The following is a 142,793-nucleotide window of genomic DNA, read 5'->3' on the forward strand; positions in this document are numbered from 1 at the left end:
GTAAAGCCATCTTCCAAATCCCTGCCTGCCCTGGCCTCAGACTCTGAGAAGATGAGCTGCCGGTTCTCAGTTCTCATCTGAAGTCCCGTCTTTGGCTCTTGTGCTGCGCGGAATGCCCGTCTCCGGCCCTTCCTTCTCACTCCTCCAGCTTCTTTCTCCCCTGCCTGCAAGGCCTCTCATTAGTCCAATTAATACACTGTTACTGTCACATCAGTTTAGTCTCGGGAGCAGCGTCCTTTGGGGATGAGCATTTTGCTGGGAAAGGAATGTGGGGAGTGGAACAGGGAAGCAGCAGCATTGGCAGCAGATGGGCCTCCTTAGGCCTGGTGTCCTGGGACGTCATCAGGATAATCGGTGAGAACTTCATTATACACAGTAAGAGTCCGGCTGTTGGGCAGAGCACCCGAGTCCCATTCCAAGCTGGAAGGATCTTCCCTGGAGATAATGACCACCTGGAGGCCTCTGGCCTTCTGTGCACTGGACTTTGGCTCTCTCATGGGCATGCAGGCAGGCACGCACACAAGTTCCCTGGGCTTCCACTCAGCTGAAGAGTTTGTGGGCACGTTCCAGGCCTGGAAGGCTGGTAAACAGGGCGAGGCTGGAGGGCCCGGAAACGCATGACTGCTCCTGCTGATTGCTGAGAATAACCAAAGCCTGAGCTTCCCAAGGGCCTATTAAACCATCACAATGCCTGATCCACATTGCACGTTCCCTCCCAGCCTCAGAAGGATAAAAGATAATGGGCCTAACCAGTTAGCTCAGAAGCTCAAGCGGCCCGGGGACAGGTTGTTTGGTGGGTGCACAATGGAGTCAGCATTTTCAATCCCCCCCCCAACTGGGCTGTGAACCTGAAGTTTATGCTGAGGCTGGGGAGGATCTGGATATCCGTGTGTGTTTTTGTTAGAGAGAGAGGGATCATGAGGTCATGGTTTGATGGGAAGTCAGCCCTTACTCCCTCAAGGAGTTACATTATACATACCTGTTCAGGCTTCTGTTGAGGCGAACACTCAGTCTGCTGTCACCTGGCTCCTCCCCCTGCACCGTCAGCACCCCAGCTCTCCGCCTGGAGCCAGGAGCTTCTGAGCACTGGCTTCAGTCCCAGGTGACTGTGAAGAACGATACATCTCCTTTCACTGCTGGGTCTCTAACCCCTACAACCGCAGAAACGTGCGTGCTGTGTGTACCAGACCTAATGGTCGTCCTCAGAGTGCGGTCCGTGGATCTGCTGTTTCAGCGTCACCCAGAAACTTGTCAGAAATGTGAATTCTCAAGTGTACACCCCTACATACACTGGATCAGAAATTCTGGGGGTGCAGCTCAATGATTTGTGTATTAACAAGCCCTTCAAGTGATATATGCTGCAATTTAAGCGCCAAAGATGTATGTTTGAGGATAACTTGAAAAAAAATTACAATGGAGGGAAGGACATTAAAACAGAATTGTAAATAGGCGCACAGGCAGAGACTGATTTCTCCCAAATCAGAACAAGCCAAAGTGCGCGCGCGCGCGCTTGCACGCACGCGCACATGCACGCACGCACGCACGCACGCACCTGTTCCCCACCTCTCCAGAGGCCACAGCATTCTTGAATTTGCTGTCATCCACATGCATGGTTTTACGACCTACTCGTACATAGTACTTTTTGCATATTTTTAACTTTGTGTGTTTTTGACATACTGTGTTTAACCGTTGGTGATTTGCTTTTTTCCATTTGCGGATAAGTTTTGAGACAGATCTTTGGTGCTGCGAAATCTGTTTGTTTTCTTGTTGATGGACATGTAGGTTGCTTCCAATTTTTAGTTGTTGCAAGTAATGCTGCACTTAACACTGATGTGGATGTCTCTTGGCACCAATGAGCAAGATTCTTCTAGGCTCTCTACCTAGACGTGCAGTCACTGGATCGTACTAATGTGCCTCTTCATCTTTACTAGGTCTTTCCAAAGTGGTTCTGTTGACTTAAGCTGCCTCAAAAATTGGGTCCAAGAGTTCCTATTGCTCATTGCCACCACATTGCAAGACTTTAATATTTTGTTAACTTTTCTGATTTTTGGATGTGGATAGTATTTTTTTTTGTAGTTTTTGTTTTGTATTTATCTCATTTTTTATGTTTATTTGGCCATTTGGTTTCTTTTGTGATTTCATGTTCTTTTTCTTTGTTTCTTTTTTAAAGATTTTATTTATTTACTTTTAGAGAGAGGGGAAGGGAGGGAAGAAGAGAGGGAAAGAAACATCAACGTTCCTCTCGTGTGCCCCCAACTGGGGACCGGGCCTACAAACCAGGCATGTGCCCTGACTGGGAATCAAACCGGTGACCCTTTGGTCCACAGGCTGGCACTCAGTCCACTGAGCCACACCAGCCAGGGCTCTTTTTCTTTCTTTTCTAAAAAATATTTTATTTTTTTTATTTTTTAGAGGAGAAAGGAGGGGAAAAAAGAGAGAAACATTGAAGTATGAGAGAAATATCAATCAGTTGTATCTCACATGCCCTCAACTTAGGGCATGGCCTGCAACCCAGGCATATGCCATGACCAGGAAGCGAACTGATGACCTTTCAGTATGTGGGGCAATAACAACCCACTGAGCCACACCAGTCAGGGCAATTTCCTTTATTTATTTTTCTTTTGGGTTATCTTTTCTCTACTGTTCGAGGAATTTTTATATATATTCAGAATATCCATTATAAATGTTTTCTTTCAATTATGGCTTGTATTTTCACATTAATTATGGCATTTTATGGTTAGATCTTTTCCATTTTAATGCATGCAAATTTTCAAATTAACATTTTCCTATCTCATTGGTTCCCTTTGAGTCATGGTTACAAAATATTTCTGTGCCAGTGAAGACGGAGATGCTGTAACAGAGATACCCCAAAACATAGTTGTTTACGGAACAGGCACATTTATTTCTCTCTCCCCAAAGAATCCCGAGATGAGTATTCTGATTGCTAAGGTGGCTTTGCTGTACTCAGGTACTCAGGGACCCAGTTTCATCCCAGCTGGTGGCTCTGCCATCCTGTTGGTGTATCACCGTCTTGTACGGTCAAAGCCAGGTCATGTCCATGTTCAGACTCCAGCCAGCAGGAAAGAGAAGGGGAGTGTGGGGGAGGCATAGCTGATGTCAAAGCCCAGTGCTGCAAGGGGCACCCATCGTTTCTGCTCACATCCCACTGTGAGACTTTCGTTATCGGGCCCATCTGCAGGGGGTGGGGGTTGGAAGGGGGCCTGGCTACACGCTGGTTGTCGTGGAAGACTGGGTTCGTCAGCAAGGAGTAGCTGCTGTCACACCTCCCTACCCCAAGGTCTTTATTCGGTTAGGGTTTTCTTTTCTTTAAAGATTTTATTTATTTTTAGAGAGAGGGGACGGGAAGGAGAAAGATAGGGAGAGGAACATCAGTGTGTGGTTGCCTCTCGCATGCCCCCACTGGGGACCTGGCCTGCAACCCAGGCCTGTGCCCTGACTGGGAATCAAACCCGTGACCCTTTGGTTCACAGCCTGCGCTCAATCCACTGAGCTACATCACCAGGGCTGTTAGAGTTTTATTTTCAGTATTGTGTGAGTTAGGTGTCTAATTTTATTGTTTCCTTTTATCCAGTATATTTGTTAATTAATCCATCATTTTTATTGCTTTCTAATTTGATCCTGTCTTTTTTTGAAGAAATATTTTATTTATTTATTTTTAGAGAGAGGTAGAGAGAGGGAGGGAAACATCAATCAGTTGCCTCTCCTACTGGGGACCAAACGCACAACCCAGGCATGTGCCCTGACTAGGAAATGAACAGGTGACCTTTCGATTTGTGGGGTAACATCTAACCAACTGAGCCACACTGGTCAGGGCTGACCTGTGTCTTGTATCAACTTTCCTTGCGTACATGACTTGATTCTGTGGACTCTCCATTTTGTTCTCTCCTGTTTGACCATTTATCTTTATATCTTTTCCCCAGTTTCTTAAAAGCTAGAGTGTTATAGAGTGTTATTGCTTTGTGGAAGTGATCACTATTTGGAAGGGTAGGCCTTAACTTTTTCTTATAAAAATAGACTTGGTTCTTCTTGGCCGTTTGCTCTTATTTATGAAACTTGTCAGGTTTCATAAAACACTTTATTAGAATTGCATTGCCTTTATGATTCATTTTGGTAGTATTGTCACTTCTAACCTTTTTAAAAAAGATTTATTTATTTACTTTAGACAGAGGCGAAGGGAAGGAGAAAGAAAAGAAGAGAAACATCAGTGTGGGGTTGCCCCTCGCACATCCCCAATTGGGGAACTGGCCTGAAACCCAGGCATGTGCCCTGACTGGGAATCGAACCAGTGACCCTTTGGTTCTCAGGCCTCTGCTCAATCCACTGAGCTACAATAGCCAGGGTTCTAACCTTTCCATTATAAAATTTAAGACATAGGCATCTACATTGAGATTGTAAAACGAAATCCATGTAACCACTACCCAGGTCAAGAAAACACAATGCTACTGGAATGCCAGAAGTCCCCTATAATACTGCTTGTTGTAGACCGCTCGGCCTGGTTCTAGGAACTGTATCTAGACCCCTTGTGGCTAAGGGTGAGGGACAACCTCTGGAGTGCCAGCCGCAGGAGACAAAGCTTGTCTCCGGTAGCAAACGCTGCCTCAGTTTCCTCTCCCTGCCCCCAAAGCTTGGTCAGAAGTCAATGACAGGTAAGACCCCTTACGGCGGGGGGCAACCTAAGCCAGACTCGATCACTTGGGAGGCCTTCATGGAAGGACTCGGGGTGGGGGCTGCAACAAAGAGCAATGTACTCTTTTTCCCTGGCTTTGACATAGCCCGAGTCCCCTGTTCTCTGAGAGAAGCGCTTCCTGGCTCTAATACCCTTAAGCCTGAATACCTGATGGGGAAGGGTGCAGCTCCTTGCCTTGCTAGAGCATGTCCTGGGGAAAAATCTGGCATCACAAAGACTTCCTGATAAACCTGTGAAATCTGCTCTGCTAAGAGTGCTTTCATTCATATGTAAAGGGTTTGAGCAGGAAACCCTAAAACTCTTCCTGACAGACTCTGACTCATACTAAGCCCTCATATTTCTTTGAAATGTTATCTACTGTTTGATCTTTGCCACCCGGTATTCCTGTGTATTACAACTCAATAAAAGCCCCTAGAGGAGGGGGCTCAATGCATTTTTCCCCTGAGAAACTGGCCACTGCTCATGGCCTTTTTCCTCTGGGAAATTGTCCACCTCTCCTCCCTAAGCAGATCACATCATGTCTCAGTCATGATTACTCTCATCTGTGGTGGCTGGGGAGACTTGTGAGGAAAGTCGCCCCCACAATTGCTTACCAGTCACAACGGACTTTTGTCGGTTTTTTTGCTTTTCTTTACAGTTTCACTGCCTGTGTATGCATCTCTAAATGAAATAGCCTTTCTTGTATGTAAGCTTTATATGAAAAGAATAATGCAGTATGCACTCTTTTGCAATTTGGATTTTTGGCTCAACATTATATTTGGCTTGTTTCCAGTCTCTGGCAACTATTATCATGTGGCTCTCACATGTTGGCACCTGTAACCAGGTGTGTGCGCATGCCTGTCTCTGCGGTGTATACCAAGATGTGGAGTTGTGGGATCATGATGTGTGGGTGTTTCCTTTTATGCTGTTTCCAGAGTGGTTATGCTGATTCCTGCCCCCACTGGCCTTCGATGAGACACCTCACTGCTCCACTGTCTTAGTGACACTCTGCATTGCCAGGCTTTGTAGTTTTTTTCCCCCCAAAGTAATTGCTTTATTAGAAAATGTGCATTTTGCCTTGTTTTCTCTAGTAAAAAGCTTTGCATTTTGGTAAGGTAAGGGGAAAGGGGAATGTTAAAAAGATGCAGAGGGTATTTGGGACTGATTAGTCCTTCATGTTTGGGAAGTGGGTTCCCCCCACCCCCACAGACACACACACAAAAACCTCCCAAAAGCCCCTGCTCTTATGGGAAACCACTCAAACTCATTCACACCATAGTGTAAATGACTAATAAGACTTGTTGGCAGCAAAACAGCACCAGGGGTGAGACCTCAGTTCAGCCAACTGGGTACTTGAGTTCTGGCTAAGGAAGAATTGGGAGCCAAGACTCGAACAATAAGAAAATGTTTATTTAAGTCACAGAAGTAGAAGTGTGCTGGAGAAGAAATGGGCTCAGGAAACAAGTTCCAGAGGCACAAGGAGTGTCCTTGGCACTTGGGAGAAAGAGAGAGGCAGGGAAAAGGGAGCCTGGGGGGACCGGGTGTGGAAAGGTGTGGGCGTGGCCCGTACAGAGAGTCACTCGGGGTTCTCTGTCCTGAGGGCTTTTATCTTTATTCTTTTTGTCAATCTGATGCATATGGTAGTATTTCATTGTGGTTTTAATATTCAGTTTCCCTGGCAAATAGTTAGATTGAGCAACATTTCATGTGCTTGTTAGCTATTTTTTTTCTCTTTTGAANCAAACAATAAGAAAACGTTTATTTAAGTCACAGAAGTAGAAGTGTGCTGGAGAAGAAATGGGCTCAGGAAACAAGTTCCAGAGGCACAGGAGTGTCCTTGGCACTTGGGAGAAAGAGAGAGGCAGGGAAAAGGGAGCCTGGGGGGACCGGGTGTGGAAAGGTGTGGGCGTGGCCCGTACAGAGAGTCACGAGGGGTTCTCCGTCCTGAGGGCTTTTATCTTTATTCTTTTTGTCAATCTGATGCATATGGTAGTATTTCATTGTGGTTTTAATATTCAGTTTCCCTGGCAAATAGTTAGATTGAGCAACATTTCATGTGCTTGTTAGCTATTTTTTTTCTCTTTTGAAGTGCACGTTAAAATTCTAGGCCTATTTTCTTTTGCATTTCAATGATTTGTAGGAATTTATTTGCAAATCCTGGATACTGTGTTGATTATATAGGTTGCAGTTTTTTTATGGTGTTGTTTGTGAATGAAAATTTCTTTTAATGTATTCAAATTTATCGTTCTTTTATTTTACAGTTCATGACTTAACAATTTCTTCCATTTTCATACATCCTTTGCTACTCCAAAGTGAAAAAGACAGCCCTGAATTGGCTTTTGAATGTGGTGTGAGAAAGGATCCAGTCTCATTTTTTCCCATATGACTATCGAGTGATCTCAGCCCCAGTTGTTGCAAAGCCTGTCCTTTCCATCTGAACTTCTACCTGTGTCATAAATCAAATGTCTCAGGAAGGCTCTGTCAGGCACCAAAAAACAGTCTACTTAATTTTCCCTGCGGCGATACTACACTGTCTAATTACTATAGCTTTAAAAACCCATCTTGGTATCTGGTGAAGCAAGTTCTTCTCCATCTTTTCCCGCCAAGTGTCTTCGCTATTACTCTGTCCTTGAACTGCCACCTCCATTTGGATTTTTTGCTGGGATTGTATCAAATCTACAAATCAACCTGGGAGAATTGACACCTTTATAATAATGATCTTTTCAGCCTAAAAGCATGGAAGCTCTTTAAAAAAACCTTTTAAATAATGTTTTAAAGTGTTCTCCATATACTTTTTCTTTTCTATGTCTTTGTTTGATCTAGATATCCTTTATTTTATTTTTTAAAAGATTTTATTTATTTATCTTTAGAGGGGAAGGGAAGGAGAGAGGGAGAAAAATATCAATGTATGGTTGCCTCTTGTGGGTCCCCTGCTGGGAACTGGCCTGCAACCCAGGCATGTGCCCTGACTGGGAATTGAACAGTGATCCTCTGGTTAGAAGGCCTGTGCTCAGTCCACTGAGCTACACCAGCCAGGGCATAGATATCCTTTAGATATTACTGCTTTGCAAGTGCTAACTTTAAAAAATTATATTTTAGAATTGCCGATTTATTGGAATAATATTGATTTTAGTCATTGATCTTGTAGTCGCAACCTTGTTGAAACTTTTGACTACTTCTAATCATTTCCCTAAAGATTCTCTTGCAATTTTTTCTTTAGATAATCATACCCCACATGAATAAGGGTAGTTTTAGTTCCTCCTTTAAGACCCTTATGCCTTTAATGTTCTTGCTTGCACTGCAAAGGACCCTTTGCAGCCTGGGTGGGCCCTCTATCACTGTGTTGGGCAGAAGCAGTGCTAGGCCTNGGCCTGTGCTCAATCCACTGAGCTACACCAGCCAGGGCATAGATATCCTTTAGATATTACTGCTTTGCAAGTCCTAACTTTAAAAAATTATATTTTAGAATTGCTGATTTATTGGAATAATATTGATTTTAGTAATTGATCTTGTAGTCGCAACCTTGTTGAAACTTTTGACTACTTCTAATCATTTCCCTAAAGATTCTCTTGCAATTTTTTCTTTAGATAATCATACCCCACATGAATAAGGGTAGTTTTAGTTCCTCCTTTAAGACCCTTATGCCTTTAATGTTCTTGCTTGCACTGCAAAGGACCCTTTGCAGCCTGGGTGGGCCCTCTATCACTGTGTTGGGCAGAAGCAGTGCTAGGCCTCATTTTCTTGATCCTAATGTAAAGTATTTCTAAAAAAGATTTTATTTATTGATTTTTAGACAAAGGGAGGGAGGGGGCAAGAGAGGGAGGGAAACATCAAGGTGCAAGATATACTTTGATTACTTGCCTCTCGTGCACCCCCAACTGGGGACCAGGTCTGCAACCCAGGCATGTACCCTGAACCAGACATCAAACCAGTGACTTTTTGGCTCACAGGCTGGTGCTCAATCCACTGAACCACACCAGTCAGGACTTCAACACTCTCCTTTTCTACGTGTTTTGTTTGCTTTGCTGTGTGTATATAGGGCAGCATTCTCCAAAACAGAGGAAAGAAGAGTATTTTCCTTAGAGATGTGCCTTGCAGGTGCTGTCCCATCATTTACTGAACTCTGAGCCAGAGTAGAAAATAGAGGTAGAAAGATGAATAACCATGAGTAAAGATGAATAAACTCTGCCTTCAGGAGTTTACAGGTCCGTCCATCCACAGCGCTGTTAGGAGACTGGAAGTTGCCGCCCACTGGCAGGACTGCACCAACTGCAGACAAGCAGAAGTGGGCGGAGGAAGCCCCAAATGGGCTCTGGAGGTGGTGGGCCAGATGAAGGATCCCAGGCCACTTTCATGTCTTCGACATGGAAGGCAGCTCCCTTGCCATTCCACTTTCTCTAAGCCCGGAGAGAATAAAAGATCCTTTCTATTACTATAGCACAGTGATTCTCAACTTTTTGTCATCTCATGGCATACATAAACTGCAGTAAAATTCTGCAGCAGACCAAAAAAATACCTATAGTTTTGTCAGTCTGATCAAAAATAGGCATAAGTTTGATTTACCGCCCCCCCAATAATTACCTACCTTGTTTCCAACAAAGTGACTTTTTAAAATATCAGGTGCCTATACTTGTATATAAGGATTTCTGATACCAAGGGTTAATCAATCAGATGCAGCTTTATTATACAGCATGACCAGTAAAATGCATGACCATTATAACCTATACATTTATTTATTTATTTTATTTAAATATATTTTATTGATTATACCATTACAGTTGTTCTATTCCCCACCGTCATTCTCCTCCAACCTATATATTTATGGTTGAAGACGAGACAGTCACACCAGAGGACTATTGTGTTGGCTACCCTCATTTTTTTATTTGACAATCTAAGGGAAAAATAGGCCAGTGCCCCTGACTAAACAGTCAGGTACTGCATGTTTTAAAAATTCTTGCAGTACCCAGGTTGAAAACTGCGGCTTCAGCAGATACAGTCCAAGGTGGGTCTTCACACTCCCAGCACCTCACGCCCCTCTTAAGGAGCTACTGCGCCATCCAGCGGAGCAAGGGCCACCACACCCCAAAGAATCGCCTCGAAGTGCCCAACACCAGCAGTCATCCTTAGGAACCCGTGGGCTCCGGCCCCGCCCCCTAGACGGAGTCCCGCCTTCCACGCAATCTCGTCCTGAAGCAGGATTGGTTGGCTCCTGTGCGTGAGCCGATGCGCTGTGGGGCGGGGCGGAGGAGCTTCGTCGTGTAGGCCTCAGCTGTGTGTCTTGGGTCGCCGCCCCCACTGCTTTGCTGTGTCCGCCCCTCGCCTGTCTTCAGAGGATACGGGCGACAGCCGGGGCTTCGGGTGGCCTTGCAGCCGCCAAACGTCTCCGCGGAGCTGCCCCTTCCAGCTGGCTGCTCTCGTCGGCGGGGTCCAGGTCGGGGAGGAAAATGGCGCCGGCGCCCCGAGGCGTCCGGGAGGAGCCGCTGCTGCAGTGTGGGTCCCGACCTCTTTCCCGGCTCCTTTTCGTTGCCCAGGCCTTCGTCCTCCTGCTGCCGGCCCCCCGGGCGGGCGGCTGCCCCGCGCCCTGCACCTGCCGCCCCTCTTTGCTGGACTGCAGTCGCAGGAAACTGCCAGCGCCGAGCTGGAGGGTACTGTCGAGCCCACTGCCCCCCAACGCTGCCAGCCTGTGAGTGGGGCTGCGGGGCGGGGTTGGGGTTCTGAGGAAAGGGCAGCTCCCTTCCCAAGGGGACCGGAGGGGGAGAGGCCTGGTCGGAGGGCGCGGTCGGGAGCCTAAGGTGTGAAGAGAGAGGCCATTACAGTGTGGTGAACTTGGCGGGCGATTGTTGAGGTTCTGGAGTTAAAATTTGGGGGCCGCGGAGGCTATGAGCCCTGGGCTGGGGAGGAGCGTGGGTGGGGATGTTGTTAAGGCGTCACTTGTCCTGGCGACCGGCACTGGCTCCAGATGGTTGGGGCTCCTCGCCCACTTGGGGCTGCATCATCCAGTCCAGGGTGTACGTCGGCCTGAATGGGTCCCCAGGCACGTGATTTTACAACCACGACCGCCGAAGACACACGGACTGTCTTTCGCATTTTGGCTCGATTTGTGCTGTAACAAGGTTCAAACTAAAATGTGCGAGGAGAGCCAGTACTGCCCGGAACACGTTATCTTTTATAAGTAGCATCCTTGGTCTAATTTAGGGAAGGAGCATTCTTTCCCAAATCATGTCATGCTCTAACTGTTTTCAGTGCATTTGTTGTAGCAAAGAACCTAAAAAATCAGCCCTCTCTGTTTATGTATGACGAGCAAGTGCAGTGATTGGTTGAATTCTTCTGGAGACTCCACTGCCCAGTGCTCTTTCTGACGGGCCTGTGCTAGTGGCCCCTGGAGAGCTCACTGGTCTGAGTCAGCCTGGTGGCATTGGGAGCAACAGTAGGTAATAAATGCTGCAATTACGGGGCTTCTTAACCACTAACACAGTTGTTTCTCTGCCGCTAACTGAGCAATTCCTTTATTAATTGACTGCCTTCTAGTACAGTCGGATCCAAAAGAGAGTTGTCACAGAAAAGACTAGCTTTAGGTGCAATTAAAATATGAGGGTCTCTTTGGATTTGTAGTGGGAAATAGTATACAAATGCAAGGTTCCTTTCCGCTGCAGAGGTCATTTCATGCATTTGCAAATAGATTAGGATAGATAGGAAAGAAAGCTACCTCAAATTCCTTAAGAAAATTAAGGTAACTTAAACAGCAAAATGCTGTGGTAGATAGACATGTAATATAATGTTTTCTGTTTTGAGCTGTGACACCCTTCTGGTTCTGTTGATGCAAATAAAATTTAGAAATTCATATCAGTATGTAACATAGTCTGAATTAAACCTAGCACAGCATCTTTGTAATGCAGCACATGCCTTTTTTCTAAGAAATTCTTGGAACAGCTACCTGATTATGACAGAATAAATCTGGTGCAGGTTTAAAAACAACACAGCTTCATTTAGTTGTCACTGAGATAAATTAAGATCCTCCAATGGTATGTAAACAGTAATTAGAAATACTTTTATGTAAGATATATGTGTTCTATGACTAGGTTTGATTTTTGTTTAATCAAGATAAATTTCTTGAAGCCAAATGATGTTCAAAATTTTGTAATGTTCTAGAATGAAATCGACATTTTCAGTTTAAGTGAAATGCCTTGGAGAGCAGTTCTGTTCTAGAAATGTAATTGGGTGGAAAGTTTTACATTAGCAGAAGAACTGCTAGAATATTGAAAGATGGGATTGTGCAGTTTTAAACTGAGAAATGTAACAGTCTTCAGCAATTAAACCACCTGGTGCACATGGGTTTCTTTATGTAATTTTGAATTTTTAAAGCACATGTAATGCTTAAATGTAATAGTGATTCAAACTCCAATGCTCAGACTTGTGGCCATCATCAAAAAGATCGTAGAAGAAGTTCATTAATCCTGGTTTTTGAAATATATCTGCCCCCCGATCCTGGCACAGAGCTCCTGAAGCTCTTACAATTTCCCAAGTGATAAGAGTACTAGAAGGAGCCTTCTTTCTAATATTTGGTCTTTGACCTTGTTTCTTGACATAGGGCTCTTAAGACCCTTGTCATTTTGGGTGATAGAAGTGTCTTTTGATCGAATGAGGCAATTCTTGGTGGGTTCCTGGATGGCTTCAGGATGGGGTCTGGTCACTAGAAAGACCAGTCTGTCGCTAGAAGTTTCGGACTTTCAGCCCCACTCCTTTTCATCCTGGAAGGGGAGAGGGGCTGCAGATTGAGCTAATAGTTAATTATGTCTCTGTGAGGAAGTCAAAATAAAAAATCCCCAAATCTCAGGTTCAGACAGTTTCTGGGTTGGTGAGCACATTTATGTGCCATGAAGGTGGTGCACCCCGACTCCACAGGGACAGAAGCTCCTTTGCTGGACCCTTTTGGACCTCTCCCTATGTATTTCTTCATTTAACTGTTAGTGCCCTTTATAGTGGCTTTTACTGTGTAATAAACCAATAAATGTAGTGAGTATTTCTCTGAGTTCCGTGAGCTGTTCTATCAGGTGATTGAATCTAATGACGGGGTATGGGAACCTCCAATTTGTAGCCAAGTGGGACAGAAGTTGTGGGTACTGTGGGGTCCTACTGATTGTGGTTGGTGGCTGAAGTGGGGTGCAGTGTTGTGGAACTGAGAGCCCTTACCCTGTGAGGTAGGTCTGCACTAACTCCAGTTAGTGTCTGAATTGAATTGCAAGACACCTGGCCGGTGTCGGAGAAGTGGTTGGCATGGGGAAGAAAAAAGCCCATCGGTGTCAGAAGTATTCTGTGTGTGAGTAAAGGAAGAAATGTGACAATTCTTTGCTTCATCAAAGTTTAGTCAGGCTCCTGAACTTTCTCCTAGGCCATCTGTGCACATCCTTGTAAAATGCAATTTCAGCAGGAACCCTGCTGTATCAGTTTAGCAAGAAGGCACTACCCTCCATAATTTGATTGGATTCTTCTCCTATACCAGGGGTGTCAGACTCATTCTCACTGGGGGCCACATCGGCCTCATGGCTGCTTTCAAAGGGCCGAATGTAACTTTAGGACTGTATAAACGGAACTGCTCCTTAACTAAGGGCAAGGAGCTGGACACTGCCGCTGGGTAGAAACAAGGTGCCAGGCCGCACAAAACAACAAGATGGAGGCCGGATTCGGCCCGCAGGCCTTGTGTTTGCCACTTGTGCCCTATACCATGTCCCAGGTGGGGTCTGATCACCCTGACCTGCTCCCAGCCAGAGTCCTGTTTGGTCTGGTTAGTCAGAACCCTCTTATGTCTGTTGTTTTCTCTTAGTTTTTCATCCACTTGACCCCACGCTGCTCCTGAGCTTTAAATTGCCATATACACAGGCAGTAGGTATTTGGAGTTGAGCCCACTGTCTTACTTACATTAAAAAATTTCATTGCAGTGGTCCCTGTGCCTAGCTCTCCATTCCCCAAAGTCTTCCTTACCATGCTTTAACAAGTATCATTGAATCTTTTTTTCCTTTTAACAGTTATGGTGCCACAACTCCGATAGGATCAGATTCATCATTGGACCCCCGGACCTCTCACCCAGGACCCTAAGTGCATACCTTTGAAGCCCTTATCTTCCTCCTGACTGATGGATCGGGGATCCATTGGTGAGTCCGACTCCTGAGCCATTGCTCCGGACAAATGTCCGTGTAAGCTGGTAAGGACAGACTTTTGACTCTTAAGAGTCAGAGTGTAGACTGGAGGAGAGGATAGAGCCCCAGATAAACCCAGACTGGGTTAGGGCCCCAGGTATTCCTGTTGGTGAGAAGGTCCTTTAGAGTCCCAGGCAAGCAGCTGTTTGCAAGAAGTTGGGTTAGAGCCCTAGGCTTCTTTGTTTGAAAGATACCCACTGGGCTGGAAGTCACTTCTGGCTTTCTTTTTGATTATTTCCTGACTTCTCGCACTGGCAGTCTTTCTCTCTGTGACACCTCTCTGTTTTCTCTACTGGATCCTGAAACTTCTCCGTAGAAAAGGACTCCCTTGTCGAACCCCTGCTGGCTGTCCTCTCCACCAGTTCTGTGAACTTCCATTTGTGTTGGCGTGCTTTTGCTGAGAATAGTGTGGAACTTCATTGGCCTCTTTGGGAAACTTGACATCTCCTCCCACTGGCTCCCCTAAGATGTCTCCTTTTCCATTCCTTCTGCTGCTAATTTCTCCTCTGAGCACCTTCAGTCTTCCCTCCAGTTCCCTTGAATCCGTTGGTATGTCTCCCTCCAAACCCCTCTGACCCTTTTCCCTGCCTGTAGTCACTTGAACTCTGGGCTCCCTGCTCTCCCCTGGGGGCTGTGAAGGGACTTAGGAACCCACAAAAGCAGCTACTTGAGGCCAAAAAGGAAAAGGCTGTTCGGAAGTAGGCAGGGTGTTTGGTTAGTTGAATGAGCTTTGGAAACATCCAGAAAGTTGTTAGATGTCTCCTTGATCACCTGCAGTTTGGTCCACAGCCTCCAGAAGATTACGTATCAGGGCAAGGGAGGGTCTGGAAGGCAGACTCTACAAAACTGGTAACAGATAACCTAACTTGTCCCTTTTGCCAGAAACACAGTTTGCATAAAAATACAAAGTTGAGGAAAGACAAGAGTTAATGATTTATGAATCAGTGAGTTTGTACTGATGGCTGAAATATTAGAATGTAAGCCATAAGATTTCTATTTGTGTACTTACATTATAGGTGTATGATATTTTTCTATCTCTAAATGGTATTACCCACTTAATTTAAAAAGTGTCTTGAAGGGGTTCTGTGCAAATTGGCTTAGAGATAAATGAGTACTCAATGTAAATCGAATGTTCTAGAAGGTCTCAGAAATAGAGAAACTAAGCCAATGTTTTAACTTTACATGATCCAGGAGAATTTTTCATGAATAAAGCTAATGTGAAAGTTGTTGGTAACATAAGGACAGGCATGTCTTTAGACTTGTCAGCATGAAGTATAACGCAGGCATGCAACGGTTTTTCTGCCTAGGTTTGCTAGTCAAACAAGCTTGTTACCTGTGCCCAATACAGATAGGTATTTAAGGTAGCTTGTTAGGATTATAAAACTATAAATCCAAACTAAGAATAAAGTATACAATAAAAATAAATTGCTTGATGTATTTTAAGCACATCAGTACAAAAAGAAATAGGGAGAAAGACCATGCATATTTAACCTTTTAGGTATTTGCCTTTTTGACTGCTTAACATGCATTATGTTGTAAAAATAGGTAATAGAAGCCCTGGCGGGTGTAGCTCAGTGGATTGAGCACAGGCTTGTGAAGCAAATGGTCACCAGTTCAATTCCCAGTCAGGACACATGCTTGGGTTGCAGGCCACGTCCCCAGTAGGGGACACATGAGAGGCAACCACACATTGATGTTTCTCTCCCTCTCTTTCTCCTTCCTGCCCCCTCTCTCTAAAAATAAGTAAATAAAATATTTTTAAAAATAGGTAATAGGTAAATAATGTAAGATGATAGCTAGCTTTGTTTAGTGTTACGTCTGCCTAAAATAAAAATTTTGGTCTTCTTTAAGTAAGATAAACTACTGAAATATTCATTACTGAACCTAAGTATAAGTTTATATATTTTTGGCATTTTGTTTTTATCTAGTAGAAGCTAAAGATATTTGGGTCTATTAGTACAGGGGCCCTTTGCCACATTGCAGAATTGTACTGTGAGGAATCGAATGCCTCTAGAAATTGTGAAATTGAGTATTCATAAATTGGTCTGTAGAATATGAATATATGACAGACCACAGTCATCTACTTTCTAGTTTTTCCCTGTAAAGGAAAGGCTACGAATAGTTAAAAATTGTAATTATTAGATGTGAATGAAATTACTAGAAATCATAGGAACGAAGAGAAGCAACTTTGTTTAAAAAAAAGCAGTTTAAATACATACACTTTGCATACATTAAAGTATGCAAAGTGTATGTATTTTGTTCAGGGGGAAAAAGTAATTTTTAAAAATATATATTTATTTATTTTTAAGAGGGGAAGGGAAGGAGAGAGGAAGAAAAACACGAATGTATGGTTGCTTCTCGTGCATCGCCTGCTGGGAACTGGCCCCCACTGGGAATTGGCCTGGAACCTAGGCATGTGCCCTGACTGGGAATCGAACTGCGAAAAGTAATTTTATTTTAAGATAGACTGACTGCTAGTTGCGGAATGAGAAAGAGAGATACAGGACAAAAACTGAATGGATATTAGAAAAATAGTTGTAGAAGATTTGTAGAAAAGGAGTTTGATGAGTGGTCAAGTTGCTAAGATTGAATGGAATTATTTATAAGTTGAAAAATTGAACTTAATTATTGTAAGTGTATTGATATAAAACTAGAATGCTGACGTTTTCTTGGAATATTGGTCTGCTCTCATTAGGAAGTTGTAGCCCTGACTGGTGTAGCTCAGTGGATTGAGCGCTGGTCTGCAAACCAAAGGTCACTGCTTTGATTTCCAGTCAGGGCACATGCCTGGGTTGAGGACTGGTCCCCAGTTGTGGGCGTGCGAGAGGCAACCAAACATTGATGTTTCTCTACCTCTCTTTCTCCCTCTCTTTTTTTTCTCTCTAGAAGTAAATAATAAAATCTTAAAAGAATTGTAAAAAGCTTAATTTCTTGTGCTTTGTGTTGTCTTTATCAGATGGTATTTTTTAAAAAAGAAAAGAAAGAAAACATGAGTCTTCTCGATATTCAAAGAGCTTTTTTTTTTTAAACAACTGTATTTTCTGGTTTTGCCTTTGAAGTAGTTTGTCACTTTGTTTAAATGAATCACTAAGTATTGTTTCATAGTGACCTGTGATCTTATTTAGTCAGGTGTTTATAACCTTTTGACATTTTTGACCATTTTCCAAAATCAAATTCCAAATGGAGTTTTTTTGACCTCAAACTAATAACCCAGAGATTTTCTAGAGAGCCCCTAGCAAAATCTCAAAGAATCTGTCTCTTGTGTTGTGAGAGGAGATGTGTTACACTGACCAGGTTTATTTGGTGTGTTAAATTCCCTGGGAAGCATTGACATATAAGAAATGATGACGGCCCTTCTTAGGTTATGTATGTATGGGTATGTGTTACTGATGTATTTCAGAAATACGTGGAGTTCATAGACAACAACCATATTGACAGATTTCTGTTCATCAGGTCAAAGTGTCGTATGCTGCAGGAAGAGCCCAATTCCCTTATCAAATGAACTCTGACTAGAACGTCAGCCACAGCCATTTAAAAATCTTTTTCATTCACAGACAAGTTGTTTTACTCTCATTCTTCTCTGAAAACACTTACAGTCAGCTGTAGGCCAGGATGTCCCATGACGGCATCAGTTGAGTGACTTTTCGCTGTGCCACTGGACTGAGCGTTTCCAGAACTGATGCGGAAGTCAATGAGTTCATAAAACAGTTCTGCCCAAGAACAGGCAGAACAAGAGTTAACTGCATGGAACTGAGCCAGTGCTCTTGGAAAAACTGCTCTGGTGTCTGGCTTAGAGGGTTCCCAGCCTTACACGTGAGGAAGGAAGGTCACTTTAAAAAAAAGACTTAATTTACTTATTTTTAGAGAGAGGGAAAGGATGGGGAGAAAGAAAGAGAGAGAAACATTGATGTGGGAGAGATACATGGATCGGTTGCCTCTCACACCCCGCCCAAATGGGGACCTGGCCCGCAACCCAGGCATGTGCCCTGACTGGGAATGGAACTGGTGACCTTTCGGTTTGCAGGCCGGCATTCAGTCCACTGAGCCACGCCAGCCAGGGTGGAAGGTCACTTTCTCATAGGCCTGGGAACCTCAGGATTTGTTAGGAGGGATTTACCCAAATCTCTAGGTATGGGAGGCAGAGTCTGGTGGCTAATTTCTGGATTGACCTCCTAGCCTTGAGAGGCTTTTAAAAGTCTAATCTGAGATTTCTTATGAAGAGTTCCAGCAAAAGTAAACTAACAAAGAGCCTATATGGTCAGTCGGTACCCTTGCTGCACTTATGTAAAAAATTGGGACAAATCTAATGAGAGCACAATTATTTTGTGCACAAGAATTAAAAGTATGACTGTAGAGGAAAAAAAATTTTTTGTTTCAATACAGAACTATAGTGTACTATGGTGGAGTCCATCTTGCACATTTTGCCAGTGTTTACCAAATTCCCAATTCTCTGTGTCCTCTAATACCTGCTATAACTCACCAAACTAATCTTTCCAACTTTTCTCCTGCCCTCCTATCTTGGCATCACTGAAAACTAAAACTGCCCCTTTCCGGAAACCCTACAAGCTGAAGCTGAACGACTTGATACAAACTTAAAAAATAATGACCACAGCAGATTGTGTGTGGGCAACCTTTGTGCCTGCCGCTGAATGGGCCACTCAGAGTCCAGCAGAACACCCGACGGTGTCACCGGAGACATTCAGACTGCAAGCCGGGAAATTCTTCAGATAGCTGCATCATTCTCACTTTGTCGTTCAGAGATGCTTCAAATTCAGATCTGAAAAATCTCAGCTTGCTGCCCTCTGGACTCAGGAGCTGAGTTTCTGACTATTAATTTTTCATTTTCTTTTACTCCCATAGAAACGCTCCCCATTAAATGCCTCACTGCTGGCACCGCCGTGCACACGTCCTCCAGCACCAAGTCCCAGCAGAAACCCACCTGGTCCTTGGTGAACAAAGGCTGCTGAGCGAGAAAATAGACCGATACTATTCAGAGGAAAGAAAAATGCTCTTTCCTCGAACAAGAGAGAGTACTGACAAAGATTCTTTGCTTGACCAAATTTTAGACTCCTGAAAGTGGTCCTCCTAGGCCCATCTGTGTACTTCCTTGTAAAGCGCAGTTTGAGCAAGCACTCCACTAAGTTATTTTAGCAGGAAGCCCCCACCCTTGATATCTGATTAAAGTTCTCATCTTCCACTGTCCCCCAGGTGATGGTTGATCACCCCGGCCTTTCTTTGGGAAGAATTCTGTTAGGTCTGTTAGCCAGAACCCTCCCTCCTCCCGGGTGTTGCCTCTTAGTAATTTTCCATCACTGGCCTTGGCCGACCACCTGCTCCTCGAATATAAGTTCCCGCTTGACCATGCAGTATTCTGAGTTGAGCCCTATCTCTCCCTCCATAGACAAATTTCATCACATTGGTCCCTGTACCAACAGAGATAACCTGTACCACCTTGAATAAGGTCTTACTGGGTTTTAGCAAATGCCATAGAATATTTTCTCCTTTTGACACAGTTTTTTTCCTCGACATTTGGTGTCACAGAAATGAGATTTGCTAGAATGGCTCTGGCTCACGGAAATGCGGTTGGGGAAAAGAAAGGATAAAGGAGTAGGGGGGTGTGGAACCTTCGATTCCTCAGGTCATGTGGTCGTCCATGGCGTGGAGCAGTAGGCTGTGCGGCTCTCGGTTACTAAAGGTAGACGTTATCGGGGAATTTAGAGATGGATCCAATAACCAGAGCATTGGTTCAGTCCTTTGGTTATTACCTCTAATAGCGAACATGGAATTAAAAGAGAGTGCTGGGTCAGACCTTGATGCTAGAACAAGCTCAGATTTCAGAGGGTCTGAGCTTTGGCCACTATCCTCAAAGCTGACCTCCAAGGGAGAGGTTAGGCAAGGACAGCGGGAAGGACCTCTAGACCTCTGGTCACCAAGAAAGGTGGTATGTGGGAAGGGCAAAACCAAGAAACTGGATGAAACCAGGGAGTATGGTGTGAAGGAGTGGTTTCATTTTTTGGATGACTAGCAGCTTCCAGAAGAACCTTTACTAAAATCTACCGCAAGAGTAATTAATTTAGGAGCAGTATCTGGTTTTAAATACTGCAGTAGAGGAAGAGCATGCTTGGTTGATGGAGCATTTATAGCTCATCCTGGAGCACTCACAGGTGGCTGTATGTGACCCAGGCACAAAGGTTATTTCCGAGGGAACAGCCAGGCTGGTGGGCTGCCTCAGCGCCCCTGCAAGTTCTTTCTACCCTGAGAAAGGGACTGCCTGCCCATTTGCCCCATAAATGCCAAGTGGAACACACCTCTCGATAAAGTAAATGGTCAGTTTTCTATATTAGCCTTGTGGTATTATCTTTATGATAACAATATTTACCTGCTGAATATACCTGTTACTGAGTTCATGGTAAATACTGCAGGTGAGGGGGACTCTTTTTCACAGACACCCCGTATAACCTGACTGCTGCAGAACCAGGGGGTAGTCAGGGAAGCTGCTGTCTCAGCTTTGCGACTGGGTCTCAGATGCTAATAGAAACATTAGGTTAACTGAACAGGTGGATGAGTAAAAGCAGAAGAGAGAGTCAGTGCACTGGTCTTAAAAAAGTGAATAAAGCAAATATGTTAGGGACAAAATGAAGGAAAAAGAAAAGGAAGAATCACTGGATTTCCCCCCAGCAGAATAGAAAGCTTTAGAGGGTTATTAAGAAGTGGGGTGAATCAAACAGACATTGATGGGCTAAAAACAAAAGTTTTAATGTAGGACTACCTAGGTTTGGGCGTGCCAGAAGGCTCTCCTGGTCTTCAACTTCAGAGAGCCCCAAACAAGTCTGCTCTATTTACTTCAGTTTGGTGGGATTAAAGGTCCAAAAGCAGAGGTTACAGTGAGAAACCTGACCAGCAATTGCTTGAGATACTGGTCAGGCAGATTAAATTAGATAAAAATTGACATAAGGGCCAGAGTAGCTTGGCTGAACTGATGGGGGCGGGGGCGGGGGAGGGTTAGTCCAAAGCTTCTTGTGTAAGAGTGGGTAAAATGGTCAGGAGTTGGAGAAGTCTTCAGGATTCCTTGATATGGGAACCTCTTACATACATGGTGGTACCAAACCCATTGGTGAAGCCATGGTGTAGTTGAGAGATACAAAAGTTGCAATGTTAAATAGGCTTTATGTAAAGAAATTGTGTCTCCTTTATGTGAATTTATTATGGAAATTATGTTATATCTGACTGGGGAACACTTATCCCTATGTGGTATTGTAAAACCAAAACCTATTAATAAGTCCTAATGGGGCTTACAGCAAGGACTGTGAGGTCAAAGTTTGTAGCATGCATGTTTGAAGAGGCTTATACTTGATTGTATCATGGAGGCGAACAATGTATCTGACTGGGGAGTGTTTCCTCTACCTGATATTGTAAAACCGAAGGCATATAAACCCACCCTTCAGACAACATTAGTCGGACATTCTAAATGGGAACCAGTAAGATTGCCCGCACCACGCAATGTCCAGTGGAAGGTGTAGTGCTGGTACAGACACATTCTCCTTGTGGTGGCCCTGCGTGCACGCAGCAGATGGGGCTTAGGGCACAAGCCTCTGAGTGTCTCTGGAGCGACTGTGATCTGGAGACTTTGGACTGGAGCATTCCATTTGAAGGGCAATTATTTGCTTGTTCTTGGACATTAATTGAAACCACCATGATGACTAAAAGTCATAAAATAATTGTGAAACCTGAAATACCATGATGTCTTGCATAATGTCAGATATACACTCCAGTGGTGCTCAGAAGAGTCCGTAGAAAATGGAAATGGTTTAGGCATGGTCACTGTGCCACCTGGGGAATGCACGGAGAGACTGAAGGACAGAGAGTCCTTCCCTGACTGACTTTGGAGCTGTACTAGCTTCTGTGGTCCCGTGGGCACTGCCCCCACGGACAGTGTGTAACCGACCAACAGGAGCTGCTTGGTCTGTGGGTGGCGGCTCCAAGATGAGTGGCTAATGCCCTGTTTGGAAGGCTGCCCCTCCAAGGGGGGTAAGGACAGGTTGGCCCGGTGGGCTGAGTTCCCATGCTGCTCTCCTAGCAGTGATGGAAGAACAACAGGGTCAACAGCCAGTGTGTGTTGGGGTTTTTACAGTGGTACTAACTCGTGGGCAGTGGCTGGGGTCTGGCTGCAGGTCAGGCAGAAGAGCAGTGGAAACCTGGTCTAGAAAGGGATGTCCACGTGGGGTGTAGACAGTCCTGTGGAAATCACGCTGAGACTCTGCGGGGTGCGTTAAAACAGGACATGTTGATTACCATCAGAAGGACCCCTTCCAGGCTTAGCAGGTGATTGGAATCAACAAGCAGATATCCCTGTGACTCCATGAAGTGGGTAGATAGGGGGGCACTGCAGCAGTGCAGAGATCGGCAGAATTTACATGGGCTCCTCTTGCACCTTCTGAGGCTCAGAATGCTGGTGAGCTCTGTTCTGGCTGCCAGGAAAAGAGACAGACTGCAGATGGCTATGTGGCAGATTATCTGGTGGGAAGGCCCTGAGCGGAGCTGGCAATTGAAACCGATGCCGATACAGCCCTTGGGGACTACAAATGGGGCGTGACTGGAATGTGCCCACGGTGCTTTATCTGATGGCACTTGCAAATGCTCAGGGTGCTATAAATGAACCAGATGGCAGCTAATTGTACAAGTTTGGCTGGCTGGCCATGATTTCTGGAGACCAGGGGATACGCTTTACAACCCATAATGCCCAACAGTAAGCAGGGAGATGTCCTCAGAGTACAGTAAGTCTTCACTTCACGTCACCGACGGGTTCCCGGAACTGTGGCGAGGTGATGTATGATGAAACTGGTTTTACTGTAGGCTCATTGTTGATACAAACAGATTTCTGCAGCATCTCATCACTGTTACAGGGGCATGATGGTTTTGAGGACGTGCCGTAGCAGTGGGATAGAGAATTAGGATGGGCACTGAAAGCACTGGTTGTCTACCAAGGGGGGAGGTAAAGATGGGAAGGAGTGGCTTACACACTGTCCTGAGAGTGTGCTCACACCCAGCGTCTGGTGGCCCCAGGGGTGGAGTTAGAGTCCTCTATTTCTGTGGATGCAAAGAAGCGGGGGTGGGGCAGGTTGCTGGAAGGATGATGCAGTTCTCTCTAATGGGGGAGTATGTTGGCATAACGACTGTACTATTTTCTTCTCCATGCACCTCAGCATTTTTTTCCTGCTTGATGAAGTGGCCATAGGACCAGGGCTGCAAAATGCAGGTGCTGGGAACAGGGATGATGCCTAACGAGAAATTATGTTTTTAAGTTTTGGGTCAGAATTCCTGAGGGCCTAATGGGGTAGATTATGCCTTCACCCCCATCTAGCAAAATTGAGGCTAACAGTGAATGCCAGTATATTGACTGCTGGTAAAAAAAAATAGCTCAGTAGTTCTTGCACCTGTGTGACTTTACCCTAACTGAGTGGGGGGACTGAGGAGAGGCAGTTGCTAGACTAGTATTGCTGTTTGCAGTCTGGACCAGCTCAGTGGCTGAACCTGATGTCCCTTCCAAGGATGGGAGGGTTTGGGTGTAAATGTCGAGAAGGAGCAATAGTAGCTGAGGGTTAAGGAACAAGTAAGTGGTTGTGGAGTTGGGCGAATCCAATTTAATACCTCGGGAGGGGCTCACGTAGGAGACAGTGTTGCCCGTTAGCTCAGGTATACCAGTCAACTGAAAGGGTGGAACCCTGTGTTTGCCCAGACCCCTCCCACCTGGGAAGCTTACAGCACTGAGTGGAAGCCTGCGAACTCAAGTGGCCTTACCTGGAAGACATTTTTCACTTCCAGTGTTTTGCTGTTAGGGGTTCTGTGGCCAGACACTAAGAGGGTGGGCTGTGGAATACTAGAAAATACATTCTGGCCTCTGCCCCTGGTTCCTGGCTCAGAGCTCCTGAAGTCCTTGTAATTTCCTAAGTGAGAAGCTCACTTACAGGAGCTTCTTTTGTTCTAATATGTAGTCTTTGGAATTCTTCCTTAATTGCTTCAAACCACAAAGTGGTAAACTAAAAATGAATCCTTTTTAAAAAGGTACAGATTAGAATTTCTTTCCATTTAAGGGCCCTCATGTTTTCCTTGGTTGTTACTGTCTACCTTTATTTTCCATTTCCTCCTTCCATTTGTGTCCATGTTTTCACCACACTTCTTAGAAGTGAGACTAGCTGTGGGGATGAGTGTGCAGTGCGCTGGAAACCCGTTTGATTCCGATCAGTGCAGGTGGTTCTCCATCGGCCTCTAGGCCTCCATAGGCGGGAATAAGGAGGACACTCTTCCTGCTCTGGAGTGGAGGCTTGCTGTTCCAAGTCTGCACTCCAGAGTGATAACTGTGCTTGTTCTTGGAGAGATTCCGTGCCCTTCTTCCCCCTTAGCCCTCAGATCCTCAGCACCAAGCAGTATCTGCCGTGAGACCATCAGCACTGGTCTTGCTACGCCTGCTACTCTTCCTTACCAGTCTCCATGAGAATCTCAGGGCTTGCAGGTTCTCCCTCCTCTCCCAGAGACACGCCAGCTCAATTCTTGGCTTTGTTTTTATCTTTGTCAGCCATCGTCTTCTGATATGCTGCATGTTTTACTTTGTCTTCTTTTCAGTAGAATTATAAATATCTTCAAGGCATGGATTTTTGTCTGTTCATTCATTGTTGTAATCAGCAATTTTTCAACCAGTGTGCTACAAGAATTTTTAAAACATGCAATACATGACTGTTTAGTCGGGGGCACTGACCTCTTTTCCTTTAGATTGCCAAATTAAAAAAAAATAAAACAAAACAACAGCCAACATAACAATAAGTATCCAGTGTGAATGGCAAAAATATGTATTTTTTCATGTGCCACAGAATTTTACTAATTTATGTGTGCTGTGGGATGAAGAAGGCTGAAGATCTCTGCTGTAGATGAACAGTGACCTGCTGTAGATACTCAGAAATACTTGTTGAGTGAATGCGGTAAATGAGCCTTTTGTGGGAGATAAGGAGAAACTCTCAAAGAAATTAAACAGTTGTCTCTCCTTTGCTTCTCTAATATCTTAAGTTATTTATTTTAAGGTACTTCATTCTCCATAGTAAACATTGTGAATGAATTAGAGTTTTACCTAATCATTTGTATTTTAAGATCATCTTTTTAAAAAGGAAAAATTTGAAATATAAGTACATTATATTACTAATTCTAATTCCCATCTCATACTGTCTGGGATGTTTTGTCTAATCGCACCAAAATCCACAAAAATTTTTGTGTGCACAAATAATCTTTCATTTATTCTAATAATCTCTTTCTTTTTTACTTTTTAGAGATTTTATTTATTTATCTTTAGAGGGGAAGGGAAGGACAGAGGGAGAGAAACATCAATGTATGGTTGCCTCTTGTGCGTCCCTTGCTGAGAACTGGCCTGCAACCCAGGCATGTGCCCTGACTGGGAATCGAATTGCGATCCTTTGGTTCGCAGGTCCACACTCAATCCACTGAGCTATACCAGCCAGGGCTATTTTTTATTTATTTATTTTTAAAATATTTTATTTATTTATTTATTTATTTATTTATATATTTATTTATTTATTTATTTATTTATAGAGAGAGGGGAAGGGAAGGAGAAAGAGAGGGAGAGAAACATCAATGTGTGGTTGCCTCTCACATGGCCCCCACTGGGGACCTGGCCCGCAATCCAGGCATGTGCCCTGACTGGGAATCAAACCACAACGCTTTGGTTCATAGTCCACGCTGAGCTACACCAGCCAGGGCTGAGGAGTTTTTAGTAAATCTACAACTTCACTGGGTCCTGTGAATTTAGAAATACCAGCCACGCATTTCTAAAGTTGGGATCCTTCAAAGGCGTTGTGGATGGCTTTCACAGACCCTGCCTTTTTAGGTGCTGGCAGAAACACCAGTTTTATTCTTTAAAATATGCGGAATGACTGGCAAATCCCTAAGGCGCATTTGGGGGGAGGAGAGTGCACTGCCGTCATGTGTTCAGAGTCTGATGTCTGTTCTTGGCTTGCACACTGTTCTGATGAACTGTTCACTTCCAACAATCATGTCAAAGTACAATGTGCTTTTCTTTCATTGCATTAAAGATTTCAACATATTTCTTCTGTACCCTGGTCTGTTTGGGGATGTGGTAAACAGAAAATGTGAGCCCATGAAATTGAAATCCAGAGGCAATATTTAGTTTACTACTTCACTTCATTGTAGAGGAGCAGTTCCAGGCAGGCAAGGTTTTACCTTTGGAAGTGGATTAGAGCTGCATGTAAATAGGTAAACACTCCGAAAAGTTGACCGTCCTGGACCATCATCCTATTCCGGGTCCAGTATTAGATAATAAACTACTGTTTACACACTGACCTGTGTGCGCTAAGCATTTTATTTATAGCCTTTTAATTTTCTGAGCAATCTAGTGAGGTTGGTACTGCTGTGCTCATTTAACAGTAGAGGAGACCGAAGTTTGGAGCGGTCAAGTAACTGGCCCAAGGTCCCAGAACTGGGCATGCAGAAACTCTGTTCTAAACTTAACTGTAGAATTTATATCCCCTTCGTGGTTGTTGTATTCCCCTTATGGAGCAGTGTTTTCATTCATTAAGAACCCAGGGGAAGGTGATGGAAGAAAATAAAACATGCCTCTCATTCTTCAAGTGAATACTCTCGTCTTCCCACTATCTTCAACTTTTTGGATTCACAGAAGTGTTGTACAGTGTGTTACAAATAAGTAACACAGATGAGGAATAGAAAGTTTAATCTGGAGTAGCATTATGTTTCATGATATAAAAGTTTCCAGGAAGCATTCACTCCCAAAGAAGCCTGTCAGATTCCCCAGAGCTCATTTGCTCCTGTCTTACGCAGTTCTAACAGGCACTAGGGTTCCTGGCCTGTGACAGGAATGAGCAGGAATAAATCTAGAGACATTTCCAAGGCTGACTTTTGGTGTAAAGCTCTTAGTGGTGAAGAAGAAGCAAACTTAAAAGCAGACAATTTTAAGAGTTGTTTTTGCAGTCCTTGTCTTTTAAAAGTAAATTAGGCTAGCCCTGGCTGGTGTAGCTCAGTGGATTGAGCTCGGGCCTGTGAACCACACGATCGCGGTTCGATTCCCAGTCAGGGCACATGCCTGGGTTGCAGGCCAGTTCCCGGCCGGGGATGCATGAAAGGCAACCATACATTGATGTTTCTCTCCCCCTCTCCTTCCCTTCCCCTCTAAAGATAAGTAAATAAAATCTTAAAAAATAATAATAAATAAATAAAAGTGAATTGGGCTAGATGTACTCCAACAACATGAATTTCCCTTTCAAAAGGAAGGGAAAATTATTCTGGATAAATATGTGAAGCATTGTCATACCCAAACTATTGGATATAATGTGTTCTTTTAGCTTTTGCAAAGGACTCCTTTAAAAAAGTTGAGTTATTGTTGAAGCTCACAGTTTTGCCTGTCAGCGCTGCAGATGACTCAAAAACATGCCGTGTGACTGGAGAAGAAAACCCCGGTGTCTGTTGCCTGGGACTTCGCAGTTAGCTTGCAGAACTGATTCTCCTCCTCGGCCTGTGGAGATTGCTCTGTGCATCCTATAAATTATTTACACCCTGATGGTACTAAACGACTACGTTAATGGCACCTCTGGCTCCATGTGATCCCAAGAATGTTAATAATTCATCCTTTATTACAGCTACATCCCTGTAGATTAGTATGAGTGGGAGCTGAGTTTATAATTGAGATAAGGCCTTCTTTGAGACCTTTACTCTTGAAACATTGTATCCATAAATAGATGTTAGTGGTGTGAAAAATAGAGGCAAGATTACTGACTGTTACAAAGCGTTAGACTCTTCAGGTGATGTTGATCAAGCATTAGTTTGCTTAAGTTTTTAACTGCATTTTAGGGTTATGTCAAGGGGAGAATCTTTGAAAGACAGTTCTCTGGTTTGGGACTCTGGCTTAAAAAAAACAGGCAAACTAGCATTACCTTATGCAAAGTAAATGAAATTAATGATTGGCCACTGGGAAAAATAGTGAGAAACTTTAATTTTTAAGATTACCCAAATTCTTAATCTAAGAGTTTTACACCTGATATTTGAAGTCTTCAAATCAGTCTTCTTCAGCCTTTTGGAATTATGTTTATTTTGAGAGAGATGAGGAGGGAAGGAGAAAGAAAGGGAGATAAATTGGACGTGTGAGAGGAACATCGGTCAGTTGCCTCTTGCATGAACCCTGACCAGGGCAGGAACCTGCAACCCACGCAGGTGCCCTGACCGTGAATCTAACTGGGACATTTTGTTTTGCCCGATGACTCCCAACCAATTGAGTCACACCCATCAGGACTTGAGAGTACTAAAAGAAAGTTAATTTATGCATTTCCAATGAGGGCACATATAGTGAAGTTGATGTTGAATTTATGTTTACAGATTTGGAGTGATTCCACTTCCCTGTACTATGAATGTATCTTTTGAAAAAGTCATAAAGGGCCCTGGCTGGTGTGGGTCAGTGGGCTGAATGCCAGCCTGAGAACCAAAAGGTTGTCAGTTCAATTCCCAGTTCAGGGCACATGCCTGGGTTGCAGGCCAGGTCCCTAGTTAAGGGGGCATGTGAGAGGCAACCACACACTGATGCTTCTCTCTACCTCTTTCCCCCTCCTTTCCCCTCGCTCTAAAACTAAATAAATAAAATCTGTAAAAAAAGTCATAAAGAGTACTACTGTTGACAGTGTTTGTGGTCGTAGTATTAGCACAGTGCCTGGTCTGTGGTTCAGTAAATGTTTGCATGAGTAGCTGAGGTTCAAATCAGTCCATATAATTCTAGTTAGATACTTCGTGTTTTGGTAATTTAAACAACTATACCAACTTTTACTGGCTGCTTTCTGTGATAGTACTACTTTGGGAGTGTATTCCAGTTCACTGTTAGTGTTTTTTAATTCATTCAGCGTGGATTTGTTGCAGAAGAGTCCAGAGAGCCTCATTATATGGGATTCTGGCCTATGAGGCCTATATTCTTAAGACAGCATTGCTTTGTACAGAGGCCCCAAAGCATTTCAGGTATCCTTTGGGTGCTATTAAAACACCTTAGAGGTTCTTTAAAGATACTGCAAACGTTCCTCCTTCCTCCGATAGAGACACTGAACCATTTTTTTACTGATACTAAATTCAGTGGTTTATACCACATTGAGTTTGATTTGTTACTTTCTGTTTCTGTAATAATGGTTTTCTTTAAAAGTGATTTATTTGATCATCACTGACGTTCATGAGAGAACTGTAAGGGATGGGTATGGTCAAGAGTTACCGGCCGGGGAGGTTAGGGTAGGGTTTGGAAAGGTGTTAGAAGACTGTTACTACAATGAAAGCCCTCAATCTGTAAAAGAAGAAAATTAAATTTCAGCAAGCATGAGATGTGGAATTAAGTCATTGTATGCTAGTCTGGCATAGAAATGATATTAGTTGTCTACTTGCCAGACAAGCCACTTTGGAGCAGAATATGCAGTATCTAACTTAGAACAGCTGCATTTCTCCTTCAGCTGAAACACCACAGTAAGTACCGTATTTTCCCGTGTATGATGCACATCCATGGTTTGCACACATTTTACATGGGATTATTATGCCTGTTATTATACCCATGGTATGCAGTCATTATACCCCTGTATAATGCGCATCCTTAGTTTTCTCTTAAAAATGTGTGCAAAATACAGTAAACACCTTATCAGTTGTATGGAGTTCTGGGTTTGTTGTTTAGTAGCAAGTGTGAATTGGTATAAAGTTTCTGAATATAAGATTTTATGTGGAGCAAATTCGTGTATTTTATATTTCCCATCACCTCTCCATTAATGAGTGTCCTTGAGCTGATACCTGATGCCATATATCTTGGAATAAAGGTTTTAGAACTTGTGAAAAAGTAATGACTTGATCCAGTCGTAGTTTTGTTATAGTTTAAGTTAAGCTCTTAAATGAAAGTGGCTAGGTTTTACAGATAGACATGGATCTAGCTGAGAACAAATGGTTCTGTGATAGAGACATCGTTCAAACCTGCATGCATCTGTCAGCTGCCTGCTGTGGCACCGCGAGATAAAGTGATCTGTAATGTTTCTCTAGTGTGTCCCGATTACTAGCCATATTGTAATGTATAATACATCTCTTGGGCTGACAGCTTGTGTGGCTCAGTTCCACCTCAGGCTTGTAAAGGTGCCCAGAAGCATCAAGGTGAACTTTTTTTAAGCCTATTTAAATATTTAGGCTAAAGGCTAATTTTAGAGAAATCTCTGCTATATTTAATAAACTTTTAAATAGAAGTGAGATGGAATTTCAAGTTTATGGCTTCCTCACTTATTAGCTGTGTGACCTTGGGTTGACAGATTATTACTCTCTGGAAAGTAGGATTGTAAGGGTATTTGTGTCATAAGGTGGTTGTGTGGAATTAGGCAGTTCCTGTGTTTAAAATGTATGGGAAAGTGTTTGGCATTGAAACTTCAGCTGCCACCACCACTACCACCACCATCATCATCGTTTGGAGTAAGAAGATTTTCCTTTTCCTGAAGCTAGATTGCTTTTATTTTTTATTTATGTATTTTAAAGGTTTTATTTATTCATTTTTAGAGAGAGGAAGGGAGGGAGAGAGGGAAACATCAATGTGTGGTTGCCCCTCATGCGCCCCCTGCTGGGGACCTGGCCTGCAGCCCATGCGTGTGCCCTGACTGGGAATTGAACTGCCCACCCTTTGGTTCTGCAGGCTAGCACTCAGTCTACTAGGCTTCAAAAAAGGCTGCTTTTTTTCTGTTTTGAAGGAAGACTATGTCCCTATCAAGCATATAGTCAACCCCAATTCTAATATAGAAGCTCATGGTCTTGTGAAATCTCCCAACTTTGTCTTCAGCTAAAGTGTAATTTAACATTATTATATATCATACTGTATATTCTGTAAAGTATATGTTTCTTTAAAAAGGACATATTTAGCCCTGATTTGTGTGGCTCAAGTTGGTTAGAGTGTGATTCCACAAAGCTAAAGGTCACGGGTTCGATTCGTGGTCAGGGCATGTGCCTGGGTTGCAGGTTTGGTCCCCAGTCAGAACCCATATGAGAGGCAACCAATCAATGTTTCTCTCTCACATCAGTGTTTCTCACCCTCTCTTTTCACTCCCTTCCCCTTTCTCTAAAAATAAATAAAATATAAAAAATACATATTTACATTTCTAAAGTATATATTTCAAAAGTATATAAAGTATAGTCCATTATAATAGAGCATAATATCACTGAAATGGGTGAAGATGCTGTGAAATGATCTGCAAGATCCATTGGTGAGTGAAGGAAGCAAGGGCGAAGTAAGGTGTGGCCAAGGTAGAAATTGGCTGCTGCACGCACCCTGGCAGTCTACACAGGAGGTGGGGTGTTTTCATTTGTTGCTGTGGGGAAGGGGAACTGGATGGCTGGAGTCAAGGGTGGGAGACTTTTTACTGTATGTTCTTTCATTAACTACTGAGTCTTGTGAATGTATTTTTTAGTTATTAAAAATCTATAAAAATGAAAAAGTAAGATAGCTATTTTGGAATCCAGATAAATTTTTGTTCATGCTGTATAAACATTCTTTTTGTCTGTTCTACTCCAATTCGTATTTGATAGGGCTTTTAGATTCCTGTTTTAGTTTACTTTAAAAAATTTTTTTTAAGATTCCTATTTTAATTTATTTTTTTAAGACACTAAACTTTCCAACACTAAAACTAAAAATGCTAATTTGTCTTCCATTTAGGGATTTGAGTCATAATCGGTTGTCTAACTGGAACATCAGCTTGGAATCTCAGACATTACAAGAAGTGTAAGTTCTTTTACTTAAGTGTGCATTAAATTCAAGGTGATCTAATGACGTATGAATTTGAGGATGTTTAATTTAAATTCAAAGACATTGTTTAAAACCTTAAACTGTCATCTTTGGCTATATTGTCACAAATTCTGGGCATTGTGGTTTGGGTTGGTGATTATAAGTTGCAAACCGTAGAAATATCCTTTTGGGAGGGCCAGAAGTAAGACTTTTTTCTCTCAAGAGTAAATATGTTTTGTTTGGTTTTTGCCAAAGTTTAAGCCAGTGAAACTCTGTTGTGTAATCTTCTTTAAAGTCTTAACTCATCTAAAATGGAAGCATCATGCCCTGGCTGGTGTAGCTCAGTGGATTGAGTGCGGGCCTGCGAACCAAACGATCTCGGTTCGATTCCCAGTCAGGGCACATGCCTAGGTTGCAGGCCAGTTCCTGGCAGAGGACACGCCAGACGCGACTATACATTGATATTTCTCTCTCTCTCTCTCCTTCCCTTCCCCTCTAAAAATAAATAAATACAAATCTTAAATAAAAATAAAATGGAAGCATCATTGTCTATAGTAGATTTATATGAAATACAGTACTTTTGGTATCATTTTGAATATAGTGGTTAATAATATTCAGTTTTCCACTTGACTGAAGTTTTTCCTTTAATACTGAGATGTAGTATTATGTATTCTTTGGAGGAAATTTTCTCGAATACAGGGTGGGGCAAAAGTAGGTTTACAGTTGTGAGGATGTGAAACATGGACTTTATTCTTACACTATTATTTATAGGTACTGTATTGTTTTCTATAAAACAACAGTACATCTACTGTTGCCCCACCCTGTGTCAACACTGTCAGTTACTGCACTGGGACACTCCCAGAGGGACAGCTGCTGAGCCTCTTGTGCCTTTACCCTAAACACCGCAGCACCCTCAGAGTTGTTTTTCTTCTTCGATTCTTGCTGACGAGGTAGTTCGTGCTCTCACTGTTTCGGCTCCCTGTTCCTGCCTGCCCCGGACTGACTGCTCTGCTCTGCTGTGGAGTGGGCGGGCAGGTGACAGGCGTGTCAGCTGAAAGAGTAGGCACTGCGGAGAGGTGTGAAGACACTTCCGTGGGACGTGTACGGGCTGCTTGTTACATGGACTTTGTAACTTTGGTTCCTTGGAGGCCTTTTACTTAGGTTTTTTCCTGTATTTTAAATTGCTGAGGTTCACTGATTGAAAACCAGGTTAATGAAATGTGATTATGTTAGATTTCCTGCTAAAGCATTTGAGACAATCTGTTTTAAAGAGCTGCTGGGATCAGATGGTGCCATGTCACGTCATCTGTGCAGTTTAATCATAGTTTCCCTCTCTGGCTTGGTAAATTTCGTCTGTGCTCTCAAGCAGTCCTCCCTCACTTTGAATAACTTTTAAACATTTATGTATTTTTTCATATTTGTGTGTATATTTTAAAAATTATGTAATTTACAATTTCATTATAAATATATAGAAGAGGTATGGATGTATTAATTATTCTTTCTTTGTTTAAGAAGGATGCGAAGTAGCTGTCTTAAAGTAACTATTCAAAGACCCGTAGTGGCATTAAAAGTATTAAATGTGCGCAGTGTTTCCTAACCTTTTAAATACTGAGATCCGTCATAGACCTGTACCATGAAAAAGCATTTCTTAGTAAAACTTCTAATTTCTCATTATGGTACATTTAGTCTAACTCATTCCGAGTCATAGACTTTTTTTTCAAATGTGGTCCCTGTCTTAAAGAATATGTATTAGCTAGTAAACCAGAACTCAAGAAGTAACATTTCTCTCACTAAACTTTGAAATCTTATTTTCCTTCTGTGCCTAGGAAAATGAATTATAATGAGCTAACGGAAATCCCGTATTTTGGAGAACCAACCTCTAACATTACTGTACTGTCATTGTAAGTAAATAAGATTTCAGATCTTTCACTTAAATTATAAAGAGTACGTAATTTTTTTGTTTGTTGTTTTAGGTACCCTTATTGTTAATCCCTATTATTTAACATTTTTAAAAATATATTTTAAAAACAATTTTGTTTGTTTATTTTTAGAGGGGAAGGCCCCCTGCTGGGGACCTGGCCTGCAACCCATGCATGTGCCCCTTTGGTTCTCAGGCCAGTGCTCAGCCTGCTGAGCCACACCAGCCAGGGCTAATTACTTAATGTTTTTGTGGCCTGGGGTGGATCACTGGTAGTAGCCTCAATATAATCTTTGTTTTGTAGAGTCCATAATACAATCGCAGAAATAAATGCAGAGGTGTTCCAGTTTTACCCTGTTCTTGAGAGTTTAGATCTCAGCTCAAATATAATATCGGAAATCAAGACATCTTCATTTCCACGAATGCAGCTTAAATACCTGTAAGTTAAATAGTTTAAACTAGATTTACTTTAAAGTGCATGTTTATTGTTTACTGACACTTGTCTTTCCAGAAATATCTGTTGTTGTAATTTTGATATGCTTATGTGAAACAAACCTATGGTCAGTTTTTTGGGGGCTCGGGGATTGTTCCCCCCCTTAAAGAAGGAGGGCTTTAGTATCAGAAAATATTGTTACATATCCAGGGTAGTTTTTGAGATTTAATTCTGGATTGTGTTTTACTGACAGTTTTGTGAAAAGTCGGTGGAGTGGTTTGTTAAATAGCGGTTTAGTCTTTGATGATAATTAACATGTGTTTAGTGTTTTACAGTTTACAAGTATATTCACATGTACTGTTTCAACCCAGTTGATGTAGGTTTCGTCCATATTTGCAGTTGAGGAAACAGAGCAGTTAAATGATTTGTAAAGTTGTGCACAGTTGCTAGTGGTAGAGCTGGGCTCAGTCGTGGCCTTGGGGCCGCTTTCCTGTAGTGGAGTTTTTGTTCCACTAATTTTTTGTTGTTATCTTGTTCTTTGTAGGAATTTGAGTAATAATAGGATAACCATTTTGGAGGCCGGTTGCTTTGATAATTTATCAAGTTCCTTATTAGTGGTCAAGTTAAACCGTAATAGAATTAGCATGATTCCACCCAAGATCTTTAAGCTACCTCACCTCCAATTCTTGTGAGTAACTCAATAGATGGGTTTTTTTTACAGCATTTTTTTCTTTTTAATTATTATTAGAGCAAATTAGAAAACTAGTTTTTCTGACTATAAAACTACTTGTGTTAAAGGGAACTTAAAAGAAACAGGATTAAAGTTGTGGAAGGTCTAACGTTTCAAGGGCTGGACTCCTTAAAATCTTTGAAAATGCAACGGAATGGAATTAGCAAACTGAAAGATGGAGCTTTCTTTGGCTTGGATAACATGGAAGAATTGTAAGTACTATGGACTGGAATAGGAGCTTGTTAGGAGAGGGGGAATGACTGGGACTTTTTAGTACCAGACAGCTAAAATGGTTGTAAATTACAAATATACCAAAGTACATTAGTTCTTTTTCTTTTCTCTGACATGGGATAAGTGCACACAAAGCTCTTTAAGTGTTGTTATCTCATTGGCATTTTTGTCATCATTCTTTGTTCTCTTAATGTTTTGTTGATGAAAATTATCAGACTTTATCCAGAACAAGTAAGTCTTCGTGTCTTGACTTTATACCTGATTTTTTTATTTTATTTTTTATTGTTGTTCAATTACAGCTGTCCCCATCTCCCCCCATTACTCGCCACTGCCTTACCCAACCCCCACCTCTCACATTCAACCCTCCCCACTGTTGTCTTTGTCCATGGGTCTTTTGTAGATGTTCCCCAACTTGACCCTTCCCCTTCTTTCTCCTGTTATCCCCCTCCCCAGACCCCTTAGATCTGTTTTAGACAGCCTTACTACTAACACTAAACCTTAGGTAAGATATGAATATTTATCGAATATTTATTCATTGGCTCACTTGGATTAAACAAACCTATATGTTTCTCTGAGTCAGACTTAATGGGGATTTTTGGAATCTTCTCATTGTACTGCTGCTTTTTTAAAAGATTTTGTGTATGTATGTATTTATTTAATTTTCAAGAAAGGGGAAGGGAGGGAGAAAAAGGGAGAGAAGCATCAATGTGTGAGAGAGACATTGGTCGGCTGCCTCTTGCACGCCCCCCGCTGGGGACCCACAACCCAGGCGTGTGTCCTGACCAGGAACAGAGCCGGGGACCTTTCAGGTTTGCCCGATCCACTGGGCCACACCAGTCAGGGCTAATGGCACTGCTACTTGTGGAACATATTTTCTTCTCTCTAATTCTGCAGAGAACTGGAGCATAATAACCTCACAGAGGTGAACAAGGGGTGGTTGTATGGCTTGCGAATGTTGCAGCAGCTCTATGTGAGTCAGAACGCCGTGGAAAGGATCAGCCCTGACGCGTGGGAGTTCTGCCAAAGGCTGTCTGAACTGTGAGTGTCGGAGGGCAGCTCAGTGGAGGTTCCGAGACGGGAGCAGGTCGGGGTGAATCATCCCGTGGCCAGTAACAGAATCTAACTTCCCTCTCTATTAGAAACTTGTTGAAAGCTCCAAATTTATTCCGTAAATAGAATAAGGATATGAAAGTTGGATTCTTTACCTTTCATGTTTCCTATCTTCAGTGATTTGTCCTATAACCAGTTGACTCGCCTGGATGAATCCGCCTTCGTGGGTCTGAGCTTACTGGAGAGACTGAATTTGGGGGACAACAGAGTCACTCACATTGCCGATGGTGTGTTTCGGTTTCTTTCCAATCTTCAGATACTGTAAGTACACCTGTCTTTTTTTTCTTTTGCTATTTTTAAAAACAGTAAAGCAAATAAAACACTAAATAATTTGCACACTTTTACATGTTAATATTTTGTGGTTCTTTTTGTCCTGTGCCTTGTGCAAGACAATCTTACTTGTCTCTGTCCCCACATCTAAATCTTATTTATCTCTAGCCAGTTCGGTTTGTACTTTAATTCTGAATTAGTCAACTAAATAACAGAGCATCTTGTGTGCCAGTTACTGTGGAATAAAATGCAGTTGCTAGTGTCAAGAACGCACGTTTTCTCGTTCCTCTAACCTCAAGCCACCAGCAGTATGCCAGAACCACCATTTCTCATTTGAAAAAGGGCGTGGAACGTGTAGCTGTGTCAGGAGAGCTGCTCACTGTTACCGATTTGCGGCATGACTTTGGACAGAAAACATTAACATTTAATAATGATCTGGGGTGTGCCAGGTGCTTTTAGAATACTAGGATATTATTGCTCTTTTCCATATCAGGAGGCTGAGGTTCAGAGAGATTAAAACGATTTATTTAAAATCACATAGCTTATAAAAGTTTGGAGCAGGATTATAACCAGGTCTCTGATATTAAAGCTCATCTGCTTTTGCCGTGCTGCCAGATGAATAAAATCGCTTAACCTTTCCTAGGTGTCCTTTTATTTGTCTCTCCACCCAGAGATGATAGACACAGGATGACATGGTGGCTGAGGCAGTTTCAGCTCTAAGATTTGGTGGTTCTGTAAATTGAATATTACCATGATCATGGTATAATTGAATGAAGAGGTAGTTTAAAGAAATACAGAAATCTCAAACATAGAGCACAGCAAGAGAAAATGGTAATTAGTAGAATTTGTAGAGTCAAGATTCCTGAATTAGCAGACTTTCTGCTCATCAGGTTCAGAGTTGATAGATAAATGGTCTCAGAAAAGGGCAGGTTCCCAGACTTCGGGTCCTGACCAACAACGAGAGAAAAAGCACGATCATTTTCTAAAGGTGGTGTGTGTGTGTGCGTGAGTGTGTATTTGATTTTTTTTACTAGTGAGGTAGTCTTCCTTCAGATTTGACCTTGAAAAATTAAAAGTGATCACCCTCCATTCTCCCCCTTTTTAACATTATCAGAGGTGAACCTAGATTTGTTACCAGATTTGGGTTGCCTTTTGGCCGTCGGGATGGCAAACAGGTTCTTTCAGTATACCACTGATTATTACTTGTAATATTAAAGTTCAGTAAAGTACCTGCAGAAATAAAGGATTGTCTAATGCCACAGAGATAGGTTGTGAAGGTAGCATTAAGATCAGATCTGAAAAATGCTGGGTTGCCAGAGAAGATACACTTCTACCATTTCAGTGAGAGAAGTTGGTCTGTGCTATGCTGTGCTGGGAGGAAGGGGAGAGTCCTGAAGAGCTGAGCCGTGTTACTCCTTAGCAAAGTAAAGCGAGCCTTGTTAACTTGCACCACAAGAAACCGTGAGTGAGAAGAGTGATCTCCTGCCTCCTTAGTGTTACTCGAACAAGTGTGCCTATGTGTCTTACAGAGCAGAAAGCATTGTGTTTTATTATAAGACGACTTAAGGAGGCAAAAGTGATTATCTTTAACTGGTATTTCTTCCATCAGGATGTGGCATGGTACAATTGCATTTCCTCTGAGAACTGAGCAGTGGATTTTAACAGATCCCTACTTCTCCTTTCAAAGAAAGCAGTGGTCCCTCCGGCACAGGGGCATGTCATTCTCGTTTCCCAGGGGCCATGTTTAGTTGCTGTGGAGCTGCGAGACTGTGTTGACCTTGCTTCTTGTCAGCCTTTTTAGGTTAAGGGCCCAGGGGAAGGCTCCGCTTGCCCAGAAATCCCATTAGTCTGAATCAGATTTGTAAGCTGTATCTTCTGTATCTTGAAGTCCTCCTGCTTTTTGCAGGATCCTAACTATTAAGTGTTAATATGCTAACACATTAGCTAGGGCGATTGCTAGCTACTCTTAGGAGATTGCTTAATTTATTTATCAAGGCCAGTTTAAAATTCAGCTTATGAGGATCAGTTTTTACATGCTTATTGCAGGTACTCTTTTTTTTAACCATCGGGTTGTCTTTATTATAACTTAGCTCATAAAATAAGGATCACAATTAGCATGGCCATGCCAGAATGGTGCTTGATGGCGTAATTCATACTGACTAACATAACCTTTCTTTCCCTGACATTTTTGTAGCAACTTAAGAAACAATGAAATTTCATGGGCTGTAGAAGATGCTAGTGAAGCCTTTGCTGGACTCACAAGTCTCACTAAATTGTATGTATTTAAAATATTTTCAAGAATCACTTGTAAATGTGATTGGATTATGTCTATTTGCTATGGCTTGGAAAGTCTAAGCCTTTTGACTCATTCACTAAAAGCAACTCTGTTGATTAAGTTTTTTGTTTTTTGCATTTTTTTCAATTTTGTTTTTTGTGGTGGGACACTTTCTATTGAGAGAGCATTCCCATGGGCATGTAAAAGGGAGTCGTTTATGGGACTTGAGTTTCTGTTTAAGTAAAATAAGAAACGCACTGAGAAAGCAGAGTTGAACGAGCGCTCATGTGAGGTGTGGGAAGCGTGGGGACGTCTCAAGTTAGGGTTCGGAGAGTCTTGCATGAGGGTTTCTTTAAGCCTTCACACTCGTCTGAATTTCTTTGCCAATAGTTTTTGCTAAAAGGGGAGAAACTGGGAATATAATCCAATTTCTTCTGTGAAAACTGCCAATGTGTTGGCGGTCAGGTGGTTACTCACAGGTACCTCGTTGAGCTCTAACATCTTAGTACAAGCTTTCATTCTATGGTTTGCATTGGTTAATCACAAATGTTTGCAACACACAGTAAGCTTATTTTCACCTTTCTAGGTAAATGTTTGACTTAGTGAATTTGATTTTGTTTAGTGGACAGCTTTATTGGTCTGTTTGTATTTCAGAATCTTACAAGGAAATCAGATTAAATCAATTACAAAGAAAGCATTCATTGGTCTTGAATCCCTCGAGCATCTGTAAGTATTTTGCATATATTTTTCTCAGTATATACATAATCTTTCCTATTAGCAGAACTTTTCATGACCTTTTAAAGTGTTTATAGAATTTAATTGTAGAAATGGTGACTGGTAACATTTGATTTCTCTTCATTGCAGAGATTTGAATAACAATGCTATAATATCTATCCAGGAAAATGCTTTTTCTCAGACTCACCTGAAAGAACTGTACGTAACAACTATTTTTGTCATCAATTAGATCATTATCATGCTTGTGCTTAATGTGTGATGAATGTGACCTGGATGTTTTTAAAAGCACACAATTCAGGCAGGAAAGAAAGTGTTAATATGCACTTATTTTAGTGGCTGGGTATAATTTAAAAAGTAACCTAACATTGAAAAGCACAGTGTGACACCACAGCCTCCTGTTTGCCTGTGATTACAGTTAGCACCGCCCCCTGTGTTTTATGTCACCCTACCGTTGTGGTCCCCCCCCCCCCCGCGAACTGCTTCCTTTTTGGACTATTGGAATCATGTGTTTCCAGTCCTTGCCTCTTGGGGCGTGTTACGATTAGGCACTGTGTAATTCTTTTGGGGATGATTTAGCATTTTTGTTACAGTGCTCAGAAAGGCTGTCACTAATCTGTTTAAGCCAGCCAGGGACAATAACAATTCATCTTGCCTTACCTGAAAGCTACTTAAAGGAAGGTCTGTGAACCAGAACTGGTTTGTGATAAGGTAGGGATGGAAATTCAGAGTGAGTGTGTGAAACTTTAAGAAGAGTTTGACATTACCGTGACACTTTTGTTGAATTTGAGAAAAGTACTGATCCACAGCAGATGGGAAACTTTAGGAATTGGTTCTTTACCACATAGTTTGAGATGTGCAAGTGTGCAAGTTCAGTATTCCTGATTCGAATTCTTGCTCCATTGTCTACAGCTCTGTCGCATTGGGCAGATTGATTAAAATGATACTAGCATCTTCCTTGGGGCTTGTGAGGATAAAATGAGATGAATTTGTTTATTCAAGATATCTACTGTCATCTTTCATGTAAGGTATTGTTCGCAGCAGTGAACAAGACCGTCTCTGTCTCATAGCTTGTCCAAACGGATTCTAGTGAGGCGGACAGGTGATGTAGACACATAACATCTCATTGGGCAGTAAATGTTGCGATGAAAAACAAAGCTGGGGCAAAGGTGTGGAGAGTGACCAGGATTGCAGTTTTAGATGAAATAGCGAGGAAGAGCTTGCTGAAGATAACAGCATTTGAACCAGGACCTCAATGAATGAGAGGGCAAACCATTGGATTCTTGATGAAGGGCATTCCAGGCGCAGGAAAGAGCAAGGGAAAAGGCCCTAAGATAGGGGCTGGCTTCGCGTGCTTGAACTGCGTTGGCTGGAAGACAAGAGCAGAGGAGCAGTGGGCGCAGTGAGGTGAGGGCGTTAGCAAGAGCCAGGTCACAGAGGGCCTTACAGGTTGTAAGGAGTTAGCTCCCCAACCTTGTACATTAGGAAACCTAGGAGAGTTTTGAGATGTTCAACACAGAGCCTGGCACATAGCAAAAGTCGAATGAATAATATTAGTAACAAAAGTAAAATGTCTGATAATTATCATGTTATTATTTCCACAGATTTTTAAAGTGTTTTTTTGGATATATTTAGAATTTTCTCCTAGGCTTAGGTTAACTTACAAGGGTCCAAATTATTGTACGTCAATATAACCTTTTTGTTTTGCCTGTGATAACATGGGGGCCAGCAAGGAAGTCTAACTCTTGTTGTGGGCTCAGTTCAAAATGTAATTTAGATAGTAGGTGAAAGCACATATTACAGTTTCATTTTTCAGAGTCATTTAGTAATTTGGGAGTTGGTTTGAGCAGACTGCTAATGCAGGGACGCTAATGCAGCTTTTTTTACTGGGAAGTTCGGTTGCTTTTAGTTACTTTTCTTTTTAAAATATTTATTTACAGAGAGAGGGGAAAGGAAGGAGAAAGAGAGGGAGAGAAACATCAATGTGTGGATGCCTCTCACACCCCACCCCACCCCCCTGCCCCCACTGGGGGCCTGACCTGCCCTGCAGCCCAGGCATGTGCCCTGACAGGGAATTGAACCAGCAGCCCTTGGTTCACAGACCAGCATTCAGTTCACTGAGCCACACCAGCAAGGGCTGCTTTTAGTTACTTTAAATCTTAAGTCATATTTATAATACTTTTTACATCAACACTTATTAAAATCTCTATACTTTTTGGTATTGTTCACAATGCTTTGTGTAAATATTGAGGGAGGTTGGAGAGTTGCGTATAAAGTAAAAGATGTTTTGCATTACAATTATATGATCATGGTGGAAAAATTAGAAAGTGTAGGTGAACCAGGAGGGAGAGAAAGATCCCAAACCCCTACTACTCAGAGACAGTAAGTGTCGATGTTTTGGCACCTGTCCTCCCACGTGAGAGACTGCAGGGTGCTCAGTCAGGCACGTGTGGGCGGAGCTGCAGGGCCTGCGATGGGCAGAGAGATGCGGGGAGATAGAGGTCAAGGGTGAATCCAGTGTATCTGGGGCCAGGCACTGTGCTAAATACTTTCCTTGGAATTTTTTTGAGGTAGGCATTTTCAGTCCCATTTTCCAGAAGTAGAAGCAGATTTTGGAGACATCACACAAAAGAAAAAAACTCAAGCTCTTAGTTTATAAAGCGCCTGCACGGCCTCGTCCTCCCTGCTCAGCCCTCTGACCTCGTTCCTGTCACTGTCCCTCAGGTTCCTCAGTCTGATACTCTTAACCGCAGGTCTTCCCGGGATTCGCTGTCAGGTCTTTGTCCCAATGTGTCTTCAAAGGCTCTTTCCCTGAACGTCTGACCTAAACTGGTAGCTGCTTGCTCAGTGCCATTGTCCCACTGTTTGTACATGTGGGTTTGATGGCACTTACTTTCTGACACACTTGCATGTTTTTGTTTATTGCTCGGTTCTAAATACATAAGCTGCATGAAGGCTGTATTCCCACAGTCTGCAACACTTTCTGGCACATAGTAGACACAAATATTTCTCTATAAATGAAGGAATGAATATAACATAAGAACTCTTCCATGCATAAGGTAACTTTTGGCCTCCTTAATGAAAATTACCCTTGATAAACATGGCTTTTGATACACCCTTAAAGATTGTTTGAAGTCAGTGTTTAGAATCATATCTTGGGTACTTTGTTCCAGACTTGAAAACTAGATAAGGGGCTATTGAAAGAAAACATTGATATTTTAAATATACAGGGTGGGGCAAAAGTAGGTTTATAGTTGTAAATAGATAAATAATACCTAATTAAGAAATAAATTTACAAATAAACTTACAAATAAATAATACATAATTAAGAAATAGCAATACACAAATAAACTGTTTTACATACAACTGTAAACCTTTTACCCCACCCTGTGTTTTATAGGCCTATTATAGACCACAAATAATTTTTCAGTGGTTCTTTGTTTAAGTTTGTGGTACATATTGCCAAGGGCTGAAGTGTTTTCCATCTTGATGAAGCAGTTTAAGAAATTATGCTCTCGTGTGTGTGTGTGTGTGTATGTGTGTGTGCGCACACACACACACACACACACACACAACTTTTTCCTGAACTTTCCTGGGAAAAATTTTAAACCTCAACGATTTAAAAGAAGGTATAAAGAACACCCATATACCCTTTACTTAGATTCACCAATTGTTAACATTTTGTTAAATTTGTTATCTATTTCTCTCACTCTTTCCCTCCCTTTCTCTCTCTCTCTCCATCTCTGTCCCTGACACCTCACACATACACATACACACACACACACACACACACACACACACTATTGTTTTGCTTAACCATTTGAAAGTAAATTGGAAACGTCATGACAGTTTACTTTGAAATATCTCAGCCTATATTTCCTAAGAATGAGGCTATTTTCCTACATAACCACGGCATTGTTGTCACACCAGTGAGATTAAATTAACATCAGATAAAATACTACCCAATGTGCAGTTCATAATTCATTTCCCCGTTGTCAAAAAGTGTTCTTTGTAGCTTTCTTTCTCCAGTCAAGGATCATGCATTTCATTTAGTTTTAACTGTTCTTTAGCCTCCTTTACTCTAAAATGGGTCCCTTGCCTTGTTCCTCCCTCTCTTCCCCGTTAGTGTCTTTCATGACACTAACGATATTTGAGGAGTTCAAGCTCACGGGTTGAATTTGTTTTCTCATGTTCGATTCAGGTTAAACATCATTTTGGCAAGAAAAATGCATACATGTGTAGTGGCCTTTTAATGCTTGAAGGAACTTGGAATATAAAATACAAAGTACTTCTTGTCCTTTTTTAATCTGCAGGATTCTGAACACGAACAGCTTGCTCTGTGACTGCCATCTGAAGTGGCTGCTGCAGTGGCTGGTCGCTAACGGCTTTCAGCGTTCCGTGAATGCAAGTTGTGCGCACCCCGAGTGGCTGGCGGGGCAGAGCCTCCTGAGTGTGGATCTGAAAGATTTTGTCTGTGGTTTGTGTTAGTGTTTTAAATTTTCTATGTGACACACTTCTGTCTTAATAACAGAGTTTTTTTAAAAGGAGGTAATAGGATTAGAACTTGTCTCGAAATTTTAATGAAGGTTTTCTTTCTGACCCAGTAACTGCTAATGTTTAAGAAGTACATTCTAAGCATAAGTGAAAGTAAGGGATAGTGGGGAAAGTGCTGACCCTGAAGTCTGGAAACCTGAGTTCCAGGGCGGGCTCTGCTGCTGACTTAGAGGTCTGAGCAAGCCATGTGACCCTTGTGGGCCTAGTTTTCCCATCTTTGAATGAGGGAATTGGAGTCGAGCTCTCTTGTCTCTTTCAGTCTTCACATGCCATTTATAAACAGAACACACAATTTTACATTATTTGTTTTAAAGTTGAACTTGTAGAAGCAAAAGCAAACAACTGACTTTGCCCCGTCCTGTTATTTTTTCCTCTAGATGATTTTCTCAAACCGCAGATAAGAACACACCCTGAAAACACAGTTGCTCTCCGAGGCGTGAATGTGACCCTGACATGCACTGCAGTGAGCAGCAGCGATTCACCCATGTCTGCCGTGTGGCGCAAAGACAGTGAAATCCTGTGTGATCCTGATGTTGAGAATTTTGTTCGTTACCAGCAGCAAGCTGGAGAAGCTCTGGAATATACCAGTGTCTTACATCTTTCCAATGTGAATTTCACCGATGAGGGGAAATATCAGTGCATTGTTACTAATCATTTTGGTTCTAATTATTCTCAAAAAGCCAGACTGACTGTGAATGGTAAGGAATTGTGCTCCCTAATTAGTTTTCGTAGTTAGAAAGCTTTTTCACATTCAACTTTGAATGTGAAAGAAAATTAGGTTAAACCTGACATTTGAGGGGCAGATCTCACTATTTTTGTCTTTGAGGCTGTGATTATGTGTAGACCACACTGTCAGTTTGTCCACTCACTGTCCCTAACTGGTCTCCGGTTGAGGGGTAAATATGAATTCTGTGGCCCTAGGAGACAGGTTCTCACTGTTATGTATGCTTTTGGAAAAATTCTTTTGAAACTGCATTTTCTCCCCAGAACCATAATTCTGTTCCGAAAACTGTGAAATGCACTCCTCACTGCTCACAAGGCCTTCCAGCAACCGGGAGTGTCTAGGACATGTCTGGGTCCATGGTCATCATTGTTGTCTGAATGTAGTCACACCAAACTATTTTTGAAATTAATGCTCTTCTTTGCTGTGGCTATAAAAAAAATCTCCAACCTATTATATTGAATAACTACAACATTTTAGGCTTTGGGCACCCAAAAGATGTACTCGTGTCTTGCTTCTGTGTTGATTTATGAGATTTTTGAAGGCACACTTTTTGGTGCCATGCAGTTGCCGTGGCAGCTTTGTGTACATGTTAGTTTGAGAAGCACTGCTCAGTCTCTCAGGTAATGGAGTCTCAGTAAATGCCAGGTTCAAAAAACGGACGTTTGTGGCCGTCTGTGGCTGTCAGAAAGGTTTGTGGCCGTCTGTGTCCCCTGTGCCATGGGGGGGTCGGGAAGGTGTGTCATGGGATCCAGAAGAGCTCGTCATCACTGTGCCCCCACACTCTGAGAGGGAAAGGGCCTCTGAAGTTGTACTGCACGGTCCGTGCAGCAGTGCAGCGTTGCAGCAGCTGCCATTTGGCCTCTGTGTTTTGTGTGTGTTTCCCCCACCCATTTTCTCCGTGATCTTTCTTGGAACAGAGATGCCATCTTTTCTGAAAACTCCAATGGATCTAACTATTCGCACCGGTGCCATGGCCAGATTAGAATGTGCTGCAGAGGGGCACCCCGCGCCTCAGATTTCCTGGCAGAAGGATGGGGGTACTGACTTTCCTGCGGCCCGAGAAAGACGAATGCATGTCATGCCCGAGGACGATGTCTTCTTCATTGCCAACGTGAAAATAGAAGACATGGGGATCTACAGCTGCATGGCCCAGAACATAGCCGGAGGCCTCTCAGCAAATGCCTCCCTCACGGTGTTAGGTGTGTATCCTGCTCCACGGGTCCCTGCTTTTGTAGGAGCCTGTTTTTTAGGGACCTGCTCTTCGCCTCAGTGACAAGAAAAGGCTAAGTCCAAGATTTCCACTGTGATCCTTACATCTTCATCACCTTGTTTGCGGTTTATGTAGGGTTATGTCAGCCTAAGCTGAGACCTGGGGACTGCCAAGGGCGAATTTAGAGGTCTTGATCCCCTGAATAGAATATTCGGGTCCCTTGATGTGTTGCGTCTCCCTCTGTGAGGTAGTGAGCATCAGTTGTTTTATACTGTTGCGTCGTACAGAGCTTGAAACAATTTGTTTTCCCCCCAATCCATTAAAAATTTTTTTAAAAATATTTATTTATTTATCTTTAGAGGGGAAGGGAAGGAGAGAGGGAAAGAACTGTCAATGTATGGTTGCTTCTCGTGTGTCCCCTGCTGGGAACTGGCCCCTGCCGGGAACTGGCCTGCAACCCAGGCATGTGCCCTGACTGGGAATTGAACTGCGATCGTGTGGTTCGCAGGCCTGTGCTCAATCCACTGAGTTACACCAGCCAGAGCTAAAAAATTTTTTTTTAAATATTTTATTTATTTATTTTAGAGAGAAGGGAAGGGAAGGAGAAAGTGGGAGAGAAACATCAATGTGTGGTTGCCTCTCATGTATCCCCTACTGGGGACCTGGCCTACAACCCATGCATGTGCCCTAACTGGGAATCGAACTGGTGACCCTTTGCTTCACAGGCCCGTGCTCAATCCACTGAGCTACACCAGCCAGGGCTAAAAATTTTTTTTAATACAGACAAAATAACCTAGTTAGATTTCTTCTTCGAATAGTCTTCTATTTCTTCGAATAGTCTTCTAGTTAGATTTTCTGTTTTCCTTCCAGTATACTCCTCTTAATTTTGTGCTCTGGTAAAATGTCTTTTCCCTACAAATTTCTTCTGACAAGCCTGTTTTTTTAAAAGGAGAATGTTTTTCTTCATGGAACTTAAATCTGCTTTTAGTTCTTTGTTTCCTTACATGTTAAGGTTTTTAAACATTTGCTGGTTTGTGTTATTTACATGTATCAAAAGACAAGTGTATTGTATTTAAAAACTTTACACACAAAATTAGAATAAAGGAGGGAAAGTCACTCAGACACTTGTTAAAGATCTTGTCATTTTGGACTTCTTTTTTACACTCATTGTTACGGAGTTTTATCTATTTTTTCCACTTAGTGTTATCACAGGGTTACCCTGTCATCCATCTTCATAAAATGTCACGTGGTTGTGTACTGTGATTTACTTAATCAGTTTCCTGCTAGATTTTTTCCTTTATTTTTAAAAATTATAACTAATTTTATAGTAAACATTTCTGTGTAGAGAATTTTGAGTTTTCTAGCTTAGGATAGCTTGCCCCATTGGAATTACTGAGATAAAATTTAGGTTTTATAAAATTTAGATAAAATCCCTTTGGAATTACTGAGATAAAATTTAGGGGTTTTTTTGAGGCTTTTGCTTTCTTGAAATAGTAACTTCTATCCCTCCCACGACTATATGAAAGTACCTACTTCATTTTCACCTCATTAGTCTAATTCAGTCGGACTTAAGAAATACAGTTGCTGAACAGGATTTTGATACATCTTTCTGTTAGAGACGCCCTCTTTCGTCCGGCCCCTGGAGGACAAGACGGTGACCCGCGGCGGAACCGCGGTGTTGCAGTGCATAGCTGGAGGGAGCCCCACCCCTCGCCTCAACTGGACCAAAGACGACGGGCCGCTGCTGGTGACGGAGCGGCACTTCTTTGCCGCGGCCAACCAGCTCCTCATCATCGTAGACGCGGGGCTGGAAGATGCTGGGAAGTACACCTGCATTATGTCTAACACTCTTGGGACAGAACGTGGTCACATTTACCTACATGTCATGTCATCCCCTAACTGTGACTCCTCCCAGAGTGGCATTGGGCATGACGATGATGGCTGGACCACAGTCGGCATTGTCATCATTGTGGTGGTCTGCTGTGTGGTGGGCACCTCTTTGATCTGGGTCATTGTGATTTACCACATGAGAAGGAGAAATGAAGACTACAGTATCACAAACACGGGTGAGTGGGCCCCGTTGACACCTATGGCTTGTACTTGAGCCAGAAATGTAGTGTAGGATTTACTGTAAAATATGAAAACTGAAATATAAGGAGCTTTGATAACTTTGTGTGGTAGAAGGAAGAGTTGTTCTGTTAAAATGTCCTATTTCCTTGATGTGATAGAACCTCTGATGAGTAATTTTAAGAATTTGTGGACACGCCCTCAAAACTTGGCTCTTCTTTTCTTAATACCTGTGCTCATTTCCATCATAGTTTCCCTATGGGAAGAGTGGGGCCCTCGTGCCTGGCATGAGTCTTCACACCCCTGCCCTGAAGTCCCGAGAGAGGAGGGTCAGCCACAGACTGTGCAGGTGTGCCTGCAGATGGGATTTCAGACTTTAGGGTTTTGTTTCTTCTGGTAATACTTTCACAGCAAAGCTTTGAGAAGCATTCTAGTGAGGAGTAGTTTTAGGGGAAAATCCTATGAGCTGTTAAGTTCCAAGGAATACGTAACATTCCCTGGCAATAGTGTCACAGTGCAACCCATTTGCAAGGTGGGCTTCTGAGTGTTGGCTTAAATTGCCTCACTTTATTTGAGAGTTCTCAAACAAACCGATTTCTCTTTTACAGAGGAGCTTAATCTGCCTGCAGACATTCCCAGCTACTTGTCTTCCCAAGGAACTCTGTCGGAGCCACAGGAAGGCTACAGCAACTCGGAGGCAGGCAGTCACCAGCAGCTGATGCCTCCGGCCAATGGGTACTTGCACAAAGGCCCTGAAGGTAATGACTCTTCGTTGCTTCTGCTTACAATTTTAGTCCTCCCCTGTTGAGTTTATTTTTTAGTGATCGTTTCCTCCTTCAACCTGAAGCAGTGTTTTAAAGGGATACTCAAATCATTGGGGCCATGCAAAGTAGAAGGAAAATTAGCAGAGAAGTCGTCACCAGAAATGTATGCTATAGGGCTTGGGAGGAGACAGTGCAGCCTCCCTAACTAGTGTTGTTGTGGGAAGGAGAAGCACCAGGAGCTGTTTTCAGGTGTCTCTGCTCTGATTCAGATGGGAGCATCCTTCAGACATGCCTGGGGGAGGTTCACTTCTGCTGCTGACAGGTGTGTAGTCACCAAAATACAAAGGGGGAGGGTGTTTCTCAGCCCGTATCAGAGAGAGAGAGGGGTGGGGGAGAGAAAATGTGCCCTAATTAAAAGAGCCTGGCTTCTCAACACAGCTTTTCTTCCCACTCCCGCTTCCCACAGGGAGCGCCAGAACACAGGGAGGGGAATGGGAGCCGAGGCATTGACCTGGGTGTGAGTCCCAGTTCCTCCTCCTGCTCTGTGGCCATGAACAAGCTAAGATCAGAGCTCTAATTTCCTAATTTTTAAAGTAAAGAAACAATATTTATAAAGCACTTTTCCCCAAAGATTCTAGCAGATTCTTTCAACAAGTCTGTGTAGTACTTCAAGTACTAGACAAAGTTAAGGTCTATTCTGTTTCTAGGGGTTTTTTTTGCTGGGTTTTGACAGAACTTTACATAATTGATAAGTTGAATTTTATTTTGGCTTTCCATGGAAAAGGGAGCATTTCTAGCTTCTAAAGAATACTTAAAGCCACGCCCTGGCTGGTGTAGCTCAGTGGATTGAGTGCGGGCCTGAGAACCACGTGATCATGGTTCATTTCCCAGTCAGGGCACATGCCTGAGTTGCAGGCCAGTTCCCAGCAGGGGACCCACGAGAGGCAACCATACATTGATATTTCTCTCCCTCTCTCCTTCCCTTCCCCTCTAAAGATAAATAAATAAATTTTAAAAAAGTGAGAAGTTGTTCTTAAAAAAAAAGAATACTTAAAGCCTTTACTCTTTGAAATTTGTAGGAAATAACCACCTTCTGGGTTAAACTAAATGACATTTGAATCTCATCTAGTTCTAACATTTTGTTGCTTGATCGTGAATTATTAACTCACTCTTTATTTCTTACTCTCTTTCCTCTCTTTCATCACTCAGTTTTCAGAAGCACAGAACAGTCCAGGGAGCTCACTATAAACTTCTGGTTCTGCCAAACACGTATTTGTGAGGCAGGATTCTTGGCTTTTTGGGGGCTACTTTCTGTAACTACTGTTGCTTAACCTCTTGACTCCTGAAAGTAATACGGGCTTTTGTGAAGTGAAGTCATCGTAACTCCCTGTTCTTTGCTTAGTTTGCTTAAGCCAAACGTGTCTTGTAGCTCAGTGCCAGCCTTATTTTGGCTCCCTTGATCTGAGCATGCTCTCTTCCAGGCTGGACAAAGATGGTTCTGTCAAGAGCCTGAACCCTGGAGCCAGAGCGCCTGAGTTCAGACTTCAGCTCCTCACTCTGGCAGTGTGTTTGGGCAAGCGACTTAACTTCTTTGTGTTGTAGTTGCCCCATCTGGGAGACAGGGGAAATAACAGCCCCTTCCTTACAGAGATCTTGTGAGAACTAGTTAATTCACAGAAGGACCTCGACCTTCATCTGGCTTATACAGTAAGTGTGGAGTAAATGCCAGCTCTGATGGTGAGGATAACAGGTGTTGAAGGAAACTGAGGACGGGTGACGCTGCTCCCTTAACTGAAGGGCGTTGGGATTGCTTTCCATGCTGTCCTCAGGTGGCGCCAGTACGCGGGTCATCTGCTCCGATTGTTACGACAATGCCAACATCTACTCCAGGACGCGAGAACACTGTCCGTACACCTACGTTGCCGAGGAAGACGTTCTAGATCAGACACTGTCCAGCCTCATGGTCCAGATGCCCAAAGAGACGTATCTGGCACATCCTTCTCAAGATGCCACTGCCCTGGAGAGCCTGGCGTTACCAGCAGATGGGGAGCTGCCTGCCTTTCGCCCCAGTCGGGAGAAGATTGGTGAGGGGAAACCGTCCTCCACACAGAGGGGCGGTGGTAAAGGGCACAGCGGGTTTTGCTTATTTTGGTTTCGCTTTCACCCACTTGATTTTTTTTCTATCACATAGGTAGCACTGTTATTTGACAGGAAACCATCAAATCAGTATAATGGAATGATTAGCTATTGTTAACTGGTATTAACTAGAGCAAGAGATTTTGTGAGCTTAGAGTCACAAAGAAGTGTGCATCTATAGGATGAAAACAGCTTTTGTGTGAGTAACAAGATCACAACTCTAAAAATTCAGAAGCCACATAGAAAAAGCTTTTTAAAAGTTTCATATATGTGTTACTATTACTTTCATCTTTGTTTACATGAAGGAGATTTGAAATGCTAAGGATGTAATTTGGTGAAGGTTTTTACTAAATATTTTAAAGTGTTTTATTTGGTTGCTGTGCTATCAGGGAAGCATTGTGTCAGTATCACTTGACAGGTGTTTGCTTTTGTCTGTGAGGTATGATCAGGGTACATGTGGGAAAGCAGTTTTGGCTGGTGACCTTGGTCCCACATGGCCCAGGAGAAGGAATACATGTTAAATGGGACAGATGAAGCATTTGCTAACAACTTGGTCAGTAAAACAAAGCAAAACAAAACAGAACTCTTTCAAGACTGTGAAGGGCACTACTGTACACGTCTCCTTGTCCATCTCAGCTTTTCACCAGCTGTCGGTCACCCTTGTGTGGGTCTGAGGTCCAGGAGCACTGGAAGCAGGGCGGGCTGAGATGTGCTTCCAGGAGGGAGGGTCTGACGTGGGCCCTTCGAGGTGTGCTCTGTTGTTCTTAGTCAGGAGACCAACTCTCGGAAGGTTTTAAAGAGGGTTCAGGTCAGAGGAGAGTATAGTGTTACTAAAATTAGTCTCTTGTCTTTAAAATTAGTCTCAGTGTCCAGGAAAGACATGCACCAACACCGAGTCTGTTTTCCCATGTCCCAGAAAAGTCACACACAAGAGTCTTTCAGATAGACCCTTAAATGCAGTGCCTCTTTTCCCTAACTTGGGGCATATCTTAGTTAATCTCTCTGGTCTTTAAGTGAGGCAACTGGCAAAGGGAGTAGTGTGTTGGTGCTCATTTCCTGTCCAGGGCGCTCTATCTCCTGGCTACTCACAGGGTGGGCTGTCGGCAAGAGCTTGTAGAAAGGCAGACCCTGAGCCCCCCACCCCAGACCTGGTAAACCAGAGTCTCTATTTGAACAAAATCCCCAGGTTATTTGTACGTATATTAAAGCTTGAGGAACCCTGCTGTCTGCTATTCACATGGGGTTTTTAAACATTTGTTTTGACTCTGCTTTTTCTACGATGCATCCCCATGAAGTTAATATAACTTTCAGTAAATGATCTTTAGGGAGAGAGTTCACCCCTGCAGTAAATAAAGAGAATGAGAAGTGGACTCTTTTGAACCCAAAGTACAGATAATTCGATTCACTACTTTTGGCTGGTTTTACTGTTAGAGTTATTGGCATACTAGAAGCTGGGGAGTAAAGGTTTATTTTTAAGGTAGTTTTTTTTAAACATAGACATTTAATTGTTATTTAAAAATGGCTGCTTTGAATCAGTTTCTATGTATCATGTAACTTTCATTACAGTGTGGGTACTGTTAGTCTCTTAGTCTGTTTCTGTGTGTCTAAAGAGTTTTATTTTCAAATTTTGTAGCAGCAGAACCATTAACAATAGGCAAAAGTAAAAGATATATAGCATGGATTCAGTACATAATTGGTTCAGTTTGTTGAGTAGAAACATTTGCAAGACCATAGTTCCAGATTTTTCTTTTTTAAATTATTGCCCTGGCTGGTGAGGCTCAGTGGATTGAGCATGGACCTGTAGAGCAAAGGGTCGCCGGTTCGAACCCAGTTAGGGCACATGCCTAGGTTGCAGGCCAGGTCCCCAGTGGGGGACACATGAGAAGCAACCACACATTGATGTTTCTCTCCCACTCTTTCTTCTTCCCTTCCCCCTCTCTAAAAATGAATACATAAAAATATTTTTAAAATTATAGCTAAGAAGGCGGCAAATATATATTGGACCTCAGCACCCTTATTCAGGAATATTGGGTATCTTTATTTTTTTTGGAGATTTGGGTAAAAGGAAATCAAGCTTTAGAAAATTAATTTTGAACCTATACTCACCACCGATACTTCCTGTCTTTGTCAGAGACGCCACAGCGGCCGCCGTGGAGTGCGGGTGATGGACTCGGCCTGCCTCGGCCTCCCTTCCCCCAGCAGCCGGTGCTGGAGTCACCACAGCTTTGTCACAACGAGGGCCCGGCAGAGCGTGACACGGGCTGTTCCGCTTCCCCCGTGCCCCGTCACAGGTCACACGACCACGCTTTTGATTTCACTAGGACTCGGAACGTTCAAGATGGTAGTGAGGGCACATGAAACACTCGAGACGAAATCCGGGCAAAGGCCCGAGTTAGTTAATTTTGTATTTGCTACCTCAGAGTTGAGACGAAACTCCAAGTCAGCACTTGCTTTACTCTTTGTCTACAGCTACATCTGACCACACCAGGTGGGCCAGGCACTTGTTGGGGCTTACACCTGACCAGAAAGGCAATGGCTGGCGGAAGTGGTACATGTAATAAAACGTGTGCGAGGGCAGAGGAGGACAGAGGACGGACGTGCTGCCCGGTGGGGCCGTGGCTGAGCCGGCTGTGCACTGTGCATCAGGAAGCGTCTCGTTGCTGCTCGATGTCCAGTTGTCTCAGCCCACAGGGGGCTCCCTGTCCTGTGTGGGCTCCTAAAGACCAGGAGGGACTTTGGAGCCCGCGGAGTGTTCTAGGGCTGGTCGGTGGCTTTCAGCATGTGGTGGAGCATGGGGCTTTGATATTCAAGGTCTTCCACCAGACTCCCGGGCTTGGCCAGCTGTTCCCAGGTCAAGGAGTTTTATATTCTGGTGAATTGTTTTTGGTGGGGGCCGTTCCCTATCACCCGGGGATCTCATTGTAAATATATGTGCATTTATAAATAATTTTTGTATTCATTGTGTTGGCTGCAGTGTAAATATTTTTGATATGCCAAAATTATATGTAATACCCAGTTCTAGTGTTGACAGCAGCTTCTCAGACCACAGACAGATTTTGTGTATGTCAGTTTAGTGAATCTAAAGACTGTTTGAAGTTTTTGAAATGTCATTCGTCAAGAGGTATATGTATAGAGGCAAGGTACCCAGCGATTGGGTACACACAAACACAGTCCTGGTGGAGTTAACCGCTTCATACCTAGAGGTTCACACATCTCATTGGACACTTGTTGACGAGTGCCAGGTAATAGTATCTTTCCAGCCCAAAAAGGCTCTTCCAAAGCACCAGCAGTCTTGGCGCTGCCACGTGCGCATGGATAGAGGAGAACTCGTTTGGGGAGTGCCTGCTTTCAACAGAGTACTCAGTTAATGAGGAAACCAAAGATTGCTTCTTTTCTGTTTGTTTTTTAATAATGTCTCTTCTACCAATGCACAGTGTCTCTTAAGGGAAGAGGGCTTTTGGAAGTAGAAGAATGTGCAGAAATGTTTACACTGAAAAGCTTTGGAGTGGTCCCTGGGATTATTTAAGCCAAAAAAGTTTCCAAATTTCTTATAGCAAAAAGCTTTATGTGAACAAAGGACTTGCCACTCTAATGGAGTGCAGTGGACTGAAGTCAGGGTGCTTGCAGGCTCCTTGTGTAGGTGGTCTGAATCTGTCCTCTAGATCTAGTAAGTGCTAGCTGCCTACAAGCTGACGTCAGTCACTTAAGCAAAGATATGTAAGTCAGTGTGCATTTCAAGGGTTCTAAACTCACATAATTTCTGGGTTTTTTTTGCTAGAATTTCATACTTGTTTTCAATCCTAAATTTTTCTCCCATAGGCAGCAGCGCCTCTTGTTTCATTCTACCATACTTCTCTCTTTTTCCTTTTCAAACTGTCAGCCTCTGTTTATTTTTACTTTGAACTTCTTAAATACCTTTTTTCCCTACCCTTCAATTTGTGATCCTTCTTACATACTAGGGTTGTAGTATAATTTGTGCTAATTTAGAGTCAAGAGAGCTGACTTCATTCCTACCTCTGCTACTTACCAGTTATACAATCAGGGGCCAGTCCCTTGACATCTCAGCCCAGTTTTCTCATTTGTGAAGTGAGTGCGTTGGACCAGATGCTCTAAAGCCCTTTCCAGCTGTAATGCTCCACGAATCTGTGATCCCTGCAGGAGCCGAGGAGGATTCTGCTACTCTGACAAAAAGCTGCTTTCATGAAATGTTTGTTGGGGTAGAGCAGGAGTGATGCTGCTTTCCTTGACTTGAGCCGGATTTATTTCCTCTGCAGCGGGAGGTACAATAATCATGAGAAGAAATACTCTGTTTCAGAACACTCAGTTAACAAGGACTCTTGGCTCAATGACCAGTGCCTGTCGCCCTCCAGAGCATCAGAATCCACTGGAGGCTGGTGGCCGCAGCTAACCTTCCTCATGTGTTCAAGGTTGTCCCAGTAACGATAGTGCTCCCACTCACATTGGGATAGACTTCCTTGAGAAGGAAGGTGGAGTTAGAGCTAGGCTGCAGGTGAACATCACCTCTTAGGCACAAGGGGATGAGAACAGGCTGGACCGGTGCCGCCTCACTGCTGCAGCGGCGGCCACTCTCTGCCTCCGTGTCGAGGTCTGGGCTCCGGTGGCCCGGGTCTCCATTAGGGTGGATCTGGAAATCCCAGGTGTTTCCAGCCTGTCTACATAACTGGAAAACTGGTCCAAAAAACTAGTCAGGAATTCGTTTAAATGTGCAGAGCCTACCCCTGGTCTTAAAAAGTAATGATAAATTTAATAAATTCTAATCTTAGGAGGAATTCCTGAAACTTCTCATTATTGCCTATGTTTCTGACCAGGCAGTGATTTAACCCATCCCCATCATCAGGACTAGTCACTCCTCGGTGTTTCTTTCCAGGGTGTTGTGTCTGCCTGTTGCCAGTTTGACCAGGGGTGTTGCAGGGCAAGGCAGACGAAAATGCGGTGGGGGGCTGCTCTCTGCCCCCAGGTCTGTTACCACCGAGGTCTGCTCCCCTCAGATGGTTCTTCGAGTCTGCCTGGAAGAACTACAGCATCCTCCTTGACCTCCAGGCCTTACTGGCACAGGGGCTACCCAGAGCCATTGGCTCTCTGTCACTCAGCAGCTTCTAAAATGCTGTCCCTAGCATGCACGTTACTTTGCAGAACCGAGGATAGCAGAGACTCCCCCCAGGTGTGCTTCCCTCCCTGTGCCAGCCCAGAAGGCTTCAGATGTGTGTTTTCCTGTAAGGTAACTTCCATGTTGAAAACCAGTGCCTTCACATTGCCCATTGGGGGGGTTGTAAAAGAAACACCAAGATGTTAAGCTACTTAGACTCTTAGCCCTTTTTCTAAGAAAAGGGAGAGATGATGAGTCTTGAATTACTTAAAGCATTATCATATGAAATGAGGGTGAGATTCTCTCATTTTATTCCAAGGGGCATGGGTCAGATCAGTGGGGGAGGAGTTACAGGCAGGTGCAGAATACACTTGCCAATCATTTTGTATAAGCTCGCCCTCTAACAGTTAGATTTGCCTGGCAGTCGGAATAATCAGCCTTTTGTGGGGAAAGTACAGATGGAAGCTAAGGAATCGTCTGTTACAGCATTGAAGGCATGTTTGCATTGATACGGAATATGGCCAAGATGACTGAGGTCTCTCTCATTCTTCTCTTGTCAGAAATCTCCAGAAACACTTTCTCCTTCAGATTCCTTTATGTAAAGTAAGTGTAGAGCACTTAAACATTTTTTTAAAGAATTTTGAGGCTTGGCCTATTCTGTGTTAATGGTGGAAAACATGAAAGTCTGAGTTTATTTTTCTGAGGAAATCTATAACTACTAGTTAATAATACAAATGGCACTACCATAATAGAAAGTTTGAAAACCTATAATGTATTATAACCCTCCCTTTTACTCTACTTTTCATTCCTGTTTCTTCTTATCAGTGGGCTTCATTTTGAATGGGGTTGGAAGTGTTCAGGTTTATACCCAGTATTTTAGCCAAGTGTGTTGTGGCCTTCTCCAGTTATTCAAATAGCCCCAGAAATGCTAAGAGGGTAGTGGAGCAACAGAGGTAAATTTGCTCTCATTTTATGCCATGCCCTCCATTGCTTATCTTGCTTCTTAATTGTGATAACAGGGGTAATTGTGAATAGTTGAGCTTAAATTTATTTTGGCAATCTGCAAGTAATGTTTTATTTTTCTATTATAAGCTTCTTTTTCCAGTTCAGTTTGGCAAATGTTTTCCCCTCTTGCTCCTTCTAACTTTCCTGTTTGGAGTACAATCTAAACCAACATCAGTTAGCCTTAATTTTCTTTCTTTTTTGGCACTGCCTGGTTTGTTGCAAAAATAACAAGTTCTGAATCGAGAGGTATATTACAAGCTACTTTTAACTAAACACCTGAAAGCTCATAAATCATCTGAAGGCTCTGTGGGTACGAAGGGGTGTGTGTGTGTGTGTGTGTGTTAAGAGTAGTATTTGGACCTATTCCCTCAAGGTTGTGTGTTGTTTTTTATCAGTCCAATAGTCTTCCCCGGTGGGTGGGGTGAAGGTGAGATACAGTTTGAGTCCAGCCTGTCTGCAAATGTAAGTATAGTTATCAGCTGTAACTGTCTTGAAAGAAATTGATCATCAACTGGTCAGCTGCTCTTAGTAAATTTCCTGGCTACTTAAAGTGGCCTCTTGACCCATAGACTGTTCTGCCCGCTGCGCCCCTCTACTCTCCCCACCCCACCGTCAGAGGGTGTCAGTCTGAGCAGTCCTGGCACTAGCTGTCCCAAGGAGCATTATAATCCAAGTTGTTCAGTGTGGTCCTTTCCTTATATCTATTTATATTTTCTCACACAGGAGAATGTATATTTTATAAAGCATGCGTTTGTCTACTTGTTTGTCTACTGTAATATGTGTTCAATAAAGCTAAAATACATTATGATTTTTCTGGTCTTTTGTAAAGTACAGGAGCGAAATGGTGTGTTTTTAAATTTGTGGAGTTTTTTCCCAGAGGGTCTCCAAATAACTGTACTAGTTCAAATGGGGAACAGTTCATACCGTTCTGTAGTTCCTGCTTGGGTAAGAGTCCCGTGCTGCCTGGAGTGTGGCACGGGTGAGCCACAGCTGCGGGCTGCCCGAGGGCTGCCGGTCCTCTTCCGGTGTCCACCCTGGTGCTAGATGCTGCCGTGGGGAGGTGGGGGTGGGGAGGACAAACAAACTTAACAGTTCTTCAGGAAAAAGTGCGCGCTCTGCAGAAAAGCATTTGAAGACAGCGTTTTCTAATTTGATAAATCTTTAACAAAGTATTTGAAGTCAGTGTTCTGGTCAGCTTTCTCGCTGGGCCATGTTGGGGGCTGTTTCCTTTGAGACCCGACTCTGCAGGCTGGGCTCGCAGCACTGACCCTGCCCCTGGACATCCGCTGCGTTCTAGGAGAATGTCCCACAGAGAGTTATCTCATCAAATCTCAGAATGCTCTTACCATGTACAGATTGGGCAGATTGTTGAAGTCACTGTGGTTGGAAACTGGCTCCGTGATGCTATCACTTACACCGTGTTCAAAAGCTTTTAGGCAGTGAAGCCAGGGTTGGAAGCCAGGTTTTCTGACTCATACGCAGGACTTTTGGCCCTGGGATGCCTTCCAGTCCTGAACAGTCTTGCAGTGTTGTGTCTGTGTGTGCACACCCATCTGAGTCCGGGGCACTCCGGGCATTGGCTACTCCCAGTGTGGTGAAAGGTTGGGCTGGGATGCACCCTAGAAGCTGGTTTTTACTATATTCCTGATAGGAAAACAAACTACCATTTTCTTTTGAGGGTGAAATGAAGAAGAATGCCATGATTTTGCTTTGCTTTTGTTTTGGAGTGTCATGTATTAGGACCCAAGTGGTGGACCGGCAGAAGAGTGCCACTCTGCTGAGCTATGAAAGGTTTTTCCACGCTCCTGAGTGACGCGGTGCCGAACCGCTGCCGCAGGACGCGTTGCTGTGGACCAGTGCTTTGTAAAGTGCAATGAGTATCTAGAAACATGGAATAAAAACAGTATAGGAAAACTTTTATAACAGATTTAACATGTAAACTTGCTCCGTCAAACAAATTACTCCGTCTAACTGCTGTTTCTAAACGCTTGCTCTTGATTTCTGTGCTTTGTCACGCACTAGTAGCTCATGGTTTGTGGGTGGGCACAGATCTGCAGGCCACTTCTGGAGCGGTGCCGCTGTGACCATGTGCACAGCTCTGTCGGGACAGGAGTTGGCTCTACTCCTTTCTGGAGGTGGTGGTTCTTGCTTGTTCAGACAGGTTGAAACAGAGAGCAGGGTTTCTGCCTGGAGAAACTGTTTCCCTGATTGGAAGCACCAGTGAAAACCCCACCTTTTCATTAGCTCTCACTGGCCTAGTGGAGTCCTTCGTAGCAGGCTGCCCATTTTCCATTGCCACTGTCTTTCTGGCCAGTGCACTCGGGATGGGCTGCCTGTGGCTTCTGCTGTAAGGGAAATGCTGTCATGGGGTACGTGGAGGGACACAGGCCGTCACCCTGGGAGGGAGCTGCCTGGAGCCCTGTGGCCAGATATTGTGGTCAGTGCCTTATTACCAGAGTAAGGCTTCGCTGGGTGCCCTTCATCCACCACATCAGTTGCTGTCTTCGTTTAGCCAATCAGAAAATGGTTCTCAGTCTCTAGAACAGAGATTGGTCACTTTATGTAGTCCTCAGACCAGCGGTAAGGCTAGTTGCAAAGCACCTTGATAAAAAGAGGCTAATAGGAAGTACTGATTATTACTAGGAAAATACAGTGCAACGATAGCAGATACACTGGCCCAGATACTGGTGAGCACTACGCATACTTAACACTTGATCTTCACAACAGTGCCTTTTAGGGAGGTATTCTTACTCTCATTTTACAGAAGAAACAGCTTAATCAACTTGCCCAAATTGTCATAGTTAGCCAGCAGTAGAATCCAACTCCTGAGTTGGAATTATGCTTTGTGATTCCAAAGCACACATTTCCCCTCTACTTCGTCTTTTAGTCTTTGTTACAGCCTGAATTGTGTGCCCCCAAATGAGAAGAGGAAATCTGGACCCCAGACATACATTTGTACCGAGGAAAGACCATGTGAGGGCAGTGAGAAGGCAGCCATATGTAGGCCAGCAAGAGAGGCCTCAGAAAAATACCTGCCAGCATTGGCCTTGGACTTCTGGCACCCAGAAATGTGAAAAAGTAAGTTTGTTGCAGCTACCCAGCCTGTGGTGCTGGTTGTGGCAGTCTGACCAGACGAATCCAGTCTTCCAATAACCCTGCCAGGTCGGCATGACAGAATTTTCTTACAGGTCACCTTGCACTTTGCCTAAGGTCATAAGCTCCAAAGCCTGTGCTCTTTGTACTGTGCTGTTCTGTCCTCTGGCCCCAGTCAGTGCCATGGATACAGAAACGCACCGTAGAGAAACTGGCAACGAAACCGACCGGCACCGTGGCTGGTGGGCTGGCAGTTCTGGCACGAGGCGCATCCCCGGCCTCACAGAAGGGTGCTGCCAGAAAGCAGGGAGCGACCTAAGCGAGTTCGCAGCATAAGCGAGTGTTAACTAGTTGAGTGCATCTGGGAACACAGAAGCGAGAGATTTGGAGCACTCAAGAGTAAGTGCTTTTAAGCTCCCATTTTTTTCTTTCCCAAGGAGAAGCCAGTTTTGAAGTCAATAAGTAGAATCCCATATATGGAATAACTGGCTGTTCTCCAGTTCTTTGGATCAAGCAGTTAATTTTGTGCCCTTTTAAAATCCTCCATGAAGGCCAGTGTGAATTCCTCTGTCTCAAAAACAATAGGCATGTGAGTAAGGTCAGCCGCGATGGGAGTCTAGCTTGAATTATTTATTGTTCCGGGCAAGCTCCAGAGACAAGCGTGTGGGTGTCCATTGCATCCCAGGGACAGCTGGACAGAGGACTAGAATCGACGTCAAACTCGGTCTGTGCTGCTTCCAGGCCCTGTCCTCTGTGCAGGGACCCGGGTACTCTTCAGGGACTGCAGCAGATCTGCTCTTGCCAAAAGGGACCTTACAGCCCAGTGTGCAATGTTGGGAACCTCTGATCTGCAGAGAAGTACAAAATCACAATAAATGACACTCTTGGGGAAAAGGTGATGTGTCATGTTGTCAGGAGTTTTGCCTCCAGGACCCTAGTCCTCAAAAGCAAGCTTTCTCACCTTTTCTGGTCGCCTGTCTCACCTGCCAGGTGTGTGTCAGCTCCCGAAGGTCCCTTGAGAGCAAAAGACTTTTCAAACTTCTTGCCTAGGAAGGTAATAAGTTTGGAAACTGTCCCGTCTACCCCTGTTGAAAGTCTCTTGTTTCTCTGGGCAACCTAAATTTTAAGAGGGCCATCAGAGCTGGTGGGGTATATTACTTTCCTCACTTTAGGAAAAGGGATTTTGGAAAGAGAAATAACAGTTTACAGGGATGAGTGGTTCATTTTGCCCAAAAGTCTTGCATCTAATTTAAGTTCTGGCAGGTGCAAGACTTGTTAGTAAAATGGTTACTGAGGGTGGTGGAAGAATTAAGAATGCATAGAATCTTCTGCAGCTCTAGAAGGCCAGAGTGTGACTTCTACAATACCTTTGTTGTAGAAGACAAAGCTATTTCCTTTCTGTCCCACTCAACTTGCAGCCCTAAATGTTGCCTTATCACTGTACTACTCAAACCCCAGTGAAAGAGTTTGGGCAGGAGAAGCAAGAAACTGAGTTCTCAGGCCCCCAATCCACCATCCGTGGTGGAACTCCCCTCTTCCAGCTAGCTGGGGCTGCCGGATCAGCTGCTGGTGTGTGAGGGTTCCCTGCGATCAGCTAAAACTTACTTTTGAGTTTCCCTGGGCCCTGCATGTGCCACGTGGCTGGTTGTTAAAGGTCAATGGGTCAGAGCGCTGCCTTTGAAACAGCTGGGCTCCTCTCCTAACTCCATCTTTTAAAAAAAGATATTCGTTATTTTTAGAGGGGAAGGGAGGGAGGGGGAGAGGGAGGGAGAGAGAAACATGGAGACAGAAACATAGATTGGTTGCCTCTTGCTGAGGCACCAACCGGGACCCAACGAAAAACCCAGGCGTGTGTGCTGACAGGGAATTGAACCAGGGACCTTCTGCTTTGCAGGACGATGCCCAAACCACTGAGCCACGCCAGCCAGGGCCTACCTGCACCTTTTCCGGTTGTGGGAACGTAAGCCAGTTCCATAGGTGCTTTGTGTCTCACTCTCCTCATCTGTAAAGTTGTTGGCAGGGTTGGACGAGCTAAATGCCCAGAAGCACTAAGCACAGTTCCCAGCACAGGGCTGGTTGTTTGGGCTGGTGTTGGTCATTGTTACGGGCATTCAGAATGGGGCATTCAGAATGGAGCGTTGCCGTTGCCCTTGCCCTTGCCCTTGCCCTTGCCCTTGCCCTTGCCCTTGCCCTTCCCCTCCCCTCCCCTCCCCTCCCCTCCCCCATGCAGAACAGCTCAAGAAGGGGAATGTCAGCAGCTTCCCCCAAATCATTTTAGGAGTAGTCCTGGACACTTTTGTTCCTAGCTGGGTTTTATTTAGAATCAAGATAAAATCTCCAGAAACTATGATTAAAGAAAAGCACCTTTAAACTTGGAGTTAGTTGGACCTGGATTCTGACCAGCTCTGCAGCTCACTGACTCTGTGACCTTGGGAAGCTGCTTGACCACTGGGTCTTGGAGCATTTAGACTGTCATTGGGTGCTCTCACAGGCCCTCTCGGCTCTAAAGCGCCATGGTGGCTGCGGGCACAGAGACCGTCCTCACAGCTGTCCCCACTGGGTCTGTCTCTTCCTGTTGTTTAGTGGTGCTGCTTAACTCTCCCAGGACGGAGTTCCCTGTCAGCGGAAGGATTCCCAACACTTGCATGGGATTTTATAGGGAACAGGGCCTGCCTGGCTCAAATGAAAGGAATGAAGAGACCAAATCGAGAGAAATGTTTCCCTTTCATTGGAAGCCTTGAGCGTCCTAGAAAGGGTGTTGCGTGAACTGACTTCCAGTGAGCATCTTTCCTGAATGACAGTCCTTCGTGGTCCGCCTCCTCCACCTGCAGTGCAGTGCTAGTGATTGTGCGAGAACTCGCAAAAATCGACAGCAAGCTGAATTGCTTTTTAGAACATTCCTTCAGCACTTACTTAATAGGTTGGCTGCTTGTGCAGAGGTGGCGGCATTGGATAAAGTGGGACCGGAACCCTTGAGCTTTGCGTACAGAGGAAGCACTCAGTTTCTTTAGACTCTGTTTTCTTCTCTGCGGGACAGCAACGATGGTAACACACATCTCAGAGTCTCACGTCAAGATTGCGCTGAGCACTGAGTGGCATTGTTTCTGCCGGGGAGAGCACGTCCGTTTCAGTCAGTCTAACTCACATGGAAGTGCGGGTCAAAGTGGCGGCTTCACTTCCTCTGGGCCCTTGGGCCATCGGCAGATGCACTTTATGCATAAGGAACCGCTGTAGCTTTTTAATAAATTCAGAGAGCCTTTTCGTTTTTCAGGGCTCCTCGGGCCGACTCTAAAGGGAGCCCCTTGTCCGGCTGTTCTGAAGAGGGACCAGAGGCTGCTTCAGGCCAAGACCTGCCGCTGCTGCCTCTGTGCCCCCTGGACCTGCCTGCAGCTGTCCCCCCCCCCCGCCCCCGCTCCCGCCCCCAGTGAGCAGGGAGAGCTTGAATATTTGATGTCTTGTTCTCCAGGTGTCCATAAGGATTCAGTCAGCCTAGTAGTAGGAAGCTAAACTGCTGGTCTGGCAACAGATTGAGCAGAGAAAACCTAACGTAGGAGGGTTTAGACAAAACTTGCTCAGCTGGGAGCTTGGCTTATTTTTTTGATACTCTGCTACCATCTGGCTTGGAGTTTCTTCAGGCAAAAACAACTCCATGCTGATTTTGAACTATTGGCGTATCTTTGCAGACTCACCCAGCTACTTCGAAACAAGTGGCCCGTGAAACACGTGTGTTCGTGTTTGGGGTAGGGCAGCCAGTTCCAGAAATGGGAGCAGAGTCAGCACTCTCTCCCCCAGGAGGTCGTGCCCACTGGAAACCAGCTTTCCCAGCCAGCCCCGGAGTCTGCCTTTGGGGCAGGAGGAGAGCTGCAGGGGGCCGGGGGCTGGGCCTCACAGCAAACCGGAGGGTTTTCTCGGCAAGTTTGCTCGTGGAATCTAGATTTCCATTATGTGAGACAGTGACATTCACACACTGGTCCCTGGACATGAAGGAGTACTGTCCCCCTGGGAAGCGGCGACACTTCGCCTCTAGACAACAGAAGGGTTGGCGAAGGGATGTAGGGGGTCCTCTGCCATTTTCTTTAGGTTCTCTGAACACCTCTTGTCGGCTGTGTTTCCACCTGCAGAGGCAAATTGGAGAACAACTGTGTATATTCGGTTGGCCTCAAGGTGGCGTTTCAGCACAGAGAATGGCAGTGGCTGGCGTCACCCCAGGCCACCGTGTCTGAGGGATATCATTACATAAGGGAATTCACAGAAATCGGGCTTCTCAATACAGGGAAGACCTGGCCTTTGTCACTCAAACTGGGACACTGAAAGGGTCAGGGGTTGGCGCAGGGCTGCAAGAGCACTTAGTCCGAAGTGTAGACCACAGGTGTAGGCTCCTGCAGAGACAGAGCCCCAAGCTGCTTGGCCAGGGGAGCAGGTCTGGGCTTGCCCTGCCCGGAGAGAGCCAGCGCGTCAGGCCCCAACCTTACGCCTGGAGGCCTGGCCCAGGCCCGCAGTCCCAGACTGGGCGCTGGGCTTGGATAGCCGCCTGCACAAGGCCTCCAGGCCTGGAGGCCAGCTCCTGCGTTTAAATCCTCGCCTCCTCCCACTCTGCATCCTCACCCTCTGCTGTTTACAAAGCACTTTACCCCTTGGGAGCTCATTTGCTGCTCATAAAATCCCCTGGGGGGAGGGGGGAAGCACGGTGGGGAGGGGGGCAGGGCAGCGCTCACCCTGGCTCTCAGGAGCATGGCTAGGATGCAGCCTCATCAGGCCCACCTTCCCCATCTGTGTCTGCATCTCTACCAGCAAAGGGGGGCGGGGGCTGGGGAAGGGGCTCCTTGGGGGCGGCTGTGGAATTCAACTTAGTGGTTTCCGGGCTTAGCACTTGGTGCTTGGCCAGGACGTGGTGCTCAAAATTGTTTATGGAATGAATAAATATTTACCGGTGACAAAGCAATCAAAGGACAGAGGTCCAATCTCGGAGTCAGGGCTTCAGGCTTCTAGAACCAGCCACGGGTGCTACCGTGGGCACTAATGACGTCATGTGGTTTTCTGGTCAAAATACAGTTTTCTAGTGCACAGAGGGACCCCTGCAAATCTGTCTCCGTGTCTGGCACTCGGGAACCTGAAAACTGCTCTGAGTCAGGCACTGGGGCACCAGTCTGCTGGGCGACTGGCTGGCCCGTATGAGGGGCGACGGTGGGCGCTCCGGGTCTCCCGTTTATTAACACCCTTCTACTTTGACTGATAGAAGTCCTGGTGGGGGAACTGCACCCAGGTGTTATTCACCGCACCCCACTCCAGTCCACGATTAGCACTTTGTTGTACGTGTTTCAGGTAGTTTAGGATTCGGCTAGGAGATTACACAGGTTCAAATCCCATCCTTACCACTTCCTAGCTGCTGGCTGCGGGCAAGTCGTTTAACTCCTTTGTGCCCGTTTCTCACCTTTTGAATGATGATAATACAGGTATTTAACTCAGCATTTTTGTGGGGATGGAGAGTTAGTATATATAAGACAGGACAGTCCTTGGCAATTAGGGAAGACCTGGAAGGGTTCTGCTGATCCCTCTTCCTGGTGTCCTGGATGGAGAACTGGTTTGTGTTCACCCGATGGGGGCTTTTCACAGTTTTGCAGAATCCCTGGAATGCCTGCATTTTAGCTCCCAGGCTCTTAGTTTTCTCCAAACTCAGTTACAGTTCATTTAAGGCCCGAAGAAGAGAGACAGCAACTGGAGATACATTTTCCTGCTGATCAGAGCCATGGCGTCACCTTTGTTTAGCGCCCAGCCTTCCTCAGCAGCTCCAGAGTTCAGGGGCTTTCTTTGCGTGAGTGCTCACCACAGAGCATGTAGTAGGTGCTTGATAAATGCTGCTGGCAGGCTGGCAGGCAGGAAGATAACTACAGAGAATAACATTACTACAGAGCAGTTCGTGTGGTCACGGTCCTTACAGAATTCACACTTGTCCCCTAAGACCTACTGACTAAGCATGCAAATCACCAAGGAAATGTGATCAGCTTGGAGGGGGAGGAGGGGACGGAGGGGAGGGGAGAAACCGGAGCAGCCTGTTACCCGAGTCTCTCCATTGCTCACGGCTCCATTGCACATGGTTCCATTGGCTCAGGCCAAATTGAAACCCCTGCTGCTGCTCAGGGACCTCGAAGGCATCTCCAGTTGCCGTCTGCCCCAGAGATTCCTCTTCCTCGGGGTCATTTGTCCTTTATCTGGGAGCTGCTCAGTCGCTCTTCTTCACGGCTAAGACAGACCAGCTCCCCGGATACATCTGTGGGTTTGGGTCGGAGAAAGAGGTGGGAAGCGGACAATGGTCCAGGACAATTCTCAGCAGAAGCTCTCCTGGTCTTGGCAGTCTTACTCCAATTCTGATGCCAAATTAGACTTCTTCTAGATCCTAACCCACAACCCAGATCCCCCCCGCCCCCCGAAAAGCTCCGAGTTGATAGGATGTAACTGGAGACGACTCTAGTTTAAGGTTCCATAAGGGAGTGGAAATTGAAACTCAACAGAGCTTTTCTAGTAAACACATTAGCTATTTAACCAACGAGGTCATTGATGGTAAGTAGGACTGTCTCAGCTGGCATGCCAGCTCTGATTGATGGATAATACCTGCCTAGGGAATTGGGTTGAGAAGGATTCTGAATCTACATCATCACCTCCGGGGCTTAGGAGCAAGTGCTGTGATCAGCCAACAGGGCCTGTCTCAGGTGCAGGGAAGGGAAGTGGCCCCTGGAGAGGTAGGTATTTACCTGCGTGAGCTGCTAACGAGAAGAGGAGGCGATTTATCTGAAACAAAGATGGATGAATGGGATGCACCTTGAGCAATTCTCCTCTTGGGGAGAATGGACGAGCGCAGGGAGGAAGGCAAAGAGGAATGGGGTGGGGACAGACTGGTGCTCTGGTTCCTTGTCTCTGTAGGAAGAGAGACAGCCCCCTTGTCCCCCAGCCCCCCAGCCAGATGAGGAGAGAGCGGGCACGGGAGCCGTAGGTGGTGGTTCTGGGCTGGAGCTCAGGACCGGGGCAGACCCCAGAATAGTCAAGCCGTTGGCAGGTCGGTGGAAGAGCATTGAGGGAGCTTCTCACGTGGTTCCATGCGTCACTTAGTGTCCGTGAGATGTCATGGTTATTTTGCCATGAAAACTAGGCAGCGGTGGGGAGAGACAGTTGTACGGTATTCAAGTTTGGGAACCCCCTGTCCAAAAACTTCAGGAAAGGTAATGGTAGAGCCCTGGCCGGGTAGCTCAGTTGGTTAGGGTATTACCCTGATATGCCAAGGTTGTGGGTCTCATCCCCAGTCGGGGCACATAACAAGAATCAACCAATGAATACATACCTAAGTGGAACAACAAATTGGTGTTTCTCTCTCTTTTTCTCTCTCCCTCTCTCTCAAATCAATTTAAAAAATTTAAAAGAGTAAGACAAAGTGAACAGTAGCCGAAGGTGGGCTCTTTGCCAGTGGGGATTATGGAAGAGAAATGTAACAAGCTATGAAAGCAAAAAGGTGGCCTGGAGTGGGCTCTTGAGAGGCCTTGAGTCAGGCTGAGGAGGTAGGTTTTGGTGGAGAGGCCCGAGGCTTGTGGGCTGGAGACAACGCAATCAGAGCTGGGGTCAGGAAACAGCCTTTGATGCCTTGAAGACCGGAGAGTTGGGGAGACCTGGGCGGGGGCGGGGAGGGTGGGGGCAGAAGATTATTAGCTGGGAAGTGGTCCGAATAAGAGCCTAACTAGGGTGGTAGCAATGGGAATGGAAAGAGAGGGCTGAAGTCAGGAGCCCCCGTCACCAGGAGCGTTGTCAGGACTGGGCTGCCTTCCAGCGGCACTCAGGTTCACGCAGGGCTGTTCTCTACAGCGCTAAGAACCAAGCCCGCAGAGTGGGAGGTAAACCTCTGAGGTAGAGGGTGTGATTGGACAGGAAGTGTACCTTCCGACCTCTAGGGCTGCTGAAGGCCTGGCAGGGCAGCAAGGGCATGAGCACGGTTCTTCTGGAGCTCCCAGGGGCAAGCGACCCTGTGTCCCGGGCCACCAAGGCACTGACCACGCCAAGCCCCTTTCTGCTCCCGAATCTGCAGTGAACCTTCGCATGGGAATGTGGGAGGGGGGGCCTTACAACGGCTCATCCACTCAGTGACTTGCAAACCTGCTGCACATGAAGAATCCCTAAGGAGCCCATTTTAAACGCAGATTTCCAGAGACTTGGATTCGGTCGGCAGGCCTGGGAGTCTGCATTTGGTGATGGCCTGAAGTCATTCCGATATCTAGTCCAACCAAGAAGTTATTTAGTCCCATCGCTCCATTGAGTAGGTGTGTAAACGGAAGCCCCGATTGGAGCCAGGATTTGCCCAAGGCCCTTGCACCAGGGCTGAGACCAGCACCCCATGCCTAGGGCTCCTCCAGTATATTGTGAACTACGCTTGGTCCCCTGGCTTGGCTCTAGGCGGAGGGTTACACAGCGACTAAAGGGTGGGAACCCTCTTGCACTGGGAGTGCCTCCTGGGCACGGGAGGCCTGCATCTAGGACTCACCCAGAGGACTGCGGAGGGCAAAATGGCCACGAGAGGGGCAGCTGCCCCTTCCGGTGTGGCGGGCATTTCAGAGCGCTTCACTTGGGAGCGCTTTCAGTCCTCATGAGGTCACTGCAGCAGGTCCCCGAGTAGCTTCACTGCGTTCAGCATGTCCGCGCAACGTTGACAGACGCTGCAGGAACTCACCTCGTCTCTACGTGCACTAGCTTGCGGCCGAATTGGTCTCCATACACTCTTTCGCTTAAAGTCACAGAACCTGTGGGTGGTGGTAAGTGAGGCCTTACTGTATTATCCCCATTCTACCAAAGAGGAAACTGAGGCACGAGGGTAAGAGGGCAAAGAGGGGCTTTCACCAGGTCCTGTTCCCCCTGCTTCCCTTTGCCTGGGGGCACCTGCGCCTCTACTTCCTTTATTCCACACACTCTGAGTTGGCCCCTTCCCCTCCCTACTTCCCCCGAGGGAGCTGTTCACAACTGAGCGGTGGTGTGTGTGTGTGTGTGGGGGGTGGATTTGGCATAGACATCAGGATCATTTAGGCATCTGGCCCCTGTGCCGGCCACTAGCCCTGCCAGTCAGCAGAGCAGGCAGGGGCAGAGGCTGCTTCTGCCCAGCCCAGCCTGCTGCTAGAGTGAGGGGCATTTATTCCTTGGTATGGGAGAGAGGGCCCATTCTTGGTCAGAGCAGAAGTGACAAGTGGGTGTGGTTTGTGTCTGGTCTACCTGGCAAGGTGGTTTTTTAAAAAAGATTTTATTTATTCATTTTTAGAGCAAGGGGAAGGGAAGGAGAAAGAGAAGGAGAGAAACGTCTTAGTTGGTTGCCTTTCACATGCCCGCAGCCAGGGACCTGGCTTGCAGCCCAGGCATGTGCCCTGACTGGGAGTCAAACCAGCTCTTGGTTCACAGTTCATTGCCCAATCCACTGAACCACAGCAGCCAGGACTGTGTGTTGTATTTTAAATAAATAACCTTCTATTGTAGCTGAGGCACCTATTACCTCGCCTGAGAACCGCTGGTGGAACATTGTTTGATTCTGTTCCCCACCGCCCTGTATTAGGGACTCACTTGATGGAAGCTCCCCTTGGCCTTGGGAGCAAACTTTCTCCTGGAGGCCCTGGTGGTGAGTTCTCTGAGCTGGGTTTTTATTTTTGCAGTGGCTGCTAAGAAGCTCAAGGGCGCATAGGTTGATTAAGTGAGCACTCCATCTGATTTCCAGTTCTTGGTAAAATTAACTCCCCTCTCCAGTTTTCCTGTTGATCAGTCTCTGACTCTATTTTAAATGGCCATGATTCTACCTACAATATGTGATAGTGTCCGTTTCGCTGTCCTCTTACCTGCTAATCTGGCATTTTTAGTAGGTAGTTTTGGGTTGCTATTTAAATTTTATGTGTGTTGGGCATTTTTCCATGTTATTTTCTCCTATTAGCTTATGTGCTCATATCCTGCTTTCATGAATCTAGGTGATAATCGGTGGTTTACTTATTGATCTGTAAAGTTCATTAAATACTCACATTATCTACCCTTGTGTTGTGAAAAGAAACTTTCATTGCTCAACAGTGTGTGTGCTTTTTTTAAAGCTGCCTCAAATAGTTGCCCAGAGGTAAGCAGGGCAGAAAATGAATGACTGAATCCAGGCCCTTGTTTCTGTTCCACGGTGAGTGTTTGTGGAGCAGTCTTTCCGGCCGTCCTCTTGCTCTGCGCTTGGTTACTGGGATCAGAACAATAGCTATCGCTTATCAAATGCTTGTTATGGGCTAACCACTGTTCTTTATACGTATTAACTTTTTCTTAACAATTTTAGGAGCTAGGTATCATTATCCCCATTTTACAGATAAGAAAATCAAGGCACAGGACAGTTAAATAACCTGCCGTACTCACACAGCTAACCAATGGCAGAGCCAGGGTTCAAACCTGCAGCTGGTACACCAGCAGTTCCTGACAAGGGGTGGTTTTACCCGCCAGGGGACGTAGGAAATGTTGGGAGGCATTTTTCATTATCACAACTGGGGAGTTACGCTCTATTATGTAGTACGTAAAGGCCGGGGTCACTGCTGAGCATTCTGTGATACACAGGGCAGCCCCCACCACAAAGGATGCGGCCAAATGTCAGCACTGCCAAGGGTGGGGAGTCCTGGGCGTGCCTAGCATCGTACCATCTGCCGGGGCTTCTGGAACACTGTAGCCAGGCTCTCCATCCCTGACCAGCCTGTACAACTGAAAATGGCTTGGAACTCGGCAAACGGTTGGGTCCCCAGGGGCACACTCCCCAAGGGGTGCTGGCAGTCCAGAGGAAATGCCCTGTTGCTCCAGGAAAGCCGGAAGGGCTGACCCCTCATGGGGAAAGACTGCTGAAGGCAGAGCAAAATGCAGGAAGCCTTCACGTCCATTGTTATTGCTGCCCCACAGAGGAGTCTGTGGGCTTGCTGCGTCGGGGAGGAGTGCTCCGTCCCACCCCAGGTGCCAGCCAGAAAGCCCCAGGTGACCGAAGCCCCAAGCAGAGTGCTTCGAGCTCTCCCCACCTCTCTCTGCCTGTGGCTCCCTGTCTCCTGGCTTTCCAGGTGCTAACCTCACCTCCTGCCCGGTCCAGGTCTCTGGGAGCAGGTCCCTCTCCCCCTGCTCCATCTCGTCTGGACACTGACCCGGCCACCAGGGGAGGCATCTGCACCTAGCAGGCCCCTCACGTGGAAACCTCAGTGGCAGGCCACTGAGCGCACTGCTGGAATGAAGCTCCTGATCCCGGCAGCCAGGTCATCATCGCTTTGGAAGGCAGCGCTGCTGTGGAGGACACTGCACGAGGAATCCCTAGGCCGAGGCTGCTGGCTCTGTGTACTCAGCAGCCCTGTGTGGGGCGAGGAGCAGGTCTGAGTTACATTTGCCTCCTCTGCGGTGCCTGGCACGGGGCTTTGCATGGGGTTAGCTGTCAACTCTCATTTACTGGCTGGGGTAAATGCATCGCTGCTCTGCTTGGCTCTCCTGTCCAGAAAGATGGAAACCGTCTCCACAAAGGGACCCAGGTGGCGGCGGCAGCAGCAGCAGCAGCACCCTGCCTGTGGCCAAGGATGCAGGATTCATGTCAGTCCATGTGGGGTCCGTGGCTGAAGGGCTTACCAGCCTCCTCCTGCCAGCTGTGCAGGCGCCTGCGCACAGTGGCGAATCCTGCCCCCTGCCTGCAGGCCTGGGTTTTATTTAGGTTTCCCCCGTGTCCCCCTGGCCTCCTGGGAAGCTGACCTCACCCTGAATTTCAGGGCTGGTCTTGATTGGTGTCACCCCAACTCTCTTGCCACCTCGTACGTAGCTCAGGAACTCAGGTGGACACAGGTCAGCAGAGGGCATGGGGCCAGCCGTGTGCTCAGGAATGGGTGTGTGCAAAACAGAAGCTGACTCTGGGTGACTCAGACCTTGAGGAGTTTTTTCGGAGGATCATGGGAGAGCTGGGGAGCTAGGCTCGCAGGCAAGCTGGCGCAAACCGTTCCACAGGTCAGAGATGACAACAAAACTGCCACCGCCACCAAGCTCTGATGTGGGCGCTACAGGCTGTACCCCAGCTGCCTCTGCGCCAGGACACTGACTTTGCGGCAGCCACTGACAACTCCGTTGCTGTGTGTATGGGGAGGGGAGGGGAGGGAGGGGGAGGGAGGGGAGGTGTTCTCTTTCCTGCGTCACCAACCTTTGAGTAAAAGCCCCAAGCCTGTGTCAGGAGAGGAAAATCTGGCTTCTACCTTGGGGAGGTGGAACTTGTAATTCAAACTTGTCCTAACAAAGGATGAATGTTTGAAAGAGCCAGGATGACCACAAATGTGACAGATGTCAACCACAAGATTTGTTCCAGTTTGAGAAAGCGAGGCGCAGGGGGGTTGTTTGTTGGGACTTCTCGTAAAGACCCTTCCTTATTCGTAAGTAAGAGAGACGCTGGGAGAGACTGTTCCCCTCGCACATTGGGATGTGTCGATGTGGAGTTTGGAGTGCAATAAGTCATTCTGGCGTGAGCCAAGCCAGGTTAGAAATGAAGTCAGCATACAGAGGAGGCAAAAAGCAAGGGAGGAGCAGAAAGAGAGCACAGAGCCACTGTCTTACGCTGACTCTGAAGCCCCCCGACATCGGGATTTCCGCCTGTCCTCGCCAGCGTGACTTGGAGTTTCTGTTGTTTGCTGCCGAATGCACCCTAACAGCGGCAGGAGTGGTTACCCATCAAAACCGCCACAGACAGCGGCAGGCAAGGAAACCGGTGAGGAGAGCCGGGCTCTCGACCCATTTCTGCCACATGCCTCTTTGCCAAAGAATTTAATCTCTGAGACGCGGTTTCGCTTTTTCCAGGGTTGTTGTGGCACGAAATGAGGGTGCAAGAGCCCCGTGTAGGTGATTATATAAAGTGCACAGATTCTTCTTCTTCCCCACAGGCTCTTGTCATCGAACGGATGGGGCCAAAACATGGTACATGAACGAGCAAACAGCTGTTTTCTCAAAGGCTTTAGCATTCCAGTTTCCACTGGGCCTGCGTTTTCCTGTTTCTCTATACTTGGCAGCTGGGTGGGAGGTGGTGGGAGGTAGGAGAGAGAAGCAAACACTTTGAAGTGGAATCAGGTCAAAGCTGATCATTACACAGTGTGCAGACCGGGGAGCTGGCTTTCCTTTTCGGTGCCTCCTTCCAGAAGCATGGGCGAAACGGCAGGCTCTCCTGCAGCAAGGAAAGGAGGGAAGAGGCCAGCCGCGCCTTGGTTCTCCCACCTCCATCCAGCAGCCCCGGGAGGTGGGGATGGTTGGGTCCACTTGTCAGACATGGAGATGGGGCAGAAGATACAGGTCTCACACCACACGATAGAAACTAAATCAGCTTCTCCATGGGACACCTGCCCTCCACCCCCCACACACATGCCTTTTCCCTGCCCATCACCTTCTTGCTCTCTCCTGTCTACCCCTATAACTTCTTAAAAATGTCCCAGGTTGCCTAGAACAGCTCACCTCTACCCTCAGCTGGTGGGTCCCACTCAGCAAAACGAAGGCCAGCTGGAAGCCACCCTTTTGGTCCCTGAGTGTGTCTCTTGGGAGGTGGGGTTGGGGGTGGGGGCTCAGTCCCTCCCACCACGTACTTACCTTCCCAGGCCTCAGTGAGGATGAGCAGAGTCGGAGTTCAGGTCCCAGTCTCCTGCCCTGGAGTTCAGTATCTCTTCCCACAGCTGTCTGAAGAAAACAGACTATTACGGAATGTTAACCAACAGAGACTCACCTCGCTGGAACCCTCAATTTAATTTCATTATATATTTTGGGGGCACACTGAACTTTTAAAGAGTTAGGAATGCGAAAATAACAATTCAATTTCCAGGATGTTTGCTGGGGTCAGTACAAATTCATGCCAACCTCTCATCTCTCTGTGCCTGTGATGGTAGCCAGGGAGACTTGAATTTTGAGGGATGGCCCTCGAGGCCGAGTGACATCCTCCGCCATCAAACAGCTATCCTATTATGATTACTGACCTCCTCTTCCGCAAGAGCGGGCACTGAGATGTTTCAAAAATCGTACACGGGACTTGACTTACGATGAGGTTTTCTTCCTAGCCTGACTTCCCACTTTTTTCAGCCTCTCGCAAGTTGGGATTTTCACTGTACATGACCTCCCCCCAATAGGAAGGGAACCGGGGTGGCCCAGCCTGTCCAGAGGGTCCGCAGAGAGGCATGCTGGCTGAGCGAGTCAGCAGAAGGGCCAGGAGTGGAGTGTACTCGTTTCCTAGGGCAGCCAGAGCGAAGTACCACCAACTGGGTGCCCTCAAACAATAGGAGTTCATCCGCTCAGTTCCAAAATGAAAGTGCCAACAGGGCTTCTCTCCGAAGGTTCTCGGGAGGACCCTTCCTTGCCTCCTCCTCGCTCTGGTGTTGCCAGCGAGCCTCGGTGTTCCTTGGCTGGTAGGCGCGTCACTCTCGTCTCTGCCTCCAGGATCACTTGGCAGTTGCTGCAGGTGCCTGCGTCTCTGTTGTCCTGTCTCACAAGGACGGCAGCCATTGGATCAGGCCCACCTGGTGTGGCCTCATCTTAACCAATCACATCTGTGAAGACTCTGTTTCCAAACAAGGCCACATTCACAGGCCCCAGGGGTTCGGGCTTCGGCTTATCTTTTGGGGGTACACAATTCAAGGGAGGGCCCTTTCCCGGCTTCCAAGCTTGTCAAGCAAAGGTACCTGCTGAAACGATTCATGAACGAAGGCGCAGCTAACAGTGACTGGAGGGAGGGGGTGGTGGGAAGGTGAATATGTGCGCAGCAACTTCCCCGGTTGCAGCTCAGTCCTGAGCCTCCTCCCCCATCCCTGGCAGAGGCAGATTTTCAAAATGAACATCTGAGGTACAGGATCTTAACCTGGCCCCTGACTTCAGAATAAATGCGGGCAAACTGGCCCGTTCGTCACTTACCAGATGCAATTTCACTTCACGGTTGCATTGCCTTCCGATGTAGATGCACAGGGAATCCATTCCAGTTTTCAAGGGACATCTCCCAGAATTCTGCTCAGATTTATTGTCAAATAACAGTTCCGAAAAATCACTCTGATGCTGACTCAGACCTGCCAGGGAGAGCCGCGCCAGCATCGATCTGTGGCTTCCCAGTGGGCGAGCCTCAGGGGTGCCAGCCCGCAGGCCTGATGGCCCTCTTAGACAGACATTTAACAGGATGGCCGCCCCCACCCAGCCTGCCAGCCCTGGTCGGTGCCAGGAGCCACGGCTCCGCCTTGCTGTGCACAAGAGCCGGAAGGAAGACTTGGCAAAATTTTAATTAACTGGAGATAAACACACATGGGGAGCTTGAGTCCATTAGCTGACACCACCGCCCAGAGAGAAAAGGCCTCACTAATCACACGCCACAGCAGGTGAAATGACCTGCCGACTGGCAGCGTCCATTTGCTTTCGAATTAAAAAGCATATTTTCAAAATAAATATGCATGGAGTCTCTGCTTGTCATGTTGTTTCTCCTGAAAAGCAGGAAAGCTGGGATGTTAACGAGCAACTGTTTCCTACACTGCAGCCCAGGAAAGCTGCAAATGCACGTGCAGCAAACAGGCCAGCACAGCCTTTCCCTCGGGAAGGTGGGGAGACAACCCAAGGCAGGCGGAAACTGAGGACCGGTCTCTGAAGAACAAACACAAGCGACACAGCCAGCCAGCGAGGGAGCAGCAGACGTGTGCTCTGTGCTCAGAGTCATGGAGTCAGAGAAGTGAGGTCTTAGACCCTGTCTCCAACTCACCAGCTGCCGTTTGGATTGCAAGGTGGCGGAGCAACAGGGCTGGAGCTTCCGTTCACAATGTTCTAGGAGGGAGATTTGATACAATTTTAGACCTGGTCAGAAAGTGGGTGCTTCACTCAATCAAATTCATCACGCACTGTCCAGGTCTGGAGACACACGGGGACAGAGATTGAACAGTCTCTGCTGTCTTGCAGCTTTTTACGTTCTAGTCGGGGGACATGAGGGACAAATGCCCAAGAAAAGATCAGGTGACGGCTAAGTGCAGAGACCTGGCTGGTAAAAAACAGCTGGTGGGGGAAGGGAAGACGTGGAGGGCATTCTAGGGAAGAGCAAGTGCAAAGGCCCTGAGGCAGGTAGGAGCTCAGTCTGTTGGAGCAATGGAGACAAGGCCACTGTGGTTGAAGCTCAGTGAGAAACGAGATGAAACACAGAAGAATGGGCAGGGCAAGGTTAAGGAGACAGGATTTTATGCCAAGTGCAATTATTTATATGAAACCTGTCATTCTCACTAGATTACAAGCTTCAAAAGAGCAGGGCCAAGTCTGCCTATGTACTCAACACCTGGTTTCCCTTCCAGGGCAGGTACTGTGTCTTTTCATCGCTGTCATCATCACCACCATCATCACCACCATTATTATTCATCCTCTTTGCATCATAGGTCCAGGTATGCCAGATTTCTCCCTGCAACTAAGCCGTAAACAGCTTAATAGCTTGAGCCTGCCCTTCTCTTCTGAGCCTTTGCAGTGTGGCAGGCCACTTTCCACGATGGCGTGCCACGATCCTTGCATCGTTGTGTAGTCCCCTTTCACGCTGCATCAGGGCTGGCCCTGTGTGACAGTAAAGTCAGGAAGGAGGCACAGTGTACGACATCCAAGGCGGGGCCCTCGAAGGCCTTGCAGCATCTGGCGTGGTCTCTTGGATTTCTTGCTCTGGGACAGGAACTGGAGAGGATCCCATGGAGAGGAGCAGAGCGCCCTGTCAAGAGTCAGCGATGACGCGGCAGTCCCGTGAGCCCAGCCTTCTGATGATCCCCCCCAGCTGACAAATGACTGCAGCCACCTGAGAGGCCCTGGGCCAGCAGTGCCCAGCCAAGTCCTTCCCAAATTCCTGACCAGCAGAAACTGTGAGAGTAATGAGCGATTGCTTTTTCAAGCCATGAGGTTCTGGGTGGTGTATCAGGCAGTGCTAGGTAACCAGAAGGCGTGGCACGGGGTCACACACGCAGCAGTGGGGTGAGACACAACTATGAGGAAGTCCTGGAAGGGAGCCTTGTCACATGCCACAGAGGTCAGGTGAGGTACCAGCCCTGACAAAAGCCAAGAGTCTCAGGAAGAGACTAGGGGAGGGTGGGGCTGAGCCACCTGAGCCTGGAGGGCATCTAGGAGTCACCATTGACAAGACCATTTCAGATTAGGTGTGGAGAGGAATTTATCAGTTACCCCACCCAAGTCCTGTATCTGCAAGAATCCCCAGCAGCTGTGCGACCTCCACGAGTTTGTTTTGTGATCTGGGGCTAGTTTAAGAACGAAAAGTTCTTGAATGTTCTGGGCACTGAACAACAAAGTAGGTGAGAGAGCGCGTCCCACTCCGAAGCTGCTTGGAGCCAGCTGGCCGGGGGCAAGCAGGCAGGGCCCTGGGACCTGTGGTGGCGGGGTTGGGGGGCGGTGGTGGTGGAGTGAGGTCTGAACAGAGCCTGGCTGGCCGAATCTGGCTGGCTGAGCCAGGCCGCAGGCCCGGGTTCCAAGCCCATTGCACATGCGTGTTGTGCTGGGCCGAGGCCACTTCAGGTGTTTCCTGCAGCGGAGGCTCAGCCGTCCTCCACGCCGCCCTCCCCCTGAGACTCTTGGCTTTTGTCAGAGCTGGCACCTGGCAGGTGCCGGTGTGCAGGCGTCTCCCTTAGCGGTGGGAGGGAGGCCGGTGCCCAGCAAGTTATTTATCCTTGAACTGCCCCTCCTGACACCATTTGTCTGGCCACTGGTTTCTGTAATTAACTGACATCATTCAATTGAGGTCTGTTGAATCCTCATTTCGAAATAAATGTGCTCTGCCTTCTCCCGCACTGAACCGGCAAAAGCAGTGACACAGCAGCTGGGGCGGGGCCGGGAGGGGGCGGAACCTGCCTCCCTCTGCTTCCTCGGCCGGCGGCCCTGAGGCCCTTCCCCGGCTCCCTACATTCCAGTATCATCGGAGCTTGGAAACCTCAGGTCCAGGGTATTCTAGAGTCCGCCACGTCGTTTTATAATGATGTGCCTTAGTGATTATTTGTGCTGCAGTTTTCTTCCACGGCTGCAAATAAATCGTCTTCCTTAGATACCGACTCATCACACACTTCCTGTGCTTACAACCTCTGGTGGGACACTGCTTTGCAGTGAAAATAAAAAATTTCTTACTGGGTTGTCTCTGCTCCTGCACACTAACTGCCCCCGCCCCCCAGTCCCACCTCTTCCTTACCGTCCCCACATGACCCCTCCAGGGCCAGCGTTTGCATCTCCTCCCCAAATCCACTGGGCGCTGCTGGGACCCAGGTTTCTGGGAGGCAGCTCCTGACCCAAACGGACAACATTGTCAGGAAGCAAGATCTCCCGTGCCCCTGTGATTGCTTCCTGAAGGCAGGGACTGTGTTTTATGTTTCTTCAAATTCCCTGTACATAGTAGGTGTTCAATTAACATCTGTGATGTTGTCAATTGCTTGCTGGTTGGAGACTCCTTCTGACTGTTGAGGCGAATCAGAAACCAGCACAGAGAAGGAAGGCGGAGAGGCAGCAGCTTTAGAAGAAAACCGTTGTTACCCAAGATCCAGGAGCCAGGGTCTTGCCCTGCAGGTCCAGCCTCTGGAAGGCGTGCGTGAAAGCCGGGCACAGAAGCACGGTCCGCCCAGGAGCTGGGCTTCCCCGGGACCATCGCCTCCTAGTCTGTAGAGTTGGGATCATATGAGGATCGGGGACTGCGTGGAAGGAACTCACCAACACTGGGCACCCAATAAATGACTGCAATTTTTTTTTTATCGCATCACGCTTATTTCTTCCATTTTATTGTGAAAATTTTCAAACACTTGGCAGCGTAGAAAGAATTTTACAATGAACAGCTGTGTACTAACTACCTAGATTGTACCATGAAGGTCTTACTGAAACTGCTTTCTTCACACATCCGTCCATCTCTCTACCCCTTTACCCATCCACGAATCTGTTTTGTTTCAGTGATGCATTTCAGAGTAGACTGTAGACATCAGAACACCTCCTCCTAAATATTTCAGCATGCATATCATTAACTGGAGTTCAATATTACTTTAGTTTCTGCATCTGATGTAAAATTTAGGTACAGTAAAATGCACCCACCTGCGGCGTACATCTGCTGGGGTTCCACAAATGCAAATGCCTGTGTGAGTCAAACCCCCATCAGGAGACACGGAACGTTTCCATCGCCCCGACAAGCTCCCTCACACCCCTCCCTCACCCGCTGCAGCCCACCTGCCTACTGCAGACCGCCGCGGACAGGGAACCGAGTGGGCTGCCCTCTTATGTGAGGCTCCTGTCGAAACTCACCCATGACGGTGCGTGATCAGGGGTCCATCTTTTTATTGCCGAATAGTATTTCATTACATGAATGTGCTGCCATTTGTTTACCCACTACCCTGCTATTGAAACTGTGTTCACAGTGTCACATAAGAGCAGAGCAGGGAGGCAGTCTCCCCCTCTGGTGGCTGTCACTGGGCGGGCATTCTCCCGAGGCCGAGCTGCGGGGACTCAGCAGGGACACAGAGATGCGCCTGAGGGTTTTCTCAAGTACTTAATGGTACTTGTGTTTTCAACTGAGAGAGGATCGACGTACAATATTGGTTTCAGGTGTACAACATAATGATTCAATATCTGTGTATGTGGGGAGACGATCGCCACAGTAAGTCTACTTAACATTTACCACTGTACAAGGTTACACGTTTTTCTCAAGGCGAGGACTCCCGAATATGTGACCCAGTGTCATGAACTACAGTCACTCTGCTGTACATCTTAGCCTCGGAACTCGTTTATGTCGTAACTGGAAGTTTGTAACGTTTCCCCCATCCACCCTTTTGCGCTGTCCCTACCCCCTGCCCCTGGCAACCACCGGTCTGTTGTTGACTTAAAAATGAAATAAAGTGTTGCCCTGGCCAGGTGGCGCAGTTGACTGGAGCATCGTCCTGTACCCCAAAGGCTGTGGATTCGACTCCCGGTCAGGGCGCTTACCTAGGTTGCCGGTTTGATCCCCGGTTGGGTGCATACCGGAGGCAACTGGTCACTGTTACTCTCTCAAACTGATGCTTCTCCCCCCCTCTCTCTAAAATCAACATATCCTTGGGTGAGGATTTAAAAAATGAAATAACGAAAGTCTTTAGTTAGCCAAAAGGAGTTTATTCAGGAATGGCAACGAGGGACAAGCAAAACCATAGGTCCATCCAGGAGACAAAGGGAAGGCCAGCTTTCACGAGGTTTTAGGAGTAATTGGGGGAAGCTGTGTCAGTTTTTACTGGCTGCAGGCAGGCGCAGTGCGTTGCGGCTGGGTCAGAAGGGAGTCGCTGGGTCAGAAGGAAGAAGCTCTTTCTCCCTGCCGGGTGTGCGAGCTTCGGTGAGTGAGACGGCTTCCAGACTCGTTTTGGTGTAGGTGTCCTTTGTCCATTTCCAGACTGTTCTCTGTATCTGTGAGCTTGCTTGGTTTGGGTTGTTGCTGTTATTTTTACATTTCACATATAAGCGAGGCTATGAGGTATTTGTCTTTGTCTGATTTATTCCACTTAGCATAATGCCTTCGAAGTCCGTCATGCTGTTGCAAATGGCAAGATTTCATTTGTTTTCATGGCTCAGTAACTCTCCACCGTGTGTTTGTCACAGGGTCCCTACCCACCCACCGTTGATGGGACCTGTCTTGGGGCCCTGTTTCCATGTCTCGGCAGTTGTAACTAACACTGCAAAGAACGTGGGGTGCATATGGTGTTTTGAGGTAGTGTTTTTGTTTGCTTTAGATAAATAGGAGGAGTGGAATTGCTGGGTCACGTCGCTCTTTTACTTTAAATGTCTTGAGAACTTTCCGTACTGTTTTCTAGAATGGCTACACCAATTTACATTCCTACCAACAGCACACGAGGGTTCTTTTCTCTCCTCAACAACACCTGATATATCTCTTGTCCTGTTAGAATCAGAACCATTCCAACAGGTGTGAGGTGCTCGCTCATGATTTGCGTTCCTTGGTGATTGGTGACGTAGAACATCTTTCCTCGTACCTCTTGCCCATGTGTATGCCTTTTTTGGATAAATATCTATTCGGACCCATTTAAAAATTCGATCGTTTGCTATTGAGTTGTATGGGCTTTTAATATATTTTGGACATTAACCCCTTATCACACATATGATTTGCTAACATTTTCTCCCATTCAGTAGGTTGCCTTTTATTTTGTTGATACTGTCCTTTGCTGTCAAGGACCTTTTTAGTTTGATGTAGTTCCACTTGTTTGTTTTTGGTATTTTGGCGTCAAATCCACCCGCCCCCCAAATCATTGCCAACACCAGTGTTAAGGAGCTTACCATTTATGTTTCCTCTGGGGGTCATATGGTTTCTTTCCAGCCCTATATATATATAAACCTTTCGTCCGTTGTGAGTTGATTTCTGTGTAAGGTGTAGCATAGGGGGCCAGCTCTCCCAACACCATGTATTGTAGGCACTGACCTTTCCCGGTGGATTTTCCTGGCTCTTTTGTTGTAAATTAATTCACTGTATATTAAGACATGTGGGTTTCTGCAGTGAATTTTTAATAAATGCTAGTCATCTGCCTTCTTTCCTTGTAGTAGTAATACCAGCCACCACAAAACCCAACTCGAAGGGACCTGGCCCCTTGGAGAGGGAGGGCCTTGGGCCGGCGGGAAGCGGGCCCCTCCTGACGGTCGTCAGCCCGTCCTCTCCGGGCGCCAGTCAGCACGGAGACAGAGCATCATTTTGAAAGAAGATTCGATCTGAACTCCCGCCCGGGTGCTCCCTCACCCTGTCTTATTCTTATTCGGTGCATTTTCCCCAGCTTCCTCCACCATGCAATGAGTTGGAACCAATTAAGAGCCCTCTGCGTTCTCATCAGTGATATTTATGACTATGGAGATATTTATGATGCATGCAGAGGACTTGGGTCAGAGAGGAGACCGGGCCTTGCCGTCCTTGTAAATGGGGCTTGCCTCCTGCTTGTTTGTGCCAGAGTCGTAAAAGGCAAGAGTGCACGTCGTGTAGTTGAGGGTGGCTCCCCCCCACCCCCCATCTAACCTTTGCATTCAGGCTGTAGATTAATCGGTGATAAACACAGTTTTATTACTGACCTCCGTGCTTGGAATGAAGGAGGCATTTGGGTTTCCTGGACACTTCTTAGTGTTGCCTTCTTCTTCTGAGCCTGCCCTCAAATGCCCTGTCGAGGCTTGAGCTGTATAACATCCGAGGGGAAGGCATTTCAGTGCAACGGCAGGAAGTGTGCCCTCTGTAAGAAGCTCAGGAGGGGCTGGAGTTTGTCTACATGCCTCTGCATGAATAAAAAAGAGCCGGGGATATTTCATGGTTCTGGTACAATTCCCAAGAAAGCAACCTCTTCCCCAGGCCCCCGCGTACAGTCATTCCTGACCCCAGGAATGTCCTTTTCCGTCCCAGCTCTGAGACCTCCGCCTGGATCCCGAGCTCCCCTACCCAGACCCAATCATCTCTGCCTTCAAACAGCCCAGTGCAAATGGCTCTTCTACCCATGCCCCCAAACACCGTTTCCCTCGCTCCTATAATATTCTCCTATGATACTGATTGCATATAAATACATGGATCAATTGCACATGTATATAAAAAGATACATTTTTGAATGCTTCCTTTGTGCGAAGCTACCCTTTCTTGCAGCTGCCCTCCCCTCCCCTCCCCTCCCCTCCCCTCCCCTCCCCTCCCCTCCCCTTCTGAAAATTTTCTTTTAATAATAAAGATATAATTTTATTTCCATTCAAGCTCTGGGGCATCCCGGATTATTTACATATTCTTGACTTTAATTTTTTTCTTTTCAATTACAGTTTCCATTCAGTGTTATTTTGTATTAGTTCCAGGGACACAGCGTAGTGGTTAGACACTCATGCACTTTACAAAACGAAATTCTTGAACGCTCCACTCCGCCTGTCTCCTCTCTCCCTGGTCCCTGGAGCACAGTCCACCCTCACCACTGTCCCATGAGGGTCCAGAGGTCACCACAGACTTCTCAGATGACACGCAGAGTAGTCTCTCCTCGGTGCTGCCTCCTCCTTGTCCCAGTGACCAGTCCCCTCCCTGTGGACTTCTGTGACCCAGCCACATTGCCATCGCTTCCCACGGTCCTAAAACTCCACCCTTTCCTTTATTGGGCTTTATTTTTCCTCCCAGCCCCTAAGTGTGTTCATTCCTCAAAGCAGCGTCTTTGGACCAAGGGCACACCTCCCACCGGTCAGCTCTCCCTGTGGACAGCGCACCCTCGGTCTGTGTCTGGCTCCACCCCGCCCCCTGTCCTCAGCCCACATTGCCAGGTGATCGCTAGTCACCCCCTCCAGAGTTACCCCTAAATCCCAGCTTATCTTCTCCCCCGAGGAAAGAGGTCTGCCACATTCCGCCTTCTGGGAGCTTATCATTTTGTCCGAGGCACAATGTAGATTTTGAAATGTCCCGTGACCAGTCCTGAGAGTTAATTACTATTGAAGGTGATGGTATAAGGAGACACACCACAGGGCAAGATGCTAAAATAGGTGCTCGGCTGAGACCCTTGCTTGCTCACAGTGGGGGGAAGCTGCATCCAGCCTCCCCCTGGAGGGTCCTATTCTCCGCAGCCCAGCCAGTTCCGCTGGGAGGGACAGAGAAGGTGTTTATTCCAGACACTAGGAACCAGCGGGGCAGGGCCATTCAGGGCCATTTTTTCAACCTGCGTTCAACCACACAGGTCACGCAGCTTCTTAACCCGAGGCAGTCCTGCTTCCTGGGAAGGGTTTGGAAGCTCTTTATTTTTTATTGTCACAGTGACTGAGGGATGCTGGTAGCATTTAGCACCTGGAGATCAGAAATGATAAATGTCTGGCAGGGAGCAGGTTAGTCTCATGCAAAGAATTGTCCCCGCAGCAGGCACCAAGGTTGAAAACCACATGCGGGGACAGTGGCAAATTGATTCCCTCTTGCCACCCTCATCCCCCAACAGGAAACTGAGCAAGGGGGAAAAAAAGAAAGGATTCTACTTCCCCATCGCCACCTGGCTTGACTTGGCCAAGTCGAACTGGTGAATTCCACGCATAGTGACTGGAATTACCCCGTGCCGTGCTGACTGGTGCCCAACAGACAGACTCCCCACGTGCCCGGGGCACCTGCCAACCGAGAGAGGAAGAAGGGCGAGTTCGGCTGGGATGAGCTGAGTCACAATTTTGGAGGTAGAAAATCTCGTCAGTGGTTTTTAAAAAAAATGTTTTTAGCATAAATTGATGTTTATTGTTAGATCAAAAAACAGATGTTTACTTTGGATTTCACATGAAGGCAGCCTTTGCAGGCGGGGAGCTTGCTCACTGGTGACTTGATGGCTGGTTCCCCGGGACCCCACCAGGGTGGGAGGACTGGCCGGGGGTGCAGGACAGGCAGGGGTTGGCGCTTGGGAAGTCCCAGGAGCTCTGGTTGCTCTTGGGAAGACCAACCAGGGCAAGGGAAGGAAGGCAGGCTCCGAACTGGGACTTAACCAAGGAGAAGATGTGCAGAAAGATCCTGGTTGGTCACCGGGAAAAGGGCTGAAGGACATGGTCTTTGCCTCTTTGGGTTGTCGGGCTTGTGGGGGTGTGGCCTGATTTAAAAGCACAAGGACCTATGAACCCTGACCAGACAGTATCAGAGGGGGATGTGTGTGTGTGACTCAGCCAAGGTCCCAACAGGAAACGAGTGATGACACACTCATTAGAATAACTCAAGAAGGTGACTTCACGAGAGGTGTGGGTGAGGCGTGGGGCAGCCACCGAGATGATGGCGTGACTCTGCTGCTGTGACTACCCCAGGCCCCCGGCGAAGGGACGGGAGCAGACACTGAAGCCAGGAAGGAGAAGAGTCGGGGAGAGGTGACAGGGTTGTCCTGAGAGGAAGTGCGGGTGCAGCCAGCCTGGGCCTCCCCAGAGGGGCTCAAAGAGAGAGAACATCGGGACCCCCCTGCTCTCCGCTTTCCTGTTGGCTCCGCGCAGCCAAGCCCAGCGAGAGTCGGGACAGAGGCAGGGTCTGCAGGGTGAACAGCAGGCACACGGTGCAGGGGCACCAGGAGCCAAGGCCGCAGGCTCCCCCGAGAGCGGCTGGCTTCACGAAGGAAGTGGGACTACGAAGCAGCCTGGCACCGCCTCTCCACCTGCGCGATCCTTCTGTCCTGTCTATGCCATCCCGTGCCTCTCGGGCTGTGTCGCCTCTTCCCACCGCCACCGCCTCTGGCCACCACCTCCTTGAGCCTGCATTTCTCCTAACGTCTCACTGACTGGTCTCCCTGCTCTGCCCTCTCATCCAGCCCTCTCCTGACCTGCAACCAGATCTTCCCCAAATGACGTGATCCGAGCGTGTTATTCCCTTACCTAAAACCACCTCAGCGTGGCATCCAGCAGGAGGTCCAGACATCTCACCCTGGGTTACAAGGCTTTTCATGTTCTGGCCCTGGTGCGCATATCCAGCCTCACCAATGGCCACTTCTCTACCCCGGTTGTCTTCCTGTTCTACTCTCAGCCTCCCCTCAGCCAAACCTTCCTCCCTGAATCCAGCCATACTGGACCCACTGCCGTCCAGCAGTACAGAGTGCTTTCTGATCGCCCTCCGATCCCCGGGCCTTGGCACATGCTGTGACTCTAACCTGACGAGCTGGTTCTTATTCCTCATTCCTTCACACCTGACCGCCTTGGCAGGGGTACGGTGCCTCTTCTACACGTTCCCATAGCAGCCTGGCCCTGCGCCAATCCTAATATTTGTCTTTTTAACTAATTCAACAGATATTTACTGATTACCTGTAATGCACCAAGCCCTGACCACCTCAGGGCCTTTGCTCATGCTGTTCTTTCTGCTTGGCCTGCTCTTCCTTTTACTCATATTCTTTGGGGCTCAGCTGAAATATGATTTCCTACAAGAAGTTCCCTCCCTTATTCTCTCCCCACAGCATCCAAAATGCTTTGGTGAATTTGAGGTCTGTGTCCCCCCGGGAAGGTCTCAGACCTGTTTCATCTACCATTGTGTGCCCAGCCCTGGCTCAGAGCCCGGCACACGGCGGGGGCTGGTCCCACACGTGGTGGAGGGAGGGAGGTGGTAGGGTTTTCCTGTTGGACCATGACAAGGAGCAAAGGACTGTGCCGAACCTCAGTTCTATGGGACCCGAGCCTTAGACATTTTGGAGGGCCCTCTTTAAGGAAAATACGAAATTACAAAAGCAAAATTAAATATTGAAAGTGGATCTTTATTTAGGCCGAGAAAAGAAATGTCAACAAACTCAAACTTTGAAGGCTGAAAATACCACAAATATCACAAAATACAGAAAAGTAATAATATAATGATTATATTAATTAGTTGCTTAGCATGCTGGTATAATACTTTCTTCTTCTTCATGTTTGGTTGAAGATGAAATTTTTTTCACCTCTTCGTACGACAGCTTGGTAATATTTTTTACATAGAGAATTAAGTCTTTCCTCTGGCATAATAAAAATTATATTTATTATTGATGGTTGGGATGCATAAAACATGGGACTCACAACCAGACATGCCTGCTCTTTCAGGACCGCCACAGCTCGTGTGTGCCCTGCAAACAGAGACCTTCTGTCTGATAACTCCTGTGGCATACTTGGCATATTTCCCACCAGAAAAGGAAAAAAAGCCAAGCGTAGAGCTGTAGCCCGGTGTTGTTGAATATTCCTAGTACATAGCAGCATCTGTGAGTACTGAACCCCGCACTTAGAATCTCATACATCTGAGGACGGGGGCAGTTTTCCGTGAGCTGGCTCCTGGCTCTGTCCAGGTCAAACCTTGTTTCCCCTCCCCCGCTCACAGACTGCTGCCTCCAGGGCCGGATCCACAGGACACTCCCAAATCTGATATGCTCCTTGGCCCTGCTCCTTGGCACGATGCCAGGTCAGTCGGGGTACCGTGGGCCAGGGGAGGGGTCCTGGAAGTCATCCCACACTGAGGTGGCTAGCAGGGACTTACTATACACAAAAGTGACTGCAAAGCACCTAAGTATATCCCACGAAAAACACAAACCCTCCTGTAGGCCCAGGTTCACTTCCTGTTAGCCAGATTCCATACATGCCTGTGGCCACTTCAGTGCCACCTACCCTAGGGGAAGTGTGACAGAGTCGGAGTGGAAAGGGACTTTACAAGAAATGTTTACAGAAGCCTGTGACCATGTGAGCACGCTGCCGGGCCCCTTTCAGACCTTGTGGGCACGGGAGGCCCAAGAGCGTAAGCTCCATTCGTTTCACGGTAAACTCGCCTCCCTGTGTCGTCTCCGTTATCACGTGCTGCCCCGGACACCACTCCAGGCACATAGCAGCTGCTTAATAAATATACGCTGAGGGTGGGAAAGCGGTGTCTGGCCTCGGTGTCCGGGGTGGGGAAGCTCTTTGCCCCCAGCAGATCTCACTGCCTTGATTCCAAGCCGGGAGTAGAGTGATTGGAAGCAATGGGGGTCGGGGTAGGGGGACCACTTGCTGGGCTGAGCTTTCCCATCCCCTCAGTCGTGGGGCCAGCAAGCCAGCGCCAACACATCAGCTGCCCTCGTTAGCGGCAAGGCTGCCCCAGCTGCCACCTCCAAGTAATTCTGTCTCCAATCAGAGAGAGCTAGGCTGGGGCTTTATTAACACTGACGGCAACTTCACCATTGGAATAGCAGGTAGGAAAGTCACGTTGGAAACACCATTTCCAAGGGCAGAGTAATTAGGGACAGAATCCATTCTGGCTGTCGCAGCTACGTTGAGAATCTTTATTTATCCAGCCCTGTCGCTGGGGGCCTTCTGATTTCCTGTTTCCATTTTCTTTCTTGTTGTGAGGGGGGGTTGGCCTTCAGGAGTCCCACTAAGCAGAAACAGTCTAAACTCCCAAAGGAGTTAGGGAGGTCTCCAGTGCTGGAGATTCGAGTCTAACATTCCAGAATTAGGGTTGTGGGCTGAATTTCTAGACTGAAGGCGGTCACCCGAGGCAGGTGGTTTTGTGGGCTGGTGTGACAGAACCACGCACACGGTACCGTTTCTTGCAGGTGCTTAGCGTGTCCAAATCACCCGCTTCGCCCCTTGAAAGCTTCCCGCCTCTTGGGCAGTGAATCCCTCCTCTCTCAGTGCTCCCAGCGCATGGGCTCCCATCTCCGTCGCAGGGCTCACGGCACTGGATTTCATTTATTAGCTTAGCCATCGTCTTCCAAGATGGACTGCCAAGTCCCTGAGGACACCGGCCAAGTCTTACTCGTACTTATATTCTTGGTTTGTTCCTAGCTCAGAGCCTGGCACTTGGAAAGTGCTTATTGAATGACCCGAAGAAGGGAGTGGAGAGATTAAGCTGAACCAATGTGGGCACAGAGATTTCACAGTAGAGTTAGCATGTGAGGTGGCTAAGGGTGGCCCTTCGGAGTCAAACTGGTTTGAATTCCAGCTCCACCACTATGTTAATGAGGATTATGTTTGGCTGTAAAGACAGAAAAGCCCAAACAATAGTGGATTAAATCAGCTAGAGGTTCATTTCTCTTTCTTGTAAAAGCGTAGAGGTGGTTACTTTGAGAGAGAATGCTGAGCTGACTCAGTTTGGCAGTGTCCTTGGGGACCCAGGCATCCCCCACTGGGTGGCTCTGCTGTTTGTGGCCTTGGTCACCCCAGAGCTCAGGCTGGCACGTCCCCAGCTGTGGCCGTCACGCCAGCGTTCCACCAGCAGGACAGAGGAAAGGAGAGAAGGGGGTTGCATATACCATTTTTGCTGACATTTTATTACCCACAATCCCCATGGACACACCTAGCTTCAACAACTCCTGGAGAATGTAGTCTTAATTCTAGAAGGTCACATGTTTGGCCAACAGCCAGAGTCTATTATTCTACACGAAGGAGAAATTGGATTCTAGAGAAAAACAGCCTCCCATATTTACTTACTCTGTGACTTTGGAGAAGTGCATTAACCCCATTTGCTTCCCAGTTTCCTCATCTGCGAGTTAAGGGGATGTAAGCGAATGACGCCGCAGCGTGCCTGGCATTTGCTAAGGGTTCAGTTTTTATGACTCTTACTTCGGTGCGGCTACGTGGGCAGGAGGGGGCGTCCCTAGCAGGGAGCCTGTGAGCTCCAGTCAACCTGGCTGAATCTGAGTCGTGACCTGCTGAGACTTGGGACTGGTGACAATACCTGCCCTTGCCGAGCCTGCATTTTCTCGTGTACAGAATAGGGCTAATAATAATCCCTTCTTCATAGGGCTGCTGTGTTATTTCAGATATTTATGTAAAGCATTTAGGGTAGCATCTAGCAATACTCGGTCAGGGTTGCAGTCTTCTGTTATTACTAATCAAGGCTACTGAGCGACCTTGGTATTGACCATGACGAGGACGATGGAGAAGGTTTCACAGGATGCTGCCCTGCTACCAGACCCCAAAACTCAAGTTATCCCGAGGGGCGGGACCGACACAGTGGCCAGCAGGCAGTAGGCAAGGTGGGTCTTCCAAGACTGCACCAGCCACTGGCCTTTCGAGTGTGGTGTCCACATGGAGCTGACTTCGGATGCCCGGGGAACATCGTCTGCCTCCCCGCCTCTTTCCTGTTCCCAAGGCTCTCAGCAGTTCTCGCCTACAGGGTGCCTTTCCCAAAGGGGTTGGGCAAGAAGGTGCAGCACAAGGAGCCAGAAGGAGTTTCTGGCCATGGCAGGGCCTGGGCAACTGTGCGCAGGCCGTCTTTGGGCTGGGACTTCTGTCCCCTCGGGACAGTTTTTCTTCTGCCTGAGCTCCTGGGATCAGCCATGAGGTCCCCTGAGAGCATCCTGGGAGTTTATTCTCAGGAGCCCCAATACCTGGAGGGGAGGGAAGACACAGAGTTAAAGGCACAGAGCCTCTCTGGGTAGCTTGATGTTGTTCTGCTTCTTTCAGGAGCTGGATGGGGACCCTCTGTGTTCACAGGCTGCTTCCCACCTCAGGGCCACTGTGCGGCTGCCAGGGGTCCCTGAGAGGTTGGAATGACTGGGTGAGAAAATGGGAGGTCATGCCCGGGTTCCGGCTCGCTGGTTTCCAGGGTGCCCTCTCCCTGACCTTTCCTCCACATTGACCGTTCCATTGGTCGCCACGGCCACAGGGACACTCGGGGTACTCACCCGGAAAGGGAGACACTGCTTGAGACCCGAAAAGTCCAGAGTGAATCAAGAATCTGCCGGGTCCTGCGGTCCGCGTACAGATGCATCACTTGAGGCGAGAAATTAGGAACAACCTAAACGACTACGGAGAGAATGGTGTGCGAATTATAGTTCTATCACTTCAAGGGCTGTTATGCGGCCATTAAAAAATATAATCAGGAAGCTTATGTGATGACTTGAAAATGCGTATATTATGATGTTGAATGAAAATACAAAATCTCTTCTTTGCCGCGAGGATACCCTATAATGATTATATGTGCATAGGGGCAAGAGAGGAACACCGAAAGAGAAAAAACGCGGGTGATGGGATTGTGGGTACAATTTTCCCTTTCAAAAATGTATTCCGATGTCGATTCTTGCTCTTTCTGCTGTGTGTAAGAAAGTCATTTAAAAATCTTGCTTACACGGGCCTGTGAACCAGGGGATCGCGGTTCGATTCCCAGTCAGGCCACATGCCTGGGTTGCAGGCCAGTTCCCAGCAGGGGACCCACGAGAGGCAAGCACACATTAATATCTCTCTCCCTCTCTCCTTCCCTTCTTTTCTAAAGATAAATAAATAAAATCTTAAAAAAAAATCTTGTTACTACCCTATCAGCCGCATCTGGCTCTCAGAAAGGACAGAGAACCTGAGTCCCTGGAATTTGCTGGTCCGGCTCCTTGGGTTGTCTTGATATCAACTTTTCAATCAATATTTTCAGGAAAAGACATGAGTATTTTGAGTAGAAAGCAAACCCCAGATGCAACGGGTCTCCTGTGTCATTCTGCTCCCAGTAGGTGGGGACTGATGAAAGCCGCTCCTCCTGGGACAAGTCCATCCCACTGGGCACTGAGGCCTGTCAACAGGGGACCCTTCAGGTGCTCAGCTGCCTTAGAGGCGGGGACAGGGACTGTTTCCCACAGGGAACAAAGCCGCTGACCCCACAGCACTGGACTCTTTGGACTCGGCTGAGTGAATAGGAGATAGGAGAAATCATCACTTAGCAGTGACCCAGAAATTCAGGAGCCGCTTCAGTACCATTCCTGCCACCAATTCCTCGTGCAAGCCAGAGCGAGTCCCTCGGCCACTCTCCAGGTGAGGGAGGTGGGCTGCAACCCCGTGACCGCCCCTCCATGGCTGATGGGTAGGAAAACAAAGGACAACAAGGGCACTGAGAACTTTGCAAATGAGAAGCGAGTCTGTTGGAGCGGAGGCAGGGCCTGAAGTCAGGAAGGCTGGAGTCAAGGCCAGGCTCTGCCGCTGGTGAGTAGGTGACTTCAGGCTACTAGCTGCTTAGTTTCCTCCTCAATGAAATGAGGTTACTCTACTCGCCTGGGTTATTGTGGAAATAAGTGAGTGCACGTATGAAAAAAAGTCTTTGTTGATTGTAAAGCACGTGTCTTAGTTGGCTAGGGCTGCCATAACACGATGCCATAGGTGACTTAAGTAACAGAAATTGTCCTCATAATCCTGGAGGCTACAAATCTAAAGTGTCAGATTAAGCACTGGTTTCTTCTCTTCTTGGTTACAGAGATGGCCAACTTCTCTCCGTAGCTCCTCCTCTCTTCTTTGTCTGTGTTGTCTGTGCCCAAACGTCTTCTTCTAAAGACACCAACATGTGGGATTAGGGCCACCCTAATGACCTCATTTTATCTTAATGGTCACTTTAGAGACCCTGGCTCCAAATACAGCCACAGTCTGAGGACCAGGGGGGAAGACTTCAACATCTGAACTGGGTGTGGGCCTGATTCAGCCTGTGACAGCACCATGTATTTTTCTGGAATCCTCCAGGGCTGCCCAGGATGGGCACTGGGGACACAGTAGGGAATTCCTCACTGAACCGTTTTTCCATTCCAGCATCATGGTGATACCTACCACACTTTGTGCATATTCCCTGCTAGTTCAGGGCTGGGATCTTCCGAGGCTTGCTCTCTCCAGTCTTGTTCAGCAAATAAATGAGCTATCTTCCCTTTGTGTTTGGAATGTTCTGTTTTGTGTTTTGTTTGTTTGTTTGTTTGCCTTTGTAGGAGAGGAGATAACAGCTTAACCCCTCAGGGGGAAGCAGGTATGTCTGGGCCCAGGTCCCCGTAAAAAGCTCTCATCTGAAGGGTAAACTGCTGACTAATTCTTCCCAAAGTATTTACTTTTACCTGCTGGGAAGGGGCCTCAGCAAACACCCTGCAATGACCTCCTTGGTGCCTGGGGGGAAGGGGACAGGGAGAGCAAAGGCAGCAGAGGAGTGCCCCTGGGGCCTGCCACCTTATTGGGGTTCTTTGCGAGTGTGAGGGGAGACCTGCTCAGATGACCTGCAAGCCACCCTGAGGGACACAAACGCCTAATCCACCCACACTGTGGTCACTCTAGGTCCCAGTGCTTACACGGTGGTCAGGGTGGGAAGAGGATTCCGCATTCTCCATGGAAACCTGGACTCTAATTTAAGGCCAATAGATTAGCCCTCTTTCTGAATACCTAGAATTTACTCTGATGGAACTCTCCAACTGACCGGAAGTGAAGGACTTCTGTATTGTTTACCTTTTTTTGCCTTCCCAGCTTCCCTCCTGCTTCTCTTGGAAATAAAATCAAACCACACTTTCCTTTGGGGAACCCACTCCATGCGGTTCAGCTGGGGCCAGCCTCTCCTCCCCAAAACAGGGAGGGATCCTGTCCTCAGTCTGGCCAATGAGAGTAGCCCTCTCTCGTCGTGGACCTAGTGATTGGCGCAGAGTTGGGCACATGACTCAAGCACAGCCAACCAGAATCTGCTCCAGGCATTGATGTGGAAGCCCAGCAGAGCAGCTCTCCGCCCGTGTTGGAGAACAAGCCCCTTGGAGAATTTAGAGCTGCATGCAGTCATCTCCTGTGGGGCACAGAGGCGCCGAGAAAAATCTCATCTGGAGAAAATGAGCCAAAGTGCAAAGAGGAACAGAGCTGAAAGACAGAAACCTGCAGGGAACCTTAAAGACAGTGTTTGAGCCCTTGAGCCCCTGCGTCCCTCTCTTCTCGGAAGCCCACAAGTCTGCCCGCACTCCTCAGACCTGGGTTTCTGGCTCTTGCAATGGGGAGAATCCTGACATTTGCAGCAGGATTGGTACCCAGACTCCTCAGGACAGGCTGCCTTTCTCCTGCTAGCCCATCATGTGTCCCCCCGGCTGGAGCCCTGGGCCTTATAAAACTAATGTGGACAGAGTGTGGGGACCAAACTCACTCAGGGATTATCTCACCAGTGGCAATGAGAGCTCGCCTTTGCGTTTGGTTTGGCATTGGGGCTCCAGTCCACCAAGGACAATGGCTTCTCTTGCAAGTTTCACTTCCTTTAGGTTTGAAATTGACAATCCATTCCCAGCTCCAAGGCTTTGATGAAGTTTTTCTGACTCAGTTTTCCGAGGTGCTGAAAATCGGAGTCACCCCCAGAGCATTTGATGGCAGGATCCTCCGGTTTTCTGTCTGGTTGTTTTCTGTTTCTTGCACCGGGCTCTTGAATTGTCTCTCCTCCTGTAAGCAAGCCCGGCAGCTCGGGGCTCTGTCCCTGCCATGGGGCACAGCAGGAAGGCTCGGGCAGGGGCCTGTTATTCTTCCCTTAATGTTTTTGTTTGTGTGGCTGCCAAATTGCATGCCGAAGGGCTGCTTCCTTTCTTTGGCGCTGATGGAAAAAGAGAGTGGCTCCGTGTCCTGTGCCCTATCTGTATAAAAAGCCCTGTATTATTGATGAAGATCGACTATTCCAGGACACTCACCTGCTTATTCAGGTCAAGAGCCGGGCACCTTTCTCCAGCCCACGCTGGGCCTCTAGCCCCACAGCAAGGAGAATACGAAGCAGCCTTCCCGGCGAGAGTTCGGCGCTCGGGCCTTACCCACTGTCGTGGAAGCAGGAGGCCCACTTTCTGCCTTAGCTTCTGAGCTCCAGCTAAGCCAGAGTGGAAACACGAACGAGAGGACCAGACTCCTAACCCCTACACTCTACCCTATTGTTTCTCCTAAGATTGGTAATGAGTATGCTTTTTTGAGGATCTGTTAATGGGGCAGGTACTTTAAGTAAGTGCTTGGCATATGCTATCTCAAAAAAAACCCCCCACAAACAAACAACCTTTAGAAGAATTGTATGGGGTAGGGAGTATTATTCTCATTGTGTACATTAACAAACTCAGAGATAATACCTCATCTGGTTGCGAAAATACCTAAGAGAAATGATAAAACTATCGTAAAAGCAGAGGAGGCTGCGGGCTTTTGGAGGCTGGCAGGCAGCCAGCACCCAGGCGGGAGTGTCTGGCTGGCCCCCACAGCCCCAGAAGTCAGAGGTCCCGGGACAGGCCCCAGGAAGGTGGCCGGTGCGAGAACCTCCCTAATTCCAGCCCTCTGTAGGGGTGGGCAGCTACCCCCCCAGACATACTTTGTGGTGGGGAGGCAGGTGAGGGGCTGTACCACCCTCCTGAAACACCTGCTGAGTTAATAGGCTTTGTCATTTTGTTGATTACATTTGTTCATATAATCTTGTGCCCACAGGTCTTTCTGCAAACTATCAGTGGTTTATTGTAATAGCTACCCCCAGGCATTATGCATACTAAACAAAGCAAAATATTGATAAAAATTTTAATCTGAGCCCCTTGGGCCAGTTAGAAGGTTAAAATCCTTGCCTAGTCCCCTCGGTGAGTTAAACTCTTGCATAGCTCTGTGTCATGGTGGTCAGCTGGGATGAGGTGCATGTTTCAGAACTGACTCTTGGATCCTAACGCGAACAAGCATAGGGAAGCCAGTAAGTAGGGGTCAGGCACGGAGGTTAGGGACTGCCACTGGTCTTTGTTTTTCAGCTTTGAGAGTCTCGTGGCCTTATGGGGTCGATCCATTCTCCATTCTCTCCCCCCACAGATTTCACAGTGGAGTTAGAGTCGGGAACGTGCAAAGGGAAGTAGCCGAGAAAACACTGCAGTCTGGCACCTGTCTGGGCGGCGTGCTGGCAGGACAGGTCCACCATCCAGGTCTAAGCACCACCCGACTTTTCAGCACGGGCAGAGGGGAAGGTGCTGCCTTTACCTTCCTGAGCACCGGCTGTACATGGTCTCCAGTTACAGGGTTGCTCAAAATGAGGCCAAGGCAGCCAGTGACCAAAGCATGTGGCGGGCGCTCTCAAGAATCCTGTCTTTCCCCATTGAGCAACCACGGTTCCCGTTCCCTTTGTGTGTCGCTCGTGGAAGTGTCTTGGAAGTCACTGGCTGCCTCTTTTTCCCGGGGGACACACTTGGGCAAGGATTGGAACACATGTCTGGCCTCGGGGCTTTTACCTCTCAGTGACCTGGCTGCCTCTGGTCCTCAGCGTGTTTCTCTTTCTTCTTTCATTCTGCTTTTAGCTCTTGCCCTGGTGCATGGAGGACCTGTGTGTGCACTGGAAGAAGCAGCCCCTCTGGGCGGGGCAGCCTGTGCTGGGCGGTAGGTCTTGGTGGGCAGCCCCCCGGCCCCCTCAATGTGTGCTCTTGTGCAGTGAGCACCTTGTACAACCGACTGTTGTGGCCTTGTTAACGCTGGTCATTTCTTACATCGTGTAAGCTGTAGAAACACTCTCCAGAGCAAGGCAAGGTGTAGAGCGAATGAGGGAAGGCATGAGTGATTGGAGGGCTGAGCGAATGGCTGAGCGAATGATGTCTGGGTGGGCTGTAGCCCCACCGCTGGGTTGAGAGGAGTTGGAGGTCCCAGTGTGAGAGCGTCCTGCACTCCTCGTGGAGGGGGCTGTTTGACACATGCGTTTATGCTGAGCAGGGTGGGCCCTACACCCCACCCCAGAGTGAGGGTGAGCCCAAGTCAAGGCAGGAATTCGGCGTGGATTTTGAGAGGCCTGGATGGGTCAATTTTGGGGCTGAGACTGATGTGATTTGGCACTGCCGGATGGCAGCTGGAATAGACAGCAAAAGCTATCATGAACTGACCAGAGCCGGTGCCTTAGGAGAGGCAGGAGGGAGGGGGCAGGGAAGCAAGGGGAGTGGAGGGGAGGAGGACAAGGAGGAGAATAACAGCTCTTTTCCCAAGGTCGGGGAATCCATTTCATCAATGCTGACTTCATCATAATTTCTTCCCTCCCCTACTGGGTCAATGTTTGCTGAGCTCCCCCTCTGTGCCGGGGGCTGTGACACAGAGGACGCCGTGCAGGACACAGGCATGTCAGCCACCAGTGACTGTTTGTCTGGTAGATGGTGTCACGGCAGCTCAGTGGGCTTGGGACGCAACAAGGAAACGCGAGCAATGCCCGGAGTGCTCTGTGCTATGATGCGGTGCACGGGCGTCACAAAAGGAGATAAAAAACAGCAGCCAGTTGGGTGGATGCAAGAATGTGAGCGCAACAGGGGGGAACCTGGAGATGGCCAGCAGACAGACACACCACGAGGGGGTGGACAGGCCTTCCGGCCCCTCCGTCCAGTTCTGCAGCCCCGCCCCACAGAAGCCCCCAGCACAGATGCCGTGCTCCATGCCTCTTTGTGGAATAAGTGGGGTGCCCTCAGATGGGGGGGTCCCCATGGAAGGCCTGGACTGCTACCCCCACCCACCCTGTTGCGGTACTTAGTCCCGTGTAGCACAATTTGCCACCCCCACCCACAGCCACATTTGCAGGCCTGCGGGTCACGTGGGAGGGGCTCAGTTGATGCTTATGAATGATAACTTGATATTATATTAATGTGTTTCATTGATATCAACTAATACATTCATCCACTCATTCATTATTAACAATATATTCATTAATCATTAATGGCATATTAAGAGATGGTATTGTCATGATAAACAGATATTATATATAGATTAATAGATAAAATGCCAAGGATTTCAAGGGGAGTTAGAGAACAATAATGACATTGCCCACCAGATAGTGGAAACATAAATGTTTTTCACTCCTGCGTCCTTTTCCCCACCAGACCTCCACACGCCCCCATTAAGGAGCGTTTCATCTCAGCCCGCGCACCCCGGTGAGCATAATGAAAGCCACCCAGCAGCGGGCTTCAGGCCTTCTCTCCGCGGGACTCGGTTCCTCCCGCAGCCAGCGGAGCTGACGCTCAGGCAGGGGGCGGGCCGGAAGTGCAGGTTTGGGGGTCAGGGCAAGAATGAGGAGGTCGGGTCAGCCCGCTGAAGTGGATGCCTGTGGAACCCTGAAGACGAAGGGGCAGGCCGAGGGGTCCCAGCTCCGGTCAGCTCCTCGGTGGCTGCAGGGACTGGGTTTCTGAGCCCCTGCCCCCCGCCCCCCCCCCCCCAAACACCGCGCAGCCTCAGCCGGCAGCACAGCATCCGGAACAAATGCCCAGTAAATACTCTTGAGTGAAGAAAGTTCCTACAACACCCATCAAAATGGACCCTCTGCTCTAGTAATTCCAAAATAATCTCAGTCCCCAGACTGTGTTCTGTTTTAAACTCAGTTTTCATCCAACCATCTACCCAGCTGTTTATTCGCTGCGCAGGCCCAGCTCCAAAGCCATTCTCACATTCTAGGTTTCACTGCGGCAGCGCTGCACTTCCAGGGACCCAGAACGTGCAGACGCCGCAGACCGAAGCTCCGAGGAGGGTGGGCCTGACGTCCCGCAGGCTCGGCCTGCCTGAAGGTGACCCTGGCTGAGATGCCGCTCTGGTCCTGCCCCAGCTCAGCCAGACACCCCTTCTACCTGGTATCACGCGATACCAGTGGCAGATAACCGCCCATTCGGCAGCTGAACTAGAGGCACTGCTGCCAAGGGGCGAAGCTCAGACCAGACGGGACAGTGACAGCTGCAGGGGAGGTTGAAGGACACAGGACAAGGAACCAGGGAAGACCGGCCAGCAATTAGAGAACCAAGCCCAGGGCTGATTTTCCCGGGGGCCCTCCCCACTGAGTGTGATGCAGGGGCATCTGCAGAGAAGACAGATGTTCTCTCTGGGTACCTAACCCGTTGCTCCAAAGACTTCACAGTTATAAATTCACTTCTTATGGCCCTGGCTGGTGTGGCGCAGTGGATTGAACCAAAGGGTTGAGGTTCGATTCCCAGTCCCGGCACATGCCTGGGTTGCAGCCCAATTCCCAGCAGGGGGCACACGAGAGGCAACCACACATTGATGTTTCTCTCCCTCTCTTGTTCCCTTCCCCTTTAAAGATAAATAAATGTAAAAATCTCTGAAAAATTCATCAGAAATACGTCTGGGAGGGGCGCAGCCCGGGCCTTGCTAGCAGCCTTGCTAGAGTCAGGGAGAATTCGCCTAGCGAGCCCTCTGCTGGGGCAGACCTACAAGGAAGGAAGAAGAGGCAGCCGCTGGGAACGTGTTTAAAGGGGAGAGTGGAAAAGCTGGTGGCTGGAAGGACAGCAGTGCCAAGGAGCAGGGACTGGGGGACTGGGGGTGTGGAGGGCTGTCAGGAAAGCTGGTGGTCTGTCCTTCTTGATGCTGGGGTGACGCTGGGGGAGGCTAGCTGGGTGCTGCCGCTGCCTCTGGGGCTCCCGGGCAAGTACTTTGTGGCTCAGTTTGCTGTTGGCCAAGTAGTAGATGTTTCTTTCAGCCATTCAGTGACGATGGCGGCAGTGCCAGGCAGTGCCAGGGGCCACGGACAGTCAGACTCAAACTTCTGCTACTCCCAAGTTCCAGGTTGAGCTCAAAGTTGCCCTCATCATGGGCTGCCTGACATTTGGGAAGCACCCAGGCTTTCTAGTGGGACAAAGCCAGCCCTGCTCCTCACTAGCTGTGTGGCCTTGGGCAGATTTGCTGCCCTCTCTGAACCGTAGCTTCCCCGCTTGTGAGTGAGGGTCACCGCACTAGGCCCAGAGGGCTGCCAGGAGGACAGGGGAGAGATGCAGGGTCTGAGACGCAGTTGCCTGGGACAGCTGTCCCCTCCCCCTCTCTGTCAGTCAGACCATCGTGGTTGTCCTGGAACGTCCCTGGCTGTGAACCACTCACTACAGAAAATCCTCGAGGAGGGGTAAATGCGTCATGAGGAATTTCTAGGGACATAAAAGTTCTCTCGTTCCTGTGCGCTCACAGAGCTATCAATCAGTTTTAGGGAGAAGCAGGCCGGCACAGCCCAGCAGACACCACCGGCTTTCTCCTGCTTCTCCAGATTGAATTTTATTTTTATTAAGGGCAGAAGCATGAGTCCGATTTCCCTCCTTGGATACTAAAGAAGACAAATTAGCCAAAACGAAATTCTGCTGAATCTGTATTTTAGTCCTTTGGATACTGAGCCTCCCAGGGAACCTTCTGTGTGACCTTGAGCTCTGCTCCAGCTCCCAGCAAGGTCAGCCTGCTGAGGTCTCAGCCAGGGCAGCTGCTTGGGAAGCTGGAGGCTGGGCTGGGCCGGCCAGCAGAGCGGCTGCGCGGCATGTGCAACATTGGAGCGGCCCTGGGCCGTGACACCGGACGTGCTGCCTGCCCCAGCCATTCGTGCTGCCTGGGGACACAGCGGGCTGTGAGGACTGCCACTCATACCAGTCTGGATCAAACCAACAAACAGGCCAGAGTGTGCTGGGCAGGGCCAGAGTGGAGGCATGGTCTCATCCCCAACCCCCCAAATCACTGAACACGGGCTAGATCAGGAACCCAACCTTTTTGTTGCCTTCGAGGACTGGGAAAATGCGAAGCTTCTCTCAGAACAATGTTTTTGAATGTGTACGATGGGAAAAGATAAAGGAAGTCAGTTAGACTGGGCCTACGGGGTTTCAGGTGCACAGGGAGGACTATATTGCTGATGAGAAAGTGGGATGAGTGAGCAGCTCCTGGTGGGGTGGCGTCTGGAGACAGGGAACAGGTGTTCAGAGCTTCAGAGAACATGGATGGGGAAAGGCATGCGAGGCACAGGGAACAGCATGAGCAAACCATCGGAAACAAAGGAATGCAGGTGTGTTAAGGAAAGAACACAATCAGGTGAGCCAAGGGCTTGGGGAGCAACAGAAACACTGAGCACCTGTCCCCAGGTCCTCTCTCTGTCCCTCTGCGTCCTCGCCAGTAACAGGCGTGGACTGGATCTGTGGGAAATTACTGGTCCATCTCTCGTTCAGGCCACTAGTAATGGGAGTGAACCCTGAACCTCTCCATCACTTAGCAGGAACCGCGGAGGAAGTTCCGAAAAGCCGACTGGGGCGAGGGAGGCGAGAAAGCCCCGGGAAGAGGATGCCTTCCCCCTTTTGCTCCAGGAAGAAGCTGTGTGCACAGGTGGAAGGAGCCCCCCACGGCAGCTGACCCTCCCCTGGATGGGGTTACCAGCCACTGTCGCTCTGCTGAAACACGTGTCTGGCAGAGCTGTTGGAGGATTTCATTCAACCTTGACCCCATGAGTGCATCAGCCTTGTGTTATTTAAGGCTCTAGGGGAGCCTGGAGTTGATCACAGATTGGGCTTGTTCCTAAATAAGGGTCCTCCTAGGGTCCCTATGAGCCCGGAATGACCACAGGCCGGATGGACTGAGGGGGAAAATATGTCCCAAAGGCAGGAGTCAAGTACACAGCCTTGGTTCCGACGTGGCAGCCTCGTCAGCCCGAAAGGGTGGTGTTGGGGTCTTTGGGTCTGCGGGCCTCCAAGGCTGGGTCAAGGGGCGGCACCCTGGTGCAAGTGAGCGCCACCAGGCATGTTCATGGAGCGCTTCAGTGGCCCCAGGCCGTGTGCGAGGCACTCTTCCCGCCGTCCATCGTTAAAGCCACAGCACTGTCGGGTAACAACATACAAGTGACATCTCTCCAGCACAGGAATCAGGCTTCGAGAGGTTACGTCACTTGCACAGTGCGCACAGCTAGGAACCAGCAGGGCCAGGCCGGGGCCTGGCCTTCTCTGCCAGACTCTTCCTTGGGCAGGAAAAGCCAAAACATACAACCCGAGTGTCACCGGAGCCTGCGCTGCCAGGGCTCAGATTTTGCAGTGAGGGAAATTCAGCTCCCGTGGCCTTGGAGGAGGCGAATGATGCCCACCCTGGACTCTGAGGGTGGGCAGCAGTAACTGGACGCCACCCACAGTGAGCCTGCACATGGAAGACCTGCGGAGGCCCGGAGGCAGCTGGAAGGGAGCGCCCGTGGTCCGCAGGCCATTGGAGACAGCACCAAAGGACCTCTAGGGCCATGTGGGGGACTTGGGCTGTATCAGCTGACTTGTGTCATAGAAAATGCACAGGCTGGAGAGAGTGCAGGGGTGCAGGGAAGAATCAGTCATGGCACTCCAACCAGGTGGGTGCGATTTCCAGCAAGTCGTTTAATTTCCCAGAGCCTGTCCTCACGTCTCTGCAATGAGAACGGTAATGTCGATTTCAGCTCCGGCTCTGCGGGTTAATGAGGTGATGTGTACAAAGCAGTCCAGGAGAGGGCTGGACAGGACTGTCTGTGCTCAATAACTATGCATGTTTCGCCCTCAGAAGAATTTTTAGAGGTCATGTAGGTTTTTGCAGCTTCACGTAAATTTATGTGAAGTGACATGCAATGAAATTGTTCGTCTGTATGATTCCTTTAATTTTCCTACAGCTTCAGTAACATTGAAATTTAAATGATACGTTTTATTTAATGGTATAACTTAGCTGTCTGGGAGACAAAAAAAAGGGGGGGGGAACAACCATCCTGTATTGAGAAGAAAAGACTTAAGTACTAAAAGTACCTATTTGAGGAGTGAGAGAGATTTTGCTCCATCGGCTCTTCTAGAAAAAAAATGGGCCAAATATAAGGATTTAGATTCAAATCAGGTTTCGAAAGAACAAATGGCCTCAAGGTAGGGTTTGCTGTTTCATATTAAAATTATTTCCTTATGATTTTTTTCCTTTTATTCCCCTTGTATCTTATTTTTTCAGTTCTTATCTTGTATGTCGGAGGCTAAGTGTAATAATTAATATTACAAAACAAAACCATTGGGTGATTTAGGAAAAATTACTTTTGGGCTTTAGATTTAAGTAGTTTTTAAAAACAATGCTCATCTACAGTTTTTGAGAAGTACTTTTTCAAACTGATAATGGATTTAGAGTTCTGAAAATACTGCAAGAAACTCAAAAGTATGGAAAATTATAAAGAAGTAAAAATTGTCCCAAACCCTAACTACTCTGATAGCAAGATTGGGAACCAAATTTTATTGATTTATAAAAACATTTTGTATATTTAGGATATTAATGTAATGCAGGTCGTCTGCAGTTTTTTCCTTTGTCCTCTCTCATCCAGGCTTTTAAGTACAGATTTCTTTTTGCTGATACATAATGTTCATATTGCAAAAACCTACCGATACTTTCTCTTCTGAATTTTTTAATGTTATAAAGGTCTCTCCATCCCCACGTGATGAAATGGTGAAATCATTTTCTACTATTATTTGATTTCACTTTTTAACACGAGTTTTTGATGACATTTCTGGATTTTATTTTGATATAAAATATGAGGTTTGAATCCAGGCTTGCTTTTTCCCAAATAGCTGACCAGCGTTTTTCACCACCATTTGTTGAATAGTCCATCTTCTCTTCACAGCCTTGAAAAGGCCATTTTTACACTGTAGTTCATACCCGCACGTCCCTGGAATTACGAGTGAGCTTTACAGGCTCGGTCTGTCCGTGATCGAGACCCTCTCCTGTCTTTGCTTTAATGACCGAGATTTTAGAAATATCTGATTGAGTCAGCTGTGCACAGTATTGTTGAAAAATGCATGGAATCGATTTCTTCTATGAACAAAGCATCTTACAAAACAAAATGTTTTAAATGCCTTAAAGTCGGAGGGAAGGAAGGGAGGGCCAGAGGCAGGAAGAACGGGAGGCAGGGAAGAAGGATGCCTTCTCCGCTGGTGGAAGTGAGGAGTGTTGCAGAACTGCCTTTAGCCATTCCGGATCAGAACTGCCATCTGAAACTGGCTTAGAGCAACACCCAAACAAGGGAAGGAAGACAAATGTCCTCTAAGTCGCAATATATTGTTGGAGAATTGGCACAATCCCTCCCTGGAGAAAATTGTTCCCTCTGAAAATAAAGGAGCTCAGATCTGTGTAGAGCTGGTGCAGGCAATTGGACCGCCCTGCCAAAGGAGTCACCAGCAGGTCAGTCCCTTCCGAGAGCCCCCCCGCACCCGAGAACCCCCTGGACCCATGGCCGCTCNCCGCCGGGGCCGGCTCGAGCACTGGGTCAGAAGTGCCATTCAGCAGACTATTGGCTGTGGAGAGCCTCACTGCACTGCAGGGCACACAGCTAGGTCCTCACTCCCAGTGGACACCCTGGAGACCCACACTTGCCCGAGCTCATGGGAGCTAATTGTGTGCGGCCATGAGAGCCAAACAAGAGTTGAGGCCGGACCTCAGTTCTGTTAGCACGGCCAGGCGGGACTGAACTCCGAGTTTGCAGCAAGCAACCAACCTCACACGTCACTCCCTGAGCAAGAGGGATAGATAATCTTGGCTCTTGAGTGTGTTTACTTCTAACTCAAAAATGTCAGAGCTGGATGCATTTCCCCTCTGTGTAAAGTGGAGACATCGTGGAATAGGGCGGACAGAGTTGAACTGAGGTTTTCCGGCAGTTGTTAAGGGAAGATGTACTTTGAGGGGAAGAGCTATTTATTTATTTAATCCTCGCCCAAGGATATGTTTCTTTTTTTACAAATATATTTTATTGATTATGCTATTACAGTTGTCCCATTTTTTCTCCCCTTTATTCTCCTCTGCCCTGCACCGCACTCCCAACAGCATTCCCCCTGTTTAGTTCATGTCCATGGGTCATACATGTAACTTTTTTTGCTCCTCCATTTCCTATATTATTCTCAACATCCACCTGTTTATTTTCTACCTACGATTTATACTTCTTCCCTGTATCTTTTCCCCCTCCCTCCCCCATTGATAACCTTCCATGTGATCTTCACTTCTGTGATCCTGCTCCTGTTCTAGTTGTTTATAGTTTGTTTTTGTTTTTTAGGTTTTGTTGTTGATAGTTTTGACTTTGTTGTCATTTTACTTTTCATATTTTTATCTTCTTTTTCTTAGATAAGTCCCTTTAACATTTCATATAATAAGGACTTGGTGATGATGAACTCCCTTAACTTGACCTTACCTGGGAAGCACTTTATCTGCCCTTCCATTCTAAATGATAGCTTTGCTGTATCATTTAGAATGGAATGTAGGTCCAAGGACCTAATCTTGGATGTAATCTTGGACCTAATCTTTCATGACTTGGAATACTTCTTTCCAGCCCCTTCTTGCCTGCAAGGTCTCTTTTGAGAACTCAGCTGATAGTCTAATGGGAGCTTCTTTGTAGATAACTGTCTCCTTTTCTCTTGCTGCTTTTGAGATTCTCTCCTTATCTTTGATCTCAGGTAATGTAATAATGATGTTCCTTGGTGTGTTCTGCCTTGGGTCCAACTTTTTTGGGACTCTCTGAGCTTCCTGGACTTCCTGGAAGTCTATTTCCTTTGCCAGACTGGGGAAGTTCTCCTTCATTATTTGTTGAAATAAGTTTTCAATGTCTTTCTCTTCCTCTTGTCCTTCTGGCACCTCTATGATTCAGATGTGGGAACATTTAAAGTTCTCCCAGAGGTTCCTAAGCCTCTCCTCATTTTTTTTTTTTTGAATTCTTGTTTCTTCATTCTGTCCTGGATAAATGCTGATTTCTTCCTTCTCCTCCAAATCATTGATTTGAGTCCCAGTTTCCTTCCTTTCATGGTGTCTGGTATATTTTTCTATATTTCACTTTTCCCTCTATTCTGCGACCATACTCAACCAGTTCTGTGAGCATCCTGAATACCAGTATTTTGAACTCTGCATCTGATAGGTTGGCTATCTCTTCATCGATTAGTTCTGTTTTTGGAGTTTTGATCTGTTCTTTCATTTGGGCCATATTTCTTTGTCTCTGAGCACCTGTTATGTCGTAAGGGGTGGAGCCTTGGGTACTTGCCTGGCTGGGGCAACCCAGGTGCCTGCATTGTGGTGCTGTATATGGGGGAGGGATCCAAGAGGGAACAGTGCTGCTTGCTTGGCTCTCACCCTGCTTTCAGTCACTTCCCCTGCTACCCACAAGCCAATGAGGCCCTTCTGGTGCTAATTGCTGGTTGGGTGGTTTTGCGTACCTTCTAGGACCTGTGGGTCTCTCCAATGAACTCTCCTGCTAGGCTGGGAGTTTCTCTCACCTTAGCCNGATTGATGAATGTTGATTTCTTCCTTTTCCTCCATTGATTTGAGTCCCAGTTTCCTTCCTTTCATGGTGTCTGGTATATTTTTCTATATTTCACTTTTCCCTCTATTCTGCGACCATACTCAACCAGTTCTGTGAGCACCCTGAATACCAGTATTTTGAACTCTGCATCTGATAGGTTGGCTATCTCTTCATCGATTAGTTTTATTTTTGGAGTTTTGATCTGTTCTTTCATTTGGGCCATATTTCTTTGTCTCTGAGCACCTGTTATGTCGTAAGGGGTGGAGCCTTGGGTACTTGCCTGGCTGGGGCAACCCAGGTGCCTGCATTGTGGTGCTGTATATGGGGGAGGGATCCAAGAGGGAACAGTGCTGCTTGCTTGGCTCTCACCCTGCTTTCAGTCACTTCCCCTGCTACCCACAAGCCAATGAGGCCCTTCTGGTGCTAATTGCTGGTTGGGTGGTTTTGCGTACCTTCTAGGACCTGTGGGTCTCTCCAATGAACTCTCCTGCTAGGCTGGGAGTTTCTCTCACCTTAGCCACCCCCACAGATATTTATACCCAGAGGTTTTGAGGCTCTATTTCTCTGCACTGGAACCCTAGGTTGCTTGGTCTGCCTCACTCCCCAGTTGTTCCTCCCAGTTTATCTGCATGCGAATGTGGGGCTGTCCAGTCCTCCAGCCCCCTTGCCTGTGTCCTCTCCATTCTGGCTGCACCTTTCCACTCCTGCTACCAGTCTGAGTGAATGTTTCTTCTTTAAATTCTTGGTGGTTGGACTTCTATACAGTTTGGTTTTCTGGCAGTTCTGGCTACTTTTTGTTTTTAACTTTGTTGTTGTCCTTTTTTTGGTTATGTGAGGAGGCACAGTGTGTCTACGTACGCTTCCATCTTGGCCAGAAGTAGGATATGTTTTCTGATTTGAGAGAGAGAGAGAGAGAAACATCAATGTGAGAAAGACCAACCAGCCGCCTCCTGTATGCGCCCTGACTGGGGATCAGACCTGCCACCTTTTGGAGTACAGACGGGACAATGCTCCAACCAACCGAGCCACCCGGTCAGGGCAGGGAAAGGGCTGTTGATTTGGAATCCAAGAGCCGGGTTTGAGAAGCTGCTCCCCTACTTAGTAGCTGCAGCTGTGGACAAAACATGAATCATTTCTGAGCCACTCTCCTTGTCGGCGAAAAGGCCTCACGGAACCAGTTCTGCCTGCTTCGAGTGGCCAGGCTCAGCCACTCCTCCTGCTGGTTTGCACTGGGCGCCAGGCACGACGGTGGACCCCAGGGGTGCGCCAGCAGCCAAGTCCAGCACACAGGCTCCAGGTCCTCATGGAGGTCGTGGTCAGGCAGGAACGACGTGCTGAATGAGTAACTAGATGTGGGAGAAATACAGGGTGCTATAGAGTATTACATAAATGAAAACTGCAAATAGTAAAAATGTCTGGAAGACGATCCATCAAACTGTTAGCAAGTGCCAATCAGGCAGGGTAGCAGAGGTCTTTAACTTTCGAAGTTACTTTATAACTTAAATAATTTATTTCTATAGTTGCTTGCTATTTTCTGGGGTATAATATACAGGGCCCAGCAGAAGTAATACCTGCTTGAGTGTGGTTGGTGGGGTAATAACATGGGTGTAATAATTTATAGTTTCAATTCGAACATTTCACCTAAATGTCACATGGTGTGCTTGAGTGTGATATTGTTATGTTACAGAATTACATGCTTATGATTTTTTAATAAATTGTGTAATAAAACAGGGGTGTTATTTGTGCTGGACCTTGTATATATTTATATATTATTGAAATGTTTTATAACCAGCCCATATTACTTTTGTACTTATAAAAACTAAAGACATTAAAAATGAATTTGGAGGCCCTGGCTGAGTACCTCAGATGGTTAGAACATCGTCCTGATCTGCCAGGTTGTGGGTTCGATCCCCGGTCGGGGCACATGCAAGCACCCAATGAATGCATAAATAAGTGGAACAACAAATCCATTTCCCCCTCTTGCTCTCTTTCTCTTTCTCTTGAAAATCAATAAAAAAATTAAGTTTGAAAAAAAAGAATAGTATTCCAGTCTTCTGGAGAATATGAGAATATTTGATTTGGGACCCAGGTTCTCACACTGCAATTTATTTTTTTGCTGTGGTGACGTGAGGAAGGTAAAGAATGCAGCGTTTCAGCAGAAACCAGGGGTGGGCAGGCCCCTGGCTTAGATCTGCCAGACTGAGTACAGGAGAGCGTGCCCTTGGCAGTAGGCGTGGCCCCACGGGTGGAATGAAGTGTCTCCTCGAGACCTGGCAGCATCTTTGTAGGGTTGTCCTGAAGAAGGACTGGCAAGGTCCGACACAACAAGAGTGATGGTGAGTGAAGGCAGCCCGTGGAGGCGATGGCCGTGGTGACCTGGGCAGCAGCCCACAGGTCCAGTGGCTGTTTTCCGTGGAGAAGTGACACCGACTCAGAAGGTCAGATGCAGAGCCTTCGCCCTGCTCATCAAGTGTCTTGTCCTTAGGCGCAGAGAAGTCCTGCAAGGTCACCGAGCACAACGCAGAACTCCTCTGGCCCTCTGCTCCCATCCGCGAGCACCTTCTCGAGGTCAGCTTTTGTTGGAGGCACAGAGCGCACCAGCCAACTGCTCTTTGTTTTCGAGTGAGTGAGCCCGGCTCTCCTCCTCCTTCAGAGCTTTTTCTGGCTCTGAATAGGTCGTCGAGCACACAGCAGATGGCTTTCTGAGGAGGCTCAAATACATCCCATCAAGGAGGCCTGTTATTCCAATCTGATAGGGTTTTCTATTTTCAGCTAGAAAAATGAGTGTCTAAGGAGAAAAGGGAAAAAAATAATAGGAAAGTGAGAAGAACAAAGGCAGTCAATGCTTGAGGGACAGACTTGGGGAGTTTTCAGTTTTGTAGATTCTCTCTCTGCCTCCAGGCATTGGTCTCCCTGGTGGCTCCGAAGCCACCAGGGAGATGCTCCAAACCTCGAACTACCCCTGATGGACACCCGCCCGCCGTGGGACAGTGGCTACCTCTGCAGAGGGCTGGTGGGGGCAGCACTGGGAAGGGTTAAAAGAGGGGCTTCAGCCCTGGCTGAGTGGTTCCATTGGTTGGAGTGTCTTCCCATACACCAGAAGGTTGGGGGTTCGATTCCCAGTCCGGGCACATACCTAGGTCGCATGTTCGATTCCTGGTTGGGGTATGAATGGGAGGCAACCAATCAATGTTTCTCTCTCACATTGATATTTCTCTCTCTCCCTCTTCCTCTCTCTCTCAAATCAGTAAGCATAGTTTTCAAAAATTAAAAAAGGTGGGCTTCCATTTTTATAACTTTTCCCCCTTAAATTAAAAAAGAATATATATGATTGGTGGGTACCTGAATGTTGTTAGTTGTCAACAAGGATGGTGACTAGACTTCTCGGGTTAGAATACCAGCTTTTCCACAGTAAGTTAAGCAACCTTAGCAAGTTACCTACCTGTTCTGTGCCTCAGTTTTCTCATCTTTATAATCATATACTAATGGAAGATAGACTGTGGGGCTGTGGCGAAGGTTAAATAAGCTCATTTGTCCATTCAGTACGTGTTTATTGAGGGTCCACTCTGTGCCTGGGGTGACTCCGGGTGCCGAGACATGTAGCGATGATCAAGGCACATGGAAGCCTGTTTTCAGAAAGCACATATTCGAGAGAGAGAGAGAAATAAGAAGCTAACTATGAACAATACAGTGTGTTAGAGATGAACACTGAAGAGAAAACTAGAACAAGAGAGATAGGTAAGGTTGAGAAGGCTGACGGTTTAAAGATTTATTTTTAGAGAGAGGGAAAGGGAAGGAGAAAGAGAGGAAGAGAAACATTAATGTGTGGTTGCCCCTCACACACCCCCTACTGGGGAACTGGCTCGTAACCCAGGCATGTGCCCTGACTTGGAATCGAACCAATGACCCTTTGGTTAACAGGCCCGCACTCAATCCACTGAGCCACACCAGCCCGGCTGGTGGTTTAGACAATTAGGCCAGAGAAGGTCTCCCTGAGAAGTGACACGTGAGCAGAGCTCAGAGGAGGTGATCTGAGTCCTGAGGTCGTGCCTGGCACTCCAGAAATGTAAGCTGTTACTCTTACTATCTGCAACTGAAATATATCTTATTTTTATGTTAATAATAAAACTTTTTAAGTGACCAAGAGGAAGGCCCTATGGACATACAGAAATGACTGGGGTAAATGGCAGAATCTTCATGGCCTTTGGGAAACGTTTGTCAAGGCACTTCAGTTCTGTCAAGAAAACTCGCCTCTAGAAGCGACTGGCCCAGAGAGGGAAAAACATTCAGCCAGCAAACAGATGATTCCAAAGCAATTTACATTTTAAAGAGAAAGACATAAAAAGACTTCAGCGATCTTTCTTTCAGATTGGGAACAGAAAACTGGAGTATAGCATTGGAAATGGACAAGTATTCAATATCCAGAACAAAAGTGTAAAAGGCAAAATAATCCCATATTATAACCCGTTAAAGAAGAGGGAAAAGGGGCAGAAACAGTAACGGGAGCGAAAGCTGAGAAGGAGGGTGAAATAGAGACAGTGAACAATAGGAACGGACAGGCTGACACACATCCAAAAATAGCCGGAGGAAGAAAATGTAAAATGACAGAAACGCTCACAGAAAGAGGGAGAGAGAGGCCCAGAGAGAATTTTACGCAGCCTGATCCCACCCTTTGACTTTCATAATGCTACTCTTAAAAAACAAAAATTATTGCCGTGTTTCTGTGACTTGAGGTATCAGTGGGTGTGGTGCTGATGGACACGTCTTTGCTGAAAGAACGGACAGAATTGAGGGCAGAGCAGCCGCTACCCCCCGAGGAAGACTGAGGCTTATTTAGAGTCAGGCTTTAGGATTTGCCAGATGTTCTCCCAGGTGCCACACCCAAGGACTCCTTTTTCCAGCCCCCAAAGGTGGTCACAGCCGTGCACTCACTCCAAGAGGCAGCGAAACACGCAGCAGCGTTCACACTGCAGGTTTTGGGGTTCTTTGTCTGTACTCAGCACTTGTGCAGTTTTCAAGCAAGCTGTCTTGTTACTGGGAGTAGACCGGTAGACAGATTTAGTCATGCCGCTGCCTAAGAGATTCTGAGATCCAGACTTTTAAGACCAAGGCAGAGGGATTCATTCCGCCAACCGGGAGGAGAGCGGAGAGACTATCGCAGCAAAAGCTGCTGTAGAGGTAACTCTTGAGGCTGAAAAGCAAAGGGCCGGCATCCCAGTGCGGCTTCCCACGCAGAGGGGCCAGAATGGGAATTCAGGCTAAATGCAAACTGTTATTGGAAGGGAGCCCTGTGGCCTGTTTGGGGAGAACATTCTGATCCTGGGTAGGTGAGCTCGGAGCAAGAAGCTGGCTCCCTGAGGCCCAGAGGCGCTCTGTGTGGAGAACAGAAGTAAAATCAAACAGAATTGAGGCTCCCTCTTCAAGGAAAAGGATAGTAAGAGAAAGCCGGAGGGGTGGCGGGGGTGGGGGGAGTGCATCAGGAGATGGCAGGCTCCTGGGGACAGAGAGGGGGCCCTTCCCTAAACCTTGGGTGGAATATAAAACCTTTTAATGCAAGGGAGTGCTGTGCTCCCCCCTCACCTGTTTTTTCTCTTTCCGTAGTCTCAGTTACCCGTGGTCAACAGCGGTCTGAAAATGTTACATAAAAAAATTCCAGAAAACAACAGTTTATGTGTTTTAAATTGCACGCCAGTCGGAGTAGCGTGATGGAACCCTGCTCAGGCCTGGTTGGGACTTGAACCGTCTGTGTCCGGGGTGCCCGTGCTCCCTGTAGGGGCTCCCCACCCACCAGTCACCTAGTAGCCACTCAGCTGTCAGATCCTCTGACACAGTGTGGTGGTGCCTGTGTGCAAGTGACCCTACTTCACATAACAATGGCCCCCACCTTCGAGAGCGGTGATGCTGACACTGCGGACGTGCCCAGGAGAGGCTGTAGAGTGCTTCCTTTAAGGGGAAAGCCACGGAGGCGTAGGAGAGAAACATGGTACACAGAAGGTTTGGCACTGCGGTTTCAGGCACCCACGGGGCCTCGGAATGTGTTCCCCTGTGGATGAGGGCTGCTCCTGTGCCTGCAAAGTGTCTTTAAATTGCTCATGTTCCTATGTCCGGTAGGTCCACACTTAGTGTTTTATCTTAAGGAAATAAGTAATACAGGCAAAAATGTACCTATAAGGTAAGGGTCAATAAATTATGGCATATCTGTAGGCAGGCGTTACAAATGTCGCAGAATTGCTCTGGCCGGGTGACTCGGTTGGTTGGAGCGCCATCCCGTGCACCAAAACGTTGCGGGTTCAAGTCCCGGTCAGGACACATGCCTTGGTTTTGGGTTCGGGGGCACATTCAGGAGACAACTGATCGGCATTTCTCTCCCACATCCATGTTTCTCTTTCTTTTCCCCTCCTCTCTCTCTGAAATCAATAAACATATCCTCAGGTGAGGGTTTAAAAAGTGTTATGAAATATTCTAAACAGTACCTGGGCACGCCTAGTTAGAGATGACAAGTTGGAAGCGTGTATTGACTTCTATTCCCTTGGAAGCCCCTACAAAACTACATCCAAAAGATGAAAGGGCAAAGTTGGTCTAAAGAATGGGAGAGGCGAAGATGGCGTGGAAGGGATGTTGATAAAATGTTAGAAGCTTGAAAGCACACAGACAAGAGCGTTAACTGACTGAATGCATCAGAAGATGCCCACCGAGGCACCCGGGACAGGGAGGGAGGGATGGGAAACCGGAGGCCAGCCGCCCTCAGACCCCGGGAAGTCTCAGGGAGGCGGGGGCGGGTGGGAGTGGAGCTGAACAGAGCAGATTGGTTGAGAGATTATGAAAATTTTCTAGACCTTCCCACAGGATAGTGGGAAGCTAGGAAAACTCCCTGACAAGTGGAATAGGGAAACCGAGACAGGCAGCTGGACACTGGGGCCGAGCAATGTACAGCCGGTACAGACTGTCACCAGGGCAAAGGCCCCAAGGGCCTGGCAGGGGCAAAAGCAGGATCACAGGAACGTCACCCCCAAGGTACCCTCTCCCCATCGGCCTTTCCTCCCTGGAGACATCTAGGCCTCAGTTGCATTTCAGCTCCAGGCCCAGAAAAGTAGCAAAACCAGGTGGCTATGCCAGAACTAACTGCAATGACTAAAGACCCCCCTGCCTTGTCACTGACCAATCAGAGGAGACCATGACCCCGAAAGGGCACATCTGGGGAACTGATGAATATTCTCTGAACGCTCCCCTGAGACCCCCCCTAAGATTCCCGCCTGCAAGAGAGAAAAGCCTCAAGACAAAGGCCCCAGTGAGTGTGGGTTCTCCCTTTGGGGAGCAGTCTGCACCAGGCCCTTTCCTTTCTCGCCCCCCCCACACCCCACTTCTTTCTTCACAGGAGCAGGTCTCCGAGACTCTGGCAATGGGCAGCTGGCAGCGGGTCCCAGGCTGGTCCCCCAAACCTGTCCCTATGGCCGGCCTCTGACTTCCCAGTGAGCTCAGGCAGCCCAGCCCAACCGCCCCTGTTGCTTCCTCTATGCTAAGCCCTTCCTTGTTTCATTGTCCCCAGCTCTAATAAATGCATCCTCATAGTCACCTGGACTCTGAGCTGTGAAACCTTTCCTACAGGAAGTCAAGAACCCACACACCACAGCTGGCCCCAGGCAGACCCGCCCTGGGTCAGGCTCCTGTCTGGTACCAGACCCCAAGATACCGTTCCCCTTCTGCTCCCTGCCACCCGGCAGAGGCCTGAAGGGGGTGTCTCTGTGGAGGTCCTGAGTGGCCCCCACCCTGTGGACAGAGGCTCACCGAGGATGGCATTTTCCCTTTTCCCTTTTTCACTAATTAACAAATTACCTGCAATAAAAACACACACTACTTGTAATCAGAAAAAAATATTTGCAAATGATAAAATTATAAAATTTGTAGTAACATATGCTTACAGGAAAACAAAATTTAATCATCTTGAAGGGAGCAAAGTTCAAAGCAGAAGTCCCCTCTTGGTCACCCCTACTTCCACCATAGAGGTAACTCCTATTTATTGTTGCTTCGTATACCCTTACAGAAGACAAAATGTTTAAAAAAAAATAAGACCAAGACAAAAAAAGGCGAAGGGAAGACCAGGATATCTTGGTCTCATTAAAACTCAGGAAAGGAGCAAAGATGAACCCTTCCCCGGAGTTTCTGAGAGGCCCCGGGGAATGGAGGAAGGGGGTTGAAGGAAAGAAAGAGGAACCGAATTCTGCTCAGAGATGCTGGGCAAGGCGAGCGGCCTGGCCTCTTAATCCAGCCGTGTTGTTTCACCATTAAAGAAGCAGCCTTTGGCACAAAAAATGGTTAAATAACAGATAGTTCGCCTATGGGACGCCTCTGTGATTCATGCATTTGCCCGTAAGGCCTCGACTTTCTGGGATTTGGAGTGAAAACTTAGGAACACTTTGGAGTGTTTTAGCAGAATCATTTTTGTTGTGGTTAACAGGCTAAAGGCCATGGCGGGGGTGGAGGGAGGAAGAGAGAGAGAGAGAGATCCTAACACCCTCATATAGATGGGACACATTTTTCATCTGTGGGGAAAAGATTCGCTCTCGGTCCCTGCCTTTGGTCATTGGATGTGGGGCTGTCCCTGCCCTTGCTCTGCTTCCAGGGAGAACCGCAGCTCTGCTTGTCCGCTGCAGTCGCTCAGGGCGGCTGCCACTCGTCCCTGCTGGTGTCCCCACGGGGGTGTCTCACCAAGGTGAACAATTGCGGTTAAATTAAGATTTGCAAGGTCATTCTTGCACTTGGGGAAACGTACGGCATGTTAAGTGGAGCTTCGAGACATCTTCTGCATGGGTCACCCGGCCGATTTCTTAAATCAAATCAGCAAATTCAAAACACTCTGTTATCCCGAGGGATTCCCAGGGATTCCCAGGGACTCCTGCACTTGAATCATGACATTTCGTTAAAAGGAACTATAGGACGGATGTAAAAAAAAAAATCCTTTTATGTGGAGAGCTGTATTTTGGAAGATCGTTTTTCTCATAGTGTGCCTGGGAAGCGCTTTTAATAGACTCAGGAGGTGTCAGAGAGCAGAGAAGGTGGAGAATGGGAGCCTTGGTCTGAAATATCGTTAACCACTTGGCCCACCAGTGAAAAATAAATCCAGCCCCGGCGTTTGGGGGCCTGTTTAACGAGTTTCTGTTTTACCAGAAGGCGGCAAATCTGCTCCCAGACAGTCACGGAGATTTCTCTGTGGTTTTGTCTCAGCGTATCTTCAGGGAGAGGGCTCATTTCCGCCTGACACACTCAGTGTTGAAGCTCGCGTCTTTACAATCTGTAGCACACACACTAGCTTCTCGTTCCACACACACTCACAGGAGCTTCTAAGGAGGGAGCGAGTGTCCTCGCTGTGACACTTCTGGGGGGCGGTGAGCACAGCCCCTCACTGAGTCTGGGCCCCAAGGGGCATGCTCAGTCCTGCTTGGTTTGGGGGGAGGGGTGTGCTCTGGAGCTCAGCTTCTCTCTCTGCGCATGGGAGAGGCCTCCTCCCCTTCACCCCAAAACATCCATTTTTTACTTCATTTTACCTAAGTTTGGTGGAATTTCCTCTCTCCCTCTTTGGCGGTACCTAAGAGGAGTTCCCTTTTTTATAAAGGAACCCACAGTCTGGGAAAGAGATGAAAAGAACTGGTTGGTCTGATACGGCATCAGAGAATCAGATGAGGTCAAGTTTAGCCACAAGATAGGTCGTGGCGTCTATCAAATACTCGATGCTGAGACCACACCTCCACCTGACCTCTACCCCGCCTCCTTCCAGCGTCAGGGTGTGAAATAGCGGGAAATGGGTCCTTTCCAACCCCCTCTCCATCCAGCTGCGGGACTAGAAAGAGGTGAAAAGGACCAGTAACTGGAAGTAGAGTCTGGGTGGGGTGGGAGGCGGAGGGATCTGGAGGAGGGAGATGAGAGGATGGGAAGGAGAGTGTGTCGTCAGCAGCTGGGGGGTTGCTGTGAATGAGGGGGTATCTCGAGGCCCCTGCCCGGAGTCTGGGACGGGAGCTCTGTCCTCATACAGGGACGGAGGGTCCTGGTTAAGATGCAGGTGAGCCTCTTGCTAGGCCCTCGGCCCCTGCTGTCAGAGGCTGCGCCAGGTGGAGGGGTACAGGCCTGACCGAGTATTTCCCGTGTGTGTGCTCACACAACTAAACTAGACCTTTTGCTTTTTTAGTTTTGGGACTGGATGCCCTTCTCCCTTGTTCTGGGTAAAGGGCTATAATGATGCCTTAACATAGGTATTTATTTGCAGGTAAAGTCAGAAAATACAGGTAAACAAAGAGATTTACATATTCTGAAATCTCTCAGCACCTTGTAAAAAACACAATTTAAGACTTAGATGTGTAGGCTACCAGGTATTTCCTGCACAAACAGGTACAGAACCAGCCCGGAGCCCAGCAAGGCCGTTCCAGAGCCGGACTGGAGCTGGTAGGGAGTTCCCCGTGAAAAGACGGATAGGGTGGGTTGGCTGGTGTAACTCACCACGCTGAGGGGGTTTCACCGTTCTGACAGAGTCTGGGGAGAACTGGTACCAAGGTAACTAACAATTTAAAGTAAATAAAACAGGTGATTTTTAAATCTAGAGGAAAAATGTCAAAGGAAGGAAATGCAATCATAGTATGCTGTGTGGCCCAGCCATGAGTTATGGTTAGATTTTGTAATGTAGACACTAAATATTGCTTTTCCAAGACTGTTTAGTTTGAAGTAAGTGTAGGTGCACAAGCAGTTGCTAAGGAGGATGAGGAGGGCAGAGAGGTCACCTGTCCCTTCACCCCGTTTTCCCCGGGGGGCTGCGTCTCACGTAACTATAAGATGGTCTCGACCAGGAGACTGGCGTTGGTGCATTGTGTCTGTGTAGTGCGGTGCCATTTCGCCACGTGTGCAGAGTCACATGACCACCACGTGTGCAGAGTCACGTGACTGCCACTGCCCTCAATGTCCAGAGCCATTCCGTCATCACTGCGACCATGTCCCTTGTGCTGCTATTCCTTTGTAGTTACCTCACCCCCGCCATACCGTGGCAGCTCACCAGTCTACTCTCTATAATTTTACCATTTTGAGGTGGTTATATAACCAGAATATGCCCTGTGTGGTCCGTCAAGGCTGGCTTTTTTCACCCATAGTGTCATGGCCCGGAGGTCCCAGCTGCATGTCGCAAGAGTTTTGTTGGCGGACACTTCCTAAAGACCCAGGGACTCAACTTTGGCAGATAAGCCCCCAAATTAGATTTGTCTTTACAACAGAAGCCAATTGACATCCAAACAGCTTTTTAGCTTCATAGCTTTTACCAAAGACTCCAGGACCCTCTGCTGAGCGGAGGCCGTTAAGAGGAAGTCAGTGGCTGTGTGCAGGTTGAACATGCACAGAAATACAGAAATCGAAATCAGGGCCAATTTTGAGACAGATGCCGTTAGCCCCTAAAGGTGCCTGGGTGGTTTTCCCAAAGCCTTATACAATTGTCCTTATGAATGGGCAGCTGGCAGTTCTGACAAAAGGCTGATAGGAATTCACTGACCTCCCCAAACCAGTGGGAGAGTAAATATGTCCTAACAGCAGTTTCCCAAAAAAGGGTGGCCGTTTTATCCTTGAGAGCTGGCAAAGGACCGTGTCACCCTTCCTGTCTCCTCGAGCCTTTCTGGGGGACAGGCAAGATGGCCCAGGCCCTGACGGCTGACAGCCCGTCCACTGGTTTGCCTTGCTCCCCGACTGGGGTGGAAGGGGGCTCCTAGGAGCCCTCTCTGCAGGGCAGATTGTGGATTCCCGTCAGAGGCACCAGGAGGAGCGTGGGTGCGGGCAGGGCTCACCTGCTGGTGAACAGCCCCACTGAGGGCTGCAGGAAACCCGTGGTGATAGCAAGTGACGAAGAGCAAGCCCCGCTCAGCATCCTTGTGCTGCTTGCTCTGGGGGCTGGTCCGGAGGTCCTCCTCCGAACAATGAAGAGAAGGACGGCAGTTCACATCGGTGCCGTGCTTGCGTGTCGGGAGGGTCGCATGGGCTGTTTCCTTTAACCTCGACAGCTCTGTGAGGTGCATCGTGGGATCGCTTTCATTTTGCAGACGGGGAAGGAGTCCAGGGAGCTGAGAGGACTCAGGGTCTCTGGGCTAGCAGTGGGAGCGCTGGGGGGAGCCCGGCGGGCTGATGTTTCTGAGCTGCACCTCGCAGGCACCAAACAGCTGATGAGGGACGTTCCTTTTATTGCAGCATTACAGCCAGGAAGTGAGGGAGGGGAAGGATGCTGCCATCTTGCCAATCCTATGGATGAGCGGAACTGACCAGGAGGCAACAATCACCAACGGTTTCTGACATGAGACTGATAAAAACACTCAGCCATGTATCGCATTCTTCTGGCGCTGCCTATGAAATGTGGCCAGAAAGGAGGATTTGAATCTGATTAAAACCCTATCGGGTGTCCAACCTTTTGGCGTCTCTGAACCACACTGGGAGAAGAAGAGGTGTCTTGGGCCACACGTTAAATATACATGCACTAATGAAAACTGATGAGCAAAAAAAAAAAGGTTTTAAGTGAGTTTACGATTCTGTGTGGGGCCGCATTCACAGCCATCCTGGGCCACGTGTGGCTGCCGGTTGGACACCCCTGCTTCCAGATCTAATTACCAGTTTACAGGAAATAAAAGGGACAGAGTAGTGTATGAATGAGACCATGGGACATAATCAGCAAAATACAGATTGTGGGCAGTTCTATAGGGCAAACAATCCAGTTCCTTCAGCAGGAAATGGCGAGCAGAGAGAAAAAGACTGGGTGGGAGACTATGAGTGGGAAGACAGGGGAGAGCCACATGGAGCAGTGACAACGTGTGACCCTCCTTTGTGTGTGTCTCCAAGCAATCCGTAAGAGAAAGGACTACTTACCGGCAGCTGGGGACATGTGGACGCCGACCAGGTGTGTGACGCCGTGACGGAGTTGACGCTCCAGGAGTGGGACCGGTGGGCGGAGGTTAGGAGTGTTCGAGGGGCCTGTGGAGAAGCACGTGGCTGTTTCACGACGCCTCCAGTCTGTTTCAGAAACGTCTACAGAACCAGGGCGAGAACAGGACCCAGGACCAGGCTTTAGTGATGAAGCCTGGACATGTGGACGTGTGATAGGGCTGCACGGCCCTGATTTCTGTGCTTTTATAAGTATTTGAGATTTTCCATAGTAAAAATAAAAAATAAAAAAGGGACTCTGAGAAAGAGTAGCCACAGAGGAGAGAAAAACGGAGGAAGTGCAGCCTCCTGGAATCCAAGGAGGCAATGCTGCAGGAGGGAGGGAGTGGGTGTGTGGGCGGATGGCAGGGACGGGTCGGTAGCTGAGGCCCAGTGACGACGCTCAGTGTCTCTGGGGAAGGAGGCCACAGGCCTTGTCCTCTGTCACGCCAGCTGTCCTGGCAGCAGTGGTTCCGTTAGTGTCCCCCCTTCCTGGCCTCACCCCGGTTTACCCCGGGACACTTCTCAGCACCCGCTGCAAGTAAGACTCGCAATGCCCAGGACAGGTGGGTGGGTTTCTCGGGCCCCTCTGACTGACGATGTCCGGCCGCGCACACTCAGTGTTGGCAGATCTGTGGACACAGCTGTCACGGGGAATTAGTGACGCCGCCACGAGCCGTGCGAATTTTGTTCCTGGAACCCAGACCAGAGATTTCTGATTGGTTGATTATGATCCCACGAAACACTCTTACTCGTTTCATTTTATCTGAGGACTGACTCGGGCACTTTTTTAGGTTTTGGTAGTGATTTTGTTTTGTTGTCAGAAAGGGGAGGACGATAGGAACCGCCTCCCTACTGTCAATTCTTTTTTTTTTTAATTTTATGTATTTATCTTCAGAAGGGAAGGGAAGGAGAGAGGGAGAGATATATCAATGTAGGGTTGCCTCTCTTGCATCCCTTGCTGGGAACTGGCCTGCAACCCAGGCATGTGCCCTGACTGGGAATCGAACCTCGATCCTTTGCTTCGCAGGCTCACACTCAATCCACTGAGCTACACCAGCCAGGGCCATTTGTCAACTCTTAGATGGTCTCCCCCTCTCTCTCTCTTTCCCCTTCTCCCTGCGCATCCTTGTACCCCCAACCCCACCCCACTTTTCCTCCTCTTTTCCTCCTCTTTTCCTCCTCTTTTCCTCCTCCCCCTTTCTCCCTGTCCTTTAACTACCTACTGTGGGCAGAGAGAGCAGAGTGTGGGAGTCACCGGTTTTCACCCACCCTGACCCTGGCTCCCTTAGGGGGCAGCCTCCCAGCCTCCCTCCCCAAGTTCAGACACAGACCTGAGTACCAGGGCCCTGGACACCCAGCACTTCGGCATGGTGTTCTCGCCTCTCCTGGCTCTCTGTCTTGCATTTTTGCTTCTCCTCTTCCCCAGCCCTTCTGATCTGATCTATTCTCTTGTGTTTCCAGGGGCAACCCTGGCTCTCTTTCAACCTGGCCTCCACCTCTTTGTTCCAGCAAGACACCCGGCCTTGGCCTTGTGCATGAGGCCCGGACAATGGCTGAGCAATCCCTGGAGGCCAGAGGGTCTGAGTAACGTGTGTTGCCAGGGAAGGATGTGCGTCCACTGTTTTCTGACCTATGTTGACTGCCTTATGGTGCAGGGACAGAGTTCAGAGGACCGACCTCCACTTGGCCTCGCTAACCTCAGTGGAGGCCACAAAGGCCGACTGAGCCGCATCCTCTGGAGCCACCCAGAGTGGGTGAGAGGGCAGCCTCGGCTGCTTGTTTGGCTCATTTCTGTGACTGTCTGCCCCCAGACTGCTGTCTTCCCCGTGGGGCTCCCATGGGGCCCCTGACCTGCTGTGCCTCTCTGCACAGGCTGTTGTAGGACCTCGTGGGAATGGCCACACCCTCCCTTCTCCCAATACAGTGCTCCCCTTACACACGTGCGCATACTCAGAGGTAACCAAGAGCTGCGGGCAGGTTGTAATTGCTTTATTAATTTGAAAAGAACCTTAGCGGGACTCAAGGGCTTTCTTTCGATCATTTTCCTTTTCCTCCTGGCTGCTCTGTTGGGGGGTTGACTGTTCATTGGGTGCTGGGCCTGCATTCTGGCGTAATTATTGGCTGTTGTCTTTTTCTTCAAACACACGTCTTTGGTGTTACTTCCGACCCTAAATGTCCCCATTTCAAATGCTGTCATTTCTCTTGCATAGTTCCATGGTTTGTGTTTTCCTTCTTGCACAGGATCTGGAAAATATAGAAAGTTACATTAACAATTCAGTTCTCAAGAAATTGGTTTTTTAGAAAGATTTTCTTTTTTATTTATTTTCACAGAGATGGGAAGGGAGGGAGAAAGAGAGGGAGAGAAACATCAATGGGCAAGAGAAACACTGATTGGCTGCCTCTCGCATGTCCCCAAATGGGGACCTAGCCTGAAACCCTGGCATGTGCCTTGACAGGGAATTGAACCGGTGACCTTTCAGTTCTCAGGCTAGCATTCAATGCACTGAGCCACACCAGTTAGGGTGAAAATTGATTTTTATAATTAAATTCTTTGGGGTGGGAGATACAAAAACTTACTCAGGTTTCCTCAAGAACTGGTATCTAGTGTAAAGATACACGGGGATGAATATCTTTCTCTCTCTCTCTTTTTTCCCCACTTCCCCCCTCTCTCCCTTTCCCATCTCCATCTCTCTCTCTGTCTCTGCCCCTCTTTCTAAATTCACTCCCTTCTTTCTTGAAACTGATTTTCTTGGATATCTTGCTGCTTTACCATTTGAGATGTCTCTCGATATGTTGTGTGTGGCGTTACAGACTTTGTTCCAAACACCTAGGCCACTTGCCTCAGTTTGCTTCCCCATTCAGACGCCCAGAGCTGGGATGGGCTCAGCTCAGCTGCCTTTTTCTCGTGGCCGTTGGCCAGTCTGGGGTCTGGTTGGCCCTGGGCCAGGCCCCCCACCCATCCTGTGTCATGCAGTGTGTCTGATGAGGTGGAGAGGTGATGCCTAAAACAGGGCAAAGCGTGGCCTCCTCAGAAGCAGGGCTGGGGTAAGTCAACACTTTCCCCTTAAAGAGGGTGGTGGGCAGGCAAGGATATTTCTGGCACATCAGTTAATTAGCAACCTCAGCAACTCTTGCCTCAGAGAACCAGAAAGTTAAAATAGATGTTATAAATTCCATTCATGAAAATTCATGTTCCCCACTCACTAGAAATCCCTCTGGCCATTCGATGAGTATTTACCCTTTTTTTTATGCAGAAAAATATGCCTAAATATCTTGGTTTCATATCCACCACAGATTATAAATAGCAAATCTAAGAGGGCAAAGAAGGACCGGTACAGACAGGTAATAGCATCGAGAGTCAACCAAGAGGCCAACAGCATGGCAGCAAATCTATGAAGGGCAGACCCAACTCCAATAGCATGGTAGCCGGGGACCACTTACAATGTGGGTTAGGACGGGCTGGTGCGCTTCACCAGTCCCGTGGGCAAAGCTGTTCTTAGGGCATTGTTAACTGTGGCTAGTGTTCACACTGGCGCACACTGAGCACAGAAGGAAAGGCTAAAGGCACCATCGGACTGCGAGGATTCAGATGAAGAAGGCAAGACATCACATCATATCCTTAAGAAAAATTTCCATGCACATTTGGAAATCGGTGTTTACATTAGTAAACCCTCAGGGACCCAAAGCAAGTCATTTGGTAAAGGTCCCGGTACACTCCCAGTTGCAAACTTGCGCTGTTTTCTCTTTTATTTCTTTACTATTATTTTTTTAGATTCTGGCCTGAGAACGTATTTATTGATTTTAGAGAGGATGGGAGAGAGAAGAAGAGAGAAGGAAAGAAACACTGATCGGTTGCCTCTTGTAGTCTCCCTGACCAGGGATCGAACCCGCACCCTAGGCACATGCCCTGACCTGGGGTGGATACAGCACTTTGGTGTACCAACTGCGCCACCTGAGCAGGCCTGGAATTTTTCATCTTTGAGTAGTCTTCGAAGTAAATAAAACAATGAGATGCATTTGCATTTAATTTATATGGTTCTCCATTTTCTTCTAGAGGGCAGTGCGTCTTAATAGAAAAAGACCGCAGTAACACCTCAGCTTGAATCAGTTTATCACAGTACCAGGGAAGCGCATGGTTTTTCTCTAGGGATGGGGCAGAAATGGGGAGCCCTGAAAGGGACCACGGAGGAAGCAGCTCCAGTGTCCAAGTTACAGGAAGATGCGGGCTTTGTTTGTATGTTTGTTTGTTTGGAAAAGGGATGAAGGGAGGGTAGAGTGTTTGAAAGAGAGAAGGGACACAAAAGCAGGCAGGGAGGTGCAGAGGATAATTATTAATTGTCTCCAAATATCCCCAGGGTTATTGCCTTGGTTACATTCTGATTTTAAAAAATGTTCTCAAGAGGACAATCAGAGAATTTCCATCGATGTGCCTTTCATCTCTCCCCTGCGCCTACCCCCTTTGACAGGGGACTTGACTCAGTGCTCAGGAAGCTACCTCCAAAGCCTGAGCACTGCGCTGTCTCCAGAAGCTTCAAAATCTGGGGTTAAAAAATACTTCAGACATGCGGGTCGCTGGCTTGCCTAGGAATTCAATCACCTCAGTCATTTTCTTCAAATAGCCGTGATTACATTTCTTTTCAAAATAAACCACTCCAGGCCTCCCAGAATTCCTGATAGAGGAGCGAGAGAAGTTCAGCCATCAGTCATAAGGTGAAGACATCAATGCACCAACAAATTGAAAAAGACGGGGCATACGCACTCCGTGCTCTTCCCCGAACCCGGTATAATAAGGTGCACTGAACAGGCATCGAAATAATACAGGAGCCGGTGCCCCTCCGCCGTGCGCTTGGCTCATCAAACCAGAGGAAAGACTTCACCGGTGAATGATGCCATGGAGTTGACCATCTCCAGCCACAGACAAGATGTATGGGTCTATTTTATCATATTAGCTTTTTTTTTTTTAAGGCATTCCCCCCCCCTTTTTTTTTTAGCAGTAAGGTATTTTTTTCTGATGCACGAGAGATTTGGACTTGTTTGTTTTTAATAAATGTGGCTCTTGGCATCAGTAGATTGCTATTGCTGTCTTAGGGCCAAACTCTCAAGAATCATGGTAAAAGATGCCCCCCACCCCCCTTCATCTACTCGGCTACTACAGAAGAACTCTTGCAAACAGATGCTGCAAAGCCACCGTGCTTTTGTGTGTGCCTGATTAAACAAGAGTTCCAATCCTGTCTGGGAATAAGCCAGTGGGAACCGCCCTCAGCTCTTACACAAACCACGTCGTCATCATTGTCCATGGCAAAGAGGTTTCACACTGTGTGCCAGCCCCACCCACGCGATTGTCGATGCGCTATGCTGAGTGTTCCGTTGAGAGGGATTTAAGGCTGGATCCCTGCTCATCATTGATTAATGATGTCTGCCTGAGCTACAGGCTCGGGGAGTGGTAGTATGTGTGCCAGTTACATACCATTTTGGCTGAAGCTCTTTGACACTGAAAATTTAGAATTTGTCATTTCAGGAAAGCCACTCATCAGCTTTCCTGAAAGTTCAGGATGTATTGTAATTTGGAAGTTTTATTGCAGGATAAAATTTGATGCGTATATTTGAGGGAGAATTACTGTTCCACTTTGTATTTTACTCTGTAACAATTATTCCAAAACTTTGTGGTTTAAAATGCTATTTTATTTGGTGGATTCTGTGGGTGAGGATTTGGAAAAGGCACAATGGGGACATCTTGTCTCTGTCCCACAAAGTCTGGGGCCTTAGTTGAGAAGACTCAAAGGCTGAGGTGACTCGGTGGCTGAGGGCAGGGGTCATCTCATGGCTGGCTCGCTCAGCGACATGTCTGGTGATTGACGCTGGCTGTCAACTCCTCAGCAGGGGCTGTGGGCCAGACCACTTTTCTGTGTGGCTGCTTGCGCTTCCTTACAGCTTGGTGGCTAGGTTCCAAGAGAACCGAGAGGAAGCTGTGTCCTCTTTATGAGCCAGCCCGAGAAGCCATGTGGTGGAACTTCTACCACGATCATTAACCCTCCCAGGCTCGACTAGAGGGACACAGACCCCACCCGTCAACGGGAGGGACGCCTATGTCATATTATAAGATGAGTTTGTAGAATGAGGGACATTGTTGCAGTCGTTGTTGAAAGTAAAATCTGCCACAGTCACTTAGTTGGTGAATGAGAGAGCCATGGATCTCCAAAGTTTATACTTTCTCCTGTTTCCTCAATAATTATTTGCCTAGAGTAACAAAAACTTGTTTTACATGTGAAAAATAGCTAACCTTGAGAAATCGAACCTTCAGGAAAGCTGAAAAATTTTTAAATTATGGTATAGAAACCTGTACAGTCAACTGAAGATAAAGAGATAAAATTCAGAAGAAAGTCACTGTACAATCAATAATATTGTGGTGACTATGTATGGTGCCAGGTGGGTACCGGAAATACCGAGGGGGATGCCAGGTAAAGTACAATATACGGTTGCCTGACCACCAAGCAATGCACCTGAAACCAGTACATGACGGAAAATAAAGTCCTTGGCCTTTCCATGCCCTTTTACCTTAGAAACATGTGGTTCCCTGCCGCTCTCTGGATGTTTCCCTAGAGGGCATCATAACGTTGACAGTAACTTAGGGTTTGGCAGTCTCCTAGCCCCTGACATTTGGGACCAGGCAACTCTTCGATGTGGGGGACTGTCCTGTGCCCGGTAGGATGTTAAGCAGCATCTCTGGCCTCTACCCCTTCCTGCCAGTCATGAAGACCAGAGATGCCTCCAAATGTTGATAAATGTCCTCTGGGGGCGCAGAATTGTCCCCAGCTGAAAGCCACGGATTTAATTCTAATACGCAGAAATGCAACGTTCTTTTCCAGAATCGCGTTCCCCGGGCCACTCCCAGAAGGTTTGCATCGCTCGTGCCGTAGGAATCGCCGTCGTTCACAATCGCTGAGCATGTTCGGTTCATTCAAGACGTTTAGGCTCGAGCAAACTGAGTCTTTTCCCTGTTAACAAGATTCATTCCGAAGGGCAGGAAACCCTCCTCTGCCGTTAGAGGGTTAAGTCAGGCAGAGTAATTCCAGTGACAGGAACAAGGGGATATTAATGTCCTGGCTCATCCTCCTCGAGCATGAGTGGGTGCACTGTGAGGGGGGGTGGGGGGCCGTGAGCACAGCTGTGCCTTTCCCCAGCACCCCCTTTTCACAACCTACCTCTCCCCCTTTCCGGGAAGAAGGTGTGAGTGACGAATGAGTCTCTCCGAAGCGGCAGCGCAGTGATTATGGGACTTCTTGCATTCACAATTGACTGGGGGCTGCAAGTGCACACTACGGAGAAGGCGGAGAAGGCGTGCAAATAAGGAATGGCTTCCGCCCTGGGGAGCCTCAGCGTCTCGGCTGCAAGGTGCGCACTCACGGCGTGCGCCTTGGGTAGACGAGGGGGAAGCTGTGTCCTTCCCCGTACACACTCCAGTGTCCGGACACGTTTGAATTTAGGGGCTGGTGATATGTACAGGCAATTCTCAATTTATAAATTGGATGGTGCTGAAAGCAGATTAGTTCAAATCTGTAGTGCATTTCCCATAGGAAAGTCACGTTACATATGCCAGTTCTGTCTCCAGATCAGTTGACAAAAGCCTATTGAACTCCGTCAGTACTGTGCCCACAGAGAATAAGAATGAATGTGTCACATGGTGCCGAAAAAAGTCACTGCAAAGCAGGGGCCCGATCTTTGGGCATTTAGTATAGCACGTTACCTCATGCAATGGTACCCTCCAGGTTCATTGCCAGGTGAGCTATCCCAGAGGTCACGGGAGGGAAAGGCTACCAGGTCAAATCAGGATACTCCAATAATATGGCTTATTAAACCCATTTAAAACTTACAACAGGAAGCAAGGGGAAGGAAAGGAGGCAGGGGAGCATGATTAGGGCAGGGTACCAGCAGGGTGGACGGCCTGTGCTCTCTGATTCCTGGGCTGGGCAGTGCTCATCCCTCAGGCTCTTTCTTGGCTGCGTCAGCCTTGCCTCCTGATGGGGGGGGGTCATGAGAACCGGAAGTGAGGTTTGAGCTGGTTCATTGCATCTGTCAACTTGGCTAGGCCACGGCACCCAGATATTTGGTCAAACACTGTTATAGATGCTTCTGTGAAGGTACGTTTTGGGTGGAATTACCATTGCAATCAGTAGACATTGAGGAAACAGATTGTACTCCCTAATGTGGGCGGGCCTCGTCCAGTCAGTCGAAGGCCTTAAGGGAAAGAGTGACCTCCCTTGAGCAAGGAGAAATACTGCCGGCAGACGGCATTCCAACTCAGACTGCACCTTTCCCCAGGTCTCCAGCTTCCAGGCCTGCTCCGCGCAGTTTTGACTTGCTAACCTTCATAATTACATGAGCCAATTCTTTAAAATATCGCCCCACTCCTCAACACTCCCTCTCTCAGTTCCACTTTGCAGGAGAGCCCCAATTCAAGGCTGAACACAGGCCCCGGCCAACACACGCATGCTCGGTCCGAGGCACAGGGTCAAGGACCTCTGGCCAGTAGGCACACTGACCAGCTTGCTCTACGGCCATGGGCTTGATCTGCATTTCTAGGGCAGAGCACCCATGAAGGTGAAGTGAGCCCAGTAGAGAAGCCTTCCACTCAGCCAATTTGGGGTGAGTTAGCTGTCAGCCTGGAGGTGACACACTTTTTACCTTATGACTTGGTCTCTCCATCCCTTTCTATTGTCAGAGAACACTCCTCCTCATTCTCATGATTGCAGGTTATTAACTTACTATTTTTCACATATCGGTTGAGTTTTGCTCATAGCTCATGAGCTGTTTGCTTTCTATCTATGCTTCAGAGTTACATCCAGCCCATGTGTTTTTCTTATCTTCTAGAGAAGAATTGAATATCATCAGAGAATGCCAGAAAGTGTGTTTAGATTTCCAAAGCAGGCCCAGAGGCTCTGCCTGGAAGCCCAGTCGGGGGTTGGGGAGCAGCACAGGGCAACAGTGCTCTGTGCAGACGGGGACCATCCGCTGTGGGCGAGGCTCTGGGCAGGTGAGGCTGTGCTTGGAGTACGGATCGCCTCCCTTAATGTGGACCTAGACCACACCATTTGTGAGAATTTGTCTGTCTCTAGGATGTGTATTCATGTCTGAATGACCATTACCCAGTGGGTGAACAGGAAGAATCCTTGCTCTGAGCCAGCCACTGGACCAGCACTCTGAGACCCACACAGGCTGTCTGCTGAGGCCCACTCCCACGCCCCCACCTCAGGGCCCCCCCACGTAGGGTTTGGTGTTCAGGTATTAGGGTCAAGTCCATTGCCAGGAATTGCCACGTCCATCTGAGGAGAGGAGCAAGATGTATTCTAGGGTGAAACCAGCCCAGTGGGTGGAGAAAGGGACTCACTCCTTAAAGGGGAGGGAGGATATGTGGGCTGTGGGCCTGGGGGAGGGGCCTGAGGGTCGGAGAGAAAGTTGAGAGCCTCTGTGGGACTTCCGCCGGAAGTCTCCCCCGATGTGCACTCCGGGAGCAGCAGGAGGATCCCATGGCGTGTAAGTTTTTTCCCTCTGATGTTCCAACCTCCCCCCCCCCGTCCCGCCCCCGCCTTTATCCCCAACCACACAGATAAGTCTGACACCTCCAGCGCCATCGTGGTGGGTGAAGCGTCAGGGCCTGGAGGAAGCGGGAAGGGCGGCCCCTGGTACGGCAGCTGGGGAGCCAGACACAGGGGCACAGGTGTCAGCAGAGATGCGAGTGCAAGAAGTGGCACCTGCCAGCTGAACGTCCCTGGGAGAGAGGAAGGCGCATGTCTTCATTCTCCAAAGCAATGAACTTGACTACATCACAGCACATGTTGAGTTTCTCCTCAGGTCAGCTCCTTCTTCTCTCCAGCTCCTAGGGCCTATAAGGAAGAGGAAAAGAAAACCCAAACCGCACAGACGCCAACAGTGGCTGCTCTTAGACTGTACAGTGGGCTGAAACGGGATTCAGTTGGATATTTGGGGAAACTCGAGCTCAGTGGGGGCTACTATGCATTTCGGCGTGGAGAGAAGAGGAGGCCTCACCTCCACGGCGTTCCCCGGCCATCCCTGCTGTCCGAGGCCCTGCCCCAGATGGCCCAGGCCGGCTAGGCGCCCCCTCCTGTGTTGCAGTGGAACCCCACACTTCTCCTTTCCCGCATGTTGTAATGACCTGACTTCCCATCCGTCTGGCCCTGTGCACCATGGTTTACTTGAGGAGAAGGAGCAGGACTTAGCACCTAATAGCATTCAAAAAGAAAAAAATCTTTGTTAGCAAACAAAGAAATGACCCAGCACTGGACCAGCCTGGAGTGAGAGGAGAAGCAGGAAAGGCTGGGAGCCCCAGGCAGAGTCAAAGTCAGCTGTGGGGGGAGGGACCAAGGGAAGAGCATCCCCGCCTGAGGCAGCTGGACAGCCAGTCCCGGGATCAGAACGGGCATGCGTGCGTGTTGCGTTGGGGGCTACTTCTATGAGAAAATACAAATTCTAGCTTGAATGTGGAGAGGCAGGCAATCTTATTAAACAAGCAAATGTCAGATCCCAAATATTTACACAGTGTCAGGCCAGGGAATGTGTTTTATTCCCCGAGGGCCAGTGAGACTCCGCAACGTGCCGGCTACCAGGGCTGGTTCCTGGAACCCGTGGAGGGCTCCTACTCGGAGTTTGTTCGCTGCTTGTTGTCACAACAGTGTTGAGAATCTGGGGCAAGCTGCGGTCCTCTCTCCAGAACAACATACCCACCCGTGCACCTGTTTTTTCCTGAAGCATTTGAGAAGGTGGAGATCACACCCTTTTAAAATTAATTTTGTGGGGATTTCTCAGGATCAAGACTATTCGCTTTCAAAAACACGGTGTAATGATCAACTTCGGAAAATTTCACGTGATGATCTCCCATGACCTTGGGTGAAGTCTGTCACTGAGCTGGCCTTCCAGGTGCCCCCCTCCCCTCCCCCTTCCCCTCCCCTCCCCCTCCCCTCCCCCTCCCCCCTCCTCCCCTTCCCCCCCATCTGCTCTCAGGCGACACTGGAGTTACTGCTCTGTGCTCTTTCCCACGCTCCAAACACACCTTGCACTTTCCCACCTTTGAACCTGGAGTCAGAGGTCCTGGCGTTCCTTTAAGGTGCCCTGGGGACAGGAGCTGGGTCCCCACACCCACACCCAGCCAGGGCAATAAAAAGGAGGGACAGCCACAACCTGTTCTGCAGCCCCGTCCTGGCCCCACCCACCTTTCTGCAGCTCCCCAGGTTCTGTCTTAGTGTTTGTCTGTCAGCTTCTCTGAGTCACATCTGCCCTTGGACTTGCCCTTCCTGCACCTCTCAACCCTCTCAGAACTCAGATTCCTGGAAATGCCTGATGTAAGAGTCTGCTGGAGCAAACAGGATTTGACCTCAGCCGAGCCTCTTTGTTGAATACAAAATAAATGGGGCATGACCGGGATCCCCAGGAGGCAGGGGGACTGCAGCTGTGAACGAGACCCAGTTCCTGCCCGGAGAGCTCGCGGTAGAGGCAGCCGCACGCTGAAATGCGCACCCTGGAGTCACGCCTCGGAGAGGTGGCCAGGCCTGGCGCCTGCAGGCAGGAGGCGACTTCTGAGATGAGCCTGAAGGACAAGGCCAGATGGATGTTCCAAGGAGAGGAAAGTTTGTATGAAACCTTTGAGGCTGCCCTGGCCAGGAAGCCTGGTTGGTTGGCACACCAGCCTGTGCACCAGAATGTTGCAGGTTCCATCCCTGGTCAGGGCATGTACGGGCGGCAGCTCACTGATATTTCTCGCACATCAATAATTCTTTTTTTCTCTTTCTCTCTCTGTACCTTCCTCTCTCTCTCTCTCTCAAATCAATAAAACATATCCCTGGGTAAGGACTAAAAAGATAATAATAAAAATAAACAATCCCCAGACCTCATTCTCCCACACCCTTGAGAGTAGTAATTCACACAATTTTTGACCACTAACTACAGGAGGACATCTCACAGCATGACCCAGTAGACACACACACGTGCACACACGTGCAAGCAAAAGAAATTTCTCAAGTTGGGGAGGGTGCGGAGGCGGGGGGACTGGTCATGACCCACTGAACTGATTTCACGAATGGCCACAGCCCGCAGTTGGAAGGCATTGCTTAGCGAAAGGACGGGCTGAGACCGACCTAAGAGCACCCGTCTCCACTGAACCCATCCCAGTGAAGCCTGAGTCGGTGAAGCCTGAGTGCCCTCTTGTCTTAAGAGGTTATTTTGAGTTCTGAGCTGTTTTCTGGGCCTCAGGCAATACTCTGCTTTGGTTATTGTCTCACGTAGTACCGGCCCCAGATAAGTGTTGGAGCAGGGCGCCCTTCACCTGTGGTCCGTGGGTGCATGGGAACGGCCCAGTGTGCTGTGAGGAGCGGGCTGTGCCGTTGGTGCCTGAGAACAGCAATGTTAACAGTGCTGTCTAGTGAGGCTGATGGGACGCAGACTGGGCTGGGCCTGCGGCATTGGGCTTGCCCAGCGCCAGTCCCCAGGAGAAGGCCCAGCCGAGATGAGCCTAGGTCTGCAGGGCGGCCGAGCCCGGGTCTCGACAAACCAGAGTACCCTGGGTGTCCCCACGCTCCTCTGAACGTCCTGGGGGAACCCTGTCACCTCTGACATCGTGCAGTGTGTCGCCTTGGTCTGGGCTGCTCTGACACAGTCACATAGCCTGGGTGGTGTAAAATTGATTTCTCATAGTTTTGGGGGCTAGAAATCTAAAATCGGGGGGCCAGCACGAGTGGGTTCTGGTGAGGACCTGGGCCTTGTTCTGGGGCGCAGACTGGCAGCTTCTTTTTGTCCCTCCATGGCATTTGTCCCTCCACAGCAGAGGGAAGGCTGGAGAGAGCAGGCTGGGATCATTTTAGAAGGGCACCAATCCCATTCACGAGGGCTCCACCCTCCTGACTTCACTGTCCCCAGTAGCCCGCTCCCTGCTCAGTGTCATCTCAGGGGGTAGGGTTTCTACATATGAACTTGGGGGACAGGAAAACATTCAGTCCACATCCTACACGCTGCCCCGTCTCAGGAGTTCCTCACTGGGGTTTTATTTTCAGAAAGTCCGTGGGTTTTTGAAATGATAAAACAAGGCTATATGTTTTTCTGGCTTCTCAAAGCATTTGACCCACTGACCCATCTGGCTGAGCTAAAAGACCTGAACGTAAATACATTCACTTGGCAATGATAAGTTCAAGTGTGTGTATGGGGGCAGGAGGGGGGCAGGGAGGTCCCAGCAGTGAGATTGTCTGTTTGTCAATCCCTGTGGGACAGGAAATGTTGATTCATGTGGGAAGGAAAGGCCTGTGAGTGAAGTAAGTGGAGAGTGAGGAGGGGAGGTCCTGCCCAGAAAGGCGGGCAGAGGCTGGGGGGAGCTGTTTCCTGGTTTATAAGTGAGGGATCATGTCAGACCTGGCTTCTCAGAGCTTGGGAGGGAGGGAGGGAGGGGGGAGGGGGGTGGGGGGTGGGCAGGGATGGGGTAAAATGCAGAAAACTGTACTTGAACAATAAAAATAAAAAAAAATTATTGTGAAAGATTCCAGACAAACCCAAAGGTACAGGTAATAATGTACTTATTACCAATACCAAGCACAAGAAGCAAAATGTTCCTGATACAACTGGAGCTCTCTGTGTGCCACATCCGACCCACCCCCACCCTGCAACCTTTCTGTTTCCTGGTCTCTGATGTCCTGTCTGTGTCCTTCTCAGCGTGGCCTGATCCGGCCTGATCCCACCACCGACTTAACGCTGTTGTCCGCATCCCTCCTTCCCTGAACTCTGGTGTCTTTTACTTCTGCTTTTCTTTAGAAGAGATTTGATTCATTTATTTTCAGAGAGAAGGGAAGGGAGGGAGAAAGAGAGGGAGAGAAACATCGGTCTGAGAGAGTAACGTCAGTTGACTGCTTCTCTCTCACCTCCAACCAGGGACCTGGCCTGCAACCTAGGCATGCGCCCTGACTGGGAATCAAACCAGCAACCTTTTGATTCACAGGTTGGTTCTCAATCCACTGAGCCACACCAGCCAGGGCTACTTCTGCTTTCTTAATAATACTGTTTTGTCACTTTCTAACACAGTACAGAATTTATTTATTTATGATAGCCATACTAGTTTGCTAGGACTGGCATTGCAAAAGCCCACAGAATGGGTACCTTAAACAACACAAGTCTATCTTCCCACAGGTCTGGAGGCCAAGTCCGAGGTGTCGGCAGGTTTGGTTCTCCCAAGGCCTCTCTCCTTGGGGTGTAGATGGCGCCTCTCTCTGTCCCCACTCGGTCTTTCCTCTGTGCCCACACACCCCTGAGGTTTCTGGTATGTGCCACTTTCCTCTTCTGATAAGGACACCAGTCAGATTGGACTAGGACCTACCCTAATGGTCTCGTTTTAACTCAATCACCCCTTTAAACACTCTGTCACTGAGTCATATTCTAAAGCACTGGAAAACGTATATAAAAAATAAAATATGGAGAGGGTGGGCTTCGACATGGGAATTTGGAGGGAACACAGTTCAGCCCATGAAAATATTGCTGATTTTTGCCCTTTTCCAGTGCAGAGAATGCTCCATGTTCTGGTCTGTTTTATTTACCGGTGAATCTTAAGTGCGGAGAACTGCTTTGCACAAAGCAAGCACTTGGTATTATTTGTTGAACTGAATCTTCACCTTGACTAAGAACCCTAAGACAATGCTTATGGGAAACCCTGCTAGAAGTTACCTTTATCTTCCCGCTGACTCCAGGAGGGGTGGTTTTAAAGGCTGACCATTAAATAGGATTGTTTGTTTCAGTATTTCAATAGGTGTACCTTTTATCAGACAAAGGACGTTCTCTCCTATTTTTAGGCTGCCAAGAATTTTGCCATGAAAAAAAAACCTGAACTTGGTTGAATGCTTTCTCTGCGTCATCTGAGATGATCATGCAGTTTTTGTCTTTTAATCTGTTAATGTGGCGTTTCATGGAACTAGAGAGCCGAGCATTCTGGGGATGGCACTGCAGGGTTCTGACCGGATGATTAACATGATCTGATTTATGCTCCGAGAAGCTCACCCAGGCTGCTATGTGGGGAATGCCGTGTAGGGGAGCGAGCGCGAGGTGGGCAGGTCAGCCAGGAGGCAGTATCCGTAATCCAGGCGAGAGATGATGGGCAAGTAGAAATGGAGATGAGTGGGAGGATTAGGAATATATTTTGGAGCTAAAACTGGCAGAACCGGTGGATGGATTAAGTGTGGGGAGGAGGGACAGGGGAGAGGTGAGGATGACTATTGGGTCTTGGGGGGAGCAGCTAGGTGGTCACACTTAACAGAGAGCACGGGGAGGTCAGGAACCAAGGAATCAGATGCCTGCTAGGCACCCACGTGGCGACACCGAGCAGGCAGATGGATGTGTGAGTGTGGAGCTCAGGGCAAGACTGAGCTGAAGATAGAGATGGGGGAGGTATCAGCACGGAGCTGGCATTTAAAGTCCTGGCCAGTGACGGAGAAGAGCAGGACCAGGACCAAGAGCAGGGCCAGTGGAAACTGGGAAGAAGCACGAAAGCTATGAGGTTGGAGGAGAAGCCCAGGGAGGTGGACGGTGAAGGTGGGACTGGCCTGCTGAGCCAGCGCTGTGAGAAGTGGAGAAAGACCAGGACAGACAAATGTCCTGTGGTCACCAATGGATTGTATGAAGTAAATACTTACAGATGCCACCATTTTGTGCACTCAGTCATGTGAGGGAAAAACCAAGGCCCATTTGTTTGCACTTGGCACTGGATAAAGCAGACATGCCCCCAGTCCTCTCTAAAATTACCTCGGGGTGGGAAGGGTGATTTTTCTAAATGCCTCCTCCCCCGAAGAGTATCATGGGTACGCCTTCAGGTCAGTGTTTCCCCGCATTTCTGCAGCCGTGACACCATGAGTTGTTTGGTTCAGCCGGACTCACAGATCCCTGGACGCCACAGTCTCCATGCACGTGAGCTCCCGCTGAGCACAAAGCGTGCTGAGGGACCCAGTGGTTCACAGATGGGGGCTCAGCCTCGCCTCTGCTCTGAGTGGTCACTGAGGAAATTAAATGAATCTAAATCGCCTTTTGGGAGACAGCTTTATGAAACGCCCTTTGAGATTACATTTATTTACAAATAGTATCGGGAGTTCTGCTGTCAGGTGGCAACCGGGGGCTAGCCGGGGTTTGAGGTGTGCCCACAGGTGATGGGAGTCTGGGGGGCCAGGCTGGCCCTAGCTGGGGCACTCGTGCTGGGCGTGCCTGCCTTTGGGATGCCTGTTTGGCCGAGAGAGCAGTGAGGGCCTTAGCCAGTCGCTCCAGCTTTACAAGCCCCCCCTTTCTTAAACAGCCAAGGCAATTTTCTGCTTCTCTGGTTCAATTTAATTTATCTTTTTAAAAGCAATTACAATAGTCCCCCCTTATCCTCATGGCAGACGTTCCCAGACCCCCAGCGGCTGGATGCCTGAAACTGCAAATAGCACCAAACCCTACAAATACCCTGTCTTTTCCTATACGTACAGTTTATGGCTTCTCTTTGGCATGTCTGCGTGGCCAGCATCACCGCTCTTGCCGTCAGTAACAAGGTCCTTGAACACAGGCACCCTGATATCTCGGCATTTTTTCAATTCGAGAACCCAGAGGGCTACCAAGGGGCAAATGGGCGGGGCATTTAGGCAGGCACAGCGTTTTATTGCACTCAGAGGTGTTTCATTTTTCCTGGAGTAGAAGGCCAGATTCTCCCCCAAGCAAATGACTGCAGCTCAGTTTATTGGGGTACTTGCCTTATAGTTAGTGGTGGTCTGGAACCGACCCTGCGATAACTCAGAGGTATGTCTGTACATCACGGACTAGCGGGACGAGGGGATGGTTCATGTCCAGGGTGGGATGGAGAGCACGAGATTTCATCACACTACTCAGAATGGCGCGCAATTTAAAACTTACGAATTTTGTGCTTCTGGAATTTTCCATTTAATCTGGGGGGCTTTTGTCGACAGGGTAACTGACACCGTGGGCTTCTGTAGTAGTATCCCGTTAGCGTTCATGCTGCCTTGGTTCAAGCATTAAAACGTCTCTCTATTTATTTAGGCAGCTACAGTAAAATCTAATTGGAGTCCAGGTCAAATAAAAATGCATATTTGGTGTAGCACAGTCTCTTTAGCTTCCTAAGTATTTAAATTTCCACCAGCAGGGGGAAGTAGGGGGGATCCATTTTTATTTTCAGTCATTCTTGAGAGGGGTGTATTTCCAATGAACTCTCAGAGGAATTGGAAACTAGCATGGCGAGAGAACTTAAATATGCATGAAGGAAAATTTCCACTGCTCATCTCAAAGGCCCATAAGTATCAGAAACACTATGGAGCTGGTATTTTTCCTTTGTAAACGACACTACGTATTTACTTAAGCCCGGTAAGGCAATCCGAACTCACCAACACCCTGACCCAGTTACCCGGATCTTTTTACCTGGTGCGCAGCTCTGCGGGCCTTCCAGGTGTTCGGGGAAAACAGCTGGCCCCTCCACGTTTCCAGGAGAGAGACCCTTTGACAGAGAATCCTAAAAGTTCAGCGCTCGAGTCATCTTAAAATAGAGTCCCCATAATGTTATAGGCCAATAACCTCATCAATGGCAAAGGCAGGATTTGAAAGTTGATCGTTTTATTACTCCCAGCCCATTGGTCTTTTTTTCCGGAGCAATGGCCTGGAGCCTGCGGCACACTGCAGTCGCAAGGAGGGAGTCAAGACCAACAAACCAAACCCCAAACAAGAGCAAAAGCTTCACTAGAGGTAGAGCTTTAATTGGTCTGGGCACTGGGATTTCACTCCTTTCCTGGGCTCTGGGTAGGGGGAGGAAGGAAAAGGCAGCTGAATTGCAAGGATCCTACCGCATATTTGCAAGGTATTTACCGAATTTTTCAGACTGTAAGATGCAACGGACCGTAAGACGCACCTAGGCCTTAGAGGAGGAAAATAGGAAAAAAAAATTGAAGCAAAAAATGTGGCAAAACATTTAATAACATAAATAACATAGGCAGCCCCCTGCCCCAAGTGAGCCAGGCAAGCTGCATTCTGACTATAAGACACACCCCATTTGCTCCCAAATTTGGGGGAAAGGTGCGTCTTACAGTCCAAATAATACGGTACTCTAATCCGTTTGACCTCGCCTATTACTGGGGTAGATTCCCAAGTTAAAAGAGACCCATTGAAATTCAACCTCCAGTCTTCCTTTTCGATTTACAACAAACACCAGTCTTGTCTTCTTTGAGTAGGAAGAGCCTGGGACAGATTCCTGCTTGGCTCCTGGACTGGCGTGTCCGCCTGGTAAACAGAGACTGGCCTGCAGAAGTGGAAGTGGAGGGTGTGGAAGCCAAAAGAATCAGCTCATCTCCTAGGACCCAATTAGGATGCCTGAATGGCAAAACTCCGTTAAAGACAAAAAAAAAAATCACAAAGCACTCCGAAGAGGCACACTTACAATTGCTCTGGAACTTTCCACTGAGCGTCAGGGAGGGAGGCTCTGGGCCAGTTTGGCACAAAACGTTGGGTAGCTGTTTGATGCTAAACAGTGGGGACAGCAGAGGGGGTGATCGCCGAAACCCACGGGTGTGATGCAACCCTCGGCAGGCAGACGTGCGGACGTGATGGACTGCCTTTGGCAACGCTTCCCTGTTTCTCTTTTGTTCTGTTTTGATGCCAGAGGCCAGCAGAGCTGGAAAAGCATCAGCCTTCTAGGCCTAAGACTGAACCAATGGCTGGTGGGTGGGCAGCCCTCTCGCTCAGTTCCGATGCCTTCGTTGCTTCTGTTTGGGGGCTGCAGAGGGTCTAGATGTCGCCGAAAGGATGACTGAGCCGTGGCACCTGAGTAAGCCTCAGCTCACTAACCTTTTCCAGCCATTCCCAGGAAACCATTCACCTGATGGGGTTGAAAGTTTCCTCTGTTCGACTGAGCAGGGAGGAATGAAAAGCAACTCCCTCAACCTGCCCAACTGGTTCTGAGACTTGAAACCTGGCCAGGGCCTTTCTATAATATATAACCCGGGATGGCAGTCCCAGCTCCAATCCACCCTTTGTTCGAAGCACACCCAAATCCCACAAACACACACCGGCTCCCCCAGGCAGATCTGCCTCTCATTAATAAATCCTGACGATCTCAGCGTTGCATATTGTTCTTCAGGATCCGTAGGAAAGCACGTCGCATTAAAAGAGGTATTTTTCAATAAAAGACTAGGGAAGAGCGCCTAAGTGAATGACAGTCGTCGAAACAGCCAATTAACTGGTAAATCCCTGTTGTCTGCCGGCGGAACCGGGAGTGAGTGCGGGAGGAGAAGAACCAGCTGCAGCTCAATTACACTCAGCAGCTCAGGTGCCCCGGAGGGTTCTCACTCTGGTTTATCTGAGCAGATGCGCTTTCGCGGAGATGTTAGGGCGTCGCGTACAGAGGCGTGGGCCCTGATGGTTTCCTTCGCTGTCGCTGTTGGTAACGGAGCTAATATATGCACATAAGCAAATGGGGGGGATGGCAGGGGCACCAGCCTCAGAAAACATGCTTTTCTTGGCACCTGGGTGGAAGGGAAAGGGAGACTGCTGGACCCTGAAGCAAACCAGGCTTTGCAAAGACCCTGTTCACAGGCATAGCCCAGCAGATGCAGCAACGGGGACTGGGGAATCGGCCCCCACTTCGGGAATCTTTGGGAATCCGACTGAGCCTTTCTATTGGTGAGTTTGGAGAACTGAGAGTTCCTTGCTATGCAATGGGCTCCGACAGAAGTGACGAGGTGATGTGACCCTGGAAGGTGGGCACTCTGTGCCGGCCCACGAAATCCTTCTCCCGTATTTCTCCACAGGGAAAGAATTTTCAACTTCAATGCCTGATCGAAATGTAGCCTTCGCCTTAAATCAGTCTGGACCTACTGGGGATTTAGTCTCTGCCCTGAGCAGAGCTGTGCAATGGCAGGTGCTCGCCGTCTGGTCCTGGGCCGTCTGGGTCCGAATCGACCGGGCCGCCCCGGCAAAAGACTCCCAGTCTGGAGTCAAAAGCTTCTTGGTGCTTGAAACCGGCACCATTTTTTTCATTTAAAAATTGAAGAAACGGCCCTGGCTGGCGTAGCTCAGTGGATTGAGCGCGGGCCTGAGAACCAGACGATCGCGGTTTGATTCCCAGTCAGGACACATGCCTAGGTTGCAGGCCGGTTGCAGGCCGGTTCCTTGCAGGCTAACTACCAGCAGAGGACGCACAAAAGGCAACCATACATTGATGTTTCTCTCCCTCTCTCCTTCCCCTCTAAAGATAAATAAATAAATAAAATCTTTAAAAAAATTGAAGAAACGATCACGAACATGTTTAAACATATTCAACAGAGAGAGAATAATATACTGGATCCCATGAGCCCATCATTCAGCTTCAATAACTATCAAAATTCCATTGTTCGCGTTGCATTGCGGCCCATCTGCACCACTTTTTGGAGGGGGTGGGTTGGAATATATATATATATATGTATATATATAAAATATATATTGTAATCCTCACCCAAGGATATGCTTTTTACTGATTTTAGAGAGAGGGAGGGAGAGAGAAAAGCATCGACGTGAGGGATAAACATCGATTGGTTGCCTCCAACATGACCCCCAACTGGGGATCGAACTCACAACCTAGGTACGTGTCCTGACTGGGAATCAAACTGGCAACCTTTTGGGGTATGGGACAATGTTTCAATCAACTGAGCCACCTGGCCAGGTTAAATATTTGTTTTTAAAATACACTGTATTTATACAAGAGACAAATGAGAGAGAAAATTAAAAATAAATATCTTCAATGAGATCCATACACATTTTCTATTCATCCGAGTTGTCATCTAAGTTACTCTGAGGGCTTTTTTTGGTTTGTTTTGTTTTTTTTTTTTTTAGAACAGTAAAGCTGCTGAATTTTGCTCTGGAAATCGAACCAAGCGAGGCAGAATTTGTCTCTTTTTTCCTCTGAGAAATGTTGCGATTATCGTGTTCCACGTGGAAGTGCAATTACTTCCACAACAACAGCAGACCGAGCGGCCACAGGTGTTGGGTTTTGCCTTGCGCACTGTGGGAAGCTCACCGTTACAAGCAGTGTTCTCAGCGTCACCCAAAACAGGCATCCCTGTAGGTCTCCCAGTCACCAGAGCGTGTTCAGAGAAGCAGGCTTTCCAAACACGACTGAACACCCTCTCCAGGAGGGGCTACCCGTTTCAGAACGTCACCTTTACGGCACCTGTATCCTCCCTCGTCCCCAGGCCCGCCCAGAGCGTCAGGACAGGATTCTGCTTAAGATGCACAGCCAGGGCTGAATCTTCACTGTCAAATGTCACCTCCAAGACACACTTGAAAGGCTCCCTCTGGTTGTGCTAAGACGAGATTGGCTCCTACTTGATCTGTCGGTGTCCCCCGTCTTCCTCCCAGACACCTGTCAGGCACCGCGTCCCCTTTGCCGGTGATCAGAGATGAGCGGTGCAATCAACCAGGACTCTGGGAGTTTCCACCGGAGCCTGAGAAGGATGGAGTTGTCACCCACTTAGACGGGGAGAGAGAAGGAGCAGGTTTCGGAAGTAGGGAGTGAGGGCGGTCAAACAGGAGGGGAGTCTCAGCCATATTGTGCTTGAAGCATCTCGTATGTACCCACGTGGAGACCTCAGGTGAATAGCTGAGTATGGGACTCGAATTCCTGGGAGAGGTCAGGGCTGCAGATAGATGAGTGGTCAGCTCAACCTCTGGTGGTATTTGAGGCTATGAGACCAGACTCAGTGACCACAGGAATTAGGATAAGTGGAAGAGAGAGAAGAACAGAGAAGTGAATTCTGTGGAAACACAGTAAGATGTAGAGGAGATGCAAAGGATTCAACAGTATGTTTTTCTTATATCTCCTTTGTTTCACTGGGCTAAATAAATATTCTCAGATTTTCTAAATTATTTTTTTTCAGGGAATGATTCGTATATTTATTGACTGGTAAAAATAATTTTAAAGTATATTTCAGAAAAATTTTTATGCTTTCTACATTTCTCTATCACTGCAATGACACTCTAAGAAACATCTATGTTGTACTAATCAATATTTTTAAGGAAGAAAAGCATATAAAACTAATTTTTTTCCTTTTTCCTGCCCTGGTCCTCAAATCGGACATTTCTTAAAGGGGCCCTGGTTCCTATCGTTGGAGGGTGGCATTAGAGCCCAAAATCTCAGCATGGGGTGTGCGGGTTGCTGTTGGGGTGTCATCACTACTGGGCCCTCTGGGCGGACAGACAGAGGAAATAATGCGGACCTGCGTATGTGTGTGTACACACAGCTGCGAGGGTTGCGTGTGTGGCCAGTTGCATCTATTCTGTTCAACATAATAGAGCTCCCATGAAGCGAAAGGCCAGTTCGGACCAATGCGGCCAACTTCGATTCATCCGCACGTGGGTCCTTCCGGCTGGCTCCTCCTCCCACTCTGTCGTCTCCCACCCCAGCCATCAGAAACCGGGCTCTATCCAGTTACGGGACTGTTTAATTCCAGTCATCCGAGTTTGCTTCCAGTGTTTTATTCTGCCTTACTTTCGTTTTGGAATTACATAAAATACTTAATTTCAAAAAGTCAAAACTATGAAGCAAGGTCCGTTCTGGGAAATGTCTCTTTACCCCAGTGGTCTCCCCATTGCTATCTTACCATCCTAGATAACAATTTTATTAGTTTTTAGTTTGTTCTTCTCTTGTTTCCTTCTGAGAGAAAAAAGCTAATATAGGAAAAGGCTGATGTAGAAATCGTCACATTCCTGTCTTTCTTACACAAAGGGCAGAGTACCGTACACGTGCTTCTTTACTTTGCTTTGTTCACTTACCCGGAGATCCTGGAGGCGATCCAAGGCAGGCTGTAGCGGTCTGTTCTTGTTCCTGCCCTCTTACCCGGACGTACCGGAGTTACTCAGCGGGGCCTCCAACGACTGACACTGGGCTTGTCTGCCAGCCCTTGGTCTTCACGAATCATACTGTGAACAATAGCTTTGAGCACGTAGCATTTCAGATTTTTGCCAGTGTTTCTTTAGGATAGATTCCCAAAGTGGGATTACTGGATCCGAAGGAATGCACATGTAATAGTGCCAGACACGGCCAAATTCCTTTCTGTGGGAGTTATATCATTTCGCGTTCCCACTGGTAATGTAGCAAGATCTTATTTCCCTACAGCCTTGTCATCGGAATATGTTGTCACACTTAAGAATTTTTGTCTGACAGATGATAAATAGTAACCCAACGAGACTCGGCGTGTCTCTTATTAGAATAAGGCCCAGCATCTCTCCATACATTTAAATGTCATTTGCATTTCTTATTCTGTGGACTGTCTGTGGATGTCTTTCTGTACCAAGGTGGGAGGGCTGCTGCCCCGGTGAGCCCAAGAACAGCATGGAGCCCAGACAGGCTCCATCCTTGAAGCTTAAAAGAGCTGCCCCAGGTGACCTGCTCAAAACAGCAATAGAGACACAATTGTTCGGGGACTTAGAGGATGGCGATTACTGGGAAGGAATAAGGAAGGCTTCACAGAGGAGGAGTTTGAGCTGGGATTTGGAAATTTCCTGGGCGGTAGGCAGAGGGGGATGGGCCGGGGCGGGGAGCACCCCACAGAGGCCGAGAGCACGTGCAGAGACGATGCAACATGCTTAGCCGTTCGGACGGCAGGCTCTGGAGTCAGACTGCCTGGGTTCCAATCACAAAATGCCCCCCGTTCATTGGTCATTTCCATTCGTCAGCTGTGAAATGCGGTCAGAGTATGACGCCTACCTCAGAGTTGTCGTGAGGATTAAATGCTATAGTGCTCAGCACTATAAATGTCCAAAACACCCCCACTACCTGTTATCACAAAGCACAGAGGACTACTTGACTGTAGCCAAATGTGCTACATGGAGTTGTGGAAGGTTTCATTGAAAAATACACATGAGATCAGGTAACAGAGGACGGCAAACTCTATGTGTAGGAGTTGAGATTTAATCTAAAAGGCAGGAGAGAGAGGCCTTGAAGAGAACTCTTAAAGTGCAAGGACAAAGGGACAGCTTCTTTCTTCTGTGTGTAACTGAAGCATTGACTAGGGAGAATGCCAAGTGTAATCAGAAAGGGGCTTGATTTTGAACTTCTACTTTGTCTTAAACAATGGGGCGGGTTCTTCCCTTGCTCGCCGGTGGAGCCTTTTAAAGTCATAACCACAGTTTGAAGTCAATAATTAAGAGCGGGCAGGACCACGTCATAGCCAGCATTTCCCAGCCGACGCTCCCTGTGTTTCCCAGCCAGGTCTTCTGTAGGAAGGAGAGGGCGGGGTGGTCGAGGCCACAGGCGATGACGGCTAAAGGAAGCAGGAATGTTCCTGCTGGACCAGTGCTACCCTACTAGGGCTTCCCCGCTTGGGGACTATTTTATTTTATTTTTTAAGGTTTACTTTTTTTTCAATTATCGTTCACATTCAGTGTTATTTTTTTGTTAGTTTTGGGTGCACAGCATGGTGGCTAGACAGTCATATACTTTAAAAGTGCCTCGGGGACCTGTTGTAAAGCCGACTCTCCCGTGTGCCTTCTTGTGGGTCATTGGGGGGCTTCAGTGAGAAGGTTCGACAGCATTTCCTGTGATTCAGGCGATGCAGTTTGTTCTGAATGCCACCCTCCTCAGCCCCAGGTTCCCAGAAGCCCCCTTGTCACAGGCCTCCAGGTGTTACCCTTGGGTTAGGATTTGAAACG

General features: G+C 47.6%; 1 protein-coding gene and 1 long non-coding RNA gene across 3 annotated transcripts; one reads left to right on the forward strand and one right to left on the reverse strand.

The window, feature by feature from the left end:
* Positions 1-9,722: 9,722 nt before the first annotated feature.
* Positions 9,723-57,752, forward strand: LRIG2 (leucine rich repeats and immunoglobulin like domains 2). Of its 2 annotated transcripts, XM_037038938.1 has the most exons (19): positions 10,286-10,370; positions 13,711-13,836; positions 31,610-31,675; positions 33,505-33,579; positions 33,901-34,035; positions 34,574-34,717; positions 34,828-34,971; positions 35,885-36,028; positions 36,218-36,361; positions 38,565-38,645; positions 39,300-39,371; positions 39,510-39,578; positions 43,691-43,854; positions 44,309-44,629; positions 45,573-45,854; positions 47,482-47,931; positions 48,541-48,690; positions 50,526-50,780; positions 52,964-57,752. In XM_037038938.1, the coding sequence occupies exons 4-19, from the start codon at positions 33,509-33,511 to the stop codon at positions 53,188-53,190; spliced, it is 2,853 nt and encodes a 950-aa protein (XP_036894833.1). In that variant the 5' UTR covers positions 10,286-10,370; positions 13,711-13,836; positions 31,610-31,675; positions 33,505-33,508; the 3' UTR covers positions 53,191-57,752. The 2 variants fall into 2 exon arrangements, with proteins under 2 accessions (XP_036894832.1, XP_036894833.1); XM_037038937.1 differs by lacking the exon at positions 13,711-13,836 and having other exon boundaries at positions 9,723-10,370.
* A 15,892-nt stretch (positions 57,753-73,644) lies between these two features.
* On the reverse strand, positions 73,645-85,538 carry LOC118981941 (uncharacterized). Its single transcript, XR_005065438.1, has 3 exons — positions 85,361-85,538; positions 82,109-82,305; positions 73,645-73,732 (listed from the first exon to the last, which is right to left on the reverse strand). It is a non-coding gene; the product is annotated as an uncharacterized LOC118981941 (long non-coding RNA).
* Between the last annotated feature and the right edge of the window lie 57,255 nt (positions 85,539-142,793).

Source organism: Sturnira hondurensis, unplaced genomic scaffold (genome assembly GCF_014824575.4).
Source record: "Sturnira hondurensis isolate 20B ecotype Veracruz unplaced genomic scaffold, ASM1482457v3 Scaffold0024822, whole genome shotgun sequence".
Classification (NCBI taxonomy): Eukaryota; Metazoa; Chordata; class Mammalia; order Chiroptera; family Phyllostomidae; genus Sturnira; species Sturnira hondurensis.

Coding starts and splice junctions, on each gene's coding strand:
- LRIG2 (XM_037038937.1), top strand. CDS start 10,132: ATGGCGCCGGCGCCCCGAGGCGTCCGGGAGGAGCCGCTGCTGCAGTGT. Junction 34,036..34,573: donor CGAATGCAGCTTAAATACCT/GTAAGTTAAATA, acceptor TGTTCTTTGTAG/GAATTTGAGTAATAATAGGA. Junction 36,362..38,564: donor CTTTCCAATCTTCAGATACT/GTAAGTACACCT, acceptor ACATTTTTGTAG/CAACTTAAGAAACAATGAAA.